The sequence below is a fragment of the Falco rusticolus genome, chromosome 3 (genome assembly GCF_015220075.1).
Source record: "Falco rusticolus isolate bFalRus1 chromosome 3, bFalRus1.pri, whole genome shotgun sequence".
Classification (NCBI taxonomy): Eukaryota; Metazoa; Chordata; class Aves; order Falconiformes; family Falconidae; genus Falco; species Falco rusticolus.
This window is the reverse complement of record NC_051189.1, coordinates 53,545,404-53,689,582: the sequence shown is the minus strand read 5'-3', so window position 1 is coordinate 53,689,582 and position 144,179 is coordinate 53,545,404. Positions and strand designations below refer to the sequence as shown.

At 40.0% G+C, this 144,179-nt stretch overlaps 1 protein-coding gene across 2 annotated transcripts; it reads right to left on the bottom strand.

Annotated features, from left to right (window-relative positions):
• Window positions 1-22,923: 22,923 nt before the first annotated feature.
• On the bottom strand, window positions 22,924-142,824 carry CDH2 (cadherin 2). Of its 2 annotated transcripts, none has more exons than XM_037381061.1 (16): window positions 142,173-142,824; window positions 131,374-131,485; window positions 62,669-62,895; window positions 60,720-60,866; window positions 59,586-59,741; window positions 57,681-57,825; window positions 56,472-56,644; window positions 51,792-51,929; window positions 51,244-51,429; window positions 49,132-49,388; window positions 47,577-47,719; window positions 46,097-46,330; window positions 45,491-45,724; window positions 43,705-43,844; window positions 32,285-32,449; window positions 22,924-24,333 (listed from the first exon to the last, which is right to left on the bottom strand). In XM_037381061.1, exons 1-16 carry the CDS (start codon window positions 142,245-142,247, stop codon window positions 24,127-24,129), a joined length of 2,739 nt encoding a protein of 912 aa, XP_037236958.1. In that variant the 5' UTR covers window positions 142,248-142,824; the 3' UTR covers window positions 22,924-24,126. The 2 variants fall into 2 exon arrangements, with proteins under 2 accessions (XP_037236958.1, XP_037236959.1); XM_037381062.1 differs by lacking the exon at window positions 142,173-142,824 and adding an exon at window positions 141,729-141,826.
• Between the last annotated feature and the right edge of the window lie 1,355 nt (window positions 142,825-144,179).

The following is a 144,179-nucleotide window of genomic DNA, read 5'->3' as shown; positions in this document are numbered from 1 at the left end:
GGGAAGTGATTACAAATGGGCCACCCTGAGGTAAAAAAATACAGTAAGGATAAGTTTTGTTACATTTCCTTCCAGGTAAATTTACTCCAAACTTAACTTCAAATGTGGAATGGGGTTAGTCTAGTTAAATTTACCTTGAAATGAAACTTTGATATGTTCTTCTCACTATGCTTTTTGTTTGGGATAGACAATACTTCCTTGATCAAGGTAAAAAACATTGCTTGTTTAGCAATAAAGACCAGACTTCAGAGAAGCTCTGAAAATAAGAAATGAATAGCAGAACAGAAATTTCAGAGGACAAAATGTCAAGAACACACCACAATTACTTGGTTTTGACACCTGGTAATTGGTTATAGTCTCTAAAATATAACTGAATTAAAAAGCCAAAACTTCTGTGTTTCTAATAACATAAATATGAACATTTTTTGGTAGTAGTGCTTTGAATGTGAATCTTTGCCCAGGAAAACCAGAATTATTCTTTGGGGCAAGCCTTGACTATTGACTGCAAGTGCCTCTGCGCTTGGCATTAGAGTAGCACTTCCAGCACTGCTGGGGGCTTGCCATGGCCTCCAAAATGCACAGCAAGGTGTCTCTCAGTAATAAAAAAGGAATTTGGGGATTATTCTTTGGTGAGGGGGTATCTCGCTGTGGATTTGGATGGAATACCCAGCTTTGTACTCCAGGCTTGAACTCAGCTGTTAAAAACAGCAACTTTGAATCATCTGTTTACTTCAATCATCAGTTTATAGACATCAGATTGTCTTTATCCGGGTCTCATTGTACATATTATGCAGGAATAGTGTTACTTCATCTTTTTCTAGTCTTTTACATTCAGGAGAGGTGCTTTAAGCTTCGGGTAAGATTCGTAAGATAAGAGTTAAATGCTGTACTTTATTTTAAGGAACAAGTCACGTTTTATCTAGAAAGGAATTTGATATTTTTTTTTTTTGGTAGCTTATCATGTTTCTGTTGTATTCAGGTGAAATGTCACACATCGGCATCTATAGGGGAGTTATTGTCAGTGACCTTTACGCTACCTTGAAAAAGCAATAGAAACTTCTTTTTTTCCCCATTCCCTCAAAGTAAGAAGAGAGGAAACGACCATGAACTCTTTTATTAGCAGCTAAATCTTCACTTACTTCTTTAACAACGGTCCTTGTCCAGAGCAGGTAACAAGAATCCCAGTCAAAAGAAATAACCTAAATAAATCCGACAAATTCTGAGAAAAAAATAGAGTAAAACTGCATTGTTTGCGGCATTAGAAGACCCGTGTATTTGCAAGCTCAAATATTTTCTTTTTCTTCATGGGGAGACAGAAACGTGAGTGCTCCACTGTTCAAAACAAAAATTAAGACCAGTTTGCACAGCGCTGTAGATTAAAGAAGAGAAAATGTTAGGTAATTAAATGCTAATGATTCAAGCTGGGTGCTTATGTTTCGGATTACTTGCCTAATAATGTTAGCATTTAAATGGTCAGCTTTGAAGTTAACAAACAGCCCATTAAGATGCAACCGGGGAGTTGTGGGCTCTTTGGGTGCCATTGTTTCAGTCTGGCTGGCTGCAGACTCAACAAAACAGCAGTGATGGGATTTACACAGCGAAGACTATTTTCGCAATTGGAAGGGCTAGAAGTTTTTTTTTTCTTTCAGTGAAAGCTCGTATTATTGACTACACAGCATGTGGGAAAAGCTTAAATCTACTCATTTCTTCTGAGTCCTGGGATTTCTATTGTCCCTGCTGACTGCTTAAATACAAATCACTTGGTTCCCAAGCAGTGGCTCTGTACGGTGATCATCCTATTGCAGCCATCGCAACTCTACCAGATTGTTGACCTCTAGGTGGTATTGCTGGGTACTTGCAAGGGTTAATATAAAACTGCACTCCTGTCAGTGAAAGTTAAAGGAGCTTCAGTGATGAAAATTGCATCACATAATGAAAAATCTCTAAAGTAGTGGCTACTTAAAGGACAGAAATAATTAAGAGATAATTGTCAATGGAACAGAATATTCTCCAGGATAATGGGCTCCTGCAGATGCAAGAATAGCATGGTGAAGTCAAGGCATTTATGGGAAATAAATGGCACGGTGCAGCTCAGGTTCTTTCTTCTTCAAAGCACACAACGCTGATCCTGTGACAATGGTCTGTTATTCCAATTCATTGATGTAGACTTAATTATTTCATCTAATGGAGGTTGATGTGGGAGTTACTTACTGTGCTGCTGTAGACCTATTGCTTTTTGAGTGCCTCTGAAGAGAAAGGCACTGTGGATTTCAGTGCCTGGATTTCATCAAACGTTTTGTTATCCCTACTGTGACTGCTATTCCCTGTACTTACCATGTGGTGTTAACCAAGGAGAGCTAGTTTTGCATTATCAAAAGGGGAGTGCTCTGACAGTTTGATGTTTCTTGGTGGCAACTGTAAATATTGACATTTTAGTGACTACCACAGTGGGAACTTGATGCAACTCATTAAAAGTAAAGGGGCTTTTTTACTGAATTTAAAGTGAATAATTTCAGGCCCTGTTTGGTGCATTAGGAGGAGAACTGTTCTTAAATTGGCTTTGTTTTCTGATGTCTTCTACATGATGTATAAATGCCAGAACAGTCTCCTTGTAAAACTATCTTACTTGTTGTTTTTGATCTTTTGTGGTCTACTAAAGGATTCATTAAAAACACCACAAAATATGTTCTGCTAGCTTTCAGACCTTAATTGAAGAAATGGGTAGCCTGGATGTTTAATAAAGATTTCTTTTTCCCTGGAATGTGAAATGGTGCAATAGTTCTTAGAAACATAGATCAGTTGCACTAAAACAATTTATTTCAGTTATTCACATGCTGCCTTCATTCTTCTGGTGTAATCTCTGTATTTTATTCTGTGTGTGTACATATATATTTTTTTGCCTGTAATTTATTATAGGTTTTTTTTTTCTCAGAAATGTTCCATAGACCTTGCCTATTTATTTTGGTTTCCTGTTCCAACCTGTGTTAACTTAGTGAGAATACCCTTTAAGGGCTATTTCTACATCTCGCCACCCACACATGACTTGACCAGCAAAATGATGGCCATTTTAATGCTGTGTGGGCTGTCTGTAGCTGTACAAAAGGGCACAGACTTGGCCCTCTGTATTTCATGCAAAGGCTGAATGTAATAACTTAGCAGGCTGTGAAAAAAATATCACAGAAAGAAGTGAACCCAAAATACAATAATGACATAGATAAAGGGAGATCAATAGTATGATTAAAGTTCCAGGATCACACTGAATTTTTTCGAAGTGTCCACAGGTGTTCTAGCGAATGCCTGATGATTGTTTAACTAGACCAGTTTTAATTTGGTAGGTGGCTGAGAAAGTCATGTGAAGCAAGCCTCTCCTTCTGACTTCATTTTTATTACAATGACTTTAACAGCATATGATCAGCTCTATGACTTGAAGCAAAGACAGTCAGCAAAGTACCCTCCCTCTGCCAAACCTTTCCGGCTATCTCCTTTGAAAAAATTATCTTCTTCACAGATATCCCCATCCTGACTATCAGGTAATTAGGTAGGAGTCTAATCATAGGTCATTTTTAAGGTAAATCACATTTCTTTGTAATCCCTGAATAGTTTGATCCTTCTGTTACTTGTAACATTGCCTATAAAAATTAGTTAGGAGTACACAGAAAAGTCTGGTATACCTAGCTTAAGCCCTGTATGTAAATTTGGCTATTGGCCTTCGTGAAGGTTATGCCATCTGCATCTTGGAGTTAGCCTGAATTGCTGTTAGAGAGGCTGATGACCACTTTTAAGTGCAACATGTGTATTTGCTTTTTGCCATATGTGATGTTTTTGGCTGTCTCGGAGTTAAGAATATGTGGACATTAATTCTGAAGACTTCAGCAAAGCTATTATGTTTACTACAGTTTCTCTGGATGTTAAGTGGCTACTGCATGGATGACACAAGTAATATAGGTTACTGCAGTTTTTCTGTACTTAAGATTTCTTATTATGTGTTGCAGCATCCTAGAATGGCAATCATAATGTGGGGTCTGCCTCTGAGTGCCACGAAAGGCTAATTACAAACTAGCTCTGCCTGTCTGTCTGCTAAAACCATGTGATGTATTTCATATCGAAGCTGGCAACAACTGTGCTGGATTCTGTAACCTTTTCTCCTGAATGTACTTCATTCCCAAGCTCATATTCCAAAGATGCAAGTTCTTTGTTTTGCAGCATCTTGACGAGGGGACTGAAAAGCTTGGTGAGGAGCTACAGACCATCTGAGTACGTCTATTTTTCTTGGGACTCTTCCTAGACAGATGATTTTCAATGCACTCCACTGCTGACACATTTATCCACTGAATGACTAGTGTGCTCCACACCGCCTCTTCTGCAAGTCCTTTCTCCTGTGCTGAAACACCAGACTGTAGGATTTACACAGCTGCTGGGAGGAAGTGATAAAACAACACTCTAAAGAGCAGCTTTCAGGTGGGAAGGTATAAGCGGTCTGTGAGAGTGTGGCTGCATGGCAGGCAGAAGCTTCTTTTGCTAAATTTGGTGTTGAACACACTCTTAGAACTACCTGGTTGATGATGATGCCACACCGTATCTAAGAGAATTTACAATACTTTTCAGAAAAGAGACTCTATTATCCTTCCTGTGCCTGAAAGTCCTGCTTTGAGTGTGTCCCAGGCTCTCTCCAAGGTTAGTCCTTGATTTCTGGTTTTATATAGCTAGGGACTAATTTGCACACAATATCTGAAGGTACTTCAGAGCTCCCTGTCAGCTGAGAGACTCTCTGTGCCAGTATTTCTGCATCCTGCACTTGCTTGGTCACCTGAGCTTGCCACTGTCCGTCACAAGTGACAGTGTTAGCTAACTCCTTCCTTGTGGAATTGTAGCAGTGCTCAAGAGAGGATGGATCCTGCATTGCAAGGCTACAGTCTATCATATCCAAGCCAAGAAAGAGTCAGTCTAGGGTAGTATGGCTCTGCATCACTCCCATTACCAAGCTGTTAAATATTCAGACCTTGGAGAATGACTAGCATTGCTTGTGGCGGATACAGAGAAATTGCTTCCAGGAGAACAGTTAACATTTGTCACATAAATCTAAACAAACTATTTTCTATGGCAACTGTTGACCATCCACCATCACCAGCTATAGACAAAACCTATATATAGCCACCTCTTCATTTGCACAAGGTGGTGAAAAACAATTCATATCAGTCAGAACTTGCCAAAAATGTTGCCACCAAACCTGCAGCGACCATGATTTTTAAATAAAGAAGGTAGCTTTTAAAATATTCATTTCTATGTTTTCTGGTTTACTTAAAGCAGAAAAATGATACCAAAATTCTCCTGATATTTTACAGTTAGCCTAAAAAAGAAGGTAGTCATGGATCTTATCAGAAAATTAGTAGCTTTTAGACAGTTGCAAAGAGATGCAAATAAAGACTGCTCATCCACAAAATCCACTTCTAAAAATAAAAATTAAGTGTTTCAAAATGTTATTTTCTAGGGTGAGGATGCTCAATATCAGCCTATCTGTATTCTCACTGGGGGCAATGGAGCGGTTGGCATTGGTGTCAGTGGAAATGTTTTAGTAAGTCTAACAGTTGCTGCACTGTATGTAACAGGTTAAGATCAACTCAGAAAGCAGAAAATTGGAATTTCCCCTGTCTCTTCCACCGCTCTGCTTCTGCAGATGACTAACTCTGCAGCACTTTCCACCTGTATGTCACTCAGCACCTTTGCCTCTTTTGCCAGATCTCTCCTGTTTCCACCACCACTCTTTATTTACTCACACCATTGGTAGATTTGTATCGTCTTCCTTCAAAAAAGCTTGTTCCCAAGGTGTTACTTGTTTGGAATCACTAGCTGGAAGTTAGTCATTAAGTTTAAAAAAGAAACCTTAAGAACAGTTTACTTATCAGCTTAGTGAGGTGGAGGTAAAATGGGAGATGTAAAATGGCCACAGGAAAGCTGTGGCCTTTGGAAGACCTGTAGTACTGATGTTAAAGGCACCTGCAGTGGAAAAGAGCCCCCCACTGCTGTGTGTGATAGCTGAGTGGGAAGCCAGCTGCGCCTGTGACATTAGGGCCCCTCTACAATTGAATAAACATATCAAGGGGCTGCATCAGGTTCTGCAAAGCAGAACTACCTGGGCAAATTCCCTCTGCTGCTGCCACTCCGTTTTGATAGATACGAACAATTCTTATCTTCAAAAATATGTATAGGTAACAGGAGTATTTCTATAATCACTTCAGATTGCATCTTCAAAAGGATGACAATTTTGCCTTCTCCCTGCCCCCCACCCCCCCCCCCCCCCCCCCCCCCCTTGCTCCCTCCACACTGGAAAAGTCTTATGCATGGTTAAAGCATATGCTAAATGTGGGAGGGAAAAAAAAACCAAACCTTCCAAATCTTCACGTCTTTGACAGCAAAGCAGCTGTATAAATCCCTCTTCTTTAAATGTATGTATTAGAACTGAAGAACTACTACTCCAAAATCTCTTACTTTTTGACAGATCTTTTTTGTGTGTGGTAGCTATGGCTGTCAGCAGCAATTTATTACATTTGTAAGAATATTTGATATTGGAGGGAAGGACTATTTTTTTTCTTTTAAAGAAGCGGAAATCCAAGAAGAAAATGACTGCCTGGTCATGCACAGCTATGCCTACATTTTCAGTTTGACTCATCTGATCTTGCAGTCGTTATTCAATAGTACAGATCTTGTAACCTTTAAAAGGCAGAGCTGCGCATTCAAGGGTGAAGTCCATAATCTGTATCGATCTTGGTACAGATACTCAATTCTTGGCCTAGATATGGTGGCAGGGCTAGAGGACAACACTAACAGTATTAAATAAATAAATAAATAAATTCATGCCTCAAGGGAATCACACAGTTGAATGTGACTGCAGCTAACAGGGGCTGAATTCATTCCTGTGTTTTCTTAATAGATATTAGACTTATTTTTACAAAAGCCAGCAAAATTTTGGTTTTAAAAGCTGATTTACACAAAGAAAACACCTCTAAATATCAGGAGCTGGCTGCAAAAGCTTTGGGGAGAACCAAGCAAGAGACAAATAGTCACAGAAGGATAGAAAAATACAGCATATTTTTAAGAAGAAAAAAATCCCCTAAAAGGACATCTGTATTTAAAAATAAGGAGGAAGAAAGTAAGCAAAGAAATAAAGAGAACTGACTCTAGGTTAGAGCCAATTCACACAGGTAGACCAACCATAATCAATTGCCCCGTTGGTGGTCTTTAAATAAAGGTCAGACAAAATTGTACCGAAATCTACGTAGGAATTACTTAAGTGCTTATTTAAGACAGTGGGTTGCTTGTGGGAGGCAGTGCTCAGTGCTAGTTTCACTCTATTTGTAATAGTGCTTAATTAGTTTATTATTGCATTTGGAATTACTCCTCTCTTAGAGATTTCAAAGTCTCTTTGTACTGTTCAAAATTCTCTTCTATGCACATATCTCCCCAGATCTGCAACATAAACACAAAGTTTTGAGTTCAAAATCTGTATCTTCATTTTTGCATCTTATCAAAGTTCTCAGGTCTCACCAATTAGTTCCTATGCAAATGATCAATCAAAATATCACCCTCTGCTACATTTGTCAATGCTCATCTTCTGCCCCTACCATTGAAGCAGCATGCCATGCACTCCATGCACTTGAGAACCTTGTCATTCCAAGATTGATGATGAAATCATGGCTGTTTACCCTTTGGCAAGCTTAGTTATCAAGCACAAGGTGAAAAAAATATTTTTCTAGAATGGTCTGCTGACCTTCTGTTCCCACAGAAGTTGGATAACTGGAAAACTTGTGCAGTGACATAGTGTGTGCGGTTGCACAGGCAACAGAAGCCTGTACAGCTTCTGAATGTAACCTACACAGACTGAAAAAACCTTTTGGAGCAGGGACAGCATTGCTGTATATTCTCCTTGTTTCTGTAACACACTACAGTGCTTTGAATTAGGTATACGCACTTGTGGACAGTTTCCCAGTGGATCATCCCAGAGAATGCAGTATCTCTTCACTAAAATACCTTATCTCCTTACCCACCCAAGGCAGAAGCTGGAACCTTCTGACAGTCACATACAGTACAGCCAAAATACTCTTTTTCCCCCCCTGTGTTGCAACTCAGGCCTGTCCAAGGCTTTGCAGCTGGATCATTTAAAACCTCTAGATACAACATGTGAGCGTAATGGCCCTGTGAAAGGCTCAGGTTGAAAATACTGCGCTCCTTAGAGCAAGCAGATTAAGACCAGTTGATTTTGAGACTCACAAGGGATCTGCGTGTAGCCACGGGTCCCTTTCAGAACCTTGTTCTCATGTTGGTCAGGCAGCCTTCAGTGCAGGGCTCACACCACCTAGGAGACCCTCATCCCTGGCACCCAGCATGGCCAGCTCCGTGCTGCAGGTGCCCAGGACTCTGGAAGGCACTGTTGGGCAGCTGTTGTCACTGCCAATCCGACATGATAAAAAACTTTAAAAAACCATGATAAAAGCACTACATGAGAAAGATGGAGCTAGCGGGTGCTTGGCTGGTTGCCACCCTGCTGTCCCATTGTGGTGTCCAGCATCAGGTTGTGTACAGGATTTGAGCTCGTTGAGTGAAGCATGTTGTTTCAGACCGTACATCTGTTTCTCTCGGCAATAAGGTTGTCAATCCCTGAGAGGCTTGCAAGTAGCAAGATGAACTCTTCCTAAAAGTGCCAAAGCTAAGCTTGCCTTCAGGAAAGTCTGTGGCACTAAAGAGGAGAAGATATTTTTTTAGGAGTATTGCTGTGGAGAGCGAGCCTTGGTTTGTGGAGCAGGAAAGCAGATTGACCAGCACTCTGTGATGGAGCTGCAAAGGGAGAGTACCTTGACCTGCTGAAACAGTGAGGTGCTTGGCTTAAGCCGGTGCTTGTATTATAGGGTCTAACTGGAGCTTTAAAGACAAAAATTCTCCAGATCTGAACCACTGACTCTCCATTATCATCACTGTGAATTTAAGCCTAATTTTACACAGGGCCTGAAATGGGAGCACTGTTGGGTCCTTGTGGTGCTCACTGCGATATAAGGAGCACAGCAACGTACAGACCTACTTTAGGATTGAAACTACTCTGAAAAATGTCCTTTAAGGTAAAATTGATTTCATAATATGTGAGTACTGTAGGGAACATTTTCCACTCTTTTTACGGAGAGTGTGCAAGTTGGTCTCTATCTTTCAGAAACTGGTATTTGATATGAACTATTATTAGCTGAAAACGATAATCTGTTCAGTGAAACATGCTCATTTTCTGGTCCTAAACTGTTTCTGCTCCCTAAAAGCACGAATACCGCAGTAATTCAGAATACAGGCTCTGCTAATGTTATGCTTGATGCACATATTTATCAATCTGATAATTATGCTTAAAATAAGGGAGGGAAACAAAAAAAGGCTGACTGAGAAATAATTCTGATCAAATGCTAGAGGCACTGTTCGGGTCTGCTAGCACAGAGGTGTACAAGAAAAAGATAAAATGCAATTTAACATTTTATTCAGTGCTGTTTATTCAGCTCTTTTTGCCTAAGAAACATTATCAATATTCTGTAGTTATTCTTGCTTCCATTTCTGATGGAGCTTGGGCTTGGTCAGCATATCTTTTCTAGAATAAAGCGTTCTTTCTTTTTTATATCTGCTCACAGATGTTTTAGTATGAGATATTGATTATCCTGTAAATGGACAAGAAAGGAGTTGCTTTTGAACCAGAGGCTTGTTTTCCTCATTACAGCTCTAAACCACTTGCTGTTTTTTTAAACCTACTCAATACCCTGGTTTGGTTTCATCAGCTTCCCTTCAGCTTGTTTTTTTTTTTTTTTTTCTTGGCCGCTCCTCTGTCAGATCCTTGAGGTTGCAAAATTCCTGGGGTATTTCACTATTTGTGCTGCACACAGCTGAGAAAATTAAGGGAGGAGTGCGTGCATTTGTTTCTATATATGCTTTGAAAACTTAGTGAGGCAATGATAGTGCCACTCAAATATTATTGGTTATACACTCATGCGGTGGGTTAATCTTGTCTGGCCACCAGCTGCCCACCCAGCTTTCACTCTTCCTCCTCAGCATATGAGGGAGAAAAGAAGTCACGGTTGAGATATGGAAAGCCCACTCATCAATTACTGTCACAGGCAAAATAGACTTAACTTGGGGAAAATTAATTTAATTTATTGCCAATTAAAAATAGAGTAGAGATAGTAGAGAAACAAAGACAAAACTAAAACATCTTCCCCCACTCCCCCTTCTTCCCAGGCTCAATTTCATTCCTTCACTCGTGACTTTTCTGCTGGAGGAACTGGAGAGGGAGGAATGGGGGTTGTGGTCAGTCCATAACATTCCATCTCTGCTGCTCCTTCCTCTGCACACTTCCCCTGCTCCAGAGTGGGGTCCTTCCCACGGGGAGCGGTTCTTCAAGAACTGCTCCAGCATGGGTGCCCCACGGGCTGCAGCTCCTGCAGGGGCTCCTCTCCATGGACTACAGCCTCCTTCAGGGCCTGTTCACCTGCTCCACTGCAGTCCTCCGTGGGCTGCAGGAAGATAAACCGCCTCACCGCTGTCTTCTTCAGGGGCTGCAGGGCAATCTCTGCTCCAGTGCCTGGAGCACTGCCTCCCCCTGCTTCCTCTCCCACCTTAGTGTCTGCAGGGCTGTTTCTTCTGCATTTTTAGCACTCTTCTCTCAGTCACAGCCGCTGCACAGCGGTTTTTTACCCTTCTTAAATACGTTATCACAGAGGTGCCAACAGCATGGCTGAGGGGCTCAGCTTTGGGCAGCAGCAGGTCTGTCTTGGATTCAGCTGAAAATGTCTCTGTCTGACACAGGAGCAACTCCTGATCTCTCTGCCAGCCCAGCAGACCCCCGCTACCAAAGCTGGGCCACATAAACCCAATACATTTTTTTGGTTTTCAGACTTCAGAAGAGTATTTAGCTTGGAATGTAGTGGCCATCAAGGACACCTCTGAAAATCAAAGACATCTCATTTTTTGTCATTGGCATCAAAATACTGTGACCTGAACCCTATGAGAAAAGTAGCAGGCTGAGAACAAGAGCTAGTTCATGTTTTGTTTTCTTGTTAAACCAAGAAGGACTGGCCTCCTGAATAAGTAATTCACAACCTTACCACTTTCCTAAAGACCTGTTTGCACTGGCTGCATCAGACAAAGCTGGAAGTTCGTAAGTATGAAAAAAAAAATCACAGGAGGCAGAGAAGTGAGGGTTGAGACATCAGAAGTGTAAATAGGCAGCAGAAGTGAATGGAGGTATCCTGGGTTTATTTGTGTATCTTTGGCCTTACCAGAAGATCTGGGTGGCCACAGAGCACGTAAGAGGCAGTGGTAAATTTCTGAAGTTTCTGAACTGGGAAGTTCATCTTATTTGGTTTTTACTGTCCAACATTTTTGTTTCCCACGTGCTGCAAACTTGCAATAGACAACCATATTTTTAAGTGAAAATGTGTGAATCAAAAAAAATCTTAACCCCTTCAGACTGAAGGGCAACATGGAGGGTGAGGCAAGCACTGCTGTTAGTGGAGAAAAATGTTTGAACTAGGAAGAGATTTAATATCCACAAGCTGGTGTTATAGTAACCCACATGTGTTGTAACACAATATCACATACCATCTAAATCTTGAGTCACCATCATTCTCTTACATGGACAGTCATGGGCTCAATTTTTTCCTTGCAGTAATGAGAACGAATATCAAGGTCTGTGAAGTTACACTTGTGTAAAAACTTTGTGGCTAGAGGTCATCATTTAGAAAAGTAATGACTGGAATCGCAATCATCTTTAAAAGTATTCTTGGAGGGAGCTTGAAGCATAGCATGTCCTAGAGTCAGTGCTTCCTAAAATGACACTGTTAATGATGCATGACAAAAGCATTTCATGTCACCCACATTAAAGAAAAAGCATTTTGCATCTTCTTGGCTCTTCTGTGAGACAGACTAGTAGTTTTCTATCGCAGTATCCTATCACATGCTTCTGGTCGGTGAGAACAAAGCACATTCCAGCTCACACGCTGAAATAAAGCAGCTCACCAGGGCGCAGTGTGGAGGAGGGCTGCTTCCTCTCCTGGCAAGTGCTGTCTAAGAGGCAGCATCCTGCCTTGCCGTACACCCATCAGTGTGTATAGCTTTACATCTCTTCCCTTTCCTTTTCTCTGTTTACAGTGGGGCTGTAATTGATCCCTACTACTTCACACCTCTTTTCCATTCCTGAAAGTGGCTGAACAGCTTCCAGGCTCTGGTAGGACCCCATCTCCCTGCCAGGCTGACACTCATGCATCAGATTCTTTGTCAGAACACTTCATACACACAACTGTTGGAAGAATTAGAAGAATGTGACCAGCAACAAATGATTGGCTTGGTTAAGCTTTTAAGCTGAGAGTTATGGTCCACTACTGTGCTGCTTGGAAGCTCTGGGGCTATTCCCAGTGCAAGGGGAAGAAAAAAAAAAAAAGGATTCAAGGATTCACATCCATTTTCTGTTTTCCTCTTGTTTCTTGAGGTATCTTCCAGGCTGAGCTGTCAGTGTAAGACAAAGACCCTCTCAGTGAACATAATAAAGTGCACTAGGGATTACTTTGCTCTTTCAGGAAGGGACATTCTCAGCTAAAGAGCCATCAGGTAAAAATTCTGTTTTGCCTGGAGTGTTCTGAAGGTCTGGAAGGCACTTTACGCATTGGGGTGCCCAGGAGAGTCTGGAGGGACAATCAGCCTTGGGAATGCTGACTCCATGGGTAGCCATCATTCTGGGACTGGACTTGGTTACCATGATGGGCCTTCTACATCTCATCACTAAAACCACACACTCAGAACTCAATTGGTATCGGTTGATACCTGTAAATGTAAAGCAAAGGAAATAAATAAAATTCTCAGCTAGTGTAAATTAGCCTAACCTGAATGGTTTCAGTAGTTATGCAAAACTGAAACAAGAGATTGGGGAATCTGCCCCAATATATGAAATATTACATAGAGTACATTACGTACGTGTATGGGTATGTGTGTATATCACCCCACCGGTTCACATCCGTATAACCAGAATACTATCACAGCATTCTGTTCTAATCTTTTTTAACTCAACCTCAAAACAGTCCAAGTTGATTATATTTTGAGATTACCAGGGTTTAATAATAATAATAATAATAATAAAAAAACAAACAAAATGTAAAAAACCTTGTAATTTATGAAGCTCTATCGCAACAATACTGTTTCCTAATTATGGCAAGAAGTCCATGTGGCTACTGTTCAGAGATGAACTGGAACAGATCTGAGGCTGGATGACACTGACATGCCTCTGACAACATAAGCCATTCAGAGGTAATGTCATTAAAAAGAATGTGCCATTTTCTAACACAACTCAATAGAGTATTTGCCTACCAAAAGACAGAAAAAATAGTGTTCTACACAGATTTTTTCATTTCTCTCAGAACTCCAATAATAAAAAAAAACCCACCATGATTCCTCCCAGCTACCGAATTATTCTTGCTTTTAAAACCTTCCTTTTCCCTTTAGCTTCTGATGATTGACTCTCCCTGTTAACCGCTTTGTAATACTCTGTATGGAGGACAGTATATAAAAATAAATTGCATTGAGCTTGATCCAAACATCATTTGACTCAAAATTACACTGAGGTTTTGGGCTGCTTTTTTCCTCCTCCCCATCTCTAGGTCTGACTGGCAAGCCAAATATTTTCTATTTACTATCTTAAAGGCTAAATAAAAGGGCAAACAACTCATTGCTGTTTCGATAAAATTCATGTTGTTATTTCAAACTGTAGCTCTCCTTTGTCAGCCCCCACTCCCATATACTCATTCATTCACAATGCCACTTGGATCGCTGATGTGTTTGCATATTAGAGTCTGCAGAAATTATGGGATCAGGTTATAACCCTTTTGGTAAACCTGATCACTGAAGAATGAGTAAGTCTGTTGGAGAATTAACCTTTATTTACAGCACACAAAAGTGAAAAGAAGTAGCTTCTTGCTATTGTATTGAGGTTATTACCTTCCTTGTAGTAAATCTCAGGACACCCAATTAAAGTTAACTTGCAGCTTGCAACAAGCAGCCTGTAAAGTTTGCTGGAAAGAGCTGCCATATTGTCATCCAAATATACTAAACAGTGCAAGACAGTGACAAAACATCTAATTATCTGATTACACTGCAAGAATAGCTACTTACATGTACTGAATTTTGCATACCATCAACAAATACAGACTGTGTTCATCACTAACTTGCATAAGCAAAAAAAAAAAAAAAAAAAAAAAAGAAAAGATAGAACAATGGGTTTCAGCTACTATTGTTTCCAAACAGCAGAGATATTTTTGCTAGCACTTTGAAGTAACAGACCTCTCCAGCAATGTGGGAATTCTGGGGCCATCCAGCTCAGAAACAGAGGTTTATTCTCCTCTGGTTCTGACCCTGCACGAGGTGTGTGGTGGTCAGAGACTGGTCATCTGCATCACCAAAACTAGGGCACCACGATGAGAACTGTGCAATGGCTGTTTGGCAGAGGTGGTGCTTCTTGGAGTAAAAAGATTTTCTATGAAAAGATGAAGAAAAAAAAATGCACCCTTAGTCTTATTTCACATTTGCCTGCCCCTGGCACTGTACAAGAATCCCTTGTGGAGGGTAAGTGTGAGGCCAATATGCAAGGTCCTGTGATATGAACAAGGGTGGGGATTAGCAGCTACATCATGAGAAGCACTTGTGCATTTGCTGTCACCCTGGAGAGATCCCACCATAACAATCCAGGAGTCACTGGTGGAAGCTCGGACCTGGACAGTTAAAGAAAACGGACACATTTCAGTCTTATGCCCAGGTTTATCCCACAGCTGTCCATTTGTCTGAGCAATTCAGCCAGAGACAAAAGCAGAAAAGCATCAGCAAGGAAGCTGCACTGTTTTCCCATTAGCTTTTCTTTTCTGCTGATTCAGCTTACTGTGGCTGGCCTGCCAGCCTATCGCACATGCAAAACTAAACATGGGTAAGGTACTCTGATTTCTTTTACTACAGTCTGGGGCAAGACAGAGGGAGAAAAATGATGTTTTGAATACCTTATAACAATAACAATTTCAGCAGAGGCAGTATTTTACTATGCCACCACTGCACTGGGAGTATCTTCACATCAGCCATAACATAGTCCCACTTCTTCACAGTTCCAGCTGTCACACCATTAAACATAAATTGTGGCCTCAAGGGACCCTCTTTTCCAGAAGGGAGAAACAATTTAGCCTCCATAACATATCAGTCTCCAGCTTGTCCTGAAAAGGCTGTCAGTTGTGCTGAATTATGTACAAAATCAATGTGAGGTGCTGTCTGCCAGAGATGAGTTGGCATTAGCAATTTAATTTTCACTGAGGGGGGTCCCAAGTCCCAGGTCTTCATAACCACAGAATAAGTGCCCATTCCATCCCTACTTCTCTAGTTCCAAAATTATACCCGTTTTATTGCATTATTAGAATTAAAAAAAAGGTCACAACAAGATGATGCTGTCGTGAAACACCTCTTTAATTGTCTGAAATGGGCAAATTTATATACTGTTGTTAAGGTGTACTATTATAATCTGCCCTTTCTACTCTAATTTCATTGTATTCTTTATTAAATGGACATTCACAAACATGTTCTTTTGTGAGGGTTGACACAGTGTTATATTCAAGTAACAAAAAATAGCACTTTTAAGACTCGCAAGGATTTTCAAGTGGTGGAGAAAATCTCCCCTGGAATAAGATGCGCACGTATGCATAAGGGCGAGGTGCAATATGTTAGGGTGGTGGGACACAGAAACAGGTTGCCCAGGGAAGCTGTGGATGCCCCATCCCTGGAAGTGTTCAGGGTCAGGTTGGACGGGGCTTTGAGCAACCTGGTCTAGTGGAAGGTGTCTCTGCCCATGGCAGGGGGCTTGGAACTAGATGATCTTTAAGGACCTTTCCAACGTACACCATTCTATGTTTCTATGATAAGTAGGACATAATCAAGTGAGTTGGAAGGACAAATAATCTTGTGATGATCTTCAGGGAAGCCTGATATTTTATTTGACACTGAATATGAACCCTGTCCTTCTAAAATCACCATCGCTGTGCAGGTGTATTGAATGATCAGGGGCTGTGGCCCACAGACCTAGAATAAATACTTATGCAGCATATAGCTCCTGACCCAGCACTTTACTATATGCTTTTTTCTACTTTTTTCTACTGTATGTATGACTGGAGCAGTGTTGAAATCTAATTTCATGGTACCATCTTTTCCTTCTCCTCTAGAATGGCAGCTGATACAATATTCCTGTGACAGCGGCTAAAGGTCCGAGTGTCTGATGGTCTTTAAGACCATCAACTAACAAAATTGCCATCAAAATTCTCTTCCAAATACTTAGTTCTGAAATAAGTTTCTGTAAAAGCTCATTTAAACAGGGTTACCTGGCAACACAGCATGGTCCAGAGTTCAGCAAAAATAGCGCCTCAGTGAATACAGTGAGTTGTAATAAACATAAAGTCATTAAAGGACATTTTTCAAAAATAAGTCAACAATTGATAGCAACTTGGAATTGTTGTGTCAGTCTCTGTTTTCTGAAACAAATGTATACATGCTTACATCACTGGTTATTCAAGGTTGTTTACCTTCATGTACTATCATGTTTGGCTGCAGGAATATTACAGACGTAAATGTTTCCTCTGAGCTGAACGCTCCTCTGAGGGCATCCACAACTGGAGCATCTCCATTGACTCAGGAGCTTTATATCTGAACCCACTTTTGAAGGGTTGTATTCTGCCACTCTCAGTTATGTTCTGTAATACATTACTCCAGCAGACATGTTGACACTACTGTATTTCACAGTGGCAAAATTTTTCACAAGAACTTGACTGGAAGGACTGCTATTCATCAATAAGGATTGCCTTCCAGCCTCTGAAGGACAGGCCTGAAGGCTTACACTCAATATGTTTCTTTGAGGTCTTCATCCCATATGAAAACTTCATTGCCATTTGAGTCTTGCCTTCAAAGAGCTGCAGGCTGAGTGGGAATGTCCAGAATACAATTTATTTTGTCAGTAAATGCAAAAGATTTGTGATCTGTTTCCTTCAGGATAAGATCTAGAGCTTTCTAGAGATTTTCACGGTAAAACTCAAGCAGCTGTTTTCAAAATAATGGCATCTACTCAGCAGATAAACTATTAAGGCACGGTTCCCTGTTCCTGAGCACGGACTTGGGCTTTTTACATCCCAAACAGTAGTTTAGGCTTTAAAGTCTTTTCTCAGGAACAGCAAATATTTAATTAATCATACCAACAGAGAACAACAGGAAACACCAAAGCAACTAACTCAAAGTTAGAGCTTGGATTTAGATGCTCTGCAGGCAGATTATTCGGGCTCCAGTCAGTGTGAATTCTTGCTACACAAAAAATGGGAAGATCAAAAAACTCGGCAAAAGCTTGAAATTCTTCTGTTATGAGACGCGACAGCAGAGCAGGTCTTTGAAGTTGCCTCTCCCATTCCATGAGGAGCTTTAAGGGTTGGTTTTGCTTTTTTTGGTAATTTTTCTTGGTTGCCTTCATTCTGCCCAAATGAGGAAAAATCTGTTCTCAGAAAGATAGGGCAGTGAATATTGCTTCCTGACTCAGTCAGGCTAAAAGATTCATTTTGTTTATTTCTCATTTTATCTTAAAATAACCTTGCTGAGCAAACTGCTCGTTATTAACTTCAAGTCAAAACATACCAGTAATGGTTCTACGTTTTTAGTGTAATTCCCTCTAATCATCCTAGCACAAAAAGTCTGCTTGTTTTTATATCTGCTTTATACAATGCCACCAGTAATGAATGTTCTGGAATTGGAACATAATTTTGATTATCTGGCCATTACTTTTGATTTATGGAGCACAGAGACAGCTGGGGTTTTATAAGCTTGCCCTGTAGTACTGAAGATAACAAATGTAATGTAATAATCAAACTTCTGTAACATGGAGCACAGAATGGGTGGGCCCACAGATCTGTCTATATATACCCTTACCATACCAACAAATTTTATCTTCAGAAGCAGGAGTATAAAATTAATTTGCACAATGCTACTATTCATTATTCATACCCAGATTGAGATATGTTGCTTTCAGAACCAGTATTTAGGCTTTTTGGGAGGGGGTGAACCACCTGAAGGTGGTTTCATGAAATTATATAAATGCATACCACCGTGAGGTTTACAAATGCATTAGTGTTACAAAACATGAAAAACAAAACCAAAAAACACCTCTCAAAAGAAATATATTTTAAGAAGTAGTAATAAATATAAGCCATTGTGAAAGATGCAAAATCTGATGGTGTTTTGTTTTTTTTTTTTTCTGGTTGCCACACAGGAAAATACAAAGGCAAGAGGAATGTTCCTCATGAGAAGCAGAAAAAAAAATCAGCCACTTCAAGGAAGAAGAGGTTGACCATTTAGTTCAGTTACAGGAGATTGAGCAAAGCTCTGAAAACTACAGCACAAAAGCCGGTTACAGAAACTGAAAATAGGGAAGGGGAAACCAGAAACATGCTCTCAGGCTTGCAAAGAGAACTAGGAAAGTAGTATTTGTTAATGCAAACCAAAAGGGTTTTAAAAATCTATACTAGGTGGGAAACGCAGCAGCAGCAGCAACAGAGAGCATTCCCAAAAGGTCCTGAACACTTTCTAAAAATTAGTCTCTCTCCAGGTGGGGGGAGGAGAAGAAAGATGGAAACAATGAGAAAATAATGAACATCTTGTCCAGGTAGTGGCTAATTGTAAAGGTGATAAGCAAACGCTGGGGAGGAGGGAGATGAGACATGTGGATGCCTGCAAGCTCTAGGTTTTGCATCCCAGTGGTCATATGTGGGTGGCTTTTCTGTGCTCAGGAAAGAGAGGCAAGAGATCTGCAACTATGCTTAAATCTTCTGAGTGCCAACAGTTCAATACACACACCTAGATGCATCCTCTACTGCCAGAGCTACACGGAAAGCACTTCAGAGTGCGCATGTCCACCACCTCACCCTGATTGATCTTTCTGAGAGCGCTACTGCAGCTGCAGCTTCACCCCATCAGCAATAAACCCTTCCATGACAGAAGAATCAAGAGACAGAAAAATCAAGAGAACATACAGATATGAAATCTGATTATAAGTAGCTACTGTATTACTAGTAATTTCTGCATTTTTAGATGTTCTAGAAATCCACAGAAGTTGCAGGAGGGAAATACTGTATGGCACACCAAACTCTGCAAAGGAAGACGAGTCTTCCAGCTATTGTTATGCTGAGAATACATCCTCAAGTCTACAGCAAAACAATCAAACCAAAAGAAGACTGAGACCTTGATTCTTTGAGGCTGTAAATTGAAGAGTATGTAGACCTTGATTTGAGATAGGAGATTTGGTAAACTGAGGGGAAAATTGGGAAAACTCGGCAGTGGAACGCACCCCAGCAGGGCAGGCACCACCACGACACCGGGAGCTCCAGAGAAGCAGCATCTCCAAGTTCTCCATCACACCAAAAAAGGTGTTTGGCCAGTACAGAAGCAGCAGGATGGCTGGAGAGTGCCTTGCATTGACCAAAAGGTCCCTAACAAATAGGATGTTCCTTCCCTATCCATATGGTGGAAGTCACCTTGAGTCCCTATGGGAAGCACTCAGGCTTTTTTCCTTAGCCATTCCTCTCCTCTTCTATTTCCCAGCTGGGCTTTGTAACTAAGGGGACAAATTTTCACCATTCCTGTGACATATATTAAGTAAAGGGCACCTATCCTATGCTTTAGAGAAACTCCTACGAAAGATCCTTGCCTACAGTAAAAAGTAAAGCTTGTATCAAGAAATGTAAAGGAAACTGAAAAAGTAAGGACATCATACAGATAATCCCTGGCTGAATGAGGAAAACTGTGTATGAAATAACCATTGTAGATTAGGTATTAAGACATTTGAGTGACTTTTCTGCATTTTATTTGAATAATTAATATTGACTGAGGCAAAAGCTGGGGTTTTGCTTTCACATTCCTGATCCAGAAAGGTAAATCTGCCAAAACCATGCTACTTCTGCTGGAAGGAAGGCTCCTTAAGAAGGTGGGAGCAGTTGTGCAAGGTAAGAATTGGCAGTGGCTTACCTGAGGCATCTTGACTGACTACAGACAGGTCTGAGACACCCTTCTGGGGACATGTGTCCCATCACCTGTCAGAAGACATTTTCCCTTGTGTGTTAATGTGAGCGGGACCATGGCAGCGTAGATACAAATGTTCTCCAGAGTGAGGAATTTGGTAGGATTCCAAAAAATACTACGCACCAAGAAAGAGAACTCCCAAGAAGCAGACTTCATGTGGCTTCTGGCATTACAGTGACTTTGCTGCTTTGGCACCAGAAGAAAATAATTGGCTGTCTAAAATATTTTTGTTCACAACTGAGAAACAGCTCCTGTCTGCAAACCAGTGCAATACAGACACAAACATCTTCCATTTAAAATTTACATGCATTTATAAACATTTTACATAGCAGAGTCAAGCAAGACAAAATAACTTAGAGTAAGGGGAAGAAATCGGTGCTCATTGTCTGCCCTATCAAACTGATTTATTGAGGGTTTTGTATTCAGAAAGATCACAATGAGCTTTGTAGCCAGGCTGTAACAGTGCTACAGCACAGGCAAGAGCACGTCACCACCAGTAAAATCACCAGGTGAGAACGCAAATGTCACTCGGGGTTCAACTATTTGGAGGGAGCGCAAGTATGTTTTAGACTGTTCTGGGATGAGTATTAACATCCTTCACCAGTACTTGGCAATCCCGGAGGAAACACAGTGAGCTAGATCCATCCACATGTAAGGCCTCATGTATCCATTCAAGATGTTTATTCCCCCAGATAACCCTTTTCCATCTTTTTTTGCCCCTAAAGTTCGGAAGGACATAAGCTGTGAAGGATTATCATTGAAAGAAGACACAAATTGCAGGAAGGCTGAGATGGGGAAGTTCCTAAGGTCTTACTTCTTGTAAGTAACTTCCCCTGGATACAGCGTCTACAAGACATAGATATATACCACTGCCAAATCCCATTTCCAATACAGGCTGCCAGAATTTCCCAAGACAACTGTAGGATCTAAAGTTCAACCATCCTCTTCCTCTTCATGCAGTCCTCTGATGGGGATTTATGCATCATGGGTACAAAACCTGGTTGCACATTTCTACACTAAAACCCAACCTGACACTTGATGAAAGATGATCAGTTAAAAAACCTTTTTTTCTTGGAAAAGCATTTGAGATGCATAAAACTGATTTACCCTTTGCTCTGTTCAATAGACCTAATGCTGACCTAACACTAGGCTTTAGAACCATTGCTACAATTTTAAAGCAGCTGTAGATAGAGCTGGAATATTTGCTTGATGAAGATAAAGCTCCCGTTGCTGTGCGAAAGAGCGGAGTGCTCATGAAAGAGGAGCTCTACTCCATTCTACCAAAAAAAAAAAAAAAAAAAAAAAAAAAAAGCACTAGACAAAACTGGAAATCTTTCACAGATCTTTCCTCCCTGTATCTTTTAACATTAAATGTCAATTAAATAAAATTCATCTAGCATTTCCAGTTTTTGGTTCCAAGTAACAATAATAGAATTATTATGCTTAAAATATTTTTTTCATAACTAACAGAGGAAGGGAAATCAATGTGCTAAAAGTAGCCTTTTGCCTATTTAACATGCATTTACAGTTTAAATCCTGCCCTTTTAAGTTTTCCTTACTTAACTACACACAGCCAGATTTTCATTATGTCCTGCTCTCTATCTTTTTTCCAGACACTGCTAATTGAATATGGAAATAGCTTAAAGAAGGTCATTGATCTTTTTGACACATTACTGAAAAATCAAGGCTTTGTTACAGCATCAAGCTATAATTACGAATGCACAAGATAAATAATAGCCAGATATCCAGATGCTGAAATGCTACACCCCAATCTGAGAGGATTGCTACCTCTCAACTTTCATCGGGCACAAGAGGAAGAAAGGAGACATGCCCATGACAAGTGCAGTAAAGAGGAGATAACTCACGCGCAGTGCTTAATGCCCCCCAGCTCAGGTTTCAGGGTTTACCTCTGGAAGTCACAGTCAAATTATGCAAATCACAGTTTCAAGTGCTGAGGAAGCACTGATGCGGCACCACGCTGAAGAGCATCACCCACAGACCAACGCCCTGCTCACCCAGCCTTCTTAGCACAGAAGGCTGTCCCGCCAGTCCCAGAGCCCGCCCGCTGCTCCAATTCTCTCAACAGACTGCGGAACTGCAGCGTTTCTGCTGAGTTTGAGCTTCACACTGTTCACAGTTAGGTCCGTAATGAGTGTAAATGTAGACAGTGAACCTGAACAGATTGTTGCAAGTGAAAGAAGGCAGAACCGCTGCACCTACTGTTGGCTTTGTTTGCAACTAAACCATTGCGACAGGATAGAAACATGTTTAGTACTGACTAATCTAATGGGATGTTTTGATAAAGCTCCATGACCGTAAGCATCTCCTTGAAGGACATGACTTGATGCACACTGAACTTAGCAGGGGCTTGTCTTTACTTCAGCGTAAGAAAGTCCAGGTGGCAGATGACTGCCACGATCTGCAATTTATGCTATTTATGCAACTTGCAGCATAATCACACAATCATTAAACTGTCAGTCTAGAAATGAGCCAAAAATGATGCAAGCTCTGTTATTTAGATAATGTACATTAAACCAAAGAGCTAGTCATCAATGTGAATTCTGAAAATTCTGAATTCCCAGAAATGGCACCAATCATTCTGCTTTTACCTGGGAACTTGCCTTCCAACTTTGTGCCAACCTTTCTTCTATACGCAGTCCAGCCATACGGAATGCTAAAGAAGTCCACATAACTTTCACAAGCTCAAACGTACTTCCTGTACTTCTTATTTACTATAGTCAGGGCTGCCCAGGTAGGAGAAAAAAAGCCAAACCAAGCACCAGATCCAAAATTAGCATTTTATTCAGAACGTTGGGGTCAGAGGTGTATCATTCATATTCTGGTACACAATACAGAGGCAAAGCTGTTCTCAGAAGTCTCTCCAGTTTGAAAGCTCCTTCCCCCTTCCCTCCCCGCCCCCAAAACATACTGTATATTTACTCGTGCCACCAGTATCAGGCCAACTCCCCTCCCCCCCTTTTTTTTGGTACAAATTATGTAAAACTTTTGTGCTAAGAACTTTTCTCCCTCCCCAAACAAAAAAAATAATAAAAATAAAAATAAAAAAAATACTGAGTACTCTAACTACAGTTCAACAATTGAATCAATGTCACTTGTTTGCAACCTGTTTTGTAAATACTTTATCCATAACAAAAGATATAAACATGCAAAAACCTGAATCCATAGTCCAAATAATACATACACGTGTTCTGAAGTTTCTGCACTTCTCCACAGACTATGCCAATAAAACATTATGTACACATACCATTTTTTACAGTGAAGTGGGAAAAAAATACTAGAAATTAAAAAAGAAGAAAAAAAGTGTACATGGATTAAGACCAAAATGTGTCTAACATTCTAGCATAAGAAAAAAAAAATCAATTCTGCTACAAACTGGTGATATGAAAACTCCCTTTATTTGCAACCAGCTGCATAAGTTTTAGAATTTTAGTGAAAAAAATCCCCTAACATCTAAAACTAGAAGTAATGTACATTTTTCCACCTCATGGTCTTCTCTCCCAGATAATAAAATTGTTCCACGAGGATTTTTTTTTGTTTATTTTTAATTTCCTTATTTTAATAAAAGCAATGTGATGTAACAAAAGCATGTTGAAGCATATTGTGTTTCACCTTACTCCTCCCCACCCCAACATATTTCGTCTCTTCAATGCATAATTTCATAAATCAGTACCATTAAAGCCTTAAACATAAAACTAATTCCGATCTGAAAAAGGTACAAAAAGGCACATAAAATCCCAGTGCTTCTGTACTGTAAAATTCAAGTGTAACTGAGCTCACTATTTTTCTCCAAACAGCATTGGATCACTGATATTCCACGGAGCCCAAATTGGTTTGCAGCCTAAGCCAAAGCCTTCAGCAAGCACTTGTGCTAGTAGACTACAAAGTTAAAGCCTAGCTTCTGTATGCTTTTGGGGAATATCAGTTGAAATGTTTGTACTTGTCCAAAACCAAAGTTCACGTTGAAGTTCAGTCATCACCTCCACCGTACATATCGGCAAGTTTCTTGAAACGTGGGCCCCAGTCATTTAGGTAGTCATAGTCTTGCTCACCACCACTACTTGAGGAGTTAAGAGAGCTCAAGGATCCAGCAGTGGAGCCGCTTCCTTCATAGTCAAAGACTAAGAGGGAGTCGTATGGTGGGGCTGTAGGGTCATTGTCAGCTGCTTTAAGTCCCTGCAAGAAGGAGAGGGAGGGGAAAAAAGATAGTTCTGTATCTGAAAGAAAGACAAAACATAACTGGAATATCACAGTGCAGTTATCTATTAATCACCACTTGAGAAAACCAAGTTCTTCTGCGTTTCAATTCAAAACGAGATCTGTATTTATGTAACTCCGGCAAGAACTTATTTCACAGTAAGACATACCCACAAATGCCTCTCAGAATGGTCACATTTCCAGCATTACAGCACTGGACATTTTGAATGTACTTGCAAACAGAGCTCTAACAAAACCTCAAGAGAACAGCACGGCACGAGGACCGATGCTAATAAATACACAGTTTCAGAGCCACACAGCTCACAACTTGCGGCATGAGCAATATGGGACTGGCTAAACAGACAGATGGGGCAGGAGAAATAGGCATGTTTGCAAAGATTCACTTTAACAGCCATCTCACGTGGCCATTAACATATCCACTGACATCGCTGCCCTGCAGTCCATCTGCATGTGCCAAAACCCATATTTAGTTAGTCCTGTAAAATTCATGTACCTCTCTCTGTAGGCTGCTAGTGAGAAAAAGATACAATATGTTGGCTTAAGTCTTATGTGCCTTGCTATAACCACCCATAAGATTCCACTTGCTCTTCAGAAAAACACACACAATGACATCAAAGCTAAATACAAGATTATAACCATTTTGTTTCTTCATTTCAAAGGATCCAAGTTAAGAACACACCATTTGAAAATGTTGTGTTTCTCCAGCAATTTTAAATTTCTGCTCTCTAGAGCTGAATAATCCATGCTAAAACCAACACAAATTGAAAGTAGGGAGAGAACCACATTTCTTCCAGAGAAAAGTCTCTTCTCTCCTTGTTTCCTCACACAGGTCCAAACCTAAAGAAGTAAGTTAAATTTTAGAATACAAGACAATTGCTCTGTGCTTATCCTGGGAAGATTTACAAGTTGAATATAAGAGGCTGAAGCCTGAAGTTAAAAAGCCCTCTTGTGCTTTGGATTTTTCAACTTTGCGGGATTAGCAATGCTTTTTCAAGAGCTTCCACTTCGAATAGGATCTACTTTGGCAGCCACTGACAAGGGATAATATATCTTCCAGAATTCTATAAGGCTGAGCTAAGATTCTAAATTGCTCACTAATAATTTTAACCAGTGCTATTTGTGCTGATTTTATTTTTAATGTTTATTTATTTAAAGAATGGCTTTATTATACTGCCAATTATTTGGAGAATTGAGTGTGCTTCCTTCAAATTATTTAACATATTCTGGTTTTTTACTCTCCATTGTGTTAAGTCTAAAAGTGACACAATGCAAACAGATGTCAATTTTTCTTCTAGAAATACGTATATAGCTAAACTCACGAATTAAAGCATATGGTATTGATAAGGTAGAAGAGAATCCTGGGTCTTTACTACCTATCTAAAATGATCAATGTGTGCAAACTGTACTTACCAAACCAATGATCTCTAATCAAGAACACATTTTGGACTTAAATGATTGTTTCGTGTAGTACATCATCATCAAGCAGGTTATTAATAGCCTGCATTAAAAGTGCAATTTTGAATTATCTGGTAAGAATAATTGGTGATGCTTGTTATCTTTCTCTTTACCATTTTCCATCCTGATGACCATAATAAGCACAAAAGATCTGAGATTCCAAAAAGACAACAGCAAGTGTTACAAGACTTCCCTTATCCAGCTTCAAACCTAGAAATTGTTCTAAGGCTTTCTCTCAATTTCTGCTGCTGAAGCAGAAATATAACTTGAGTTCTTGGCCAGTAACTGACATCTTCCCTTAAGCCTGCTTGGGGTGACAGACACCCATGCTTTTTGAACAGAGGTGACAAGGAAGGAGAATAAATACCACTTGAGCTTAAGGAGTGCTGAGGTATGAATCCCAGGTAACAGGATGTAAAAGTCATCTAGAAAGCCAGCCTGGGGAAGAAATGCTATTTCCCTGCAATTCTGCCTAGTAACAGCCAGCAAAACATGGGATACTAATTTATTAAAAATCAGTGAACAAAACATTTTCCTACATCACTGCAGAAATTCTGATACCTATCAGCTATCCACAGCAAGGTGGCAGGCAGCCTCTTTCTATCTTTTTTTTCCAAAGGGGAAGTTTTATTTTTTTCAATTTGCTGCTGGTATCATGATAACATTTAAAAAGAAAACTGGTTTTGAGCTACTGACTTACAAGATAGCATCTCACTAACAAATTCACTGTTACAAAGGTTGTGCTTACTGTGTAATCCATTTCATTCAGAGAACATAGCTACGGGCCATGTTATGAAGGTATTGATTCAACTGCACAGCCCAAGTTACACTGACATTTGCACCTACCTTCCGGTTAAAAATTCCTCAGCTTCACAGTATAATGACTGAACTTAGTCTCTTAACTCCTCAAATGACAACCAAGTGTTCTGCTCTATTTGTGTGCCAAATTACATACTAAAATGACAAAGAAATACTAGAATTTTTTCACTTTCCCTCTGCTAAGCATATCCTCTGAATCTACCAAGTGCACTGCTCCACTTTGCTGTTGGGTTCTACAACATGTCTGAAGCTGGAGTTACTGGATGTCGACTTTGGCAGTGAAATTGGCTAACGAAGCTCCCTTTGGTTTCAGTATTGCTACCTTTTCTGATTATTATGTCATCCCTTTCAGCGGGTGGTATCACAACCTGCTACTGCCACACATGAAAAGGCAACAAGTGGCTGCCAAGAACTGTTTCCCCTGATCTTGCTGCCACGGTATTGTCAACTGCTTCTGAAGAGATCTCTCAAGTTTTTCCCAGATGTGTGCAAGAATATCAGAAGGGTTGTTATGAGTTATTTGGTTTACAGTTTCCTGATCTGAAAACTGAATGTTTTTACTAGACAGAGAACCTTATTCAATAACAGAATTGCTGGGGCATGCAGACCAGGTGATCCTGCTGGGAGCTGGTGAACTAAGTCATATTTCCTTGCACTTGCTGTATCACCAATGTACAACAAGCAGTCGTAGAAGAGCCATCGCAACACAAAGGCCAGCTTGAGACCCAGGACAGACCGAAGTAGCAATTTCACTTTTTTCCTCTTCCTTTTTTATGTATATTGTGGCAGCTCAGGAGGAGATAAGGGGCAGAAGAAGAGAAAATACAGTGCCTTGACTGGCACTGTACTGGCGAGTAGCTGATACCCCAGGAGGCTGCGCTGCCATTCAGCGAGGCCTGGACAGGCTGGAGAGTTGGGCAGAGAGGAACCTCATGAAACTCCACAAAGGCAAGTGTGAGGTCCTGCACCTGGGGAGGAACAACCCCATGCACCAGTACAGGCTGGGGGTGACCTGCTGGGAGGCAGCTCTGTGGAGAAGGACCTGGGAGTCCTGGTGGACAGCACGCTGGCCATGAGCCAGCAGTGTGCCCTGGTGGCCAAGAGGGCCAATGGGATCCTGGGGTGCATCAGGAGAAGCGTGGCCAGCAGGTGGAGGGAGGTTGTCCTCCCCCTCTGCTCTGCCCTGGTGAGGCTGCATATGCAGTGCTGTGTCCGGTGCTGGGCTCCCCAGTTCAGGAAAGAAAAGGAACTACTGGAGAGTGTCCAGTGGAGGGCTATGAAGATGATTAGGAGACTGGAGCATCTCCCTTATGAGGAAAGGCTGAGAGAGCTGGGGCTGTTTAGCCTGGAGAAGGCTGAGAGAAGATCTCATCGAAGTCTACAAGTATCTCAAAGGGCAAATGTCAGGAAGATGGGGCCAGGCTGTTTTCAGTGGTGCCCAGCGAGAGGACATGGGGCAATGGGAAGAAACTGAAACATAAGATGTTCCACCCTGAATATGAGGAAGAACTTCTTTACTTTGAGGGTGACAAAGCACTGGAACAGGCTGCCCAGGGAAATTGTGGAGTCTCCTTCTCTGGAGATACTCAAAGCCCGCCTGGACAGGACTCTGTGCAACCTGCTTTAGCAGGGGGTTGGACTAGATAATCTCCAGAGGTCCCTTTCAACCCTGACCGTTCTCTAATTCTGTGACTGAGGAACAGTGGTAACCTTGTTATACTTTCCCTAGTATGTGCAGCATTCTCAATTGGTCTCCAATTAAGGGAAAGCAAAACCCTCAATCTTGAACTAACATGAAACATTACAAAATCTGATGCTTTTATTTTCATGAATCCTACTATATCAAATTTGGCAGACTTTTGATGAGAAGGAAAGGAAGAACTGAGCCCTATAGGGAAATATAAAAAATTGGTTTAATCTGGAACCAGTTTTTTACTTGACAAGAGAAAACAGAAGACATCAAGAGACTATTCTGCCTTGAGATGCACTGTATCAATAACCATTAACTAGGAATGAACTGAGGGTCCTCCATGTCCTCATGGGATGAGACCTTTAGTTTGTAATTTAAATTTAGTTTACCTCAGGCTATGTCCTCTATTGATTAGAAATATATTCTTAGCCACAAACTCTCCACCACAATATGATTTGTTTAAGATTTCCAGGGAAAGCATAGGTGGTTCTTGAAAACAGGATTAACTAAGTTACTTCAAACAGGCCTAATTTAGACTGTCTTGCAAATCGTAACTATTCTAAGTGTTAATTATGCTCCACACTCTGCAGTTATGTTTTAAAAGGCTCAAAATGGAAAACAAGGTCTACAGAGGATTCTTAATAACACATGACTTATTTCACTGACTTGTTTGTACACTGGACTGGAAGAAAAGGAGTTTTTTCCCTTCCCCCCTTAAATTAGAGATTCATCTATCCATTGAAACAGACAAAACAAGAAAGTCCCCGAGGTCATTTAGCTTATGCCTGCAAAACATATTTTGATTGTAACGCACCTCTGGAACCTTCTTATTTTAAAAAGTTCATAGCTCTGTATGTTATCTTAACTTTGTAAGTGTTGTAAAGGTACTTGAAGTTTTTATCGTACTTGTAACCTGTTTTTCAATTTAGAAGTCATTTGAACATTGCAAAATACTCATATATGTCTCATTGAGTTAAGTAGATTTAATACAAAGGATGACAGCTAGAAAATAATATACCAGAAAAAACAGTCCTGCCAAAAGGAAAGAAACAAAATGACCCACTAGGTCATTTTTACTTTCTGTTTCTACGTCTCTGTAATAAAGGAAGAAAAAAACACCCCATGCTTACTTGGCAATGGTAGCTAAATCCTCCAATATCTGAAATCAGTGACCTGTAGTTCTTTTTTTTTCAAAAGTTTAAGTAATTCAGAGGCTAATCTGAACACTAGCTGTGTGTCCGACGTGCTGGTAAGCATTCAACAGACTAAATTAATCCCTGCACAGGGGCCAGCATCCCAAAGGATCATGCTATTCAGCATCTCTAGAAATAGGGCCAAGTCCTCCAGAAGACCAGACTGATCTCCAAAAGTGTTGCATCTTTTCAAGCCAATGGGATAATGCAGACTTTGCTACCGAGGTACTGATAACTAAAAGACAGCCTTCTTCCTACTCAGCTAGCGACTTGGCTAGTTTTCCAGGAGGTTTGGATTAGGGCTACCCACGGGAAAGTTACACATAATAACGTTGAAGCTGGATGCAGAGGGATATGAGCTTTGCCCTTTCTTACCTTGCTGTGTTGTTTTCACAGCTCAGCATATCTTCTATATTAACTCCCCTAAGAAATGTCTGGTATGGGTTTTATTCAAGATATTACTTCCATTTACTCCAAAAGTAAAACTGAGAGACCAATTTGTTTGGGTATAATCTTGCCAGGACTGCACGTGGAATTCTCTGAAGAAAGTCGGGAAACCTGCGTGGCCTAAATGTTTACGCTCTATAGACGCAGATAATTTTGAAATTTAACTCTAATAGTGAGTACTACTGTGAAAGACTGATTATTTTTTTTTCACTCAATAGACTTTTTAGAATCACATTTGCCATGGGAAATTTTAACATAAAATACAAATTAAAATGAAACTGTTCTGCAGAAATAAAATCTCCGTTTTGCTCAGACTTCTGACAAAACAGACAAGAGCATGAACAACCTTTGGGTGGCTACCGTATGCTAGAAGGATGGTTAGGTGGAATGCCCCATAATAAAATGATACATTGCTGTGAAATCCTAAGAAAGAAATACCTTATGAAAAAAAGAAGCTAAATATATAATGCTTGAAACACAGAAACTACCTCATACAGTTCCTTTCAATTATAATTAATTTTGAGCTAACTTGCAGACAAGAAAATTGCCATGTTTTCTATAATTTCATATATATTTCCAAGGTTTATTTTAGAGGCAATGACATTATTGACATTATTTTACTGTGTAAGAATAACTAGGAGTAGCTTTCTCTTTTGGTTGACAGCAAGGGGAAGCATGAAGGGAGATACTGATCTAACACAATAGACAGCAGTAAGAAAATCACTTTATGCTTGTCCATGCTGCAATACAAACATATTGGGTTAAATCAAGACAGCATGTACTGGTTCTACAGCTCCACGTGTACACATTGACACTATAAAAGAGTATTAACCTACTGAAAAACAGTATTGCAAGAACAGCTTGCTAAGTAATGTAAAAACTGTAGAAGGCTGGACAAACTCTGGCCTCTTTTTGGCTTTCCAGAATCACACTGATTGTTTGTCTTGGCTCTGTGAGAGCTTGATAGCTGCTTTGAGGACAAGAAAAATCAGGGTATTGAGGATTACGGGTTCTTCCCAACTGCCTGCTAGGTGGGTAGTGTCTGGTCACAGCTGCATGAGAATAGGATGGGAAACTTTGATTGTTTGGAAGAAGATGAGGAAGCATAAGGAAGTTCCTGTGTGCACCCCTGTCTCTGCTGCTTCCAGAAGCTCATTATAATTGTAATATTTAGAAGCACAAGGCACACAAAAATCCTTTGTTGAGACAGCTCTTTCTGATACAGATCTTCCCTGAACCTGAAGCCTCTTAAAATACAATGTCTTATGCATGTTTCCTGCCAGTCATCTCCCATAGATTTTTTAAAAAATTGTATTGCTGTATACCTTAAAAGGAGCAAACTCAATTTTTTGCAGCTTACCAGCACAGAAGACTTTAGTATATTAGCCTGACTGTTCTTTAAAGCAAACAAGAATAAATACGTTTGCAAGAACAGTTCTGCAATGCTCTGCAATACTTCTCTAGCTCTAGTTGCCAAGGAAGATACGAGAAAATAATTTACTACTATTCATCTACAGAACATAGTTTAAGTGGTAACTTCTGGGTTAGCATTTGTTTACCTATAATAAGCAAGCACAAGAAACACATTCTATCTTAAGTACCACAAACCCAACGATTTAAGACTGACCAGTGATAGGAATAATGAAAGAAATATTTGTAGGAGCATTTTTTTCAGAACTGTGAGTAACTTGGTATAGTCTGAATCTTACTTACATTTATCTTTATTAAATCGAAGAATCAAAGAGAATGCAAAGACTTTTAAAGCTCTATGACAAGTATTAAACCCACTTACGTAACATTTAATTTAGCTGCCCTGCTCACTAATCGTATTTGATGCAATTCTTCTGGTCTTATTGAAGGTACTCAATTTCCACTATTATCAGGATTCAAAGGGTAATGTATGAGAAAAATGAAAATTAATTTCTTCCATTATTAAATTACTGTGAATTAATAAATTAATTTAGGCTAAACTACAATTTTGTTGGTCTATTTATTACTTAGAATCTATAGAATAAACCTGCTTCGAGATAATGTGGTTGCAGCTGATAGATAACATATTATGGATGGAATTAATACAAACATACAGAAGTTAATTGATATAACTTCCCTTTCTGTTTGAATGAGTTAATTAAATTTGTCTGCACTTTAAAAGAACATATTTACTTCTATCTAGCAAGACAATATTGTCTAAGTAAGTTTCTAAAAGTTATTAAGTTCAAACAGAACAGCTCTTCATGCAGAGTACAATAAAGAAAACATAAATGCTTATCAGATCTTAGGAGGAAACTCTTTTTCTCTCCTTTACCTCATTAATGAAGTCTCCAATGTCCCCAGGATGAGGAGCAGCTGATCTGACTGGATACTGAGGTTCTGCATGGATTGGCCTTTCATCAAGACGTCTGATTCCAACAGGTTTGATGGCATCTGGCTCCACAGTGTCAGGCTGCTGGAGCTGGCTCAAATCATAATCCTGCAAAATATGAAACAAAGACAGTACGTTAGCAGAATTTCAAACAATATCTGTCAGGGGGAAAGATGAGGAGGAAAAAAAGAGAAAATGCAAAGTATCATTTCACCAGAAGTCCTATTTTTACTACTGTAATGCTTACTGAGAATAAGTCAATAACTTTGTTATTTGCATACCAACAGGACGTTATTTGATTTACACTCCCTGAATCTACCGTTTTGATTCTATTCCATCAGATTTGTAAAGCTTCTCATAAGTTTTCCATTGAGAAGCAAGGATTTGAGTAGTACTATTAAGAGACTAAACACTTTGCCTAGTAATGATGATTTACTGCATAGAGCAAAGATGCCAAATCCAACTCTTATTTTTCTAAGCAAATAAATGCCAGGCATTCTTACTCTGAGAAAGAGGCAAATGCACTGCTCTGCAGCATTTTATAATACCTTCAAAGAATGAATTTAAGACTCCTTGCTGATTTCATGTGGCTTCTATATAATATGAAAGCCAAAGGGGAAAAAATGTCATAAGAAGTACAAAGCTCCTCAGATTTGGCCTTAATTCTAAGCACTTTCTAGAGATTACTTGTGGATCTGTTCATTAAGTACTTGATGCTGCAGTTCCAAACTCTGGCAGGCTGCTGAAGCTAGCATAGCACTATGAATTCTAATAAGCAGTATGTATGTATATAAAAATTGTAATTAGATGAATGTTTATGCATTTAAGATAGATAGGCCTGAAAACTATTTGCACAGTGTGATGCATTTCAGCATTGTCATTCACCTCACTCTTGTCATGTCTAGAAGGTAGTCGTGCTCTAGGATGCCTTTGCACAAGGCACTGGTAAAAATGCAGAACAAAGAACTGGGTTTAAAGGCTTAAACTAAAGCCATTCACGAACTGGGGCTCGTGCCAACTCTACTGTATGCCAGATACCCCACTCCACAAATAGTCCAAGCAGTTAAAGAAGCATCCTAAATAAGCTCCTTTATCATCAATCTCTATTTTTCAACAGTGTTGTTTCGGGAAAAATCTTATTTATAATCTCAACTTGCTGGAAGTCATCTGTGCAGACAATTACATTTTCATTTGTTCCTTACTGACTCCTAAAGGAAGGGATGCAAGCATTTATTTCTGCTGTCATCTAATGGGATGTAGGTCCTTTTTGAGAGTATGACCTACTGTGACCCCAAACCCACACTTTTCACCAGGAAGAGAGGTCTGTTGACAGCAGTGAAGGTAGTCTTTTGGGAGAATTGTAACCAACTATCAAATCCACTACACCTTCTAATTCGTCACTCAGGTCCTCAGCTGACTGCATACAAATATATAGTCAAAAAAGGTGGAACAGCTCCACTGAGATCTGAGAATGCAGTTTCATATGCTTTAATTAGATTACAAGTTCCTTGGGGCTGAGCTGTAACTTCTACCCTTCGGTTCTTCATGTACCAAACAGAATAATAAGCGATCTCCATGAAGCATGAGAAAAGTAAACAGAAGAGAACTTTTTATCCTTTCCCTTTTTATTACATTAAATAAATCAAAGCAGTTTAGAGATATACTATCAGAAAATCCTATCAAACAGAGAAGAATGTACTTTTTAGCATTTATAAATATGTAACACGAGTACTTTTCATATCCACCCAAAAGATCAAGGTAGAAAACAGCAACAGGGGGAAATGAAAAATACTAAGTTTTTTAACACTAAGCATTTCATTATGGAGGAATTCAAACACATATGGTTAAATAACCATGTATTAAAACCAGGAGAGCCTCTCTGGTTATTTCTGTTTTATAAAAGGTAAAACCTTTTTTCAGCCACTCACATAACCATACAATTTTTTTGCTGATTAGAGGTCATACAGAAATGCAACATGAATCAAGTCAGTCTAGCATCTTCACATCTAAGGGCATCCTCTTGTGTGTATGTATACTTTGAGACATCTCCAGGCTCTACAGCAAAAAAGACAGCAAATACTGCCAGCCACAAGGCAACATCAGAATGTGTTGTTACATGGACTCCCACTTCGGTTTTCTTTTCTAGGGTAACTTATGACACTGCCATGTAGTCTTCTACCAGAGGAAATTATTTTGCAGGTCTATTAGTGTCTGGACAGGAAGAGAAGATCCATTGTCCTTATTACCACAGACTCTCAAACCTCTTGTATCATTAAAATCAATACTAACTGTACATCGGTCAGGTATGGCAAGTCATCCACCACCTCCCCAAACTGGCTTTGTGCCATACAAACACAGCATCATGCAACGACTCAAGCTGTTTCAACATTCTGTCTAAAGTCAACTCTACCCAATTATTGCAGAGAAGAACGAAAAATGTTTTCAAGAGCCAGGGCGTAAGCTTTTTAGGGCTCTTGAAATTCCATCTCTTCACTCAATACTGCATTCACAGCTAGAAAAATGGGAAAACTTTTCATGTATTACTAAAGCTCCTGAACAGACTCTTAAAAGTTAGTCTCAAGCAGGGTTTGTTAAGATAGTTAACTGCCTACGTGACAGCTAAATGGAAAACTGGCACATCAGAGAGAGGAAGATATGCTGAGGTAGGTTGGGACAGACAGCTTTGAGCAACATTCTGGGTCACTATTTTTACTCCTAATTTCAGGACCACAAGTCAACAATGTCTTGTCTTTGCTCCAATCTTTTTGCATATAACCTGTTCATAATTACAATCAGGTGAGGGCCTAACGAGGAAGAGGACTAGGCCCTGCATTAGAAATGTACTTGAGCAAAGGCTGTGAACATCTAATTCATATGGTAGCCGATTTGTTGGAGGTATTTATGTTTTTTAGCCTGAACTCTAGCAATTTTAGAACAAATACCTCTTTCTCTTCCTTCAGGTTGGATTTAAACAAATCTAAACAGAGGGCTTGTTTGAGTTTTTTTCCTCAAACTTCTGGACAAGCTTAGATTGTTGATGGAAGGGAGGAATCTAGTATTGGTTTTTTTCTACTGGAAGGTCACTAAAACATGTTAATTTGCTCCCATTCTGCACCTAGCAAAAACTCAGGCCTTTTGAAACCAGAAATTTAGACTAGTCTGATCATCCAAGTCTACAGTCAACAGGGAAACTGAAACCTCCCATTCTACGAAAGAGATCCAAGTGAAACAAGCTGAACCATTCCTTATATTTCCCCTTGTTTATAAAGGGATCTGCTATCACTGGATAAGACTATACTGCTACCTTTTAGTTAACTGGCTGAAGAAATGGCAACTTTATCAGTAAAATTCTCTTGATATAACAAGCAGCACTTTTGTCTCCTTGGTTAGCATCTCTGGCAAACAGTGATCTATTTGCTCTTGCTGAAACCCCCCTGACAACTGTATTGAAGCAGAAGAACTTAAGGTTTTGATTTGCTTTTGTTTTAAGAAACAAAACAGAATCACAATGTGCTAAAAGGGCATTTTATCAGAAGCTGCATCTTGTGAAACTAAACAATCTCACAAAACCCGTGCAAAACCCCACCAACCCCCTCCCCGCCAAGCTGATTACAAACACTGACCTCATTAGCTATTCACTTAGTTCTAGAGAGCTTTAAGCAAAGAATTACTCCATCACTAGCTCCCACCTCACATTCTGGAAACGTGACATCCCAGAGAGACAGTGCTAAATGTCAAAACCAGCTAGCCAAGCCCTATAAATTAACCACCTTACCAGATGTGCAGGCAGAAGGATCCAAAACCCAGTGAAACACTACTTAAGGAACATTTACACAGTAGTTTGAAGCACAGTCCAAGTAGCTCAACTTGAATAGAAGAAACATCCAGAATAGAAGAAAAGGCCATTTTATATTCCCCAATAATCACTGATTTACAGAGAAACAAGATAATGCAGCCTTCAAAATTTCCTCCCTTTGAACAACTTCCTTTTGTGCAAGGCAGCTATTCATTTAACAGCACACGAGCAGTAATTCCTCATACAGCAGTCATCACTTACAGCAGTAGGAGAGATTTTTTTTAAAAAAAATACCTTGCTTTCTGACTGACAGTTACCAGATTCAACAATCCCTGAAAAAAACCCATGAGGGGATAGGCTAGGAAACAGAGTTTCTCAGAAGCTTTTTGTTTTATAAAGCTAACTTTTTTCCCTTCTGGGTTAGCGGTTCTGGTTTTGTTTACATATTAGAAGAGTTACTTAAGTTGTCTGCAAAAATTTTTTTACAGTACCTGCTTTATAGGAATGCATACTGGAACATTATAAAGAAACTGTGAACAACAGCATGAAACCACAACTTACTAGAACTATAAATTGTTATGCATAGATGGGACTGACTCTTCTCCAAACAGGAAAACTCAGAAAATACTGGAATATATTACATCTAAATTGAGCTTTCTGCTACTAAGAAGTTTTCCCTAACACTAACAGTGATACATCCTAGTACATGCAACCTGACTGACATAGTCATTAATAATCTACGAAACTGGCTTCTGTGTTGTCTCAGTTTATTTCCTGGCAATTCATGAGACTGTTAATACACTTTCAGGGATGACTTGTTTTTTTACCTTGTACAGAGCAAAAGGTTTGGCTATGTATGAATACAGGCCTGGACACATGGCTAATACAACAAGAACACTACACCTGTTTCTTACTTTCAAAGGCTGCAGCCTCTGCAAAGAAAAATGAAAGTTCAGATCTACCCCCATGCAAGAAATAATCAATTTAATTGTCACCAGATCACTTAATTTGATGGTGAGAACTGCAAGCGTCATTCACTGAACAAAATCAGCTGCAGTGGTCTAAGTGCATGTAAAGCAACATTGGCAGAAGTTTGCATTTCATTCACCCCTTTTACAGGATGATGCCTCAAAGTAACCCCAACGTTATTGCTGGCTTAAGAGAATAGAGCAAACTATGACTTGAAGTACCTATGGATAAAACACATGTTCTGCTTTGCCTTTGTGTTCCAAAGGCAGTTACTGTCTACTCCAATACAGAAATGGGATGGGGAAGCAAGGGAAGAAATATTTTATACGGCTAATGTTCCCATCTGCCAAGGTCTTTTAAAAACAAAGAAAAAGGAAGTGAAAACCAATCCTGCTATAGCTCACCATTCTACCTCTAAACCCATCAAGCATCACCCTAAAAAATTAAGAGAAATTTGCACATAAAATATTGCCTGAGTTCTGCAAAATTCTCCAACCTGCCCTAAATCTTATGTCTGCTGAAATAATGGGACTCCAGAAAAAGCAAAGCACAGAGAACTGACTAGATGTACGCTGCAGGTGGGAGGCTAGTTAAAATGCCTGTGCTAACAGTTGCTCTTTATTTGCGACTCACTTTTTGATTACTTTCTGCCATATTGCTTTTCCCATTTGTTTTTATTATAGATGCATCTGGAGTATTACAAGTTAATAATTTTTAAGATAACCAAGAAGCTAGCTTATCTTTTTTAATAACAAAAAGGTGAAAGTTAAACTCCAGCTGCTGATAAAACACAGTTACAGGCGTAGGTTCTAGATAGGATAAAATAAAACACAAAACAATTTTGTAATGGAATTATGGAAACGTTACTTTTCATATGATGAGATAAAGATTCACCAAGGAATGACAGTAATTCTTCATGGGAGGACTGCATGAGTCACTCATTAAAAAAAATGAAGTTAATGTCTTAGTAAGCAAAACAATCCCCAAAATAACCACCTTCTAATTATACTATTGTATATTTCTAGGGTTATCTTAGCAACAGTTACTTCATTCATTGTCATTAAAATTCCTCAACATAAAACATGTTCCAGTGTTAAAGCAATGCAAAATAAAGGTTAGAAAGTGTGAGTAAATGATATGAATAACACTCACAGATAGGGTGGTGAAAATAAAATATAATCAAATGGATTTATGAAGAAGTTCAACAAGTAGGTAAGGAACACTGTCATGTTTACAACAGAGGTTGTGACAAGACCCAGCACAGAAGAACAATATAATCTTAAAATGTAGGCTTACTGGAAGTTACGACAATAAGGAAAAAACCCAACAAACCAGACAAAAAATCCAAAGGATTACTCAATTTGTTTTTATCAATGACATACAAATGCTGGAACAAAGCTACCTTTTCTATAAAGGAGCAATTTCTGTTTAGAATTTAGATCCTGCACACATAAAAATAAACCATTATGTATTTCTTTTTAATGCTGTTATCGCCTTTAAAATAAATGCTACTATTTTCTTTCTCTATATAAAGATGTAATAAAACATGACAAAAAGCAAGCTACTGACTACCATCTGAGTAGACTTGTAAGAAAAGCTGATGTAGGAAGGAAGACACAGAATCCTTAGGAGGAAAACTACTTGAATAATTGTAAAATCATTGTGTTGGAAACTCTTGTGCTGAAAAGATCTGAGGGCTAGATTAAAATATAGGTTCAAACCAGCTGATCTGCAAGACTTTCAGAGCATACCACCCACATGCTCGAGCAACTTGCGTCAACAGGACAACCTGCATGAGTAAGTACCACTACAGTTCAGAAAATACTAAAGAAATGGGCTCAAAAGAGGTGAGAGGATCATCTTGTGCAATGAGATGTATACAAAAGCAATTAAAGGGAAAAAAATGTATCACCATTATCAGGCTGACATATGCTGCACGTATCCCAGTCAAGCACCCACGGCCTCAATGTAAATCACACGAATGGCCGGAGATACACGATGAAAATGAATTAGTGATGCTTATGGGCTGTGAGCTGCTATGTGTGTGAACTATGCCGCAGACATGCCCTAAGTGCTTTAACACTCAGCTAACATGAGGTTTCAGTATTTAGAACTGACAATAGTGTTACAAGTGGAGAGCACATTGTGTCAGGGGAGAATATTTGTAATCTGTATCTAAACCTCCCGTCTGCTAAAACACTGCAAGCTCTAGATCATGCAGTCCATTAATAAAAAAGACAGTCACTACCAGCTTAGTAATTTGTCCCTAAACTAGGCACATTATTTCAGAATATAGAAACTCTAGTATCCCCCACCTCCTACCCCAATTGTTGGGTTAAAGATTCAGATGCAATTAAAAAAAAAACAAAAACAAAAGCGAAAGAAAAAAAACCCACAACACTTCCCACCTCCCCAAACCAGCAGCCAAACCAGTCCGCTGACTTTGTGGATTGATGCTGACTCAGAGCATCTCACGGCCCAGCTCCTGCTAAGTCAGGTAGCTCAACTGCTAAAACTAGAAAATATTAAACAAAATTCCAAGAAAAATCCCAGACTTTCTATCTGGAATATCTCTACCTCCTCTCCTTCCCTCCTTGTTCCCAACTTCTACTAGTACAGGGATGTTTCCCAATGCCAGGAAAAAATGTTTTTACCTGAATGACAGGAGTACTGTACAGCTTTCAAAGCCAGTATTTCAGCCCACATTTCTGAGAAACAGAAGTTTGGGTGAAAAAAGTCCAGAACATACCTGGTGTTGACAATGCTCTTCAGTGGAGAGCAGGCTGATTGCAGCCCAAGAACCTCTCTGGCTTAAGGTATTAAAAGCTTTTTTCCTCAACTGCTGTGGAGAACACATGACCCTGTGTACCAGTGACCTCTAGCCAGGCTAGAGGAAGACTATGAATCATTCAAGAACCTCAGTTTTCTTTACAAGCATTCAGTCTGTCACAGTGAACAAAGCAGGCCATCCTCTGACAGGATTAACAGGAGACCTTCATGATGGAATAAACAGCTCTTTTATGACAGACTTCACATCGTAATTCCTTGGAAATGCTAGTACAGGAGGAAAAAAAAATCCAAACCAACAAAACAAAACCAAGCAGGAATTCCACCTTGTTGTTGACAGTTGCCATGATGCAGAGAACTAGCTGGAATTTGGAACTCATCAAATTTGCTGTGGGAGACATTACTCTGATAGCACGGTCAAAGTGTTTGGAAGGAACATGCCAACCATGCTTTAGGAATTTCTGGGTGTGTTGTAACAGCTAAGAAACCCAAATGCATAGCTTCCAAATAAATAAATAAACCCTCCTAAACACACACATTAGTCCAAGAGAAAAACCACAAGTCTAAAAGTAGTTTGCTTCAGGATGCATAGAGTCCTAAGTTCTATCACTTATCTTCAAGCACTACCAGCCAGATCTTCAAGTCACCCAAACATCTGGGATAAACAAGAAAAATATGAGGCCGCACAGTGTAAATCTTCAAGTATTCATCCAGAAAAGCAGGTGATTTTATAAAGGCCTAAGTAATTTGCTTGCTATAAATAAAAGTAAGTAATTGTAAAAGGTACAGATTATGAAAATACTTGAAGCTTTTAAAATACTGTTTTTACTGAGATTCCCGTGAAGCTTTGAGCATTCCCTTCTATTCTGCTGCATGAGATGCATCCTGGGTTGGATGGTTCTGTGTTTCTGAGTCACCTTGTGCAGTGCCTTCTACTGAAGCTGCTTGTTCAATCAATAGTAATGGTTCTGGGGAGAGTGCATCATAAAAAGTTAATATGGATGTAGAGCATTTTCCTCTGTCATTTGCTGATGACTTGTGGATGCAAGGTTGACATGAAATAATTTTTCTTGATTTTAATAGAACACTGGCAGTTTTATCCTATGAGGCCTCATTCTGAAAATAGATTTTTGACGGCAGTCTCATGCTTTTTTAGAATACTTTGACACTTTAACGCTTACTTTAACTTTGACAAAAATGCAAAGATCTTTATGGCCAATGCCTCTTGCCCACAGCTTTGCTTGTACAGTATTTTGCTAAGCCACAGTCTGCAAAAATGAGATTACTACTTGTAGGGAACTTGTTGGGACATTTCATCAAAAGCTTAGCATTTCAAGTTCTTAAATCTCGCATAAAATGCACTCAACACCAAATAAAACCCAACCAAATATAATCCCTTCCTCCTTCCCCTGGGCACCGGAGGTGAAGGGGGGCAAGCAGGGAACCAAGAACAAATTAACCTAGGAACTATTATCATTTAGTTCAAGTACAGGCAGAAATCAGATTTTACAAAATGTCAAACCAAAACAAAGTAAAATCACCTCTCGGAAAAGCAAGACAGAACTTATTTCCATCATCCATCGCAGACAGAAAATTACGTGCCTACATGAAAATTTGTTCTCTCTATTCAGCCATTCTGGACAGGCACAAATTCCTAACTTTGGAGCTGTGGGAGAACATACCCACTTTTTGCCTACACAGTGGTCTGAACCTCTTTCTACAGAAGTGGTTATTAAAAGCTTGCTACACTTTGTACAAGCATTTATTTTCTTTTCCTGCAACATTTGTTAGGAGTGTATAAAGACCTTTTATACCTTCAAACACTATGGTCTACTGTTCAATGAATCAGGAAAGGGACCAGTGTATCTGAACTATGTGGCTGGTAGCTAAGATAATTAATTTGCAACAGTGGCCTTAAAATTTGTCTTAAGAAAGCAAGCAGGGGTTTTGTGGCTAAAAATTATTCAATTTTCTATAAAACCCTTAAACCGCTCTGTATCTATGTGCTTCCTCTGCTCACTGTGAGAAGAAATGATCCTAATTAAACATTTCTTATCACTTTACTGTTACTCCACCCACTGACAGTTTTCCCTTTTGTTGCACTACGCTCATTCACTGCTAGTGAAAGGCTGCATTTATGGATGGTTTACATCCTGCTAATCTCCACAGCATTCATACAACATTACCTCCTGCTGTACTACCCTGACCATACCTCTTGCAAAGACAGTGATTTCACTGGAAAGGAGCACAGTACAAGATGGACAGAAGAGAGACTTCAGCACCATTTCTGAACTGTTAAGGATATTACTCTCACCATATGCTGTTACAATGCTTAAAGTTTCTGACCTGTGGCACAACCTTTCCCGACACTACTCTAGCATCACCTGTGCCTTCCCAATGAACAATATATACTCTGAGAAACTTACTGGCTGTCCTGAGGGTTGTGTGGACAATAACTAAAAATCAAAACCACATGAAAATTACCAAACAGATTCTCCAGAGAATTGTGGGTGAACAAGAGCTGGAGAATATGTGAACTGGAAAATTAGTTCTCACAAGACGAAGTTTTCTTCATGTTTTTTAAGCTTCTAACTCTTCTGTGTAGTAAAAGATGCACAAACAGGATGAAGTTCTTGTACTCAAATTATCTGTGTACAAACAACTGGAATAGATACATAGATTCAAAGGGCTGTCCTCAATTTACTTAATAACATAAGCAATTTTCAAAAACTACATAAACGGAAGTTTCCTTTGCATATTGCTTAGAAAGAAAGATATGCAGAAAAGCCAGGAAGTAGGAACAGTACTTGGGGAAATGCAGCAACCACGAAAATTACGCGAAAATAAGAACACAAATTTCAGACAAACAAGCAAGCAGAGGGAAGATATAAATGTCTGTACCAGTGAAGGGAGACACTTCTCAGATAAGTGCCGGATGACTGTGACTGGGGATGTGGAAGAAATGCACTTAATTTTTCAAGGCTTTTTACTAGAAAATTTCTTAGGCTCTGTTATATGCACTGTTCCCCTCACAATTATTCTACTTACTTCTACTACTAATAAAGTGCATAAATCTACTCTTTGTCATGTTCATAAACCACTTAATAAACCTCCTCTGAAGGAAGGAAGTTGCACTGCTTAGAAATTCACTAATTTGGAGAGAGAGAGAGAAAAAGCAGCTATTCTTAGCATGTACACATCACTTCTAGTCCTCTGACATATAAGCAGTGGTTCAACCAGAGGTGACATGAGAGTAAATGCATATGGCACCTGCCTGGAAAGGTATCTGAATAAACGCAGATGTGCCCTGACAGCTACTTGAAACATAAATACTTTCCAAGCTGAAATCCCAGTAGTGGCCAATCTGTCAATAGCCAACATTACCGTACATCTAGGGAGGCATTCACCCACCACCGAAAAAGGGTCGTATTTGGAACAGACTATATTGGGCACTCTGTACTGGTGATTCTGTACAACAGGATTCCAGACAAGGGGTGAAGAAGGTTTTCAAACTACAATGAGACTGGATGTTAATTTTCATTTAAATATAAGAGACTCAGATGGAATGTGGTCAGAATGCTGTAGAATGTAAGTGGACAAGATACTGGTTTTACATCTTATTCGGAAGACAAGCAATTGGTATTTTTGGAACTGAAAAACATAATACAAAAAACCAACAATATATTTCAGGTTTTTAAAAATCACTTACTGCCTTCAGCATTTAATGCAGAAATTAACTACCTATCATAATGTGTCAATGGAAACAAAATGAAGTGCGGTGTGAAGTGCAAATCTATTAATCATGCCTCACCTGATCTTCTTCTCCACCACCTTCTTCATCGTATTTCAGAATGTTGTCCCTCACATCATCTTCTGGATCAATTAAGAGCTGCTTCGCCTGACGTTCTTTATCACGGCGTTTCATCCATACCACAAACATTAAAACTAAAACTACATTGCAAAAAAGGAAGACACAAAACCACATCTTGATTCTGAAGTACAGCCATAGAAAATTGTACAAACTTAACATCAAGATTTAAAAAAAGGACAGAAAAAAAAAAGTGCCAAGATGGTCAGCTTTGACTGTTCTGGATGAGGTTTTCTGTTGTTTGTTTGTTTGGGTTTTTTTAATAAAATATTTAATAGAAGGCAGCTTAAGCAAGGGATGTTTAAACTAGACCTACTACAGGCAATTTGTAGAAATCAATCACACATTCAAGGTCATAAGTCACAAACCTATTCCACATCTGCAAAATAAATTTGTCATGAAAAGAAGTAAAAAAGACCAAACTTCATAAACCACTGGATTCAGAAGGGATTCTCCACAGTCATGGCAAGAATTCTAAAAGATTACATTATTTCTATTTTTTTAATGCTATGTCCCAAGAATATATAGCAATTTATACAGTTTAAGTAATTCTGACATTGGAACATTATCAAGCTTAGGCAATTCTGACATACGGCTCAGCAGTCCATGAGAATAGACCATATTGTTGCCCAAGTTTAGATTCATGTTTAGAAGTAAGAAGAATCAAGGTTGAAGAAAACACAGTGGCATTTAGAGAATGAGAAATAAAACAGAATAAATGTGAGTAAATGATTTTCTGATACAATAGGAATGTTTCCAATTACAATGATCTTCATCGAAAGAAATTCCACTGTATCTAGAATGTCAATATATGAAGAATATCTTAAAGGACTTGACAGTTTCAATAAGGCTCTGTTAATTCAATACCTAACATTTTAAGTGTATCTCGTATCAAGAAAATAATTGTACTGTACTTGTGCACAGCTATGGGCTTAGCCAGGCTCAAATATGTTTATTTATTTATTTAAATTACTCCTTTCCACCATTTTGTACACTCTGTAGACTAGGTGCACATTATACTCTGAACAGGTTAATCCCTTCCTTGTGTTCCACCACAATCAGAAATCACGTTAACCATAACGTGTAGGACAGCTAGCAGATAATTTACTACACTGGACACACACTTAGTCATGATGTTCAGTCATTTTCCTTACTGAACGCACTTGACACAAAAATAAAATACTAGCACAGCTTTATGTAGTGCTTAAATGTACACATCTCTGTTTCTGCATGGCTGCCTGCTTGTCGTGCCTTATATGAAGGGCTGTGATGTATTACTTTCCAAAATCCTCAAATAGCCTACTTACATGAATCTGAAGCACAGTGGCAGTTAACAACAGAGAACTCTTTAAAGGCACCGTTACCCATTGCGGGTGGCATCAAATCACAGAGTACCAGCAGCACAAGAGCAACTAGATGTCTGGGGCTAATCACATCTCCAACCTGGTCACTTGCTGGTGTAACGTTAACAAGTACCCACGGGCATAAATGGAAATTCTCCTTCACAAACCCACTGTGGGTCTTGACTGTCACACAAGTGCTAGTGATGATCTGTCTCGCTGACTGCTAATCCTTTACTGTTGGAAAGTATTAATACCTGTCCAAGACATTAAACTAAGCAGCAACAATTCTTGGACTTGAGTCTTTAATTACTCCCCTGTCTTTGTCAAGGTACTAAAACATAAGCTGGTACTTGCAAAACAAGAATAAAAGAGATCTATCTACTCACTGAGCAAGATGATGATACAAAGCAGAATTGCAATGATGGCACCAGTGCCCAGCCCTGCGCCAACGATCCGGTCAACATCAGTGCAGTCTCCGTTTATGTCACATTGGCAAACTTTCACTTTCAGCACAGAAGTGCTAGAAGCATGTGGATTTCCAGAATCTGTAATTACTATGGGTACATCATAGATACCAGCCTCCAGGAACCTGATCCTTAAAGAGAGCTGGGCGTGATCACCTGTGTGTGAAAATAAGGCGCTTGTTAAAAAGTAACACACTGCTCATCCTCATGTTTAAAATAGCACTGGCAAAAACAGCTCATCTTTGAGCTCTGTGTTAACTTATTGTTCAACCCACTAGATGACACTCATGATAACAGACTTCTTCATTACTGTGAACATCTTTTCTTTCTTAAAATTCCTTGTTCTTTGGAGGACATACACTAAGGTGCTTTCCTGTTCATATTAGGCAAATTCATGTGCGTTGCAAAATAACACCGAAGTAAAATACAGAAAAGCATATGCAATAGTTTCTTTAAAATTACTAAGATACAGAAAAGCATATGCAAAAGTTTCTTTAAAATTATTAAGATTTCTATATTGTTAATTACCACTAATTCGAACAATTGTCCAATTCCTTTTAATGCTAGCAGGTGTGTCAGGGAGCTCAAAGGCAAACGGGCCTGCATTTGGGTCTATGTCAGGGTCTATAGCAGTGATGTTAATCGCATTAGGCTGTAGCGTTTCACAAGTTGTGGCTTCTTTTGGATTCACTTGGGGAGCATTATCATTGATGTCCAGCAGGTATATCTGAAGTGTGCCAGTTCCACTCATCGGAGGAATTCCTTAAAGAAAAGAAACCAGCATTGAACCTGTTTCCAATTGCAAAATTACTTAAATGAAGCTATACCAAAACTTTTCAATTACCATGTACAGATGGTTCACCCCAGTTTGGGGATTCTGTCTTTACCAAGCCAATCTAACACTGTCACTGCTCCTGCTTAACACGCGTATTCTTATGTAACCTGCCCTCAGAAAAAAACTTGCCCTACTCAGCAAGCTTCAGCAAATAACTGTAGATCTATGGGTCAGGGACTCAACCACTTTATTGATCAGCCAGCCAGTTCATCTCCAGAGACAATCCATGTCAAGTGCCTCAAAGAAAAACGTGCAAAATTGGGATAGTTTTTCCTCTGGAGAAATTTTTTTGTAACTTTGAATATTTATGATCACTCTTTACCACAAGTGTGCTATTTAAATTCTTTCTAATACTAACTTTCAGCATGCTACTTCTAGACATTCTTGCTATCCATATCAAATGTGTGATGCTTCCGTAAACCTTACAAAAGTCACACATTTATGTGAACATGTGGCACTGAATTTCTCAGTATAATTAGCAATGGTTCTCATTCTACACACGCCCCCAGTAATCTTCCAGTTCCATTTGAATTTTTTTTCCTTCAAAAGAGTCAAACAGATAGAAATAGTTGATCTAGATTTGTTATACTGCATCAGTATGCAAAATTTTACAATTTGCCTCCTCTCCAAGGTAAACAGCCTCAGTGTTTCAGTTTTTCCCTCTAATCCAAGAACGTTCGTAACTGCACTTGTCCATCTTTGTGGTATCAGCTATGAATAGTACAGCACTCCAGCAGAAATCAAGACTCATATCTGAGCAGAGACTCTTAATTATCATTAACAAACTGATAATGAAAAGACACTTTCCCTTCTGCACTTCTGTAACCTGAATGTGGAAAAATACAATACCCCTACCCCAACAAGTTACTCCCTGTAAAGTTAACCTGTGCTGTGCATTCACTCAGCCTACTGCACTCCTGTGCAGGTTTTTTTCAGTTTTCTATAAACTTGATTAATGTAACTAAGCTAGTGCCTTTCCCCAAACTTATAGAATTACTGTTCAGCCCATTTCCTCAAGTAGCTGGGAAATATACAAAGTCTGATACTAATACAGACTTCCAACTGGATGTATTCTAAGCATATATTTATTGCTTTCTGTCCCAGTAAAATTGAATGTCATTCAATCACACAGAAGAAAGCTTTTTTAAAAAAACATATAATGTTGATACACACCATTATCAGAAGCTAGAAACGTTGCATTATACATATTGTTTTGCACATATATTGACTCTCTGTCCAAAACAGCTGTAGTAGTTATTTGTCCATTAACAGGGTCAATTTTCAGCCAGTTTGCAGGATCTGAAAGTTTTGAGTACCTGTGTATTTGATCACAAGTTGTGTTATTTGTCTGCCAACATGAATATTAACAACAAAGACAGAATTACTATTTTAATTTGTATTCTGAACATATTTTTGGAATTTGAAGACAGTATTTCCCAGATTTCCGTTTATTAAGCTTTTTTGCTAAAATTCTTGAAAATACACATTAAAAAACCAGTCCTATGTTTAGATGCTTGAAGTGCCCTCCCATGTAAGTTATCATGTAACTGGAGGAAATCACACAATTACCATGAACTATGTGATATTCATACTCACACTCAATTAAAATATTCATTTCAGGATCCCCCTCGCTTGTTCTATACCTGCAGAGCTGTTCATACTACCTTTTAGCTTACCAGAGTGCTGAGAGCAGGAGAGAGGGATAAGCAGTGTTAAGAGTAGCACTAACTCGCAATATTCTAGTGCTTTCCAGTATCACTTAAAGTAAATTTTTTAGAGACCCTGGTTGTACTGCATGTCTCATATTAATTTGAAAGAGGAGCGTCTTCCAAAACCATCCTTCTATCTGATAAATTCACCCTCTGACATTAATCAAGTGCAAGCTATCTTAGGTCATTAAAAATGCATATATCCTTAAGTTCTAATGCTATCATGTCTATGATGGTTATGTCCAGAAACGAGCAAAATATCAGCAACAGTATACAAAAATTAAGAGGAAAAAAATCTGTAAGAACCTTGGTTTTGGAAGGTAAGTTCTGGAATTTCCTCTACATGAGTTACAAAAGCTGTTGGGTAAGCAAGGAACGTGAGTCCTGGCCGTTGCTGTGCCTTAGCTTTGCAGCGAATTACCATGTTTTGAATGAGGTATGAGAAAGCATGCTTTAAGATTTCAATGTTTTATTCTCTTAACTTTTCTCATTTACCATAGTTTCAGACATTGGACAAATCATGATCCAATTATGATCATAGCTATCAGTACAAGAGTTCACACATAGACTACAGCAGCACTTGGCATTGCTGGAGAATAAATGAGAAGAAAACCCTTCAGATTTGGTCTACAATCTGATGTGGTTCAGCTGCCATGTCAGAATTACTGGTTAGTTTAAATTGCAAATGATCTTATTTCACACAAGCATGTGTCTGCTCTGACTGAGTATGTCAGGATGTCATGTATACTTTAACACAGATGCATAACTGCATTCTGCCTTGACGAAGCGGGACTTAGCATTAGAAGATGACCCAGTTTACAGATCTACAGATGCTGGTCAGGTCACCTTCTCTACAGCCAAAAATCCCTTCAGAGAGCACTGCACATAGGAGGTATTGGTATAGCTGTGTGCTATGGTAAATGAAGTCATTTCATATGCAGTCTCTTTGCTCTCCACCCATTCTATAACACAGATACTGCATTTTAACTGTTAAACAACTGTAAAATGTTTATATAGACCTTAGAGAGGTTTGCTGCATGTAACGATCTGGGTCCTGAGCAGTGAAAGTTGTCAACATACTACCAGCAAGTAGCCCTTCTTCTTGACGTACAAGCTTAGGGTTTGGAACAAAATACGGACTCTCGTTCACATCAATGACCGTAATGGACACAGTTGCTGTTGACTGAGGAGGATGCTGAATCCCCTTAGCCAAAGGCACTTGATTTTCCGCAGCTACAGTAAGTACAAACATCCTGTTGGTCTCGAAGTCGATAGGCTGGGAAAAGCAAAGAGCAGGAAGTGTTAACATTTACTCACACTAGTGATGGATACACAATAATGTTTTTACTTTAAAGAACATTTTTAAACATTACTTGTACTGTTTTTCTCAGAAATGACCACAGAGACTAAAGAGAGCCCAATAAATGTAGTATCTCAACATGACACTGGGTTGGGGTTTTGCTTAGCAGCAGAAGCAGCAGTTTTGAAGTCAGAACCAACTAGAAACCTTGTCATTCTTGGATTTAACTTACTGTGGTACTGCCATCACAGCTAACTGAGGAAACAAGTAGTTACATCAGAAAATTATGTAGAAGCTTCCAGCTTTGTGCAGACGTGCCTCCTGAGGAGCTCTGCTGGGGAGAGAACCCTGCCTTCTCTCTCTTATGAGGATGAACGTTTCCTTTGAACAAGATCATGACCATACCTAGCCCCATAGGATCAGAGATTCCCAGGCCCTTAATGTTTCACTAGAAAGTCTCTTTGTGATCCCAGCTAATCCTGCTTTTGGAATACCTACAGCTCCGATCTACACAGTCCAGACAACCTTCAGTTTGGAAACTTCCTCACTGAGCCAGAAGTCCAATTTAAGGAGTAAAAACAGTTCGAGGCTAGAGTTCCTCTGTCATGCTGCACAGCAGTGAGGCATTCCCCAAGCCCTGATTCGCCTTTGTACTATGCACTGTACTACTCACACTGATTCTAGGCTTGAAGGAACCCTGTACCTTACAGGGGCACTTGGCAGGTGACAGTATGCAGTCAGTGACAAGAGACAATCCAATCTTCATTACAGGTTGACAGATCAACTCATCGCACTGCCAATAAAAACTGTTGGCAGGCTTCCAACTCTTCCCATGTCTGGGTGCTTAAAGGAGTGCTACAAAGCACAGACACGTAATTCTTGCTGGAAGACTGCAATATAACAATTGGTACCTCTGGGGAAGTGTAGTTATAAAACAGAGGCAGTTCTTAAAAAAAACCCCAGTGTGAATTACCACTATAGCTGTACAAAGACTGTATCTTTTTGTCAGCTAGATAATGAGAAGATTTAAAGGGGGAGGGGGAGAGGAAAAACATGAAGAAAAAAAAAAAAAAAAAGGTGAATGTTTTAATTTCCAAATGGGAACACTGGCATCTCATGGCTGACTTTGTAAGTGGATCAGCCAAAACCAGAACAGGCCAACTCAGAGATGAGACACTTTATCAGAGGGCCATGAGGAAAGGTGGCTACTGCCTGGCAGGTTTAATTATAGAATCACATTGTTATTATCACTTGAAATAAGTCACCTCTCAACACAGAGCTGTGCTGGGTAGAGAATGAAGACAGGCAGGTTATTCCATAAAAGGTATTTAAATGAGGTTTTAAAAATAGCCAGTCCTTAAAAGCCTCTTGTACAAGTGGCCTCCCACCTATCACTTCTTCCTCTCTGATTGTGCCACAGCTGCCTGTATCTGTTCCTTAATGGGAACATGTTGACATAAAAAATGCAGACAACAAGCATGACGACTAATGGAGGCCAGGAGGCTGTAAGCTGTTTCTTTATACTAGCAGCAAATACTAAGCAAATGTTTTTTCACAGACTAATTCCTATCTTTTGGCAAATACAGCTTCAAAATCTGTCATTTTCAACTACCTAGCCTGATTTTTAAAATCAATCAGTTGGAATACTACTGATAGTGCAAGCAGGGAAATGCTCTAAGAGGTGGATGGCTAACTTTCGTAAGACGGTGCCCATCCATTTAACTTTCCTCCCAGAATCATGCTGGCCTCAGGAGTTCACATTTCTCCCCCTCAGTGTTCTCCCCACTTATTCCATCTCTGCTTAATTCCCTGAAGTGCAAGCATCTCTTACCTTCACAACAGTCACCAGCCCATCATTACTATTGGGATCGGTCAGGATGGTAAATCGACCTGTCGGGTCTCCACCGGTCATTCGGTACATCGCATTCCAAGCAGGTGTGTGGGGCTGATCTTTATCCGTTACCGTCAGATTTGCTACAATCACATCCACCCTGTTTTCCGGTACTTCCCCATAGAACTGCAAAACCCAAGAAAACATTTTACACCTCAGCTGCAGAAGCACACAAGAGCCACACCATACTGAACATTCATCAATGTTAGGGAGCATATCTCCCTTCACTGCAGCTCTGACAATTCATCTAATGAGGTTTACCTGAGGCCACCCAGAAAACCGATGGCTTGATTCACTTGTCAGCTTCTGCCTTTTGGCCTAAGCAGAATACTGTATCTAAGGGATATATATTCTGCACGTATTTCAATTCTGCCTGCCAGTACACTATTTAATAAGCAATAAATATTTACTGTCTGTGAATATAATGAGAAAAGTGGGGAACGGTTACAAATACGCACATCCTTCAGTTACTCCCACCCTGTACTTACAGTCATGGCAGTGAACTCTGGGGGATTGTCATTGACATCTGTCACAGTGATGACAGCAGTTGCTGTGTTTGAAAGACCATATGTTGGGTTTCCTTCCATGTCCGTAGCTTGAATTATTAGTGTATATTGTTGTACTTTCTAAAACACAAAGTGACATCGACATAAGTTTTAGACAAAACTAACATTACCATAGGACAGCAGGTGTTCCCAAAATTGCACTTCACTAAGCAGTGGAGCCTATCACACTGTTTATTCTAGTTAACATCACCCAGAAAGAAAGGAGCAAAGTTTGTGCCACAGGAATATAGCACCAGGTTGCATCTAGCTAAACTGAACTACTGCCTGATTTTTTTCACCAACATGAGGACAGATTGCCTGTGTCCTACTCTCAAAAAGCCAAAACCACTTTATACAATTAATGCTATTATCACAGATTTAACAACACTTTTCAAATGGGCTAAAAACCGGGACGCAGCATATACTGAAACCGGGTGAGTCCTCAAAAGCCGTTAGCAGGACGAGCCAAGGTAAGTTTGTTGGCCAAACGGCTGCAGCTGCCAGGGCTCTGTTTCAGCCAAGCCCAAGCATAAAACTGCTGTTACAGCTTCTTGCAATTGCTATGGAAACCAAAGATGTCTAGGCCAACAGAGAGGAGGAAGGGCACCGGCAGAAAGGGGGAAGGCACAACCACATGGGCTATTGCCTTAAGCGTTAAATGCCCTGGCCGAAGATGGCCGCCGCTGCCCCCCCGCCCCATGTGCGGCAGCTAATGGCCCTCTGAGCCAGGCGGCAGCGGGGCTGGGACTGCCCAGTGCAGGCCTGACCTCAAACAGGTTTGCTGTTTAAAGCAAAGTCGAGAAGGTTGTATTAAAAAAAAAATAATAACATAGAAGGATGTTTTCTGTGTGGAGTTGCCGAGAAGTTGATTTTAACTCGCTGACAGTTTCCACTATGAAATGCAAATATTGTGCATCCTTTTCCATACAGCAGCTCGGTTTCCTAGCTTGGAGAGTGCTATGTGCTATTCAGTTCTTTCCAAAAGAAACTGCACAAACATAAGGAGTTGCTATTACTTTGAAATGCCACTTCCATGAATGGTTTACTAACAACAGCAAAAACCTTCTGGCAAAATAAAAATACTTAAAGAAAAGCATTTGTATTTTTTCCCCACTTGGTACCTTATTTTCTCCCACTACTTAAAGACTAGGGTGTATGACAGATAACTTCTCACATAAACAGTTTACAAAAAACCGCTATGGGTATCGGTACAAAAAATAAGCAAGGTCAATCCCACTGGCAGTATCTAACTTCCTTTCAAATTCTGGCCAGACACTACAACATACATTAAAGATCTAATGGTTATGCACACTTCCAAGCAGCAAATATGAGCTATTGAATAAAAAAAGTTTTTAAACTAAGCTGCATAAATCTTTGACTCCCACTGAAACTTATTTATGCCCATGTCCTCTTTCACAAAGGAACCCTTATAACACCCCAAATGTGTATTACTGCACATACACCACATGGTTCCTTAAAAAAGCAAGACGAGTATTATTTATACAGAGATGCAGGATATATGTTTCATAATGCATAAATATGTATATGAATTCTGGCTTGGAAAACACACTTGCTAAGTGACCTTCAGAAGGCTTAAATAAAAATCCTAAAGGTTTCCTTCTTGACAACAACAAGAGAAGCAGCCACAAGAGAATCAAAGAAATACTTTTACCACTTTCATCCAGGAAAAAAAATATACTTTACTTATTGTGAAGCAATAAAATCTAGAGCAGTATGGAAACAAATCTTGCAGCCAGATGATTCTACGTTATTGAAATCACAGGTGCTTCTGATTCATCTGGGTCTTAACACATTGATCCCAAGAAGCAAATTTCATTAAGGAAACTCCATTATTATTATTATTATTACATGGAGACTCGACTTCTGTACAATCTTCTTATTTAATTCCAAAAGTAGTGCACTAGAAACTTCCCCCCCAAATGCCCCAAAAGACAGTGTATATTTGTTTATGTGTGTTTCCTCTTCTCCCTTCCCAGCACTCACACACAGAAGATCAATTGCTGGGAATGAAATTTCAGAAATCAACAAGCACACAACTTTCCAAGCACGGAGAAGAAACTGGGGGAGGTGGCTCTCCTCTTTTTACTGTGGGCTGAGAAGCAGCCAGGGATATGCTGTGGAGCGTGTCAGCAGCCTGCACAGAGACTTTGCAGCAACACATCCAAAACCAAACTGGCAGCTTCAAGAAAGAACACAGACCTCTCATCAGGTCACATCTTTCCACTTCAAAACAGGCCAAATAAAAGAGCACTTCACTGAATTAACCTCATGTGAGGGAGGAATGTCAGTGTGTAAATTTAAGTACCCTGCCTAACTTCTTTGGCACCTCCAGCAGTAAGGCAGATGTTTCAATGCTAAAGTGAATTCCACCGCAATAGTGGAAGAAATAAGAACAGCTGGATCTCATGAAACAGCATCTTTTGGGATAGCAAGTGAAAGATTTCTTCTGCCTTTAGCTGAGTCCCCTTACCTAAGCAACTCTTCTCCTGTGCACATTAGCACAGATAATGCATTGTTAACATAAAATACTAGCAGATGAGGAATGCTATCAGAGGAACCAGTTTTTTTTTTTTTTTTTTAATGCCTACAACACTTATGCGCCTATAAATAACGTATCACATAATTTAAGAATTTGAAATTGTGTCTAGTATCTCATGTGCCTAACTAGGCTTTACAAAGACAGTTAAGACTTAGAGAAAAGGCAGAATGGCAGAAGTGGGTAGTTCAGCTAAGGTTCGTGGACAAGTAACCTTGTGCAACAAGGCACTCCCCCACCCCCTGTCAGAAGACCTGCTCAATTCAGATCTGGCTTTCTAGACTCCTGGTGGTTTTAATATAATTGACTCCCACAAAATGACGCAGGAAATGAAGGAAGCAAAGCAATGGCTTCGGAAGGAAACCATTTTATCTCATATTAGTCACATTTAATATTTGAATGATTTAACATTAATCATTAATATTCAACATGTGCAAGAAATGTTTATAAATACTCATTTGGGTATCAGTACAGTGATCCATCAGGAAAACTGATGGCAAATGACATAGCTTCTCCAACTGTTCATGCAAGAGTCTAAGCTCCACAGACAGCTGGTTTCTTCTGAGTTAAATCACTCTGGTACAGCTAGTCACTAAGTAATAAAACTCAAGAGTTATCACTATGTCCTTCTGAAAGTTCAGCTGTCAAAGATGGTCAGGGGATTTTAAAAACAAGGGCAAAGCTGCCCATCATTCTTTTAATTTAATAAGGCAATACTGTAAAGTTCAGGGTTTTCCTTTCCTGAAATCCATTCTCCTCTAAACCAACTTAAATAGAATGAACATTAATAAAACTTCAAAAATTAATTGCAATATCCAACAGTCTGTTTAGCTTTTCAAATCTTCTGGTTGCCCCTTTCAAACTGAAATGGATCAGAATATTAATAGCCAACCCAGAGCATCAGAAAGTATTTTTGTTCTCTGTTTTAAATAAGCATAAGCAACGAGCTAAAAGCCAAACAGCAAATCTAGTTTAAAAAAACCTTCAGATTTAATGAGCTAAAACGAGGTTAGTAAAACAGAAGTTGAAACAAGATGTGTTGAAAAAAAGATTTGTTTGGATTTTACAGTTTGTTTATAAAACAATGCTTGTCTCTTGTTAAGTTTTCAAGTGGTTCAAAAGCACAGTTAGTCCATGTGACAGATCTGGAGTTTGGAGGGAAATATTTATATTTCCACCTCACAGATGTGTGAACCAAAGCAGGGGATCTGGCACCTTCTCTCTCAGTGGTGGGCATAGTGAAAGACTCTCTAGACAGAATGGGACTTACCGAGCATGTAGCAGGGAATTACTAACAGTCAGACAGTATTTTTTATAATTACTGTTTTTAAAAAAAGGTTTTGTATGTGTGTCCATGCCTCAAGACAAATCTCTATCTGTGCGGTTTCTAATACTAACTGGTTTATTACTTATTAAGAGGCATCTATAGAAACATGTTTTTCAAATTTTAAAATTGGTAATATTTTTCTTGGTTTATTTTATTAAGCAAAATTCAAATCAGGGGATTACTGTAAATTTAGCAACACAGCATCCAGATTTCAGATATTTACCAGCTCTCTATGAAAAGCAAGGAAAAGGACCAGAGGGAGCACAGACATTCTCCTGGACCTTCCAAAATAAATAAAACTTATAGCCGATCCCATTTTCCATTTATTCTTTGTCCACGGAGCTCAGCAAGAGGAAAGGGCCGAAGCTGATGAACACCTTCCACCTCAGCACCCAGGTCAAGCACCTGAACTCCTTATATGCACTGCTCTGCTTCAGTGTGTACGTGTTCCTTAAGAGCAAGCAGGCTTATGAGACAAGATCTTTTCCATGATCCCACAGAACCAGGAGTGATTACACATCCAGAATGTGTGGGTCCAGTTTTCATCCCTATCCTAATTTCCTCTTCTGAAGGTTTTTATATTCTGGGCCTAGGACAATGACCAGTGCCAACAGGGTGAAGAAAGCGGGAAAGTTCAGACCGGGGAGGGGGAGAAATATTTTTGCAAGTCACCAGCAAAAAACATGCATCTTCACAATATTAAGTACAACGCAGACTACAGGATCAAGACCTTCCGTACCTCTCTGTCAAGGCCAGCTGCTACAGTGATAATGTCACCAGTCTCATTGTTGATTGTAAACATGTTTGGAGAGGGGCTGCTTGGGGCCTGTGACAAGATTCTGTATCTCAGCATCCCATTCTGTGCATTAGGATCATCAGCATCAATGGCAGTAACAGTCATCACGTAGGTTCCTAGCAGCAGGATAAATAATTGATATTATATAAACAATTTACTCAGATTACACAAGATCACTTAGAAGCAATGGTCAAAGCATATATTTCTTTTGGTAAACTCCGCACATTCCTTCTCTTATTTAAAACAAACTAGTTAAACCCAAGAATCACCAACAGAGTAATTAAAATACATAAGAGGAGATAAAAATACTTTCTGTTTATAAAGTATCAATTCGCTTATAACTGAAGAAGCTCCATAAACAATGAAATCCCACAATTCTGCCATAAATAACATTCCTGTAACAACAAAGCTTCTCACGTTTAGATAAAAATGTTATTAATTGGGCCAAAGGAAATATACTTAATGTTCAGAATTGCTGCACACACTGATAGTGACTGAAAATCAGTGTAAATGATACTCTTTCAAAGGTCTTCGAGACCCATCTCAAATGCCAAGTCAACATTGCAAAGTGAGAAAATGCATTTCTTGTGCTAACCTTACTAACAAATGCAATTTCCACTACTGAGAATTAGGAGAGTGGTTTCAGTCATAGTGCAAACTTCAGTCTGAGCTGATCAGAATTTTAATGAGATGTGAACAACAATTAGGGTTTTCTTGAGAATTCAGATAAAACTGTTTGATTTCAAATCCCAGTATTTTCAAAGTCCATGAGATTCAGAACTGGATCTGGTGGTATTTCGGAAGTCTCTTATACCCTGACCTGCTAGCTAATGGCTATCATGAACATAGCTGTAAGAACTGTAACATACAGATTTTCAAAAACAGGAACCGAAGAGTCATATTCTTAAAGCCTTCTCTGCTTTAGTTTATGTACATAAACCTTTCTTCTTTTGAAAACTAATCTCAGCATGCTAAAAGGTGAATTAAAAATAAGGTGGAATAGTAAGATAGTATCTGAGATATTGCTCATCACATTAAAGTCACCTTTGAAAGTAATAAAAGGTCCAAAGGCACCCCCCTTCATCACCTTGAAAATGATATTGTGTACCTCCCTTCCCCCTCCCCCCCCCATTTTGAAAGGCCATTTATTACCTGGCTTTGATCCTTCAGGGACTGTCCCATTCCAAACTTGGTGTAAGAATTCAGGTCTATTGTCATTCATATCAATGACATTAATAACGATGTCAATAGGATTTTCCACCTGGTTTCCATTTACATCCACTGCGTGTGCTCTCAGCTGCAAAAATTGTTGGAAGTATTAGAATTTGCACAATGTACAGGCACAAATAGATACAATAATAGGACATTTCAGGCCAGACATTTTTAGCTCAATGCATTTTGTGATCTGCCATTGCTCCTTCATACACATCTTTTAAGTTTTCAGGTTGCTAATGGAACTGCTGTTCAGACTTCTAAACTCTTCTAAGTTACAGGAGTTACTAGTTTGATTTGCTGAAAATTATTTTAGATCATGTAATTTTGATTTAACACCAATGCCTACTGTCTTTTATAATTCTGTTTTTAATAATGACAATTAGAAAACAGACTCTAAAAGTATGCAGATATATTTTAAACAGCTATCAATTTATTAGTAATCCACAGGGAATGAACACTGACATGACTTTCAAAAATTCTTGACTGATACTGTGTATATTGAGTAGACATGAATGCGTATAGAATAGAAAGCATATAGAACACATTTGTGTTACCTGAACACCAAGGTAAGCCTTGTGATAAATCAGTCAGTAAACACACTGAAATTCCAGGCTAAAATTAAGCTAAAGTTTATGGACTGAGTTTCAAAGATACTGAGACACTTAAATTTAATGCCTTGATTGTCAAAAAGGGCTGAGTAACTACCTTTGACTGTCAGGTTTACCTAAATCATCTTGAATTGGGACAGCCAAAAATAAAGGAATACAGTATTTTCTGAATATGTAAACCTATGTATCCAGGCCAGAGCCCACAAACTGTGAGGCAAAAGAGCAACTTTCTCCTGTAGCAGTCCTGCTGAAGTCCAGTATGTATGCATGCATATATATATATATATGTATACAAACACATATGTATCTTCTAGCTACAAACCTACTAGAAAGGAGTAAGAAGGCATTATTAACTCACTACTCTGGAAATGACTTGTGTAAATGCAAATTCCTAAGTCAGTAAATCTTGAATTGCCAATGCCAAATTCAGTAAAAATCTTATGGATGCCAGAGCTGCTGTTCTCATGTGAGAACCATTCCCCTTGCCGACCCCAGACACCTCCTGCTGCATCCTCTGTTCAGGGGCAGCACTCGAAGGGCTTCCTGGAGCACAGGTTTAAGTTTTTAATCCACGTCATGCTGGTAACTCTCTCTAGGAGCTGGGTGACTTCTGTAATGATTTCAGTGTGGTCTCTTAAAAGCAGAGACAACTTTAGGCCACAGCCTGGTCTCCCCCTTCCTTCAAACCTTCGTTTTCCACTGCTACTGGAATCTGTGGTCTACTTTGTCAATTTCTTTAGAGCAAAGAATATCATTTTCATAAGATGACAGACCTAATTTACAATTCCATTAAAATGCTTAGATTTGCCCCTGAAAATGAAAATTGGTAGGTTATTCTTCCCATCCATTTCTCAAATCACAGCTGCTGCAATTCTAATAGCAGTCACATCCTAATTTAAATTGCTGAATTAAAAGTAAACTTTTGAAAAATATACAATACCATGGAGACTGTGATCAATGGCCTGTATTTGAAATATAAGCTACAATATCAATATTTTGATCTTTTAAAATTACTTTATCTAAATACACTTAATCACTGTTTACGTATGTTAATGTATCTAAGCTGCTTAAACATAGTAAGAGTTAGCCTTATTAAGTACAATAAATACAAATCTGCTACAAACTCTTCAAACCATATCTCACAGAAAACTAAATGTCGGCTGCTCAAGTCATGTTTGAAGCAGACGTTAATCTTCAATTTGATAATCTGATTTATGGTAAATTAAAGTCTTACATGAAAAGAAGCAATCTGCTCCCGGTCTAAAGGCTTTGTCACAGACAGCTGTCCTGAGATGGGGTTGATGATGAAGATGCCTGTTGGAGGTTGGTCAGCTCCTGGGCCAGTCACACTGTACCGTAGCGAGAGGCTTTTATCACGATCAGACCTAATCTATGTGTTCAAACAAGACAATGTTTACATTAGCTACAAATAACCGGTGGATGAGACTGCTGCCAAGACAAGCTGCAGCTTCTTTTTTCACCTTCAGGCTAAATTTATAAAAATAATTATTCTGGAAATAGCATAAAGTTAGTATGAAGCTTGAATTTTTCGGTTGCAGTCTTTGTCAGAAAGCTGGTCAATGAATTTTCAGGAACATAAACGTTTCCCTGCTTATTTCTCATAATAGGATGAATTGTATTAAACCAAATCAAGTAAGTATTCTGAACCTAAACAGAATTGTTTAGATCTTAGAGAAAACATATACTATCATAAAACTACACAGGAAATAAAGTCTGTTTTGTTTTCTTCCCTCCTGTATCTTCCCAGACCAAAGCTACAGACTGCCTTCTGCTACTGGCAGTAGCCCTTTAGAAACTCCCTGGTTTTGTAAGGCTGAACTTTGGTCTCATCTTCCAAGGGAAAAATTAAAGGGCTGTGCATCTGTGAGGAGCCACCAGCGTGCACATCAACAGAACAGAGCAAACCCACATCCTATCAACTTGGGCTAATGCTCTACCAAGTTTCAACAAACTGATCATGAATGACCAACCAGTACCATAGTTGGAAGCCCTCTCCTGCACAGGGCTCCTGGCAACGGCCACACCTGTGCTGCAGAGCCCTGTGGAATAGCTGGTGTCTTCAGCCCATCAGAACCTGTTTCCCTCAGCCTCTTGGTGCACTTCTACTGCTCACCCCCACACAGTGCCTACCACCTGAACCAAGGTCACCTTCCACCAGTGCAGGAGCACAGCGACAACTTAAAAAAACCTAGTACATGCAGCCAAGCCTGCTATGCAGAGGTAACAACAGAAGCCAGCCCAAAAGACTGATGAAATGTTTGGACAATGAACAAGACATCATTTATACAAAATCTCTTGAAGAGCTCTTCAAGGGACGCTGAAACCGTATTTCTATTAACTTCCTTACCCTAACTAATTCCTGAGGAAAAGGTCCTCTGGAATTTTCTGGTAGGTTGATTGGAGGAATAACCCAGTCTCTCTTCTGCCTCTTCAGAGGGCTGTTGTGCTTGTGTTGTTGCCATGGAAATATGATGTCTTCAATTTTCTTTTGGTCCTTTCCCAGGTACAAGATACAGGATTAAGCACATGTTAGAAGGAGAATTAATAGTAGGCATTACAAAGTAGCTCAGATACAATTACATAATTGACTGAAAGGCTGTCCTTCCTCTGTGTTCACAGACCTGTTTGATTTGCATTCACAGTGCGGTATGATAAAAACCAGTTTAAGAACTCCTTTTCTTTTTTTCTTATTCTAGTTTGAGGAAAAAATGGAATTATAAACCATTTACACCATGGCACTACTGTGTAAGCTATACTGCACTTTCTGAAAAGTGGTTAATATTTTGCAGAATTTAATACTATGCCTTTATGTATTTCTCATTAGCTAGAACTTCAGTTCAGGTAATGTGCTACTGTACATTAAATTTAGATCTGGGTGTGCTAAAATATAATTTGAGTTCCAAGAGAAGTTTAATACATACTGGTAAGGAATGTCTCAAATATTTATGACCCTATTAAATCCCATAGAATTAATGCTGTAATTATTTTAAACCTATGTCAGCCATGATGGATGCAGTAGATGACCCACTTTACACATTGGGTATTAATCTCTGCTGGGTGTCAACATTCCTTTCCTATTCCCTTCTAGATCTGCAGTCATTCACCCTTTGGATGCCAGCACACATCTAGCACTTGCTTAAGGGTGGAGACAGGGCAACAAAAATGTTTTCCAAATCTTTTAAAACAAAAACTTTTTTTTTTTTTTTTTTTAAATCTAATCATATATGCCACCGAGTAAAAACAGATGCCCAGCTGAAGGCCAGATTCCACTACTCTACATTCTGTTGATGGTAAAGCTGCCTGAACTGGATGTTTATAAAGCACAGGGCATGCCCTGGTATATCTAAGCATCTGCTCTTTTATTAAGACTTTTACAGACAAAATGACAAGATTTCCTTTGTTAAAAACATGGCTTAACAGATTTAAAACGATCATCAAGTAAACAAACAAAAAACAGGTTTACACAGTTCTGGTCTCCAATTGTTCTCAGGAAATGGGTCTTGCATAACCACACTGTCTATTTGGACATTATACTCATTAATGTACCTATTACGGGTATGTTAATCTATGAATAAATTTTGTTCTTTACTTGTAAACCAAGCACTTCACAAGAGAAGGTAAGAAACAGCAGGCAGCAAGTAATATACCAGAAAAAGGTAGTAGACCCAATACCGTTTTCCTAAAGAAAATGCATTGTTATTTGTATATTGCTAGGTCTGATTTTTGTTGTAGTACATGGTTTGTTCTATGGCAGCTTCCAGCAGAGGGAGACTATCTTCCTTACCAAGCAGTGCTGGATTCATGAATAATTTACAGTCTCCAATTTGATTATGAAGGGACAAGACAAAGCCAATATTCCCTGCCAGAAATGCTTTCCTACTACTGCTGTGAATCTATAGCTCCCATCTAATAAACGTGACTGATGCATTCTAGCACAGATTTGTTTATTTTGTGGTTATATTTAACTGCTTGAATAAATACTGTAATACTTTCAGGCAATTTAAAATAAAGAAATGACTGTGTCCGACTTAAAATTCAGGTATAAATCTCAAACTACACAAACAAAACGCTCCAACATAAATGAATCCTATATACTTAAGGCATGTCTTTCCACACCTTAGCAAAGCTACAGAACACCAGACTGTGCAGTTCTTCTAAAGCTCCATCTTCGCATGCACTAGGTGTCCATTCATAAACTGCCTCATGGAGATGTGCACGACAGACAGAATCTAATCCCTATTTTTAGGCCTGCTTGCAGAGATACATTTTTATACCAGCTGAATTTAGTTGTTTTACCTTTTCTGAAGGCCCTGCAAAGGCTGGTTCAGGGGTTAGCTTCACTCTCATTTGCCATTCTTCCTGAGTTTCCTTGTCTTGAGCAGACACGATGAACTCTGTGGGCTCTGCTGAAAGTTGAAAGCTTCGCTCTGCATAGACCACACCATCTTCACCTACTCTGAAATCTTCTGGTTCACTGCTTCCAAAGAGTATTTTTTTGTTTCCGTCACAGCTTTGAAATCTCACTGTAGAACAGACAGAAAATGAATAGCAAAAAATGAAAAAACAGCCCACTTGAACTCAGTGTGACATAAAATGCATTAAGAACAAATATTCAAAAGCAGAAAGACTTAACTCATAATTGCATGTGGTAATAGCAGCAACAAGATGTGTACTTTAGGGGTCAGTCCACATAACAGTGATATCCTTCAAAGCAAAGGTTTTAACCCTAGATATACTGCCTCCCTCCCAGAGACCTGCCCCACCCCAGCAAGAAAACTATTTCCATCCACATCCTACACTATGTTTCAGTCGGTTTCCAGTGGAACAGCTGCATCTCAAGCCTCAGAAAGATCCAGTCAAGTCAATTCATTAAAAACAAATTTAATTACACTGCAACCATAATTGCAAACACAACTGTGCTTCTAGCGCCTTCTCTGCCAACCAGGGTCAGGCAGAAACCCACAAGTCTGTTAAGAGATTAATTTCTGTGCCCAGCTCAGCCTGCAACTCAGCTCTATCATCTCAGGTAGGTCACTTACAAGCTAAGGGCTTCAGTTTCCTCATCCACCATCTACAAGACAGAGGAAGCAATAAAAACTTACTTCACAGAGCAAATCTAAGTTAAAGACTTCACTTTTTGGGTTTGTTAGAAGCTGTTTCAAGTAACACACAAGTCCATTAATCTAGTCTAATTCCTCACACACACACACCCCCCCCGCTTCCTCCTTTTGTCCTGTTGGAAAGATACACATTGAAACAAGAAGTCAGTAAAAACAGCTTTATAGATAATGATGTGAGGTGCACAAGAGAACTGAAAACAGGTTGCTGCTTTCTTTACCCAATTGCTTTCACTACCACTTATCTTCTGGGTTACTGCAAATAACAGTAGGTAAAAAAAAACCCCAAAAACCAAAAAAACCAGCGTGCTTTTATAGCCAATGACCATTCTTTAATGTTTCCAAAGCATTATGAAATATTTTGATTGTATGGGCAATAGAAGTGCAAAACATCATTATGAAGGTTGTGCTGAAATGCACATAGTGAAGGTGAAGATGAAATGAGGCTTTATGCCTCATTTCAGTTATTGGACTTTTTATATTGTGCTAAACCATGCACAAACTATTTAGCTTCAAAACCTAAAGGTCCCTTTTCAAGAAAAATCACTACTAAATGTCATGCATCATGTGCTCTCTTCTCTAACGCACTGTTTCCAGGAAGGTACTGAGAAGAATTGTACCTTTCTGTATTTGAACTTCAAGGACTGAGCTGCTGTTCAGATGACATATAGAATTTGTTTCCTTACTGCACCCCTTTCAGTTATCCAGAGTCCCCCATTTTCCCTCTCCTGACAGAAAAGATTGTACTTTAAAAGGGTCCAACATGTACAAAAATGATACAAAGCACAGCACTCCTCCAAATGAATGATAAAATGTCAATTCAATCTTAATACTGATCTTGCTGGGCTGGGCAGGGATACTGCTCTTTCCAGACAGCTTGCAGAGTCTGAAGGTCTCCCTCCATAAAACACCAGCCTCACCTTGGGGAGATGAGCGTGACATGTCCACAGAGTTCTAAACCCAGGAAGAGCAAATCTGCCCAGGTAAAAGGCTGAAGCCTCACCACTAGGGCTCCTCCTGTAGTCCTCCTTGTAAGATGTTGCCTCAGATCTTCCTCATTAACAGTGAGAGAGTGCTTCACTGAAATGCCAATAAATATTAGGCTCTTGTGTTTTCATATACATTATACTCTAGGCAATCCCTGTTGCTCCTTGAGTCCATCCTACCCGCTCCATAAAGTACAACTGACTTCCTTTCCTATGGATCTGCAGACTACAGGTCTGCAAGATACGGAGAAGGTAGCAGAACCTCTGGTTTGCTGTTCACATGAGAGGAGAAAACTGACAAAAGATCCAGCTTCCAGATGTTGATCATCCCAGCGATCTCCCACACTTCAACACCAAGGCTTGCAGTTTGAGTCAGCTTACCATGCACGAGGTATGCTGGAATGCAACAGCCAACTGAGAAAATGTACAATTCTCAGCCAAGGATATAAAAGTATCAGTTAAAACAATGACAGCACGCAGAAATCATTGCCACAGTCCTACTTCTGTAATTCTGATTAGTGGGCCTTCAGATCTGGACATTCTGTATTGTTTAGCACAAAAATAAAGAGGTGTCCAAGAACAGTTTACTCAGAAGCCACTACATCTAATGATTTAGGAACTTAGTGACTAGACTACCAAACAGTGCTGCTCGTGCTTGGGTTCAGAGGCGAGGACCACCCATACCCCAGGCATGGAGAAGGCTGGTCCTCTTCCAAGCGTCATGTCTGTTCACAAACAAAACTCTCAGCTAGAAACAGTTCACATTAAGAGACTAAGGAAAAAAACCACGCAGCAATATAACCCATAGTTCTGAGCTTCTGGTGACCTCACATCTCAGCTACAGCTGCTCTCAGAATCTGCTCTTCAAAAGAGTGTCTTGACTGAAACGACAAAGAGCAAGCCAGATTCACCTCTGACTCTACTCAGACATACTTCTGAAAAGCAGAGAGTGGGAAAAAGAATGAATATTAATCTAAACTTTGATCATTACTGTTTTTCAAAAATGTGAATTTTAAAATTAGTACAGTCCAAAAGACTAAGATATCACAATATTTTATGAAAAATTATTTCCCACTATGGCACAGTAATGTAATATATTAATTTTAAATATATGCAAATTCATAAAGAGGATTCCCCCCCCCCCCATCTTCTTACATATAGACTCCTGTAGCCAAAAACCCCCACCCTGCTAGCCACTTCATTGATATTCCTCCTCCAGGCAACTGTATATTATGAAATTCAATGAAAATCCCTTTCCTTTGACAGTATCCTGGTAAAAACATATAAAATTGTCAATGCTTTCTGAAAATTATTCTCCCTTTGCAAGGCGCACACGTTAACCAATTATACTCAAGTATAACCATCTATAATTAAATTCCCTTGACAGAGTACAGGTTGTGCAGTAGCTACTCTCCCCCCAGTTGCATGGTTATCAGTCTTGTAAATTTGATTTTGATCACTTTGCTTCATTTTTCAGTGTTCAACTGGGATGAACAAAGAGCGATTTCTGACTGTAGGCTTTTAGGCAAATATTTTTTAAAAAATGCTACAGGAAGTTTTTTTCTTCACTGAGAAAAATGGCTGTTTATACGAACCATGTTCTTTCTAACAACCACAGAAAAGGAAGGCATGCTTTCAGAAAGTTACTTTACATTGACAGATCAATCATATGGATTCTTTTAATTTTAAAAAAGGTTAACTAGATATATTACGCAACATCTTTGTCTCACTTTATATGCAGTAGAAAGTGTAATCAAGTATATGATTTTACTGCTTTTTAATAACGCTCTGCATAAATGACCAGATGTATCTCATAATTTGTAAAAACAACTCGTGGATTTTTAAATACCTCTCTTTTGAGTATCTTTTGCATCTTCTGAAAAGCATCTGCTTCTTAGAAGTATATATTTGAAAGCATTAGGAAATACTCAATCATAATCTGAAATACACCTATATGTGGGTTTTAAAGATTATACCTTTGGTCATATCAAAGCAGTAATCCACAGCACGGGAGTAAATTCAGTTAGTTCACATGCTCAAAATAAGGCCATGCATAAGGGTTTACAAAAACTGTCTTTAAACAGAAGAAGAATTGTATTTAGTGTTAGTATATTATTAAACATTAGACCCTAAGACAAAGACCATTACTGTTCTAATTAGGGAGTCTTTTCTTGTCCTAAAACTAACACAAGTATAATCTGTTAAAAATAATTAAGAGAGGACCTCTGTGACCACAACAGTCTAAAATGAAAATCTACAGCTCTGGAGTATTAAAGCAAGCTTTCAAGTTAACACCCTTGCATGGAAGTAATTCCAACATATCCATACATGTGTAGTGTACAAAATGTTAAGAACTAAACATTCAAATTCATTTAAAGTGCACTAGAGAGCTACACCACACATTCTCAGGTCTAACGAAATGAATGATTCATAGCACCTATAAAATACATGTCTAACCTCATGTACCTTAATAGTATACTTCAATTACCTAGAACCATTTCTCAGACAATAAAAACCCTTCTTCAGCTACTTGTGTTGGTTTTCGCTCTTAGACAATCTGTTTCTGCTCTTTTTGTCTTAGGCAGATAACATCGGAATTACTTGACCCAAGGACTGAGTACAGAATGATATAATGAGCTATATTATTAACATCAATTTTTCATGAACATATTCATGTACAATATAGAATATTAACACAGAATTTTCATTACTTGCTTTGATCCCAAGACAGTTGCATTGGGTTTGCTATCGGGATTTTTGTACTTTGAAAACATCCAATTGACTTCTACAAAACATCCACATGCATACAAACAAAAAAAGTGTACTTCCCTCCGTAAATTTGCTGGAACGGTGTTACTTCTCTTGAATGCTATTCTCAATGCCTCACCACCGACCTCAAGGCAAAGGCTCACTTAGGGGACATTATGGAAATTACAACAAATTCCAAGTGCTAACAGCATAAGCGCTCCAGCAATACAGTTAAGAGTGTGTATTGTTAAATGGAAAAGCCAGGTATATTTAATCCACGCAGGATCACTCTGTAGCAGATAAAATAAACAGAATAAGAAAGTAGCTTACATACAACTACCTGCCAGATACCACTTTTACCTTTTCATAGAATGAGAAATTATGTGGCAACATTCTGCTCGAAGGCTCTAGCTATCTGCATACTTAATATCTGAACACCACCTCCTCCAAGAATGAGTCCTCCTACTTTTCCAAGAGAGAAACTGGAGAGAACTACACTAAACCACATTAAAAATATCAACTACTTTATAAATTAGTCATTTATTCAGACTGGTTACTTCTGTATCTGTAAGGTGATGTTAGTCCTAACTGAGTGCACATGCTCATATTTCAGCTCAAGGCTTGGCAGCATGTGAAATGCCAAAGAAACATCCTTTACTACAATTATAGATTACTTTCAAGAGGACTGTGTTTTTGTCATCATGGTGGGCTGCTATAATCACAAAGAACTAAACCACATTCTAACTTGCCTTTTCCATCACCAGCAGCACACTTTTACAGTGGGTCTGATTTTAGAACTTCCAAAGACCAGCTTAAAATCATAATACAATAAATGGGTGGTCTACAGCAGCCGGGAAGATGTCTTGTTCTCACCCAAAAGCTGAAAAAAATAACTACAGAAATTGCTGATGCAAAATAAATATGGAATAGAATCAGATTTTAGACAATGGCATTTTCCTACCTGTATTATAATGCAATTCATCAGTATATCCTTTAGAGATACTTCAATGCACCAGTGTTGTTTCTAATAGGTTCTTCTAGCCTTTTTTCTAATCCCCTTTTCTACTTTTATATCCATGCGCTGTAGTTTCCCCTGTACTCCAGACCATCCAGAAAAATCTCAAAGCAGTACTCATTTTGAGCCTTTCTTGAGTAACCAGCCTGCAACACTTCAAAAGAAAGCCTGGCTGTCAAAAGGCAGCTGCTTAGCACTTTCTGAAAGGCAAGCCTTCTAATTGAGTAATTGTTTTTTAAAACCTCTGCCTTTGCGCTGAGCACTGTGTTCTGCCACCCCAGCCCACGCCCAGTAGAAGGCTACTTCAGCGGGTCACACAAAACCAACTGGAGTTTTGCCACTTATTGAGGGCCAGATATAGCCATTTGTGTCTCATTGCTGTTTTCACTTCACAAGCTTTACAGCCTGGTGCCAAGTGAAAGCTACGCTATGAAGCTCACAAAAAGGGGAAAGAAGTGTCACACCAAAAAGCTTCAACTGGGACAAAACTGGGGATATATTCAAGTTATCAGCTTTAGGAGTTTCATGATCTGACTTCTATCAGCTTAACTTTCCACATGTCTGTGTTGTACTGTGTAATTATTTTTCTATTTAGTTAGGAAAACAATAATTAAAAGAAAAAGTGATTTTCAAGAGTTATGGTTTAATTCATACTATACACTTATTTCATTAACGGAAAGAAGTTCCAGGGTGAACTGCAGCAGGCATTAGGTAAAACCTAGTACTAACATATGACTTTACTCTGCAGAATTAAGATGCTGAGTACTGCAGAAAAGCTGTAAAGTTGTATGATACACTAATAAAAATAATTTGTGCTAGTTACTGCAACGAAGACTCATTCAATGCAATTCTCTTTCCTGCCCGTCTCCCCAGACTGCTAGCTCCAGACACACGCATTTCCTAAAATAACACACTTGCAAAGCAATCTGGCAGCCTACACAACAGAAGGACATTGGACACAGACCTCCCTCTCCCTATTCCTGCAGCATATATTTTTCATTCTTAATTTGTACAATTGCATTTTGAGATTTTTTTCTTTTAAATTATTTTTTCCCAGTCTGCAACTGGGAAATATTAAAGCCCAGGACATACTCTGTCCTACATTAGACGACTGCTTCCTCATAAACCCTACTATCTCAAACACTAAGGTCTGTTCTTAAAGTATTTTCTTTCACAGGTAGCTATCACCAGACTGTCCAATTCTTGCATTCATAGCGAAAGACTCAGTTCTTTAACAAAATGCCATCTAGTTTCCAGTTCCCATAATCCTCTTTGTTTACAGAACAAAGTCGTAACAGGCATGCCAGAATGAAAATGGGGATAATGTTCTTTCTATTCGATAGAAATGCTTCTGCAGCTTTTCAGAATGAGAATACCAGCCATCAGCAAAACACAGCACTGGTATCTCAAACAGAGCCCAAATTATATCTGATTCACTGACCCTTTTCAGTCCTTGCCTCTACCACTTACTGACACAAAGATCTTCTGCGCTTTGACACCCCTTTTGTCTTTATTTTAGAAAAAAATAAAATGCAGAAAAAAAGAATAAGCATCTTCAAGAAGGGGAAGTACTTATATTTCAACAACTGCTTTTGTTTTAAAACACAAAAAGGTTTCTTTCCTTTTTCCTTCATTCTGCATTGTTTAAGGCAATTTCACTATAGATGAACCTATAGGCCCCTGCAGAGTTCTGTGCCAGCTTTTTTTTTCTAAATGATGCTAGCTGAAAGAAAACTCGGTAATAAATGTCATTTCTGTACTCTGGAGTATGCAATGCACCTTTAATACTTTCCCAAGTATACCATTCTACACAGTAATAAAAAGAAGGATTAAACACTAATCTCTTATACCCATAATGCATCAACTGACTACACCTGCTAAAATCCAATTTGGTAATTAAAAAATGTATCTACTGAACAGTCAAAGCAGGAGACTAAAGGGAAAGTACTGTCTGTGCACATAGCTAGCAGAAAACAGTTTGAAAATTCAGGCACTTAACACAAACCTATTTTTACCTCTATTCATTTTTATGTGACCTTAAGCAGTGTAAGAAACAAATACCTACAATTATGGTGCAGCAATTAAAGAGCAGTTTTATTGCTACAATAATGACTTAAATATCTAGTAAAACCTCCATAAGCAGCTTTGCCTTTTATTGTTTCTTTAGAAAATGAAAAAAATGTTAGCTTATTGGTTTTTTCCTTTTTTTTTTTCTTTCCTTTTTTGGGGGGGCCCCCTCCCTCATTAGAAATTAGGAAAGCAAGAACAAAGTATAGATGCTTTCATATATTCTCCTTGCTAGCTGTTGCTGGCTTAAAGTCTTTCTAAGCTTCAGGTTTCATTTCTTCTAGCTCTTCTTTCTTTCTTCTTTATTCCTCCTCCTCCGCCTCTCTCTAGGTGTTCTGTTCTCTACATTTTTTTAAACTGACTTTATCCCCTGATGCTCCCATTTTTCCTGCCCCCTCTTTCAACTGTACTCCAGAGATGCCAGAGGTGCCAAAGCGTTACAAATTTCAGGCTGACAGCCCAGGCTGCAGCTCAGGCTTCAAGCACACCCAGGCAGAAAGTGCCTGTCACTGGAAGGCTGTCTTTAAAAAAAAAAAACACAACTAATTAATAAATAAAAATGCAGGCTCCTGGAGTTTCTTTAAAGAAGGAAGACTTGCTGAAATATCAAATGGGTGTGTACTTTCAAATAAGCTGATGATTAATGTTTCACCAACTCAACCAGTCAGCAGTTTTCCACTGCGGCCTAAACCCCTACACTAAGAAGGGTTTAGGAGTAACAACAGAACATGGGGAGAAGCATGCATTTATCACGTTTAGGGTACATATCGCTTCTAACCATGAAAAGAAATACAATAAAATAAAAGTAGGGATTTTTCTCATTAGATTGTAGGACTTCTCAGGCAGTTGTGAATGTTGTATTTGCACTGCATTACAACAAACAAAAAAATCCAAGCTCTGACAAAATGGCAGTGATGCCAATGCTCCTGCTTCTCATTAAAAAGAAAAAAAAAAAAAAAGGTGTGTGTCTTGAAAACAGATATGAGACCATTTAATATTCTGCACTCTGCTGCAAAAGGAGGAGGTTGTGGTGAGGTGGGTGTCAGTCTCTTTCCCCAAGCAACAAGTGACAGGACAAGAGGAAATGGCCTCAAGTTGCACCAGGTGAGGTTTAGGTTGGGTATTAGGAAAAACTTCACCAAAAGGGTTGTCAAGCATTGGAACATTGTCAAGCCCAGGGAAGTGGTTAAGTTGCCATCCCTAGAGGTGTTTAAAAAATGTGCCAACATGGCACTTAGGGATATGGTTTAGTAGTGGACTTGGCAATGCTAGGTTTACAGTTGGACTCTGATCTTAGGACTCTTTTCCAACCAAAATGGCTCGATGATACCCCAGAATACCACTCACTGCCTGGAAACACATTTTGCAGTCCCCCGCACGTGGCTATGGATGCAGCAAGAGGAAAGGGGACAGTTTACCTGCAGCTGCTCTTCAACTTTCACAAACCAGTGCACATTTGAGGGTGATGACCCTCCACAAGCATCAGCACTGCTTTTCCTCTCTCCTGTCCTTCTCTGTCTGATCTGTCCAACACTGGTGGGTTTTGTCACTCCCCCACAGGTGCCTCCCATGGGCAGCACACTACAGTATAATTTTCCAAAGCTGCAATTATTTTTAATGATTTTTAAAAGGGCCTTAAGTCAACCTCAAGTTACTGTGGCAGCTCTGCGTGCCACTTCATTCCTAGAATGTAAATTCTGTTATCTCCAGGTTCCCCCTGGAGAACCCTCCCAGCCAGTGGAGCTGGACATGGACACAACTGCACCAGCATCCTCACAGCAAACAGCAGGCACAGCCTATCTCAAAGCAGTGCCACCCTATAATACAGGGGGGCTCGTTACCTTAACAAATGGATAATGGTAAAAACCCACCCTATTTCCTTCTGTATAAAAAAAAGGGCAAGAAACCTAACAGTTGCCAGACGGGGTGGAAGAAGAGCAGGGACAGCCTAGCAGTATTTACACTGATGTGTCAGATAGCAATAAAAATCATAAATCCCAGGGATTATACTATCACTGGATCATATCCAGTAGGCCTCAGGCAGAAAACTAGTTGGCATGGCAGCTTAATGTTATCTAGTCAGACCGCAGGTTTTTATTATTATTATTATTATGAAACCCATATCTGACCTTAAAAATCAAAAAAGCACTGGGTGACTGGTGCAGGCTAGTACAGTGTATTTCACAGCCAGGCCACAGTAGTGCTTCCCATAACAAAGCAGAGGACTCAAAAAGGTAGGGCAATACCTTTTCTCATTCTCAGAGAAGAACTGTGGGTGAAAGTAACCTCTAAATGGGTATTCTTTGTATCACTTTCATAATTTAAAATGGCAAATGCGATGTGCTAATTAATCATTAATTAATCATTAGAGGGGGAAATATCAGGGGAACTGGCAGGAAAATGCCTAATTCTGTGTATTTTAAGGTACTTGTATCACCTGGGTTGTTTATTCAGCAGCCTGTTATAGCTTCTCTCCAAAACACACCTCACGTTCCCCCCAGATGCAATAAATCTGTGTAGATATCTTAAAAATAATGAAGGACCACTGTATTAGCCATCCTGTTTAAATGACTAAGACATATATAATGAATCATTTGACACTGCTGACCATGGAAGTTCACCTAAAACCCTGCAACACCATAGTGAAACATTGAAGTTGTATTCGGTCCTACACATAGGAGCAAAGAGTAATCAGTACATATTTTACATATACTTCCTCTTGAGCTAAAATAAGTACAATGATCAGAAGAAAAATAATCCAGTGCTGGAATATTTCTCAGTGACTGGCACGTTGGGAATGTTCAGGGATGATTATTAATTACTTTTATTTTCTTGATTGATTACCTAAACCATATTTGCAAGGAGATGAAAACCATCTATCGTTGTAATGTTACCAAATCTGAACAGCATAAAAAGAAAAACAAAAGAGGAAGATAAATTTGGCTTCTTTGGGTTTGAGCTGCAGAGCCAGGACCTCAGGCCTGAGCCTTCTCAAATTACTGTTTTATTTCACGTAAGGTCTACCTGGCTGTAGGTAAATTAGAGAAACTATTGTCCCTTCATGTCTGACTGCACTATATATAGTGCAAACTTCTTAGAATGACCAACACAAGGTCACTTGTGTACAGCTGACACAGTTTAAGTCAAAATTCAAGTGATGCTACTTTCCTTCAAGAGTATTTACCATTCTTTGCATATCTTGTCTAGGGATTACAAAATTACGACGCTCAAATAATCCACTTAAATTCAAATTGACAGGAATAAAAAAGGTGTTATGCTAGGAAAAAACACTGATAAACACTGTTTTCTCCACAAAACACAGACAAGTGTGACAGCAGCACAACACAGTACCCGGGTTAATACAGGAAGGAAAAAAGAAAAATAATCCTCAGATACAATATGCAGAGAAATGAGAAGGATACAGACAGACTTAATTCAAGAGGTGACTTTCAATACAGCCATTGCAAAATTAAGACATAGTTGAGGATCCTATGCCAAGACAATGCTGTGCAAATTTATGCAATTTATTCCAGGTGGGAACAGACCTGGCTGAACAGACTCTCATTTAACAATCGTGATTCAGTCCAGCCACGGAAGAACAGAAAAGAAAAAGAACAGATCTTCTGATATATTTGAAGATATGCTTCCTATGATAAATGCAGCTGCCTTTATTTTATGTCTAGACTTCCCTGTGGGCCGTGTGAGCGCAAAACACAAGACACTTGACATTCAAATTGTGTTAGATTGGAATAATGCCTGAAAATGGCAGGGGCTTGACTGATTGAACTAGAACTGAAAATTCTACTTTTAGGAAAGCCTAAGGACAGGAGCAGGATATTACCTTTCTGAACCCTTTTGCTGGGTTTAACCGTTACAAGAGCTTCGAGACCAAAGATTACAGTTATAAATATCACAATGAAAAACCCACATGTGATTATGGCTCCTAAAGGGAATCATTAGGTTTCATTTCTGGATGTGGCAATTAACCTATTACTGTCTAAGTCAAGACTATTTTTCTGAGAAGCAGTGAGGTATTGTACTCTTTACAGTCTTGATTTTTCAATTGTTAGTCACAACATCTTAAGTTTCTTTGTAAAGATTATGCAGCATCACCCTCCAAACACCCAGACTGCAAAGTGTCTGGGGATTACCCCTACAGCAATCAGTACAATGGGACTGATCCTTGACTGGAAGATCTAGGTACTAGATGAAAATAGTAGTAACTTCTAATGTTTACAAGAATCAAAGACTGTCCAAGCACCTGGACAACAGAAACATTCGGTGCTAACTTGCAGAATCAGTGCACCACAAAACCGAAACTAAATTTGCCTTCAGAAATCCAAGTACTGCCTTATTCCAATAGAAAAGCACTCCCTTCTTTGATTACCAGAATACTAAATATTAATTTCCAAAAGGAATCTAAGTGGAAAAGCCCCATTGTAATAAATATTTCAATGGCTATTTCAACTGTCATTTGTGTTCCTCTCAATTTTCCTCACATTTGAATTCCCCAAAGACACCTGTTGCATTCAGTCATGAGAACAAACATCTCCTTTCACTTCCTCTCCCCCAAAACAATGCCAAACTGCAAAGGGAATAAAGAAAGCCAAGCTAAACTTACTATGTACTTCAGAAAATACTACCCAGTGTGTCCTACAGTAATGACTGCTGATGCAGAGATATTTTTCCTTAGGATAAGCATTATCATGAGCATCTTACACAAAGATCACCAAAATGCTGTATTTTGATAGCTAATATAAGCAGATTCATGATCTGTCTAAAAGACTGTGTAAGTTACTCATGGCAAAATTCTTTCCTTTCCTGGTACACGATGCACACAGTTCCTCTCCAATAAATCACAGACACTTACTATAACCAAGACATGTCTTTGTATGCATACGAAAATGCTTTTGGTCCATAAACGCAGTAGTTTCACCTATCGAGAGAAGACGGAGTCATTCTGCGAGACAACATGCTGAATTTCTGTTGAAACAAAACTGTAGAGCGTGAAATAGCAACCTGTCATCAGATGTTGGGAGTCTGATGTTCATCACCGGCAGCTAAAACCACTCTCTCCTCCCACCTATGTCTGAGGGAATTGACAGCCATCTGCATGCAGGTCTGGCTAGTCTACACCCTGCAGGCAAGGGCTGGAGTCAAACTCTGCAATGCTGTTTAGGTTCTGTTTCACCAGGGTTTAGGGCTGTGTTCTAGGAAGTTAAAAATCAACAACAGAAAAAGACCAAATGAAAGCACAAAACAAACAACCACCCCCAAAAAACCCCAAACAAAACCCCAAACCAAGCAAAACCAACCCAACACAAAAAAGCCACAAAAGAAACCCCCGCCTCCCCAACATGTAGACTCTGAAATCCAAGGAAAACCAAGGCTCATTGTTTTCTATTTATTTCAAGTAACTTCAGTGCAGGTGTTCTCCACTACTATCTACTTTCTATTGAAATATGCACACTGTAATTGGAGAATGGACCCATATCCCATCAACCTACCTCATTATATATTAAAGCTAAGGAATTCAGTTGCTCTCAAGAGGAGTCTCCCAATGAATACAGCCTGAGAGCCTACAAACGCAGGCTCCAGTAGTGCCTACATCTCCTGGATAGTGCCTTCTGGACATCACACATCCAGGTTTGTTTGGACAGGCTGCTCACAGGGATGGTACTGCAGACCTTCCTGCCCAGTGGGAGAGTCCACATGGCTGGTGCATAACACTTTGCTGGGGTAAGCAGTCAGGTTAGCAAGCAACATAATCAATTTGGCCAACTATCTCAGCCAAGCACTCCGAGTCCAGAATAACCCTTATTAAGATGGGCAATAGCTATGGTAAATAAGCGTTGCGTTATTTTGATTTGCCATTCAGGGCTCAGATCGTAGTATTTAAAGATCACCTTCCCATGAGAAAGGGATCTCTGAAAGATAAAAGCAGCCTCTCCAGCAGCAAGAGAAATGGAACAGATCCGACCTTACACTGAACATCTGAGCTACATTTTAAAATACTGGCACCAAGACATGATTACTTTGCTTTGATATGCTGCCAAGAAAAAGAAAAAGCAAAGAGCCATTGAAAATGCAACTCCATTTAGACGCTGTGTCCATTTTCAATAATCCTTGTAATACTGCGTACATAAGTTAAGAATGTCACAAAACCCAACAGACTATGATGTCATAAAATAGTAAGATTCATGTGAAGGTCTTAACAGATTCGTGCGTAGTAGTGTCAAATAGATCAGGAAAAATTACCAAGGCACATGTAAGTAATGCCACAAATTAATTATCTACAGCAACCTGGGTATTGAGAAAGGCATTGGGTAAAATTAACAAGACTTTTGGCTCACAAGCACACAACATGGCTGCTGTTCTTTATTAGAAGTTAACATTTTGACAAAACTCACTACAGTGCTTTTCTTTTTTAAAAGAAGCAGAGATGTCACTTTTAATGTGCAACTGTTGTAATTTTGCCCATTATAGACATAACTTAACAATTTCCAAAAAACCTGGTATCACCAATCTGTATGCTTTTTCCTTAACTCCTTTGTTGTTGGATGTCTCCAATACTACAATTAAACTGTTTCTGTGCAGACCAAGGAAAAAGAATAACTGGAGACATCTAATATTTTAGTCATGCAACTGCGATTTATCTGTGGTACTCAAAAAGCCCTCAGGATAAAAATCAGTAACTACATTCAATCTCTTTATTCAATCACATCCAACTGTCTCATGTACAGCTGCAGAGCTTAGTTTTTACTTTAGCTTACCTTCAGATCTAATAAATTTCTGCTCTTTTGCCAATATTGCAATGCTAACTTGTTTTACCATTAATTAATCTCCCTTTCCTTAATTCACCTTGTCTCCACCATGTCTTTTCCTAACCTGCCTTCTACAAGACGCAGCTTGATTCTCTGCCTTCACATATTTCACCTAGATGTCTCCAAGAGGTGTTTGCCATAAAATGTGCTCATGTCATTCAGGGCAATACTATTGCTACGCAAGTCCTTGTCTCTTAGATGCTAGTGAGATCTCTGCTATCACTCTCCCAAATGAGAAAGACAGGAAGAGAATAAAAAGAGTCTCGGCTCCAAAGGTAGCAGACACAATGGTCTTCCCAAAATCTTGATGCAGGGTGGCAAAAGCAAGAGAAACAGCAATGCCTTAGGAGATCAATCTCCCTTACCTGGGACAGCTTACTTCATGGTATTTTAGGAGATAACAACAGGGGACACATCACTTCTTTCCACTATTCCATCAAATGCTTTTTCCCCATCACAACTAGAGATGCTCTTAATTAATGATGGACAAAAAGCAAACTTAACTTACGCTGTCTTTACAAAAGATTCAGAAACAATTCTTAAATCCATTCCAACAAACAAGCAAGACCTAAATTCAGAAGACTTCCACAAAGGAATGAGAAATCAACACAAAGGTCTGAAAAGAAAAATTGGAAAAGTCATACAAAGTAATCAAAAAAATGAACGAGGAAGAACAAAACACCACTCAAAATACTGTCCTGAAAACTCGTCACCACTTAAACTATGTATAGAAATCTTTGGGGGTTTTTTGGGGTTTTTTTTGGTTTTTTTTGTTTTTTAAAGTATAATTAATGTAAATGTACCCTCTCTTGTCAAATAGGACCATTCTCTGTTAGTAGCCTCATCAGGTCAAAAACATAGTTGAGCCTGTGGTGCTCATTGACCTGAATGGAAAACTGAATGTTTAAGAACAAAAAACCTATGTCATTTCTCTAGATGAAAATGGAAAGGAATAATTTTTACTTAAACATCTTTTCAGTCAGGCAGCAGTTTTTATTTTAAAAATATTTATCAGTAATATTTGATACTTTTTTTATTTGTGGTCATCAACTGCAGAAGGCTGAGATGTGGGGTTTTTTAATTAATGTAAGAAAGAAGACTTTGTCCTTTACTTTTTCATCTGAGCCTGAAATACATTTAGAAGGCCTACTCAACAAATTAAGTAACTTTGAGTTAGAGGACTGGCTCATCAAACCTAAATGCAGTTTTGATACTGTTCAATGTTGTGCTCTAAAATATTGCTGCTTTCCAAAATTAAATTTACCAAGTTTTTAAAAGGTGTACTTTTGTTTCCTGGCATAGTACATTATTACGTTCACTGGACCAATAGCCAAGTCTACATTTTTCATCTGCTTATAAACATTGTGCACATGTAGTAATGATTTTACTATTTCCTTTCTTTACCATGGATGATAAATTCCAAGAAAAGCAAACAACAAACTTTTGGGGGGCATCGAATGTACCTACTACAGAACATGATATAAGGTAAATAAAATCTGTCTAGTAAAGGAGGCAGGGAATGGAGCATAACATCCATCCCTGCCCCTATTAACGCTGCTTTACTGGGTGACCCTGAGGAACATCCCTCCCAGGTCAAGCAGGAGCAGTTTCCCTGCAGAAGCAAAACGGAGGTCAAGAGATAAGAAGTGAGGAGGATCCACTGCTACTGCTGCCAGGGCTGAGCCATGCAGTTTCATGCACAGGGCAAGCACCATCAGAGCCTAACCACAAGCAGTTTCTACTGCTATAATTGCTGCAGACCTCTGTCTTTCCAAACAAGAGAAGCCACCACAGCCTCTCCTCAGACAAGGAATTTATGCCCTGACACACAAACACACAGCTCGAGAATACAAGATCAAACGACAGAAATGCTATAGCCCAGAGTATTCCAGTGACAACGCTGCAGGGGCAGCTCTGCCATGTAGGCAGCACAAAGGGTCACACAGGTCAGCAAAATATCAAGGGCAGCAAATTGTTTAGTGACTGTTTTGTTTACTGTGCAAGTGGCTTTTGACTAGGAGGGGTGGTAATTCTTTCCAGCTTGCCCTGGGCAGTAAAAGCTATAAAAGCGCATTTGTACTTGACTGGTGTCTACGGACATCAGGCTGAGTCCTAAGTCTACTTCTTTACCAAGTTCGCCAAGCGGTACGCTACATGTGGCACACCTGAGTATTTTTTTCTCTCCCCTCGCCCGCACACCCACACACCCCGCCCCCAATTATTCCACATAACACGTCCAGAAAGAGTATTAAGCATGCCAGTCCAAAAGGAAACAAAAATCAGGCAAAGAATTTCCTCAAACTCTCAAGCTTTTAGCATGCTGCTTTTGCAAAGGTTTACAATTTGAGCAAGAATTTGCTCTTATCTTCATAGGAAAATACAATGCTATGCAGATTCCTCATAAGAAAAATCTCACTCTGGCTAAAGATTTGCATGGCAAGTTGAAGGAAGCAATAAATGGCTGAAAAATAATTTTATTTACAGCCCGGCAGAAGTTAAGTACCAGTGCCCACTAGCAGGCATTACCAATGACACAAATAGAAATATAGATTTTTGAAGTTTATTTATGGACCATTAGGTAGTTTATGCTGCACCACTATAATGTTAAATGAGAAATTACAGCACTGCAGGTGACAACTGGAAATTTCAGTAATAACCTTGAACAATCATTTTATGTTTCCACCCACCTCTAGGAAAAAGGGCAATTTTTGTCAAAACTCCTAAAATTGAAGTAAACTGTAAAATACTACATTATTTTAAGAATAAGAAGGCGACTTTGGCTAATACTGATCCATTTAGAGGCAAACAATCCACCTTTCAAAGTGAAAATGTTCATTTAACATGAAACACTGAAATGAAAAAAAAAATTAATATATTAAATTGTGATTATTAAATGCAACTACCAACAATAACTCTGAGAAAAGTGCTTTGTCTTTTAGGGTATTTTGATAGCACACAGTAGATTAAACCTAATTATAGTTTCAAGGTCTTCATCATTATGTAACTCAATGCCCACATCAGTCAATTTACTAAAACATTACATACACATGAAATAAATGATGTATGGTGCAACTGAACAACTAAAGGAGGGCAGACACAATACTAAGGTGAACTTAAGAAAGACCTGAAAAGCTGGAACCAGCCAGTCAATAGCCTGTTAATATACCAAGTCAAATCCAATCAACCTTATGTTCTTACAAGTCTTTATAAAACTCTAAACCCTAAAAAAAAATTAAATAAGCCTGCCTCCCCCACTCCCAGCTTCTAGGCATTATTTGCAGCACTGTTCTCTTAAAATTGTTGGATGACATCTACTGGAAATTTGAGTTCATGTTGTTTTCAAAAAGAACCCAAAGTTTGAAAGCGTTAAAAGTCAGCTTCATATTATTTATAGTTGCTTTAAATGAGGCAAGAGAAGAAAAACAATTAGAGACTGCTATAGAAAAGAGAAATGCCTGAATTTTCATTTCTAATTTCATTTGAAAGTTAAACAAAAGAAAACTTCCTGGACACGCATCTCAAAATTGATACTTAATAAATAAATAAAACATCAACAAACAAAGACCAGGTTTTCCAGACTAAAGCCGCTGCGTTTGCAAAGAAAACGCTAAAGGGAAACAAGTAGATACCAGAAACCTCTCTGTACTACACACTGGTATTGATTTGGAATAGTTTGGTATGCATGAGAACTCCAAGACTGCATCCCAGGGAAACGACAAGGAGCCACGACATGGGTGTCTGATGCCTGGAATCTTTCCACCAAACAGAGGATTTACTCCTGTGGTTTTTCCTAAAAGGGCTAATGGCATGGGGGGTGGGGGAGCAAGGCTCACAAAGCATGTCTCAGTTTCCCCCCTCCTTGACAGTAATACCCCCTTTGCCCCCCAGTTAGGCTGCTCTGCAGAAACCCTGGTAGAAAACCATAGGAAATGTTTCTAAACAGACAGTGCTAAGGGAATACATGTCTCGTCTCTACCACATGCAAGCATGGGGGAAATGCTTCTGCCAAGTTAGTTTATGGCCCTGGTCATACAAAACCATAGGTTGCCCTCATTCATTCCACTGCAGGCTACAGCTTCACTTAGTCCTTTCTTACTGTCTACAGGCAAGTCCGTCCTTACCCCTTCAACTATACCGATACAATGCTTGCAGAAATCAATTTTATCTTTAAGATACTGGATTCTGACATACAAATAAATCATGGCCTACAACAAACACTAAATGGATGCAGCATCTTCAGGATCTGAGATGGATTTAAAGGCATATGTAACACAAGCAGAATTGACAAAAGATCCTTAATAAAGATTTCCCAACATATATCAATGTTGTCTATCTAGATGTATATCTATGTACTTTTACAGAACAGTGAGTTTGCCAATAGAACAAAATTGCAACCACTCAGGCTGGAATTTGCCGTAAAAGGATTTTATTTCTTTTTCTTTTGTCTAGATGCATGGGTCTCGGCCATTTCTGAAAGTGAAAGTATGAAAAACACTTGCTTTACTCCTACTGATGCCCATGCTAACTACCTTGGAAAGACCCATTGCAAGGGACAGGGTGGTGGTTCTTGACTGTTGCAGCTGGCACAAATAATTACATTATCTTTAGCCAAGAGACCAGTCTTGGATCCAGTTTCTCCTAGCCAGCTGTGAGGCAAATGGACAACTCTTAATTCCCAAAGCCCCTAACATCATGGGAGACAACATGTGCTGCCCTTGAAACCCTATTTCATCACCAGTTTTCTCTAAGCCAGTGGCAGAGATGTACATTACACAGAAGGGGGCACAGAGGCTAAAGTTCTGGGGCAGACAAACACTGGAAAAGGACTGCTGCTCAAGGAACACGTACCACGAATGATTCCTGCCCCCTCCAAATTCTGCAGATTTCCAAGTCCGCAAACTGAACAACTATATGGAAATCATAAAACAAAAAAAGTATTTTCACTATCTGAACTTAAATATGAAACCAGCAATCATTCAAGGTGGTGGCACACATGAGCAACAAAGAACACGCAGAACACAAGATTCAGTACATCTCTATTCAGTGGCAGGAAGGCATCTATTATCAGATGCAGAATGGACCTAAAATGCAAAGAAAGCCAGCATTGTTGCAGGCGTTACTGGAAACATCCTAACTGCTTGTTACAGTTAGTCAAAGAAAGATGAGCTGGGACAACCCCAAAATAATGTCTTTTAAACTGATAAACCAAAGCTTAATTCTTGCAATAAAACTGGAACTGAAGCAAGCACTAGGTACTACCCAGAAAACTCACGGATAAAAAACAGCTAGAGGCTGGCCTTCAGAGCCCATTTCAGCAAGCTCACTATAGAGCAACAGTGAAAGATGCAGTCAGCCTTTTAGACATGGTTGTCTTGGAGACACCAGAACACACTGTATTGATGACAAAGGAAACAAAAAGCTGGATGCACTTTCTAAGGCTTTTAGTCTGCTCTCTTTCATGTGGAGTTTACAGAGGAGGGCCTCCCTGGGATGGGTATGCAGAGAATGCTGGCAGCAGGACCAGCTCACTGAGGTAGAAATCCGCACTTGCTTCAGACAGCATTTCATGCAGCCCCAGAGCACCCTTTATCCCCAGGAACGCGTGACATGGCAGCTCCAGCAGATGAGACTCACGTTTGCTCACTTTGAAAGTTTAGCTGTGCACAAGCATTAAACCCTTCCACCTAAGAATCTTTAAGAGAAATAAAGCAAGCAGTGTCTCTTGGTTTGTGCAAGGGCCCTAGAGCTGCTCTGGAGACTCTCTCAGTTTATCTGGGTGGTCTTCTGTTAGGCTCCTTCCAAACTACAGGCAGAATTGTGGCAACATACTTTGGAGTAACAGAGCCACAGGGTTTCCAGCAACTAGCAGAGGAATGGCTAGTGACATTTAGGCTGTAACTACGGAAAGAACAAGTTCGAGCTTAGTGTAACTGAGATATGCATGGAAAAGAATTTCAATGTAAGTTTATTTTTCAAAGAGGCCCTAACAGTGAATCCTTCCTATTCCAATTACTGAGTAACTCTTGTTAACTCTGTAATCTGTAACTTCCATACCTAACTCTGTCAGATCCAAGCTTTGTGAGGAGATAGGCCAAGCTTGTAATTTTTGTTCCCCTTTAACCTTCTTGGAGAGGAAGGTTATTACCATGAAGCAGCACTCGGTTTGAATAGGTGTCTTCTATGCTGCACGGTTATATGTACATCATGTACAAGGATCTGTTCAATTTGCAGTACTTTTCATTGATAATGTTACTCAGACCTACATCAGAGGATGCCATGACCACAACAGTAACTACCGGCTTTAGATACGCAGTCACATGCACCTATCAGTCCTTGAATTAAGTGCTAACACTTAAGTCCAGCTGGATAGCATGACAACGTAAGCCTAAATACATATGCTGAAGAATTCTGGCTCCCTGTCTCCACATCTAAACCTCCTGTAGGACAGGTGTGATACTGTTACTTGCAAAGAGAGCGCAAGGGTTGTAACAATTTCTCACAAAAAAAAGATGCAAGGTTTCATCCTGCCACAGGTTGCTTCCTTGCATGAATGTTTATAAATTTCCTGATTTCATGGGCTGCTGCCTTTTATATGCCCACTTTAAAATTCTGTGAGTACACCAAAAATTGTGCGTGATATATCAACATTTAGTTCTGACTGACAGTAGGATAGGTGAAGATGAGACAAACAGGGAAAAATTGATAATTTTCCACATCATAACCTCCTCCTCTTTCATGCTGCTCCTCTCTTTCATCTATACAGTGGATTGAAAAGGAGGGAAGAAGCGAGGCTGTGCAAAGACAGGTGTTAACTCCTTGCCTTCCCAGTCTATTGTAAAGGGTTATAAAAGGGACAGATAATAGGTAACTGACAAAGGGATATTGGAATAATCAGCACCACCACCATCGTGCCTTAGAAGACCAGTCAATATCTTTACATAAAACGACCTATCTGGAGTAGGTGATTGCTATCCTCTCAGAAGTAAGACTGGCAACAGCAGAAAGCCTGGGTCAAATGATGCAAAAGACACTCAACCTGATGAGATCAACTGCTGCTGGTGTTATTTCCAAATCACAGCTGCCTAGGTAATAAAGCAGTGTTAAGATCACCATCACTCTTGATTTTGGCCCATTTGTCTTGCCACTAAATGCAAAACAATGTATCGTATTAACTGAATTGCTGACAGCAGCTGTGATTTCTGGGACGACTAAAACTCAAATTATTTATAGATACCACAAAATGGATTTTGGAATCTCATTTCAGGCATCACATAGTTTGGGCATATCCAGACCAGACAAACATCACTAAGACAAAGAGAATACCTCTCAGTTGGAGAGCCTATGATTTCAGAAAGGTTAAAAAAAAAATCCAGAAATCCTGTCCCCTCCATAAAGTATCTCAAACATCATCCAGAACACTGGTTGACTGTACCCTTTCCAGGGTTCAGTCTGTGGTACTTGCTTTTCTCAGAGCTTTCAGTATCTTCCAGGAGTATCTTCTTGCAGAGGCATGCCACGAACAGGACATACTGCCATCCACATTGGCTATACCACCTTATATTCACAGCGCAAAGCTTACTTAAGTGGTTGTTGCTGACAAGTCCCTTTCTTGTATGACTGTAATGTCAAGGGTCTGCAATTGAAACAAACAAGATCTACCCAGCATCGCAGCTTTTCCTTGGGTACAAGCCAAAAATCCAAGGAATTTCGATTGACCACTTATGGCTGCAGCATCCTAATAACCAGTGCTTGATCATTCTTTCTGAAGTGCAGTCTTTCATTTGTCAATCATCTGTATCATGCACATCTGCCACTACTGACTTAAAAAAATTCAACAACGCAAGTACAAATCTGAGAACTATGTTAGTTTCTCAGACTGGGCAAATCCGGCAGAGAAAAAAAAAAAAGTCTCTTTGATGCAACATTTAGAGTTTCTTTGACTATGAGTAAATCTATAAACTCCATGCGCAGATGACCTATTCCTTGCTGTAGCTACCTCATGTAACTCAGGCATCTCTGACAGTACAATTCAGTGGGACTAATGCTGAAGAAAGTTAATCTATTCCTTCAGTTAGTAAAGTTAAAACCCTAACTACCCAACAGGGAACACTGGTGGTACAGTGCAATATTCTTGCCTCCCAGAGAGGGGTCTTCTGATATAGGTGAATTTTGCCCTCATGGTATCATGGTCCTTGCTGTGAAGTGTATAGGAACTAAATAGTCAAGCTGTGCTACCAACATTTCAGATGTTGATCCCAACAGTAAAGACCAGGCTCAGAAACACAGAAGTATGTTCTGATGATGATGCATGAGGCAGAACACACTATACAACATACTTTCTCCATCCACTTCCATTTTAAAAATAAATTAAATAAATGTTATGTGAGATTGATATAGTAAACAATAGCATCCATTTCATGATGTTGCACAAGAGACATTCTAACAGGCAGGCAGAGCAACCGGAGTATGAACAAGCTATGCACTAGCATATGCTTCTGCATCAAAATTGCTTTTCAAGTTTGATGCCCATCCGCAGCCTATCTGATTCTTTCAGAGGCTGCTCTCAAATGCTGCTCAGAACTGGGGAACAACACATCAAATCCATGGACATTTGGTAAAACAATGACACAATGACCATAATGTACATCCATGGTAAGGATGCTTTTAGCTAGCCCTTTAATCTTTCCCTAGATCCAATTCAAAAACCTCAAAACCACATACAGAAGTCTCCTCTTGACTTCCAGAAAAAACACGGAAGTTCTAACCCTACTTTTCAGGCAAACTATAATTAAGAACTTCTACCACATCTATTTATAGCAAGGTGCAGTTGAAAAGATAACATACTTTTACCGATAGCTGAATTGTTTCATTGTGCCCATGGCACATTGGACATCCATTAAATTTTTTTTCACCACAGCAAAGCTGGAAAACAGCAAAATTAGAGGTTAGTTTCTTGGAGAGCATTCCCCTCTGCCCCAGCTCAAAATCTAAAGCATCACTGCAGCTCAGTTTACAAGACCTTTTCTAAGGGCCAGTGCTCCATGCAGCTGATGTACACAACTGCCAAATTTCAAAGTTACCACTGACCCACCTACTACGTCCTGGTACAATAAAACCTAGAATCAACAAAAAGGGACATAGCTGTAAAAACTAGAATATTTTCTGCTTTCCTTTATTTACAGAAGAGAATGAAACTCTGTGCATCTATTAACATCTAGACAATACACCTCTGTATGTTTTCTGTATCACCAATGATCAGCCAATGGACTAAACTTTCAAAAGTTCGATGCCCAAAACAAGTATTTGCAAACTAACATATTGAAACATTTATTACTAAGTAGAACAGGTCGTCTCTTTCTTTGCAGCAGAAACCACTTGCTTCCATTACTCTGTTTTATGGGAATTCTGTTCCTTATTTAGACTTCAGCACTAAGGGCTGCATGGTTTATGGATACAATTCTGAACATAGGTCTGTTTCCAATTTTCCAAAGCCAAACCTTATTCTTAACAGATAAAGTCTGAATTAGAGGAACAAAGGGTGATCATGGAGGACTGATGTTTGTAATGTAAACATACACAGTATTACATCACACAATCAAAAAGCATATTTTGCAGCCCTAGCCAATACAAATCACCATGAGGTCATTTGTAAGATTTGCCTGATTGACTGGAAATCAAAGTCTGAACCAGTAAAATCATTTTTGCATTGATACAAATACTCTCAGTCAACAGGACTACTTACATGCTTCAAACTGAACATTCGCATAAATCCTTGTGGAGATGCAGTCCTGGACTGTTAAGACATCTCTGTATTCATACAGTAGCTGAAATACTTAAGTTTTACACTCATGCTGCTAAGATCACTTCTATAGCTCTAGCTGCTATTTACATCTATGCTGTTCCTGTGGTAGAATCTGGCAGGATAAAAAATTTGGTAGGAGACGCTAGTAAAAGTTACCAATGACCGATTGCTTTATTTAGTTGCCTGCTTCCAAAATAGCCAAAAACTTCCCTTCAAACCCATCACATCAGGCTCTTAATACCATATTTTACCATTATTTCCTCCAGCTCATTTCCCCTTTTTTGAAAATCTGTGTATTATACCTGTTCCCCATATTCTCCAGATGAAGAAAAAAACACCAAACGCCCCCCAAAAAAACCCAAAAACAAAAACAAACCAAAAAAAGCATGAAACAAGCATGTATTCCTGCTGTGGGATTGTGTCACCAAAGCAGAGGGAAGTTCACCAGAACTATATACCGTCAGCTCTGCTCTACTCCCACCAATGCTCACAGACAGTCTTTACTGTACAGGAGGAAAGAGAGATGCAAAGCTGTAGCATGTAGCAAATATGTATAGGCAGGCAAGGAAAGCAAAATGGGAGGGAATCCTGGTGCATAATAAATACTACAGATGCTGACTGCGTGCATAATAGGTTGCTAAGCAGAAGCAACAGGAATGCTAGTTCTATAATCAACGGTCTTCCAATTCACTTCAAAATTGTAGGTGTAACTCATGGAGTTGGGAGTAAACCACAGCTTAAACTCAGTAATGTCAAATAAACTATACATTAACAATTAAGTGTTTTCCCTCCTCTAATGCAATATTCGTAAGATCAAGTCTGACAAGTTCATTTTCAGCTAAAGATGCAGCTAAGTCCACTTCACAGAAGAGATAGGGTTGCTTGTAAAGTTGTTAAAAAAGACTCAGAACCACTTCAGTTCTCATGGGAGAGTGATTCAAGTTTCTGATGAATGGGAATCTTATTTTCAAAATAATTTCAACATTTAAGACTTGAAAGTATATAGGGTTTTGCTATACTTTTTTCCAAAACGATCACATTCCTCCATTAGAAATTCTCTGATAAAGAGTCAAAGTAACACTGCTGAAAAACTTTGATTTTTCACAGACTCTATCTATAAGGGATATTAAAAGCTCAGTTTCCATTTTGAGACCAGAACAAAAGAATAAAAGACAGTGAATTGAAACTTTTTGTATTAACTTGTTTCCATTTAAAAGAATTTTTTTTCTTTGTCCTTTATCCAAACACAAGTACTAGATACATAAGAGAACTTCACATACGTTCAAAAAGGACCATCAACAATAAGAATTATAGCTTACCCCTAATGAGATTGATATTGTTACTAGTTGAGGATACAGAAAAATGCAAAATATACTAAAAATGTAAAACAGGTCTTCCTGTATCTTTGGTCATTTGCATTGTCTGTATATACATGCATGCTCTATTCACACACACTAATACATATATACAGATACATATCAACGTCTTATAACACCTAGCACTATTTATCCCAGCCCTAAGTGAACTGTATATTTAAATCTTTGATATGGGGATGCTGTTGATGTTGTAGTATTCACATAAAGGCTCATGTCTTCAGCTGATCCTCCCAAGAACCAGACTTCCAGAAAGTATCCGGCATATCTTTTGCCCCTTTTCTACTCCATTTACCAAATAAACATAAACATTTTGAAGATGGCATTGACTGGCTGAAGAGGGTGGAATTCATTTCAACCAGCCGTAGTGAGTTCAAACTTATCATCATCCATATGCTTTTTGGAATCAACTGGAAGACAAATTGCTTTCCTAAAGGGTTAAGACAGGCTGGGAAAACTGCCATCTAAAAATAACTCCCTCTCCACTGGAGAGGCCAGAAACCCAGACAACATACACTAGATGCTTAACAATGAAGGGTAAGTTTTATATGAAAAAGTATCTTTCATTAGTCCCAACTTGCGTATTTTAAAAAAATGACACACAAGATTTCAGGCACACAAGCCCTTCTTTGTTTTAAAATCCTCACAATGTTATTCTCAGCTAGGCAAGTATTCTTATTTTGGAGCTAAGGAAGGTCGAACATAAAAAGTAAAAAAAGATTTGCCCAGGGCTACTGTGCAAACCTCACGCAAATGAAGATCAAAGATCAAGTGGTTCTGGACGTACATCTCGGGGGGCTTCTTCCCCAGCTAACATCACTTCTCTGATACTTCTGGAGTGCTTGCCCTGAACAAAGAGCTACTTGTGGAAATGCCTTAAATGAGTTTTTGCAGGGCACATTCAAATCATACTTTGGTGTCATCCACCAAATGAATACATTGGCTGCTGGTAACAAATGAAACCAATTCAAGTTACAAGAAAACCCCGTGCCCTGACTATACTGTGTATGGTTTTCAAATGGTCTAATCCACCTATGCAAGTATTTCCACAAACTCAAAAGAACAGCCATCTGCAAGGAGGAACAAGGCTTTATTTTGTTGGGTTGGTTTTTGGTGGTTTTGTTGGGGTTTGGGTTTTTTTTTAATAAAAATTATAACCTTATATTGAAACAGACTTGTCCTTAATAAGATTAACCGGACTGAAACAAGACTGTTTTTAGGCAGTGTTTCTGAAAAAGGGAGAGTGAGTCAGTATGTATCAGAATTGGATTATACATACGGATACCCAGAGGGAAAAATTACTGAAAAATTTGTTTACAGTTCTGAGGTTGAGACTGCCTACAGGTAAATGGTCTAGATGAGAATTAGTGTCTGAGGGTGACCGATCTTTCAAAAAGTCTCTGATCTGATATAACCCTTCCAGTGAGCTATAGCTAGATATTTGTATACTTGCCCCTCGGGGACTCATACATGAGTCCTGACCTTGGATGGATACCAGCTGGCCTGGCAAAGGCTCCTATCACTGGATCCGAAATAGCCTTGACAATATACCCAGTGTGGATCACAATTAGCACTGCCACTTGACAAGGAGTAATGTCTTCTCTAGTTTGCGTTGCAGTTGACAGGCACAAACAAAAAGCTTCCCATAAATTGTTGAGCAGTACCCAACTGAGCAGGAAGAATCTGGAGGGAAGCTTTAATAGGCCATTGAAGAAAACCGTGATGAGTGAAGTATGAAACGGCAACAGAAATAATAGTGGAAGACTGCAAAACAAGGGCATAAGGCCTAATATGAGAAGATGTGCCAGCTGGAAGCAGGAAAGCACTAACACTGGAAAGGAGAGATCACAACGCAATTCTTAGAACAATGAATCAAATAAAAATACCAGGTTCCCGTCGTCTTCAGCGTGCGATGCATTTAGTTTCATTGCGTTACCTAGGTATGCTGCCCTGCCGTTTTACTACTCCTTGCCTCATTTCTCAGCAGACGGCAGCCCACTGTGCCACCAGCTCCTGCTCCCCTCCCAACGACCGGGCCCCACAAACCCATGGTCAGACTTGCAGAGGCTCACACAGAGACAGACAGCTGACTGCTTTACCTTCTCCTCTTTCCATAACCTGTGAGATACACCTCTAAAACATGCTGCTAAGCGCTGTGGGCAGGCTGGGAAGCAACACCTCCCCTAACAGCATTGCCCACGCTTCACTCTTGTACAACCTCACGGTGCAACAGTGGCAGGGCAGCTATTAAGACCAAAGGGCATTGAACAAAGCTCCATTAGAAGATAGGTGGAAAGCTTCCAATTCATACATTTACCATTTATGGAAAAAAAAGCAACTTGCGATTTGTCCTGGTTTCAGCTAGTACAGAGTTACGTTCTTACAAGCTCATGCGGAGCTGTTTTGGATCTGGTGTGAGAACAATGTTGATAACACACCAATGGTTTTTGTTGTTGCTAGGTAATGTTTATACCAAGTCAAGGACTTTTCCGTTTCTCAGGCCCTGGCAGCGAGAGGGCTGGAGGGGCACGGGAAACTGGGAGGGGACACAGCCGGGACAGCTGACCCCCAACTAGCCAAAGGGATATGCTACCACTGAATGTCATGCTGGGTATGTAAGCTGAGGAAGAAGAAGGAATGTTCAGCGTTATGGCATTTGTCTTCCTAAGTAACCGTTACGCGTGATGGAGCCCGGCTTTCCTGGAGAAGGCTGAACACCTGCCTGACCATGGGAAGTGGTGAATGAATTCCTTGCTTTGCTTTGCTTGCGTGTGTGGCTTTTGCTTTACCTGTTAACATGTCTTTATCTCAACCCATAAGTTTTCTCACTTTTACTCTTCTGATCCTCTTCCCCCATCCCACTGTGGGAGGAGTGAGCAAGCAGCTGTGTGGTGCTTGGTTTCCAGCCAGGGTTAAACCATGACATGATTACAGAGGGAAATCAAATACAATGTGGAAAAGATATTGTAAACTTTTTATGTAATTTTCTGAACCTTTGGATATATTTCTTCCCTCTGCGTTGGTAAGATCTTACATAACCATTGAAGCTACTGAAAGCATGCCATTCCCCTCAAAATGCCCAAGCAGCCAACCAAAACATGAATTTGGACTATTATGACAAGGCACTTCCCAATCAGGACCCATCCAGGTTTAAAAGAGTACCAGCTGCTGAACACTGGTTCACGAAGATATGCTATCTGGCACTCCTAGTCTTAGAGAAAGACATTTCCTTTTATAGAGAAGGAGTGTTTATTCTCTTTGAAAATTTCTGAGATTTGAGGTAAGAAATGCACATAGACAGAATGGAGCAAAATTTGCAGCTGGAAGCTAAGCCCTTCAGACAAGCTGGCAGAAGAGATCACATACTTACTCTTAATGAGTATCTGACTGCAGAAGACCCTTTGCTTGGAAGGAGGTCCTTCCAAGTTACGTATGAGAGGTGTCCCTGCTATTTCTGCTTCCATATTAAGAAAGGTATCATGTATGTTTGAATACTTCCTCATTCAGCCTATTAGTATTTTTAATTACTTTGACTCAACCTCTTCAAAAGTCATTCTTCCACTAACAGGAGGGAGAGAAACATGTGCCAGGACACAGGAGTAAATACCAGGCTGGTCCTTCCACAGACAGAAATCTGATAACTACAGACTTAACTAGGCTCATGGTTTATGCACTTCAGTATATAAGATTACCATCGGATGATGCACAAGTTGGAACATGAGGGATGTAGGCTGTTCAGCAAGGCTCCTATGTCTGCTTCAGGATTCGCTTCTCGTATTATTTATATAGTTCATAAGAGTTCTTATTTAATAAGCATGTCACTAAATGCTCTACACAGTAAATTGATTGACCAGAAAGAATCGCTGCAGAATTCCATCCTGCATAAACCAAAACCCACATCAATAACATCTATAAGGCAATTCTCAGCTGGCAGCACTGCAATGAGAAAAAAAAAAAAAAAAGCACTTTCTATCTGTAGAACGCAGTCTCACGATCTGGATATATAAAACATTAACACTGGTCATGAAAAAAATTGTTGTTAAAATAAATATCCACTATTCCACCTGCATTCAGAAATGACCTGCAGTGGTAACTGTTACACCCTTCCAGCTATCTGTCCTGTCACTAACAGATGATCACTGTGATGATGACTTACAGTGACCACACTTAATGAGTAAGATTGCATAGTGAAGAACTCAGTGTTTCCCTATCAAATTGCTGAAGTAACTGATGAGGCTAAAATAGGATTTAAAAGCCAAACTTTGAGATAAGAACAAAAGAATTCACTTTGTTCAAAGAAATCACTTTGCTTTTCTAGGACACCTCAGAACAAGTTAAGGTTTTACAGTTCCACAACAGCAAAGAGGCAAGACATCTGCTTTCAGACTCACCCTTTGCACTTCCAGTAACAAATATGCCTGCAGATAAGTATGTGCCTGAGGGTTTCATTTGCCTCGCCACTATAAAAGTTTGTGAAACCCTTTCTGCCCTTTTATGATTGTTAAAGATAGTTTAAGGGTTACAAAATCAGTTTCAATTAAAAAAACACACCTGAAAATAACTCTTAGGAGCACAGGGAGATCATACTTTTGCTTTAATAACAGCCTTCACAGAAATGTAGTACCTTTGTGCCCATCTTCTAGTGATAAACCTTGTCCCATAATTTTGTATTATTTCTCTACAGCTAGCTTTTTCTCATTAGACACCTACATTCAAAACCAAATCAAATACTGCTTGTAAGTACTCCTATTTCTTTCAGTCTCTCAAAAATGACTACTCCATTGTCCTACCTCTGATCATTTAAGATGTTATACTAGTATGTCACTTCTGAACTCAACTCAAGGTGGTGGTGGGGGCAAAACTACAATGGCTGTTAAGTGCGCAAGGCAGAGGCTTGTTAGTGCTACCACTGGACAAAACACTAGGGAGGGGGAAGATTATGACTATTGTTATTCATTATTAAGGTGGACAAGAAACATTCCCATGTTTACACTATGGAAAACAGTCCTTTCAGCTCTGAATCTGAAGCAACCAACAAGCAAAACTGCAAAATGTTTTTAGACATCCTTTTCAGTGAATTAAAGCATCTCTCAAGTCATACAGTTTACATATGGTTCATTTTTGCAAGCAATGGAAAAAACCCCAGGATTTAATGTAAGGATTGTTAGCTTAAACTCAAATTATTATCTCTTCTTGAATAAAGGATACAGTCATATTCATTTATTTTCTTAATGCTTTTATATTTCTGCTTCTAAAACAAAATTTTCAGGACAAGGTGTGCTAGACTATGTAATAGGCATAGTATTTTTAGCCCACACGTGATAAGGAGATGCTGAATACTACAAGAAGCCCAGGGCTATCCCAGGACCATGAGAAGTCTGGAAAGATTTTGGATTTCCCTTTGAACTTTTAAGAATTAAAGGCTAATCTCCTTTTTAAAAGAGAGATTGCATAAAGCTTTCCACAGTAGATAAAATCTTCACTAAATGAACTACATCTGTTCATCCCATCATTTAGAGCCAGCCACACTGATCATCTTGGAATAAAACACAACAAATCTGAGTGGAAGTTAAAAAGTAATTATTCTGACTTCAGTCCTTGCACATGCACACTTCAGCGTGAGCTCCCTGAGTTCAATAGGGGCTTGTGCTCAGCCACCCTTTCCCAGCCCATGCCCTCATCCAATTACAATTTCTGTATCCTCTGGTCCTGCAGAACTCCCCTTACCTTCCTTTGTGCTATGGCACTAAAGACAGTAATTTACGTCTAATTAACGGAACTGAGTCATAATGAGCTTCTTTCTTTTACGAGACTTGAATGTTAACTGTCCAAAATAACCAATGAAACCGGGCTTTTAGTCCTGCTCCGAGTGTTAAGTTTCTGCAGCACAAAGCTGTTATTCAGGCCTCCTTGCTTTGCATACAGTCGGAGGGTCGGAGGTTATTCATACTGACAGATTCTTAAGATGGCACACACAGAGCCACCAGCTTTAATATTTTAGCTAAGCAGCCATGTTGAAACAGGCTCATCCTTTGGGACCTGTCGATTTTCTCCTCCAGCTTTGAGATGGCATCCTTTTACCACTCGCCGAATTTGACAGTGCTCTTAAGGAGCGATCAATTTCCACGCCAAAGAGACAAAAGTCAGGATGAAAGTTGGCAGGCAGGTGCACAAAAGGCTGTGCATCACAAAGCATCATAAAGGAGTTCTGCTGCTGAACCCAGACGAACCACCAAGATGTCAAGAGGTAAATGAAGGCTATCAAATAAACCAACTAAGGTGGGAACAAAAGCATGTACAAAAACGTTACAAGAAATGAAACTGAGCCTCTCACCCCAGTAAAGAGGAAACTTGCTTATTCAGTGAATTGAACCACAGTAATACAAAACAAATAAACAGAATGTTTAGAGATACTGAACAACCATCCCAAAAGACAGGACAAGTTGTTCTTCTAAATGATCCTGTTTTCATCATTATGTTTTAATTTATAGACAACAATGATGGCACCTGTTACATAAAAATGCTAACATGTTACTGTAAGCAGGAAGACAAAAAACAGCCTAAGTAGGACCAGGCAGACCACCAACTGACAATCCTGGACAACTTCTTTCTTCCATGTCCATGTGAGGTACCGGAACTTTGGAAGCAAAGTCAAACAGGCCCTTTCACCTGCACAGGGTGGATGCCCCCCACACATCCACTCGACTATGAATGGAAATGGCATGAAAGAAAAGATCCCTATGCTACTTCGTAGGCTTGGACTTCCAGGCATGATTTTATAGAAAATTACAGAGTTTTTTTGTGGGCTAAATGCAATAAAGACTGAGAATTATCTTTTTCATCATTCTGTATTAAAGTAATTATATGTTTTAGCTGTAACATTAGATCTAAAAATTATTTTTTTCCAAACTGGTTTTAAGGAGAGTACTTTCTTCAATGTTAAATTATCATGCCTGATGTCAAGCAACATGTAAACAGTTATACATCCACCTACTCATTTTTATCAGTTGTTCACCTAGAGTGCAAAGTTATGACAGCAAAACAAAACATCAGACTAAAGTTACTAATATTGAAATCAAGTTAGTATGGAAACATTCAGAGATTAGACTTTGTGTCAGTATGGTCACCTTAATTGCAGCAACCTGCATTTCCATACGTACTGTTGCCTCTAACTTTGCCTCAGACTCTCCAAAAGTCATGAAGTCATGTCATGGAGTAAAGAACAGCTTAAGCAGGCATGGTGTTTGGTTTTCAGCTGTTCTGACTTACTTCCCCACTTTCTCCACATCATTCTTTTTATGCAAACTTGTACTAGTAAGACAAAGTAGTAGCTTTTGTACTATGAAATTAATGCAATATGACTTACTGCATAACTTTTAGGGCTTTGTTACAACATATTGAATATATTAAGTAAGAACTACACCGCTTTTTTTTCCTCCCACGTTGGTCAAAATAACTGATGCACATTAACCTAATAATCTAGTTGTTTGGTAAAAATATTTGAATTGCTTAATAGAAAGAAAAAGTAATTATTTTTCAATTGGTTAAAAGCACCATTTGTTGAGACTGTATTACACTAAAAGCAATTCTAATTTTACAATCATGAAAAGAAAAAACAATGTGCACTTAAAAAATAATGCTTGTCAAACATTCATTTTCTTAATGTGTTATTCTAGTCTTCCATGTTAATGGCTTATTAAATGTAGTTTTCAAAGAAAATTTACCATATAAAGAAAACTATTTAAATATATAACACTATATTAAAACTAATCCACCTTTGAAAAAATACTGGTAATAACTAAGTTCGTAAGTGGAATTGCTTTCAGAAGCAACGCGAGTTCTCAATCAATTAAAGAATTGATTAATCAAACGTGCATGTTCTCATTAAAATTACTGCAGTCTCTTTAAACACAAATACAGAAAGCAAGATATGTAGTTTCCATCTTCCCCCCATTATGTACTTACTCTACATAAAAACAGAGGGGAAAAAAGACAATATATCGAGAACCCCGTATCATGAGTTTGTCAAGGATCCCCTTCCTCTTTCTTCAATCAGTCCAGTTCTGCTCCTTTAAAACTTAAGTCAAATGGATTTGCAAAGTTATCATCACTCTCATGTAAAATGAGTTTTTACTGGAGGAGTACACAGGTCAGGTAAGACAAGGGGGAGTGCAACTGCTAATAAAAACATACACCAAGCATGAAAAACCATTTCCAGAACCTTTCCCCCCCCAATAATCCAGATGAGCACACAATTAAGCAGAGAAATGGCAATTTGCTAATGAGATCACTTTGTTTGCTAAGAGTACAAAGTTCAGGCTGATATGTACCACATTTTCTCAGAAGTTCCCAGAGCACAGTTGCCTAGAAAAGATATTTTTGAAACAGCATACACAGTGTTTCTACCCAGAAGGCACAATGCAAGGTGCATCACAGATTACATTAATCTTTCCCTGAAAGAACAAATAAAAAGTCTGACCAAAGCCACACATAATTTTATACTCCAGTATTTGCAATAATACTTTAATAACTTTAATTAATAATGACTTTAATAACATCAAATTTGGTTTCTTTAACATTCATTTACCCACATTATCTTCTACTCTTCCATTTTAACAATTTTTTTAACATGGTTTGTGCAAGTATACTGAATTATGAAGAAAACCTTGGTTGACTGGCAATGTATCAATGGATGATGTTGTGCTAAACTCAGATTGCTTCAACATGTGCTGTTACCAGACCTGACAGCATCTTACCTTCTCCTCCACTATGAAAACGGAATGTGAAAGCCTGCTTCCTCATGTAGATAGACGTTTAAATGTGTATAATAACAATTTACTCCTAAAATTTAGCAGTGGTGGTCAAGGAAAATTTTAATGCCAGACAAAGACACCAGATAGGATTCATTTCTGCAATTTAAGTTTCAAATTTGTTTAATTTATGTGGCAATGTAGTCATCCATTTAACAGCCTGACAAAGCAAAACTTGCAAATCTCAGGGAAATTTAATTTTGAGACAGGAATAAAGATGACTGGAACACTGCTAATAACAAAACAAAACACACACATGAGTTTAATAGATGTGTCCCAACAGGCAGCCGCTGCTGCCCCCACCCCCCCACCCTTTCTTCTGGCTATTCCAAATACCAGATTTTTCATTCACAGTTATTGGTTCTACCTTGTTAGAAACTCTATTTTTACTCAGATACAAAAGCCCTTTTGTTCCTATTCTTAGACAATGACCAACAGGAACAATAATAGCAACAAAAATTCAGGCCAGAGAGAACTAGTTTCAGGCCTTATCTCTATGGAGGGTCTTTTTAATTGCTTGGTCAGGTTCTTCTTTTCTTTTGCGCTCCTGCACCAATGCAACTGCACAGATGCCAAGCTCACACAACATATTGGATGCAACATTTTACAGTAGTGCAAAACACATACATCACTATTACTTCAGCATTACAGGAAGACACAGGAATTGCAACGAAACATCAGTGTTGTCTCCCACCACCTTAAGTTTTTGCCTTTATAAGGCTTCTGTTTAGGAAACAGAAATCAGGTAGATAAAATTAAGTGCTTGACAAAGGCTATCTGTTTGGGGTTTTTCTTTGTGGTATTAGTTTATCTTTGTGTCATAGTTTCAGCAGAAAATGTGGAAATGCTCTGAAGAGCAAAACACTGGCAGAAGTATTTTCTGGAAACAAGGAAATATGCACTTTTCCTATACATAGCAAGTTACCTTGCAGCTGTTTACATACTCATGAAAAGCCAGTATCTAATAGCTAGATACCAGATCCAACTTTAAAACATTACCTTTCAGTTCAAGGATAGGTAAACAGAATAAATTTTGATCAAAAGATGTTCACCATTACGTATACATTAAAAAAACCCCACAACTATTGACTTTTTGCCAATATCAACTCCAAATATTGCTTTAAAGACAGGCGCTCATTTCAGGCTTTTGTAAAGGACATAATGACCACCACTGAGCCATTCAATCTTCTCTACTTTGGAAGGGACTCCAACTTAAAACTGGAAAAATTCTGAAATATAACACTAAAGGCATTTAAAAGTATATTAATTCAACACCTTGGGACATGGTGAATTGAAGGGTTACCTTTCTGTTCTTTTTGTTTGTTTGTTTGTTTTTCTGTATAATTATACAAACAGAGACAAGCAAAACCTCCATTTCAGAAAGGTAAGTTATAGTTCCCTTCAGAGCAGAATTCACATCCAAGCACACATTTCTTTATGAGTATAGGACTCCACTGAATAACATTTTCACAGTACTGCAAACCACAATATAAATCCTGGGTCACAATTAAAGTGTCCCATAGCTCCATCACAACAGCTAAAATTCCTCATGTGACCTAGCACAGTACAGCATTGGTATGTGCTGAAGGGACAGCCAGAGCAGAAACATTCTGCTTGTGAGTGAGGCAGAGAAATATACTGCGTAATACATGGCTCTCTCTGGTGCTCATTTCAGAAGCAGAAACACACAGACAGAAAAAAAGAAAGTATTTAATTCTGGCCAAAATTAAACATGACTTCCACCACCATGAGAACAAGAATAGAACGCAATAAACTACTACTAAAATTGCACTGCTGTTTTCTAGGAAAATAATTAGGATTTCAGGAAGGTCCTTCTCTAGCTTACATTATTATTTGGTTGCGGTTTTTTAAAGCATCTCAGAATGTTGATTTCATTAGGTAAGCAAGTCTGTCTTGCTGTCAGGTATACCAGTTATGTATACTAGAATTTGGTCTTTGCAACACAGAGAACAGTCTAAATTTCTGCTGAGGGTTTCTATCTTTGCAGTTCTTCAGTTCCCTGTGTGACACCACCTCTGTGCTGCTAGAGCAGAAGTAATGTATCTGTGATTGTTATAAAAAAAGAAAAACTGTAATCTTGAAAATATTGAACTTTAACTACAAACTTTCAGAGAAACTACTGATTTATGTGGTCCACCACTTACCAGGTTTCCCCCCCCCCCCCTGCAGTTCTTTGCCTGTTACAGAAATTATTCCCTTGAGTCTTTCAGGTATAAACATATACACTTATACACAAGCCAAGGTTTATGGATGACATAATTATAAATCTAACCACTCATCTTCTTACTATAAAGGGATTGTTCTGCTCTACACGCGATAGCCAATAAAATGTTGATGACTTCCAAAAGGAAACTATCAAGCTGGAGAAAGCCAAAACATGGCACATAAGTTGTGTATAGAAAATATTTCCCATGTAAAGAAAATGGGTGTGCTTGCAAGTAAGTCTTTGCTATCCTGAATACTTGTTCTTAACAGTGTATTTAAGGATTATTTCAGGAATAAATAAATATCCAGTATCTAACACCCAGGCAGTTTGTTCCAAGCATACATCAGCATACCTACTTCAGACAGAATTGTGGTATCTGGTGATTTTACATTAAAAAAACCCAACAATTCTTAAATGATGAACATAACATTTAAAATTGTACTACCAACAGGGTTGTGAAGTTTTACACCACCCACTGAAGCCTGTCAGAGAGCAGGCTACCCATCAATAATTACATGTTCTCATACACCTCTTTAAAGTCACAAGAAAGGAAACACAGGACTTGAAAAGAGGCATTAATTTCAGCAAGGATGTTAAAAACTCACAAAGAATACCCAAATGACAACTTTTTTCCCTTCTTTTTTTCCCCTCCCAATCCAAAAGCAAGTTACCCCGAGAGGGAAAAAATGGGAAGTCATCATCTCTTCTCAGGATATCCAAAAAGAGCAAGGAACACATGGAAGCAAGCAGTTACTGGATTTTTTTCTTTTCCTTCTGTGGAGGCCTAAAAAATTTCCCACTGGACATGTACCTCTCCATCTAACAAACATAAGCCTCCTGATAGCAGAATTTCTTTCCTTAATGCATCTCCAGCAGACCCTCCAAGATATACAAACAACAGACAGAAAACACAGTAATTAAATAGCTATCTTCTTTACTGTTGAGATCTAGAACTGACACAAGGCAGCTGGCTGTAGAGACAAGGAAGTCACAGTTGCTTAATGCATTTCAAATCCTATTATATTTGTTGTCTTACTCTGCCATAAGATGTTTTCGGGAGGAAAAAAAAATATCTATGCCAGAAAAAAAATTATCTGAGATTGAGAGATTTTTACCTATTCAATAACAATCCTGGAGGGCAATGATCCTTTCCTTTGCTTCAGTTTGGAGATCCATCTTTCCTCGCTGGTGCTTACTTGCAATCAGTGGGGGCAATGAAAATCAAAACAGATTTCTTAAAAAGGCTGCTGTTAAATTTGGAAAAGCATGTATTATTTTGGGGAAAGAAAAGATCATTCTTGCTTGCAGTGATCTCTTGGAGACAGCTGCCAGATGGGACAATTCCCCAGACTGATCTACTTTCTGATTCTGTTTTGGATACCCAGCTTTCCTAAATAATTTTAATTGTCTGACATAAAATGTCTGGCAGTAAGTCATACATATTTCTTCTGTAACTTGCCATAAAAATTCTACTGGTTCTCACTAGATTAGGAGTTGTCACCATTTACACATTTATAACAGCCCCCTCCCATCTGTCAACTGCTCCTTGATCTTTGTTTTAAAAACAATGTTCAAACATACAAAGTGACTAAGGGCCACCAGGTCAAGAAAATATAGCTACAAAAGGAGTACAAACCTATGGCCTCTCTCATAACCAGAGTATGGCTAAGTTGCTATGCTTCTTTAAGTAATTTTCCCCTCCACCAAGAAAAAATTACATTCATTGCATCGCATCTACTTGATGCTGATGCTCCCTTTTAAGTCACCACAATAATATTAGAGTTGACTTTCGTCATCTAATGACCCACAGGAGAAAAAGAACATGGCATATACTATTTGTGGCTACATCATCCAGGAAGCCTACAGGCAGAATTATTAGTGATAAAGGCTCACTCTATTACCTTCTCTAACTAGTCCTCCAAATCCTTTTGTTAAGTCTAAGAAAGAGAAGAACAAAGACAAATCAAAGGAAGTTAAGCACCAAACCTGAGGAGGAGCCTGGCAAGAGCTATTAATATTAGAAGACAGAAGAGCGGAACATACTGTACATCTGGGCTAAGTAACAAATGAGGGAGTCATGATAATTATCTGTAAAGTATCTGAAGGACACAGAATTGGGAGGAGGAGAAATTCTGTATGGCTGCATAACCCGTGAGGGTACTACAATAGCACCAGCCTGTGTCGGTAAGGACAATAGAAGCAAGAGTAACAGGAAAACTCTTGACTAAAAATCACTTGACACACAGTTGCTTTTAAAGAACAACACTTCCCCTGACACTCTTAACTTCCAAAACCCTGCACCATCTCTGGAGAAAAACAGCCTTTCACGTGAGAACAGCTAATAACTCACTACACAACAGTGGTTGGTCTGTGTCATTCACCTGCAGAATTTGTTTTCTTCTCTGCAATTTTGGTGTTTTCCTACATGGGCTTTGCTGGTACAGCAGGAATTACAAAAACACAGATTTGGAAAGTACTATCACTGGCCAGATGGATATGAGATGATTTTTATTTTTTTTCTTTTTAAATAAAAAACCACAAACGGGAATAGCAAAATAAGAAAGCCCTTCGAGAATCCTTCTCTAAATGTGAAAAAAAACCCCAAACCTTTGAATAAAAAAAACCCCACCAAACCCACAAAACAACTACTAAACCCCCACCTACTTCCCTAGAAGATTCTGGAGGTAATATTCTGGCATGCTCCAGGGATGAACAGTTTACCACAGACAAAGGGGTGAGAGAAATAAACAGCATGTCCCTTTTTCCTTTTTCAGATGCTGAGTAAGATTTACTAAATCTTAGCCCATCTTTTTTTCAGATACATCAACATCTGAAAAGCATACATAAAACTGTTTTATGAACCACTTTCCAGAGACAGCACCGAATAGGGCAGAGGCAAAACAGTAAGGTTGCTGAACCTGCATATTCTTGCATGTGTCAGACCAGCATAAGATAAAGCAGATGACAGAAACGTTTGAATCCCAGCAGTTCATGTACTTCTATATAGGAATTTCCTCACATCAGCTTTCTAACTATCATTGGTCTAGAAAAAGGTATCATGGGAAAAGAAAAAGACAAAGTGGTTTTGGCTGTGTCTCACTCATGAAAGCCTGTACGCGACTCCACAAGATCAAGGACGAGATATCTGCTAAGGTTAAAGGTTAGCAACACCGACTCTCCAGGAGAGCAAATTTACATCTAGTCTTTGAAAGGGTCTGCAGTTCTTAGACTTACTAAATTAGAGAAGGAGATGCAAAAATAGTATCAAAAATATCTTACAATAAGAAAGGTTACCTAATCGTCCAGGCAAAAAACCCAACCCCAAACAACTGAACAAACGCACGCATCACTGGTTCCATACTTCATACAGATGAAGGAGATGCTTATTTATAAACAAAACGGAAGACAAAGAATGGCATTATAGCATCCTTTCTAGAAGGATGCTTTCCCGAACAAAGTAATGCATTGATTATAAACTGTAAGCAAACACAAAAAGCTGATACACCTATGAGAGTGAGTGTTAAGTAAAATTAGTATTGGAGGGAGATGGGTTGGTTTGCCTAAGTACCAGGAGAAAGCAGTTTTGTTTATTTACAAGTGTACTGTTTGCACCACGGGGCAAACTTGCCAGAACTACAGCTGCAAAAACAAAGACTTAGCTAAATCCACACATTTTTTAATATTGAAGATGATAAAGATGTACTTTAAACTTAGGCTCCAGACTGAAAATGCAAGGCTAGCAATTAGAGGGAACATAATTAAACTTGTACAGCAAGCGCATTTGATGTAGATCTCACTGATGAACAATACACTGGGAAGTACAAAGCCAGTTTTACAGACACGCTTTCCAGAACTCACATTTTGGGGTAAGAATAGAACATAGCATCCTCTGTTGACTTTTTGTTAGTTCTCTGCCTGAATCCTGCACATACGACGACTTTCAATTCAACTTCTAGAATGAGACCCATTCTATAAAATGTTACTATGCTTGTAAGAGCCACCAATTTTAGATAAAAGGCCATTACAGTACCTTTTATAAGGTTTCCCTCCACCCTAAGGGGTAGTATTTTAAAAAAAAACACCCCTTAGGTATGGGATATAACTTCCTAATTGGTAATAGCTTGTTAAAATAGCCTGAAGAGTTTCCTGGCAACATTGACCTTTGATGTTTGCTGCTTACAGCAATTATCTTTCAGAAGGAGAAAAGCATCATTACTTTCCTATAAATGTGATAGCTATCTGTTAGTAGCTGTAAATATAAATATGGGTCCCAAATAATGTCAGATTTATACGATGCTTTTTCCTCAAACAAGAGAGATTTATTTCTAACATCATTTTTATTTAAAAAATGTAACACAATCATTTTTGCCTATCACTTTTACAACAGGGTGCTGTTCTAAAGGGCATCCCCTGCAGCCCTGCCATCAGCCTGCCCAGACTTAATTTCCTCTGATTTTTCCCCATAACTTAGGCACAGTTCACAGTATTTACATTTCCTTTCTTGGAGTCTAATTTCAAATCTTTATTCAATATAACGTCCCTTGGCTCCGCACACCAGATAGCAATTAGATTTTACACTGTTTGCAGGATGGCACTCAGACTACCATGTGATCTCTCCTTAATCTGACTGCTGCCCCCTTTAATAACCAAGTTCTTAAGCTAACCCCACATTATTTTACTTTTCTTTCTAGTACTCAAGTAATGTTTGTTTGCAGTCTCCAAAACAAACACAAAACTAAGAGAAAGAAAATGCACCCAAGTTATGTGATCCTCAAATCCTGGACAGGCTTTCAAGTAAGATGCTTACTTACAGCTTGTCCTTGTAGATGGTGCCAGGATTACATTGCATCCTTTCACTACCCTCCCCCCCACAAATGTACCTTTGGCAGAGATTGTCACAAGTGTCTTAAATGGGCCATCTGCATGGAGTGAATTTCATCCACAAATGCCATTTAGTGCTACTCAGTATTTGTATATTTTGTGCATGAATCTTCTACTATATAATTTATGCAGTCAGTTGAGAAGTACACAGAAAGTCATTAGATGAAGCTGAAAATTTAGTCTAGTCAGAATTATATTATGGAACTCTTAAGGAGCATCAGAAATGAGATTCTGTGATTCACAATGGAAAAGGGAAGGCGGCATAGAGGGTCTTTGGTCAACAGACCCTTGCCTTCCTGAGCTAACATTATGTATCTCAAGTTTGCTCTTTGAAAAATAAATTTTAAAAAGTAGTAATTGTAATACCACATAGCATGGCATTTTGGCCACCTCCTTTTTGGTTTACTAAGCCACTGACTTACGATGATCAACATCTCAAAACTTCATGGGAAGCAAGAAGCTTTAACCTATGCCCAAATAGCTGACGTGGTAGATATTGGCAAAAGTGTGGTTTGGTGTCAAAATGACTATCAGAGAATCTAAATAAACTTCAATTGAAAACCTCACTTGAACAGTTTTATAAATACAAGCCATTAAAGAAATGACAACTTATATAAGCTATATAAATTATAACAAATAAATATAAACCAATATAATTTAATAAGAATGCTTATTTTTGGTCATTTATGTTTTACAAGTGAGTATAAAAGAAATTAGTTTTAAGAAAATGATCATTTACTGTATTAGAAATCATGTTTGTTTGTAAATTTCAAGTTCTTGTATGAATATAAAAATCTGCCACAGAATATTATGTACATAGATTAATTTATGTTCCCAAAATTGCACAAAATCTACAACTTGCTTCTTTATCCCACGTGCACACAGGATAAAAAACCAAAAACAATTAATTGCAAATGCCTTGTTCTGAGGCAGCACTTTCTTGAAAAGAATAAGCAATAACTTTCCTTGTACATTTTGGTTATCCAGCTTGCAAACCAGAAAGGAGATGAAGACAAACTGTTAACACCTTCTGTAGCTCACCGTTGTCTACCAAAAGAAAATCCTCCCATGTTTGGCCTTAAAAAGAGTAAATCTCCTTTAGTATCATTCTTGTAGCTACTGACAAGATTTTCCTTGAAAGAACGCCTTGTTTATAATACAGGTATTACTCTTCCATGAATTAAACCCAATTATCCACATATTTTTTTAGTTGAAACTCTTTAAAAATCCACTAGTGCCATTTTGGTCAACAAACAAAACAACCCACAATTGGTGGGGAAAGGCCAGGGGGACTGGGAAATGAGAAATATGGAGGGATACGGGGCTTGCAGGCTGGGTAATTAAAAAAATAACAAATCTAGAAATAATAAATCTAGATGTTCAGTGAGCATGACAAATGGTGAAGAGAAACAGACACATTTTCTAACACTTCAGTCTTGGCATTTGACCAAGAGGTCCCTTCCTCGCAAGGAAATAAAGCCCCTGCAAACTACCGACCACTCAAAACATCTTTAAGTAGAAACTTCTTCTGCACGTTTATTGATTCTTAACATACGTCCTCATTAACTTTTTCTTCTAGCTGCAATCTAAGTCAGGGGAATTTTTTTAATTTCTTTTCTTTTTTTTTTTTAAGCTGGTGCTGAAGGATGGAGGGGGAAGCACCCAGCTGAACGGGTCCAGCTGCTGCAATAGCAAGCCACCAAAATGCCACTGCCCACACCTGGGGCTCTGCCAGTGCCAGGGCCAAAGCAGCCCAACAGGCTGGTGGCTCAGGGCATCATCACACAGCTGCTGCACAACTCTTTTCCAGCCCACTGGAAAAGACCTCAGCAGCAAAACCAAACCTAGATGTACTAAAGATCAGGTTTGCTCTGAGCAGGAAGGTGGCTGGACTCTAAAAAGGTACAGCATTTATCTAAAAACTTTTCAAAACCTGCGGTATCTGGGTCACATCAGACATTTTTGTGGTAAACTCAACCAGTCATGCCTTCCTCCCTCGGCAAATCACTGGCTGAAAATGTAGGGTGACTTCAAGGTCTAGTTAGCCTTATCATTGTTATAAAGAAAGTTAAAAGAGGGAGTAAATGTCCCTCCCTATTTTTAAGCTGACGCCACCTCTCCCCACCCTGTAATCTCACTTGGAGAACGAGCACAGCCCTTTAAGTACTGCATATTGTGGAACAGCTTTCTACAAAGCAAAACCACAAACATTTAAGTAACTTGATAGATTATGGGGTTTATGAGAAAACAAGTTAACTTTGGTCTTGCACCACATCCCAAGGGAGTAGGAGACAACTGCAGCATAACTTCTCATTATTTCTGCAAAACCATTTAAGTCTCTTTGCTGTGTAACCCCTGCACTTCTGGTCTTTCATTACACTCTCAAGAATGTATGGCATCTCTTATTAAGAATAATTCCACTATTCAACATACCATTTACATAAAACTCTTGACTAAGAACAAAAACCTATTCCTACTCTACTGTGAGCCTTATGAGCCTTAAGTTCTTGGCACACCAATGTCCTGTGGGCCTGATGTCCCAGCTTCCAACATCAAACACTTCACAGGGCTGTCTATGAGATGAGAAGGATGTACAAGAAAGGAAAGGTAGATATGCAGTGCGATCTAGTTAGAACAAATAGCACTAGAAATACATACCTTACACCTACAAATATTTTCTATGCATACACTAGCAATGGACAGTAGCTTTCAGTTTCCCACCTTCTGGATGTGGCACAACTTAAGCATACACACAATGAGGTTGTCAGCTGCTAAGTGACAACAGTAACCTGTTCCAGCAGGAGAGTACTGCTCCTACAATGTTGAAGTAAAGGTGCATTCTGATCTTGAGAGATGCTCCAAAAAGATGAGGCCTTTCTGATTTGGCAGGCTGGGGATATGGAGGAGAACAATGGCAGGAACAGCAGCAAAAGTTGGGGTCTGCATTTAGGAAAGCAGGATGAAACTGTGCAGGGGGCACAGCTTTTTTTTTTTTTTTTCCCCCTTCTTTCAGAGAGGTAGGAGTACAGTGGCAGTATAAGGAAGACATATTTGGGAGTCCTTCAAGTAATACCAGAGCCTTTTGCTGCATGGTGCAAACTCAAAAAGCTCAGTTTAGCCTACATGGAACTACTCTGAAGATAAATGAGCAAGACAACTCAATCAAAGACATTTGGGGCTATTTTTGCAACACTGCCATTAGTTCTTACATACAGAAAACCCCAGAGAACGTCTTTCAAGGTTTGCCATGAAGTAAAACCAGCTTTTTAAAGATAACATAACTAACTAGTAAAAAGGACGGGATGAACTTTACGTGGCATTTCAATAGCCCTGTCCTGTCAGAAGATTATAGACGTTACAAAATACGCATACTGCACAACGGTTAGACCACGGATAGTGATAATGATAACCTGGGCCTCACAGGGCTTTGCAAACAAAAAACCATCACTACAAAGGTCCTTCCTAACAAAATTTTCCCTGGAAAAATATACAAGAGCTTTAAACCCCTGACATCTTCCTCTCAACTTTCCTTCTTGACAACATCCCTGTTTAGAGTTCAGCTGGCAAGCATGCCAACTTGAGCCTCTTTGCTCTCAGGGAGTGTAAAAGATGACAGAAGGCCATCTTGATTTAATGCAAAGGCACATTCATTCCCTCATGTATTAATTCTGTATCAACCCTCTGAACCACACTTGCCAGTGGTTACAGGTCTAACGTTGGGAAAGGAAGGGTCTGAACCTGCTTTTAAGGCAGGGAACATCAAGGCAGGCTCTACAGAATTATCAGCATACAGCTGGTATAAGAAGCAACTTGATAAAGCCCATCCCCTCCAAGTCAATATATATCAGCAGTAACCTGGATCTGTAAAAACAATGAAACAAGAAACCCTGCACCCACAAAAACTTCAGTTGTCACCAACTGCTAAAAAGGTCTGTCCTGCTACTGGAAGCTGTTCTTTCTACATAAAAAGAAAAAAAAAAAAAAAACCACCAAAAAACACAAAACACCAAACTTCCAGGGTGCTGTATCTCAGTGTACTACTCTCCTCTCCTTAAAGATTTAATCTGGGCATTTCAAAACCTGTGTTAATTTAGTAGGCAAAGGGTACAGATGGCTTGGTTGCACATCAGATCTAAGGACTGAAGATCCGAAGATTCCTCATATTACTAGCTGGTAACTTTATATTACTAGATCTACATGATTTTACATACATGACAGACATACAGACAAACAAATGGGAAGCACAAGACTTTTGCTTAAATTGTTATGATTTATTTTTTTATACCTTAAGGTTGTTTTATTTCTTTTAACAGTATTTTTTGTGTCAGCTTTGTATCTTTGATTGTCATAACTTACAGACTGTGCAAGTGGTGAAACAAATGGCTTCTCCACCCAGTATGGCAGGATCTGACACCAGTTCTTCCTTTTTTAGCTGTAAAGGATGCCCACAGAAACATGTTCAGCTACTTACTGTGTTATTAAAAGTATTCAGCATTTAAATCTGCACTGCTTGTTTCCCTTCATGTCTTACGTTTTGCTTCACTTTTGACTGAAAATTTTACTTGTACATTTTAATTTTACTTATTGCATGAAACAATGACTTCCAGCTAATAACAGACCTAGCAGAAAGGACAGACAATATCCATATGCTCAAGTTTATGGAAAATCTTGTCACCTGCAGATAACTTCTTAAATCACACCTACTACAGGTTCCTGGAGGCATGCAGTCTTTTTTATTTCTTATCTGCTCTGTTGCCAGACACAAAGTCACTGGACCAAAATAACCACAGACGCTTTCTGCTCTTACCATCCTGGTAGCTGCCTGGAGATGACCAGAGGTAACTTCAGCATCTGACCTCCACACAGCTGCAGCAGGACGGCAGCTGGGCGTACAGCACACGTGCCTGCATGCCCAAGTCCAATCGGATCTGGCATTGAGGTGCCAGCTAGAGATACGGGCCATCAACTAACTGCCACACCTCTTACATAATTTGCTTTAAATAGCCTTGGTATCTGTAGCATTCGAAAAGAAGTTTGATGCTCGTGCACTTTCTGGTCTCACTCTGAATTCACTCACTCAATAATTTTTTATTTGTCTTTATCTTCTATGACTTAAAAAAAAGGATAAGAACTGTACCAAAGAACAGACACTAACTGGTAGCAACAAAAAAACTCTTTCTCCAAAGCATTACGCTAGATTAACAAAGGTAAAAAAACTAGAGGGGAACAAAACGGGGGGGGGGGGGGGGGGGGGGGGAAGGGGGGAAGGTTAAACATTCATCCTCAGCTTTTTCCATGGATACTAATACTGACAGCAAAAGGTCAGCAGTCAGAAAATCTGTGCTCTATAAGAAGTTCAACTCTTAAACCTCTGTTGAGGTGAGGGGGATTCCCCCATTTTTCTTACCTCATTTTCTTTACAAAGGACAATTGCAATGAAGCTTTTCATGCATTTAAAAAAAGAACTTTTAAGAAATGCATCCCAAGTCACCCAAGACTTTGAAGATTACTATTGAGCCTTCATTCCCACTGCAAGGGTGGAGCACAGCTCTAATCTCCTTAGAGATTAGCCCTGGTAGAACTCTGGTGGCACTCTGTGCCTTAGTAAACTCAGTTGCCCACTGCCCTCCCTCCCACGGCACACAAATGCCACCATGCCTAGGGGCTGTCTATGCCTCCCCCTCTAGCATCACACCCGTTGGTGGGCAGCAAGACTTCACTAGTACGTGTGTCTCAGTTCAGAGCTACCTGATCCCAGAGCTTTCCTTTCTAGCTGCACAATGAAAAGTTTCTAGACCAGCCCATCAAATTCACCATAACCTCAAATGGACCACTGTCGAAAGGGTAGATAACCAATCCGGTAGAGGCTGTAACAGAACGCAAACTACCCTGACCAAAAGCCAAGCAGCATGACAAGACTGTGACAAATTACAACATTTAAGGAGACAATGTTTCATTTCAGTAAAGGCAACCCACGCATCCAATTAGCCTTACACTTACTTTGAGCTAGATCTGTTTTATCCAGGTGGTAGTCTCCTCTACGCACAATGATAGCCTTTTAAGAGCAGAGGCTGCACCATGGCAGATGACAAGCTGGACTAGGTATCAAAACTGGTATTACATACTGAGCTGTCGAATGGCATGAGACAAAAGGCAAAGGCTGCACAGCAGATTACATAAAACCAAGGAGGTTTTTTGTTTGGCTTTGTTGTTTTTTTAAATCAAAGTCTTTAGTACACAGCATATTTACTGCATTATTGAACAGTCCATTCGCATCTCCTAAAATTTTTAATAGGAAGTTTTCAGGCCTAACTGCTCTAAACTATGAATGCTGCACTGCATTTTTTAAAATCATTCTTAGCATCCCATACTAAAAATCCTGCTCCTCCCAAGTTCCCCAAAGTTGTGCTTACCATCTAAGTCAATGTCATACAGCTTTAAAAGTGTTGCCAAATACCAAACACCACTGCTTTTGAAGCTTAGGTAGTAAGGAATTTAAGTATAAAGACAGACAATACTAATATGTGTGCTGGATTTGTGTAATGGAGGAAAAATATGAATATTCACAGTAGGTTGTGGGGGTTTTTGTTATACAGTTGTGAACAAGACACACCTTGACAGTTACATCAATTCTAAGAAAAACTAAATGGTAGTGCCAGCACTGCGTATGTGGTCTACAAAGATCACTTACAGACTTGGTGAAATGCTAACATCATCAGGATCTGGCCTTCCAGCACTCCTCACTCCTACAAGGCTTTACCATTGCTACTGGCTAAGCAGTAAGTAATGAAGCAGATAGGGAGACAAATAAAAGGAAAACAAAGGAGTGGGGGGGAAGAAAAGGCAGTCCTTGGCCCTCCTTTTTGGAGAGATGAAGGCAGCAGGCAGGAAACATTCCTGAGGGAGCAGGGTGGCTGAACAAAGGAAGAGAGCTTTTTGGCTGGTGCCATCTCCCAGCCAGCTTCTCCTATAGCAAACACAGCAAGTATTTCACCTTCAAATCACCTCCAGCCCTTCGGCATTTCTAATGACACCCAAGAGGACGTGGGCTCTTGCTCCCTACAGCAACACTTAAATGCACCGTGATGCTCCCTGCAGTTCCCTGTAGAGTTCCCTGCAGGTCCTATGCTAGGATCAGCTGACAAAATACTCTGCTCTTCAGCACTGGATGGCAAGATTCATCTCCAGTGTTAACTATGAATTTCTGCAAAGTAAAATTCATTTAACTTTTGAATGCAACTTCCGTGCTGACTGTAAATGATGAAATTTTACCATTTTCTGCTGCTTCAAGAATGTAAATGAGAAAAAAACCCAAAACAATGTATCTAACGGGAGCGGAGCCTATATAACTTAATTGCCATTGAGGTATTGCACTTATTCGACAAAAACGAATGTCCTTGTTTTCACATCTATTGCAGTTTGACAGGAATAAAAAAAAACCCTACAAAACTATTGTCTATCATTCTTAATTTGTAATGGTAAGTATGCAGGAAAATATATATTTCCGTATTTTGTCTCACCGTGAATTTCCCAACTTGTGACTTGGAATAAAAGAAAAACCCATGGTGAAGTCAATCAAATCATTGAGACTTGTCTTTTCAGTTCTGTTTTCTCTCATGTTCCCCAAAAAACTTGCAGTAAGACTCAGGTGCATGTTAACTATCATGAGCTGTTTACTGATCTCTGCTTATAGGTGCACAGATGCAAGTATATCAAAATTGTTTCTTTCAAAATGTAATATCCACATTCAGTGCCTTGTACAGCATTCCAGAAAACCTGAACATTATCAAGTTTCTAGTACTCCTTGAAATTGCTTTACTTTCTCCAGTATTACCCTCTACTTTTGAAGTTTTGGACCATGACAAGTATTCACCCATGGAAGGCAGGCAGCCATTGAATTCAGATGAAGAAATCATTCTGTACTACTGTCTAAATACTGCAGATTTATTTTCACAGTGTTCTCATAAAAGCAGAAATTATTTCAAATGTAAAGGAAAAGTAATAAAAAAGAAATGTCTCTTTCATTAATTTTTTGACTCAAGAATGAAAGCCTCCCCCCCTCCCTTTAAAGGGTGCTTAGGAAACCGTAATTATTGGCAAAGCCATACTGTGTTGCACTGAAAAACCCCCTCTGGCCACAGCTGTCAGCTTTTACTTTTAGAATCAGGATCCGCCCATGGGCATAGAGATAGCTTGTAGCTAATAAGCTCGTTACAAATCAAGGGCAAATATAAAAAATAATCCAAGCAAACCAGTATGAAATGCTTATGTAACTCTGGACGTTTAGATTATGCAGTTGCACATCAGTATTCTAATTGGAAAGAAAAGATACTATCAAACAGCCAACAAGTAAAAACCCATATTAGGAAAACATTTAAGTCGTAAGAAAACACAAGCAAACTCCTGACCACTGGTTCAGATTATAATAAAATCAGGTATCAAAAAATCCTTATCTGAAGAAACGCATCTCTGCAATCAGATACATTCTGTTCTTCATCATACACAAAAGCTCACTAATTACTAGTCTCCAGAGACATCCTTATTCCCATTTGTCCCTGAATAGGAAACTAACCTCACTGTCATTCCCTGTAACATTCACCTAACATACCTAAAAATAACTTGCAAATCTTTTCCAGAATTTAAGATCTATAGCATTCTACAGAATCTCCCTCTTCCAGTTGAGATATTCCAAAAAAGAAAAAAACTAAATACCAGAAACTTACTAAGTTTGTGGTTAATTTTAGACTAGACAGATTTGCCTTTAATTTCAAGTATTCTCAGGAACTCTGGAACAAATTTGCTTCTTTCTTATACCACATTTATACTTATGTAAATCTACCAGTTTTGATGAATTACTTTTATGTTGACCGCTAATTTAGGAGGAGAAGTAGATTGTGCTATGTAGAATCACAGAATCATTTAGGTTGGAAAAGACCCTTAAGATCATTGAATCCAACTGTAAAGCTAACACTGCCAAGCCCACCACTAAACCATGTCCTTAAGTGCCACATCTACACATTTCCTTTGGAGCAGATAATAATAAAAAAAAAAAGGAGCAGCCTTTTAAGCTTTTTATTTTTGTATTTGTTTGTTTGTAATGGGAAGCTTTAAAAATGCTGTTCAAACCAAATCACAGTCTTCAGCCTAAACTGAAACAGTCCTGTCATTTTTAACTCAAACTTAAGGAAACTGATTATCACAAGTCACAGGGAATGATTCTGTTTTTTAACCCCATTTGCCACAGTAGAAACACCTGGAAAAAGACTTCCAGCCTTTGCTGAAGAACAGCAAGCTCTGCCACCACAGGAATTCACTGCAGGAAACAGCTGTAGACCACAGTCCCTATAACCAAATGGGAAGCCCTGGGGTTCTTCTGTCTTCCCCTCCAAAAAACGCTACCACCCCCAGCCACCTATCTTGCCTCTCTGGTGAGGACTGTGCCTAGCGAGACCAGACGGAAGGGCATGTGCATCCTTGTCTTGCTGCTCTAGTTCTTCTGCTGCTGCCTGGGCACCTGCACATCTTTACCAATAATTCACAGGAAGATTCGACCCTCAGAGGTGAAGCCCTGACAGCCAGACTGCGTGATCAAACTTGCTGCAAGATGGCAGCCTCCAGCAGAGCGCCAGCATGGACACATGGAGACAGAAGCATCCTCAGCTAAGGCAGGAAGCTCCAGCAGAGCTGTCCCTCAAAGCTCTTCACACAAGAGTGTGAGGAGTGAGAGTGCTGCTGAAGCCCCTGGAGCAGCCCATGTGGACAGTCATGTTTTACATGACCCCAGGTTAACTATAGAACAAGTTCAAGAGGGGGTGCACACAAATGTGGCTTACAACTATGGTAGTTAGCTTTGCTTGTGTCATTTTGTCTTGCAGATTTGCAGTAAGACCTACGACTTTTCTTGTCTGAAAAGACTGCTGCTTGTTTAGGGGGTTACTGCTGGAGTGTCACAGTGGAGGGACAGAGACTAGACAGACTGGAGGAAAGATTGAAATGCTGCACATCATTCTTGTATTTCACAGAAGAGCTTGAGTTAATGGTGAAATATCCATGATTTATACATTCATTAAAAAAAAATGTAATCACAGTGAAAAGGTCATCTCATTTGCATACTAGATGTTCAAATCAACCACTCTGGTTCTGCAGATCTAAAAATCACAGCAAAGCAATACTGCTGGCCAGAGAAAGATGTCAGAGAAAGACCTCAGCAGAGGATGAACGATATTTACAGACACAGCTAGGATATACTTCTAGTATAACCATTAAAATGATTTAGGCAAAAAACGCTCCTAAAGGTGATGGTCTTGCAGCTCACAGTCCCTCTTCTCCCAGAAGCTGCTGTAGTGCAGCTGCAGGACAAGTTGATTCATCCAGCTGACCCAAAGGAGTACCATTCCTCTTTCACTCTGGGGTAAGCCTGCTGCTTGATCAGCCTGATACATTGATTCATACTGAAGCTGCATGACCACTACATCCAGTGGAAAAGCAGTATTTGGACCTCTGGCTACAGCTAGGAAGAGATGTACGACTGCTCTCTACGGTAATTTACACTTAGATCACTTTAACTGTAATACAGAACGCTGGCCTGGACACGAGAGGCAAATCTGCCTGATCTCCTCTATCAGCAGTAAAAATGCCCTGGGCTGTGCTCTTTTTGCTGAAGTGCAACTCGCATCAGGAAAGTAGCACCATTCAGTCCCTCATCAAAACAGCACTCTCCCACATTCCTCACTCTACCACCCTTTGGTCCTGCCAGCTTTTGCAGTACCAAAACCGGAGACCAACCCTTCATTTAGCCACTTCGTCCACAGCAATGCAAGTGCCTCTGCACCAAACCTCCCAATGCATTTGGGTCTGGGAAAGTGAGGCAGAAGTAGGACTAGTATCAGCAAACCCTATTTTACTGCACATCTGTTTTATGTTTGTCTCTCACTAGCAAGACACGCTCCTCTATGTGGGAGCTGCTGCTGCTGCTCTGCAATTCTTATATGCTTTAAATTGGGGAAACTGTACTCTTACTGTGAGGGAGCTTGAGGCAATCAATCTCCTAAATTGGCCTCCTAATCTTCTGGCTGTTGTCAATAACCTCACATGACAGCATCTTTTAAGTCCTTCAATCACAGATGAATTAACTGTCTTTGGTTTTTTTTAGAGCCACTACACTGCCTGGAACCTGCAACATCCATCTCGGAGGGCTTTGGACACCTGATGACTCAAGTCATGGAACCGCTAAAAATTTTGCAGCCTGCAGCAAAAACATTTTACAAGCTAAACTTTAATTTTCATATTCACTGTAGTGAGGAAAATTTATTTTTTAACGTTTTGCAGGAGAATCAATTTAAAAGATGAGAAATACCATGTTCACCTGCATGCACATGAGTTTGGAAAGGCAGTAAAGAGACTGTGTATAAATGAGTATTAACCCCCCAATCGTTATATCAGACCTAAGGAGGTCCCTTACTGAGTATGACAGACCTGACTGTCCTCTTGGCATCTCTGTCCAGCTCGTTCTAAAGATCTGTCTAATATTACCATTTTGTTAATAAAACATTTTCCTGTTTGTTGCTGATAAAATTAGCAAAGTTAACATGAAGTATGTGATATAAAATGAGTAATGGTATCAACACAGTTTGCATTTATCACACAAAGGTGACCTTTTTTCCCCTCTTAGTTTATGGCATAGTACACTCCGAATTCAATTTATCCTGTGGCAGATCAGTGCACGGCTACCAAAAATTTTAAAATGAAAGACAGCAAGATTCTTACTAAAGGAGTAATACAAACACAGACTTGAGAAGTCTAGCACCAAATAAAAAAAAAAAAAAAAAAAAAACAACAAAAAAAAAACCTCTAAGCAAACAAACCATCTTTTAACCTTTTAGTGACATTTTGACACTATGTATAGCCTAGAAAATTCTCTGTATCATAAATACAAGTGGCTGACAGACGTTATTAAAACACTTGTGTAAGAGCTTATCAAACCACGTATCTATCCTCTAAACCTTCTACAGAACCATGCTTTACAAGAAGGTATTGCAACTAAAAAAATATGTATAGGGAACTACATAAAATCCTTGTCAGACTCTGCTCATTTGCTAGGCTCATAGTCACATTATTTTCAGGGTTGGCAAGTTAAAAACATCAACTCTGACCCAGAGGAATAGACACAGGCCAAAAACAACAATCAGGAAAAAAACAGACAACAAAGCACTCCAAAACCCTTTTAGATTTCTTTCTAACTAAAGCAGTTAATTTATTTCATGGCATTTTCAGAAGTCATTGTGAAAAACATGTAGCATCCAGTTCACAGATAAGCTAGCAGTTTACAGGATTTTCAGTTTGTGGAGAAACTAGAGAAAAGTTATTCAGTCCCTACATGAGAAGAAAAAAAAAAAAATATCTTCAAACATAATTTTCATTTTGATTCATTCCAGAAAAACAGGAATCTTCCTATCCCCCCCAGTGATCCTTACCGGGGAACTGGAACACCGAGTTCATTACAGCGTATTGATCTACCAAACAAAAGGGCCTGCATCCATCGATCGGCTCCAGCCAAGCCCCATGCTGTTTGAGAGGCCTTGTGCAGCGTGCAGCTGCTCAGCAAGACAAGCAACACAACACATTTTCCTCCCCAAGTGGACCCAGGCAGAGCATTCTTCTATGGCATGCAACAGAAATCACACAACCACCTTCATGCAGACAGCAGGCAGTCAACAAAATCAGCTTTTTCTAAGATCTTATTTGGTTACCCTAGAAAAATTACCATGTGAAAGTTAATAGTCACTTACAGAAACAAACGTTCATAGCTTACTTTTGTCCATTATTGGTGTCCTGCATGATAAAAGGGGCTTCAAAAAATAAGAAGCATCTGTGTACTTTTATTGGTTTTTTAAGATGAGCACACAACTCAAGGCTATTATGACTCAGTAACTTCCCTTTTCGTTTGATACCAGTTCAAATACAAAACATAGTGTCTTTGGGATGGTGGCCACCTTAAGCCAGGCTTCATCCCAGCGCTATGACCTGCCCAGCAGACCGGAGCAGTCACATGAAGCTTTGCTGGGATCACAGCATAGACTTCCCTTGCAAAATTGGGTCCTAAAGCCACATGCACCTCTGCTTTTGCAGGCTTTGCCTCCTTTAAACAAACCCACTGAAGACTAGCAAAATCTTTCAGTTTAGTGATGACTTTGGCTTTTTGCATTGGGTTTTGGTTTGGTTTTTTTCCAGCATCTGTGAAATACAGAGCCACTGTTGCAAAAATCAGGAGGAAATAACTAACAGATCATTTGCAGTTGTAACAACTGATCAAATCACCTCTCTGCAGAGAAAATGATCAGTTTTGATAAATAATGACATGTATCATTCCTAAATATTTAATTTGCACACATGCATAATGACAAGATTTTAATTAAATAAGACTTGACAGAGTCAGAAGTGCAAATAGTGACATGCAGTGTAAGAATGAGGGTGGTTTCTTTTGTTGTTTTATATTTTAAGTTCTAATACAATACTTCATTTTGTTTCTGGGAAACATGCTGTATCAATTACAGGTAGGCAAAAACACCTCTGACACCTGAAATGCTAATGTGCTTTTTGCTCCAAGCTGTTAAAACTCCTGCCCTAATATATCTCAGCTCTGCATAAATGTACTTCAGGCAATTAAAATTTCACTCCATTTCATTGCTTCTCTCTTCTAGACAGTCCGGAAGGCACTGTGATACTGACCTCTCCAGCTACCTTCATACACATAAACACTCCCTGCCCACATGTGCTGCCCCAGTTTCCACTAATTTCAGCAGTACTTCTGCTCTTATCTAATATGTACTTCTTCCAACATAAACTCCTTCAGAAGAAAACAAACCAGCCAAGGTTCTTTTTGCATAACCAACCAAACAGCTATTCGTTAGTGGCTACTGCATGCAGATAACAGACTGAATCTGAACCTGTGACCTCCAAGGGACCTAGACTCCCCCATTAGCCATCCCCTGAGAACCGAATTAATCAATTTTTTATAAAAGCACAAACATGCATTAAAGCACTGTAAAGGGAAAATTGTAGTTATTTGAACAGAAAAGCACATACTGAATTGGAAAGACAAAGACTTCATTGACGTATTATGTATGGTGTAAAAAGCATACTAGCTGCTTTAAGGAACTCTAAACACAAAGTTGGTTTTTTTTTTTTGGCTTTTCATTTTGTTTGCATTTTTCCTCTTGAAGAACTTGCATGATAACCAGCACGGAAAGCTAAATCTGTGCAAACAATAACTGAATTTAGTAATGCACAATGGTAGGAATCTGATTTAGGGAAGTACATTCCAAAGAACTTTTAGCATAAAAGATGCTGAACAAAAAACACCACAGCTGATGGAAGGAGTGTGTGGGTGATGAAGCCACATGGTTGACCCACTGATATAGTCACACTTCCATCTGTCAGCAAACAATATGCTTACAGAGGAAGTTAGCAAGTTATCAGTGTGTCAGTGGCAGAGGGATGTTTTATAGATAAAGAGTTTAAAAAGACCTTGACATTCAATTTTTAAATGTATGATCTTTATTTACCTTTCCCCACAACAGTTCTTATGGACCAACTTTGTTGTGTTTCTCCTTTGTAGAAAAATAAGTTTGCAAACTACTTAAGCCAGACATTAATTTAAATTCAAGTTTAAGAGCCTGCACTCTATGCAACAGAGAACCCTACAACACAAACACCAAAAATATTTTATGCTAGTTTCTGTCACAAAGCTTGAAAATTAAATGGCTATACCATACAGCAGTAATTTTAATAATGAACATAAACATGATCCAAAGCCAAGAAAGTCAATAGAATAATTTCCACTGACACAGCTATGGATCAAATCCTATGTGCAAAACTAGTTGACAAAACCTGAAAGAAACAAAGACAGGAAAAACCTCACACAGTATTATGTTACTAATGTTTAAAAGCCGCTCGCTTGTGCAATAGATTTTTTTTCCTCTTTTCATGTGCTTGAGCCAAAATATTAGCCTAATGTAACCAGTGAGCCACCATTAATAAAACCTCCATGCTGAAAAACAGCTAAGAGCTTACCCTCCACCCACACATAATTTTGATACAGGTATACTAAATGCAGAAACCAAAGCCTATTTACATAGATGTTTTGCTCGTATTTGATTGCCAGTTTACTTGTATTTGAATATCAATTTGCAAGCTAATTAGAGAACATTGCTGATCCCATTACAGAAAAATAGTGCTCCACCATTAACTGCAGTGCTAACTCACTAATTCCTTTAAAGACTGGCTTCAAACACTATCTTCATCTCAATTCAAAACAATTAGTGTACATTTATTTCACATTTTAAACTGCAGAGAATCAAATTTTTAAACACTTTAACAGACTGCACTGCTATTTTGATAGCTTTTATGTTACAAATTATGCTTTTAGGGATTCGTAACTTTCCTATTTAAGAGAATGTTAAACTGGAACTCACAAAGGGCCTTAAATAATTCCTCTTCTCTACAGCCTGAGAGGCATGTGCCATTAACTTTCAAAACCAAACAAAACCTAATTCTTAGAAGGCAGCACAGTACACAAGAAAGAGCTTGCTCCTGCAGGTGAGCAGACAAGATCACAGTATCTGTCACTGCTTACAGGTCTGCCAAAATGCAGCAGACAGTAAAAGGGAAGAGGAAAAATTCAAAATGGGCCAGTTCCTGAAGCTCTGCAGGCAGCTCAGAGAAGGAGGAGATTCACCTGAATCTTACTATGCTGTTCCTGCGCCCAGACCATGAGCATCCACCATCAGGCAGGGGCTCCAGCAAGTCGAGGGACAGCAGCCACGAGCAATGCTGGGTGCTCTGGTTCTCCAGGATTATCTACAGCCGGGCTGGCTGGTTAATGGAACTGCTTGCTGTCATCTGCAACCCAGCCAAGAACCGCCAGCATAATTTGCTACTACACCTGGACACAGGCAGGATGCAGCAGGCAACATGGGACAGGCAGGGAGCTGATACTCAGCTGCCCAATTCTAGAAAAAAGAAAAAAAACAGCAGGAAGAAAGCTCCTGGTTGCACTGCAGAGAGAAGAGGGAAAACACAAACCAGAATAAAACAATAACCTAATAGATAATTCAACAGTGGAGTCTCATTTAGTTATGGCCTCCTCTTCTCTCATCACCCCAACAGATCCCTTTTCTCATTAACTTATCTCCTTTTCCATAGCAGGTCCCAGTAAACCAACAAAGCAAGCTGACACAGGTGAGAACTAGCCCACCACTAGCACCAATTTTATGTCAGATCAGCTTGTTGATCTCATTCATCCTGCAGCCACATCACTGTGATGTATTCAGAACTCAAGGAAATTAAGTTGCATTTTTGGTATATCCTCTCCTAGCCTTATTTAAGGCTGGTATTTTCACCTGTACTTAAACTGCACATCTATAATCCAGGTAAGAAACAATGAAAAAAACATTACTAGTGCCAACTCACCTGTAGCAAGAAGCAGCAGCGGGTTTTGAGACCACTCTATAGACACTGATGGACTCTGAGCACACAAACCCAACGCTGCCTCCAGAAGAGTGGACAAGCCATGACGTGCAGCTATAGGTACTTCTTTAGTGAACCCGGTATCCTGGCTATATGCTCAGTTCACCTTCAAAAGACTCTTCATTATGTATCATCTGACCTTGGCTGGATACTCAAGATAATTAAGTTTCTTAGGTTAAGTATAAATTGCAAAAAAATGGGAGATGTGGGCACCTTGTTGTCATTCTGATGTTAACTAGACCTAGCAGTTTCTCCTAGAAAAGCTTCTCAGGGCTATCTGCTCGCTTAATTCACTTTGATGAGGACCCCTGGGTCCCTGGCATTCCCCTTAGGATGGGTATCAGATGCCCATGACTAGCTCAAACTGGATGTTGTGCGGAAATCTGGAAGTACTCCAAGATACTTTCATTCCTACCTTAGGTTGCTTCTGTACTCTTCTTTCAAACAATGCCGAGTTTCCCTGTTCTTTCTAGAATTGCACAGAACCTGTGCTTTCTTTTCTTCCTTGAACTACCAGGGTCTCTATTCATTCTTCTACCCATTCCAGCACCCTTCATCCCCCCAGATTCTCCTGCTTCCATCCCTTCCCCAGCCTCATCCCCACTTGCCACTCCAGAGTTTCACCCCACTCATCCCCCAACATTTTCCTCCTTCCCCCCGGAGGACGTATCACCCAGCTGGTTTATATGGATAGGAGCGGAAAACCATCAGTGTGTTGTGCTAAACTGGAAAGATTTAAAGGGTACCAAAGGCCAGTTACTCCTTCTACAGCCTAGTCAGAAGATAATATCAGCTCTAGTCCTTTCCTTTCCATTCAAAATCTGACACTGTTCCCTTGCACCTTCCTTCTGCCCCTCCTACATTCTCAGTTCAGCAGGGCTGATGCTGATGCCTAGGACATATCCTGAAAGTTTGGAAGTGAACTCTTCCAAAAAGTTATCACTTCCAGATTAAATAAATGTCCCTATGTTGAATGTCCCAAGTTCAACCAAAAGCAATGAATCTGCCTCATAGCATTCAAGCAAAATCAGAGCAGTTTAAACTGTACTTCGCTGGACTTGTTGATTGCCATCCAAGTCCTCAACACAGTAGTATTTGATTTAATGTAAACAAGTGTTTAAATACTACTGGAATCTATTTAGTATGGTAATATTTTCTGTAATAAAAAATAAAAATTTTCCTATTATTATCTGTTCAATAGGATGCTCTAGTAGATTTTTCTTCTGAATTGTTAGAAAGATGACAAGTCAACAAAAGATGTATTGTAGTCTTAAGCGAGAATTTGAATGCATAATTATATGTACCATGCGTCTCACATTATGCTAACACAGATGGCCTCACCTGAGTTTTTGCTCCATGTATTCCATATACCGATCCACCCACATAAAGAAATGCTAGTTTTTTTTAAATGCAGCTGTTGCAAGCAACAGCAACTTTTCTCCTACCACTAAATAAATCTCCCATATGTAAGGGTACCTTTGTCTGCTGGGGAGGCTTTCTGTACAGCTTTGCAAGCACCGTTCCTCCCAGCCTCCCCTAGAGCATGGGTCCGCCTTGGAGAAGGCTCTAACTATAGCAGTTCCAGTAGAAACAATGGCCCCTTGGGAACCAAGGCCAGATGGCATAGTTTAAAACTGAGCTAAGGCTACACTAAATGGTGTTAGAAACAGTATAAAGCTAGACCTGGCTTCAGGGGCAGAAACAAACATCTCCTTTGCCATCCCCCACTGAGCTATGCCCAGAGCGTACTGGGGCAGCTGACAATTCAGCTTTTGTAATTCCTATTTCTGCACACAGAACGGACACTACACATTTGAGATTCTCGTAAGTAACCAGCTGAATATAGGAAAAGGGAGTAAGCACTAATTAATTCCGTGCATTCCAAGTAAACACACCATAAACAGACATGACTATCAGAGCTGGACTAATTAACTAAGGTAGAGATTTACACATCCCAGAACACTGCAACCATTCCGGATTCCTAGAATTTTTCTTTCAGTGTATTTTTCTCTTTATCACAATGTAGTTATATGAGTCTACACTGGAAATTGAAGCAGTGTTCCTTTTGCAGGAAATGAGGATGAGTCAGGTTTCTCTTCTGGAAAAAGTGGACAGAATAGTGCATTTAGGACTTTTTAAACTACAATATATATTTCCATCTCTAATCCAAATATTCCATAAAAGAAAACCACTCTGTTTAGTATCTGTTTATAGGGGTGGTTTTTTTGTTACTTCTTATGTAGAACTCTAATGATAATTTCTTTGATACTGGATATACAAATTGATCTAAATCCTACAATTCTATAACAGCTTTGAGGTCCACCAAGTGATAACAGAGTTAGTTAAGTTACATTTGAAATGTTTGTCGTTTGCACCATCCAAAACATTGCTGAATTTCATTATTTACATTTATTCTCTGTTTATATATATGTAGCGTTCTACATACAAACTTGCAATGAGAAAATATCAACATTAATCAGTAGCTTAATACTAAAGAGTAAAATCAGTTCTCTCGTACAAATCAATCACAGAACTTTACAGAAACTCGAGTGAGAAAAAAGGAGTCACCATTTAAATAGATATTTTATCACTGTTCAGTAAGGTGAACATATGTTATGTACACTTCAGGATATATTCCATGTTTAACTAAGGAGTGGGGGAAAGGGAGCAAGGAAACCACATCTCAAGAAAAGCCATCTCTTGCTTCAGCAAAAGAAAGCTCTGATTTTCAGGGGACAAGTATTTGAGAATACATTAAGAGCTTGGTACATGAATAGAGAACAGGCATCATAAAACAGGCACTGTGCAGTGTACTTAAAGCAAACAGAAGAATCTCTTCCAATCCAGGATAGTAAGCTCAATACTGACACAGGAGAATTTAGGATGCTGTGGGGTATGGAAAGAGGACAAAGAGGAAAACTGTTTGAGAAGAGGAAAAGGATTAAAAAGGCAACAGACTGAGAATTGGAATGCGACTGTAACATAAAATAAATCAAATCAACAAGGCACAGCATCACCACATAACTGCATTAAATTTTACTCTGCTTCACATGGAAGAGGGCAAAACTAAACCTACTAAATGTTAAGCAGGACTAGGGAAAAAAAATATAAATATATTCCAAACAGAAGCTTCTGGAAGAAAAAGAATTCTCACTCCTACAAAGGCTTAGAAGAATAACTAGAAGGATGGTGTTTTGGGTTTGGTTGTTTTTTGGTTTGTTTGGACTTGGTTTGTTGTTTTTTGGTGGTGTTGGTTGGGAGGGGTGGTAAGGGGGAATGGTACAAGATGAGAGTTTCAGAAAACAATACGTTTGGGAAGAACTGAAATTTTTTTCCCCAAGTTTGCCAGCAGCTCATAGAGAGACCCCATCCATCTGAGACTCTTTGGCTGTCTGCCTGGAAGGAACTTGTCAACTTGCCGTTTTGCTTACGGCAAACAAAGTGGTTACCATTTTCATTTTTGGGGGGGGCGAGTGGAGGGAGGGAGTCCAGAATTTTTTTGTGGGAAAAGCCTAATTTCCCTGTTGGAAAGTATGATTCTGCTAAAAACACTTTCCCTGGCTGTACTGCTAATGTGCACTGAAATATCAAAGCCACCAATGCACGCTACCATAGTAAGAATACAATTCTGTAAGTGCTGTTTATAGAAAGGAGCAAGACATAAGCCTTAAAAGGTGTGCTGTTGTCTTCAGTTTTAAGCATGATGACTTTTTTAAAAGATATTTTGTTCTTAGTTGATGAGGGGCATTTCTATAAGTAGAATGACAAACCACCACTAGCAGCAAGAAAAGCTGAGTGGTTTAACCTGGGACAGAACAGCACCCATGCAACCTCCAGGATGTCATGAAGAAATGTTAGTTAGTTTTAATGGCCAGGCAATGCCTGAGCAACACATTCCCAGGAACACATTTCCAAGTTGTTTCAGACCAACTGGTATTTTCAAGGTAAACTACAAAATAAGTCAGTGGGAATGCCAAAATCAAGTTTTGTCACTCAGTTTGAAAGCATCAAAACAACAAGTATTATTTTCTAAGCATTTCACTGCTGGAAGAAAAAAAGGCAGCAGGAACACTATGGCTCTGTTTAAGCATACAAGATCTGTCAGGAAAAATGTAAAGTAGGAGCGAGAGTTTACCCCAGATAAATTGGCTAACCCCTTCATTTTATGGTTTCATGAGCACTTGGTACCAGGCTCTAAGAGAGGAGAAGGCGTAAGCATGCCTCTTTTGGCAATGCTGTCAGCTCGCTCCAGCTTAAATGGCTCATGAAACTGCACTGTTACTCATCCATAATCACCGCTTATCCAGTGATCAACACCAAAACATATTTTTTCTTTATCACTGCAACTCGAAGAGTTTAGAAATATTTTATAGCTACACAACACTCGAAGGATACATTTAAGAATCTTGTCTAGACAATGAATTTGCTTAGCAGAAAACTAAAACCATGCATTTAGTAACAGGACAGACAGTGCTAAAATAAAGTCTGAAAGATAAGAAACTGCTAAAATAAATGATCAGAGTAAGAATCTCTAACTTTATGATATGATTCTGCAAATAACCATTCAAGTAACCTTCCCAGGTGAATGATTTTAGCAGAAATGCATTATTTGGATCTTAAAATTTGCAGGATATAGAATGAAGAGTAGATAAACAGGCTGGACATACATATCAAACTGCCACAAGTACTTTTTTCCTGAATGAACTACAAAACCATTATAAAACCAGCACAAGCAAGGACACTTAATATATTAAACAGAACTCACTCTTTTAACTCTTCTTCTCCGAGTACTACATTATATACCTCCAAACAGTAATCACATTTTATTTCCAGAAACAAGTCATACATTCTTAGTTATATACAGATAATTCTGGGTGAGATACCTACTTCTACTAGGTGATGGCTGGTGAGTTCTTTGCATACATTTTTTTTCTTTTTTTTTAAATGTTGGAACATTTAAGTCCTAAAATACTTCAAAGTATATTAAATTCTAAAAGAACCGGAGGCCCAAATAACTCCACTGTCTTATCAGTAAGACACTTTTTTGAGGTGCATGAAGTTTCTTTTAATTCTGTTTCAGAAAATATTACTTTCTTTTTCTTCCCTTTACAGAAATTAAGGCAGCAGTTCTGAGCTCACCTAGTTCCTTGGTAAGCATCTCTGTAATTTCACTGAACTGACTGGTACCAAGTGGAACAGCATGTAAAACATTACAAATAAATTCAAAACTAGAACTATAGTACTTTAGCTTATTATATGTGTCTAGTGCCCTGAGCCTCCTGCATCTTGATATCAGAACTGCCAGACTTTGTGCAAGCCAGAGCGTTAAGACATCAGCTTTGTTGAGCCTCCAAGTTATGAGTGGTGAAGCCTATACCAGAGGAACACAGGAGCACAGGACACCAGTGACACTGTGACAGAAGGAGGCAACAGGACACAGTATATGCTGCAGGCTACCTCCTACACAGCTCAGTCATGACTCATTGAAAAGTAGTTTCCAACTTTTTTTGTGACTTCCCAACCAACAACATCTTTTCCCTAAAAGGGATTTTCTGTTTCCTCATCCTGAAACCAAGGACAGGTATCTTAGGTATCTTTCTCCTTCTTTCCCTCAACCCACATTAATAAATATGGGGGATTTCTCTTTTCTGATTTATGTTATTCTGAATATACTGCTCCACCAATTTTTCATATATAGTGAGAAATGAACACGTGGATACCTACTGAACATGCAGTGGCCCATCATGCCCCCATGCACAGAAGAAGAAATTAGAAGACACTAACATACTACCCTAGCCGTATGAATGACCAAAGTCACTATCAATTAGAAAGACTTTTTTTTTTTTTAAAATGGAATAGGACCAAGTCTGACCACCCCTAAAAAACAAGGATCACCCAAATACAGAAATAAAACAAAACCTCTTCAGAAAACATATGGTATCATGTAGTGCATGGTGGAACCCTGCCCCATACTCCAAAGTAAAAATTTATTGAAATAATACTTTAAAAACAGATATCCTATGTTATTGTAACAACTGAAAGCCACAGATCAACAACTCGTATGATAATTTTATATAGGTTTTGGTTAAATAAATGGAAATCAAAGACCTTAACAGAAGCTCGTCCCCACTGTGCAAGATAAACAAAAAGATATTAAATGTGTGAACATCTTCTTGGTCAGTATTTTAAGAAGTAACTTCTCAAGAAAGCATCAAGTGAGGTTCAAATTATTCTGCAGCTACTTGAGAGGACCATAAAGTGCCTGTATGTGAGGGATCAATGCACAAAACACAACAAAATTAAAGCTTTCATTTATAAACCATAAAGAAAACCTAGCTGCGTGTTTCATTTTTGGATTCATACTAGTGTAAGAACCTACAAAGAAGACGTGAAATCATACAGGGAGAAAATTAGAAGGGCCAAAGCCCAACTGGAACTTCATCTGGCTACTGCCACTAAAGACAATAAAAAATTGCTTCTACAAATACATTAGCAACAAAAGGAGGGCTAAAGAAGACCTCCGTTCTTTAATGGATGCAAGGGGAAACATAGTGACAAAGGATAAGAAAAAGGATGAGCTATCTAATGCCGCCTTTGCCTCAGGCCTTAACAGTAGGACTGGTTGTTCTTCAGGTACCCAGCCCCTTGAGCTGGAACACAGGGATGGGGAGAAGAATGAAGCTCTCATAATCCAAAGGGAAATGGTCAGTGACCTGCTACGCCACTTAGACACAAGCCTATGGGGCCGGACGGGACCCACCCAAGGGTCCTGAGGCAGCTGGCAGAAGTGCTCACTGAGCGACTCTCAACCATCTGTCAGCAGCCCTGGCTGACCGGGGAGGTGCCAGTTGACTGGAGATTAGCAAATGCGACACCCATGTAAAAGAAGGGCCGGAAGGAGCGTCCAGGCAACTACAAGCCTGTCATTCTGACCTCGGCACTGGGGAAGGTTATGGAGCAGATCCTCTTGAGTGCCATCACACGGCAAGTACAGGACAACCAGGGAGGGGATCAGGCCCAGTCAGCACAGGTCCTCCTTGACTAACCTGATCTCCTTCTGTGACAACATGACCCACTCAGTTGACGAGAGAAAGGCTGTGGCTGTTGTCTACCTGGATCTTAGAAAAGCCTTTGACACTGTTTCCCATGGCATTCTCCTGGAGAAACCGGCTGCTCATGGCTTGGATGGCTGTACTCTTCTCTGGGTTAAAAACTGGCTGAATGACTGAGCTCAAAGAGTGCTGGTGAACAGAGATCCGTCCAGTTGGCAGCCAGTCACAAGTGGTGTTCCCCAGGGCTCAGTACTGGGGCCAGTCCTGTTTAGTATCTTTAACAATGACCTGGACGAGGGCACCCTCAGGAAGTTTGCAGATGACACCAGGTTGGCCAGGAGCGTTGATCTGCTGTAGGGCAGGAAGATTCTGCAGAGGGATCCAGACAGGCTGATCGATTGTTCAAGACCACTTGTGTGAGGTTCAACAAGCAGCAGTACTGGGTCCTGTGCCTGGGTCACAACAAACCCCATGCAATGCTACAGGCTTGGGGAAGAGTGACTGGAAAGATCACCAGTGGGAAGGGGCCTGGGGGTGCTGGTCAAATGCCAGGCGAGTATGAGGCAGCAGTGTGCTCAGGTGGCCAAGAGGGCCAATGGCATCCTGGCTTGTATCCAAAACAGCGGGGCCAGCAGAACAAGGGAGGCGATTGTCCCCCTGTGCTCAGCACTGGTGAGGCTGCACCTCGAATGCTGGGTTCACTTTTTGGCCCCTCACTACAGGAAAGACATTGAGGTGCTGGAGCGTGTCCAGAGAAAAGCAACAAAGCTGGTGAAGGGTCTAGAGCACAAGTCTTATTATGAGGAGCGGCTGAGGGAACTGGGGTTGTTTAGCCTTGAGAAAAGGGGGCTGAGGGGAGACCTTATCACTCTCTACCTGAAACGACCTGAACGGAAGTTCCAACAAGGTGGATGTCAGTCTCTTCTCCCAAGCAGCAAGCAGTAGGACAAGAGCAAATGGCCTCAAGTTGTGACAGGGGAGGTTTAGATTGGATATGAGGAAAAGTGTCTTCACTGAGAGGCTTGTCAAGCATTGGAACGGGTTGCCCAGGGAGGTGGTTGAGTCACCAGCCCCGCAAGTATTTAAGAGATGTGTAGATGTGGCACTTGGGGCCATGGTTTAGTGGTGGACTTTGCAGCGCTAGGTTAACGGTTTGACACGATGATCTTAAAGGTCTTAACCTAATTGATTCTATACAGTTAGACAGGCAAGGCTACTGAGTTCAGAATCAGGCCCATGGTTATCCCTAAGAAGCGAATGTCATGCAACTATACTTAACTTGCAGCGTCATCTAAATCCAGTTTAAGAACCAGAAAATAGGCTTTTGACAACAATAGTATTTCAAAATGACAGTGTAATTAAATTTAAGTCAAAGCTATGCAATGATGGACTGTATGTTTATGTGTAACCAGCAAATTATATGCTTTTAAGCGTGTCAGAATTTTCAAAAGAATTAACCAGTGCAGTAATTCAGCTGAGAAAATGGTGGTAGGAAAAAAACTCCCCCAGGTCATTTTTCAACCAGCTGATCTGATGTGCTACCTACTGTATGCCTCATACAGTTTTTCCAATTCCTACTTCCCTAAAATGCCATGTGTTTTAATACCATCCAAGGACAAACCAATAGTCACGCTTCACTCACTTCTGAGAAGCAAGCAAAGGCAGTGCGTGAATATGAGTAACAAGAAAGTCAGTCTGCCATCCTATATTACTAGTTCAGACTCAGTTAAGTCTGGTCAGACATTATCATGCATGAGCAATGCCAACAGAGAATTAGTGGGCAGTCCACTGTGGTTTCTAGGATGTGGAGGAAAAATAAGCGGGGAGAAATTGCAGAAAAGGTCTGGATTGAATGAAGAGCAAAGAGAACTTTCATAAGACAGGGCAGATCTCAAAAATGGTGTGATCTCCATTTTAAAATGAACTGACAGCATAATTAACCAGTAACAAACACGTGGTGGTTTCTAAGCAGCACCTCTGGAAGGCACTTACCTGCTATGCTCTGTCCTTGTTTCTACCCCTCTCTCCAGGTTTGTGCATCACCTACCAAAGGAGTTCCCCATGCCAATGGAGGCTACTGCAGGAGTCTATAATAGAGTCACCTATTAACTCCCATTTAGTGGGGAAGTGAGGCAAATTCTCTTCTTTATTATTTTTTCAATTGGCAGAACGTTTACTTTAATACATGAATTTCTAAGCTATCCTTTAATAAAAGAAGAGTCTGTGGTGGTAGAATGTACTTCCTTGAAACTGAACAGAAAAAGCTTTAATAACTCATGTTTAAATACACTAAAGCTAATCAATTCATCCTGCATTCAAGTTTCTATTACACTTCTAAAAAAGCACAAAACAGGTCTGTAAAATATAATTAGGGTGAGACTGCTACATACAGCATGTAAAATCAAGACTACAGCTTTCACTTCATTTGTTTTGCAGACTCATTAGAATTTTTTTCATTTAAATGTCTTGATCTATGTAACCACATTTATATGTGAAAGAAACAACAAATTAAATTAAATTAGTCCTTATTTAAGATGTATTTGAAACCACCTAAAACTGATGTTCTTAGTCAGTTCCACAATTTCCAAATCAGATGGGGGGGGGGGGGGGGGGGGAGGGATAAATTTTGTTAGCAGTTCAGAAAACAGCCAAATTAATGTACATTTTAAAAAAATATTCTACTTCCACAAACTTGTATGCTGGAATTTAACTAGCTGGAAAATCTAATAAAGATTCAGAGTGTGTGTGTCTCTGTCCTACAGATGACTACTCTATCCCTAATAAAGAAAGACATAAAAAGAGCAATGAACCGAATTCCCAACCTGGTGGTCCTGGGGGCAGATGTACTGACTGCAGTGCATCCCTGGCGGAGTCAAGGGCTTGCACTCACCAAGCACGCTGTGAGCTGGGGAGCTGGCCGTACTCAGCCTGGGCACCGTGCCATTCAGATGCAGGTAGGTGCCAGGATGAGAGAGCAGCACAGTCCACAAGACAGCACTGGCACTGTCCTGCCTCTCCTCACAGAGCCCCCAATACTGTGGTCACCCCATCGAGGGCTGCCTGTCCCACTGTCTTGCCTTCCATAGGTGTCTCTCCCCAGGTTGCCAGGAAACAGCAGTAAAGGAACTATCTCTGCATTAATATGAGTGCTAGGACTGGGTGTAAGTGCAGTACTTCTACAGGAGTTGTAAAGCAGAAGGGAAATTTTCTTCAACTCATCATTCATACACAGGCTTTAAGTATAGACTGACGGCATGCATACCATCAGTGGTAATAAGAAACATCAGCGTGAATGCTGTGCTGAGAAAGAGAATTCGTGGACAATCACTGGAAGGTTCACAATGCTCAGCATTTTCAAATCATGGTCAACAGAGGTGCATGTGGTAATGCCAAGAGATTTTCCAAGTCCTATGACAGTAATCAAAGAATAATCACAGAGCAGCTGACGTTCTGTCCTGCAAAGAGTTTGTGCCCTGTTTAAGGATAAAAATGCTCCAGAGCGAGTTATGGCTACAACCAGAAGAAATAAATTAAAATAATAAATAATATCTAGACATGTTTTCTAACCATACCGTTGAGAAGAGGCTGTCCTCCATGTACAGTCCTTGACACCACTGCACTGTGAACATCTTCAGAAAATCCGGTCTTGCATGACATATCTTCACAGGTTGCTTTTATTGGTGCCTGAAATGCAAGACAAAATTTATGTAATACTCACAACCATCATTCACCAGAGAAACATTCCAGCTGGCACATACTCCATTTTGCTGCTGTCTTGTACAAGCAGCATCTTTGTTTCTGAACGACTGCAATTAGGACCGCAAGGGCAAAGGGTTAATCTTTCTGATAACTGGAATGGAAGGAACAAATCCCACTTGTCTGGTAAGATCTAAATAATACACAATCTCAATTCTTCTGACAACTGAACATTTCCACTAAAGCAGTCATCGAGACTGAAAGAAAATCATAGGGGGAACAAAAACATTCCTTCCTCTGGAAATAAATGTTGCACAAAACCCAGTGGCAACTTTTTCATAGCCAGATTACTTGAGACTAATTACTTCAACCGCTGATTTAAAATGCTTTATTTAGAGTATTTCTATGTGAGGCTGCACCAGAACAAGTAAACCAAGATAAAATGCTACATTTGCAGTAACTTAGCAGAACTTATATTTGCCTTAGCATTCAAAGAGAAACCATATAAAGCCAAATGCTTCCAATGCAATCTCCTTCTATTTCAAAGGGATGTTAAGTTAAAAGGATATTATTAAATTTGCACAAGGGAAGAACTGTTTGTTCTCTCAGTTGTTCAGAAATTTTCTCCTCAAATCACATTCTTGAAGAATTGCATAAATGTCTTTGTATTAAGAAATATAATAAAGCATTTGGAAACTTGTTTGTTCTGTAGTGTTCCATGTTCAGAAAATATTTCTGACAGCTAAGCCCGTTTCCAGGACAGTTCATTGTCTAGTTGAAAAAAAAATTAATTCAATTTTCTGTGCAAAGGACTAAGATTTCTTTTCAGTGGATTGTTTTTGCTTCATTTTAGTGCTGCACAAGACATTAGCCCACCTTACATCTGGTTAAATGACTATACAAGGTAAAAAAACCCTTTCACGCTGCAAAAAGGCAGAGAGGCCGGCTCCCACGCCAGCCTGGGCTGAGACACATCCAGGAAATGGCAAGAGTTCTCCCACAATCTCAAACACACCTACAAGCCAAGGAAAGGCCTATTCATGTGCATGCCTAGATGTAGTATATGGTCTTTTGACAGCGTAAGCAGCTGTGCTGCTATAGCATACCTAAACCTGATCAAGACTTAGATTTCCCTTTTTACTTTCCCAGATAGGCTTCCATCAAGCAGACCTACTCAAGGCCACGTAAGCACATCAGCATACACTCGATAAAGCAAGCCCTACAGGAAAAAGAAAAAAAAAAAAGTATGAAGAGGAGATTATATTATACCCATTTACCACAGTAACCTCAGGGAAAGAGAGCATTAGAGCAGAGATGGGACAGAAGCATCTCAGACCACAACGGTTTCCTCAGGGAAGGGAGATCGGGCAGAAATATAATCTCTCCACTGACACACATGGCCAAGCTCAGCATACCAAACCCTGTCAGAATAACTTTACCACTAATACGAGGAGGCATTTGTTGCACTTACACCAGCATGGTCCTAACTAAGCAACTCAACACTGACACTAGCAAAAAAACCCCCAATAATAATAATAAAAAAATACTCAAATTTACTGTCTAACTACTAAGTTAAAACACTATCCAGGCAAGCACCCAGTAAGAACAGGCAATTATCAAGTGTCAGGTTAACTTAAACTGTGATGTGGATTTAATTGTGAGTTAAGTACTACACGGGTATCTCACCTGTGTACAATTACTTATGTACTTTAAAATGTTTATGTAAGGAGAAAGCAAACATAAACCAACACTTTAAGCTACTATGTTACCTGCAAAGCTGAAACTTGGATCTGTAGCTAAACCCCAAAAGCTCATCTACACACTGAGTTTTTAAGATAAAACAATGGTAAATAAAAAATAATTATGATTCCAGTTGCCACTTTCCTCAGCTTTAGAACTCAAATCACAGGTTTGATAAGGTTTCCATAATTTGCAAGAAAAATAGTAAGCATAATTTAAACTACTGTACAAAAGGTGACCTCAAAGCAAATGGAGCGGGGTGGAGAGCCTTTCATGGTACCCTGGGCAGACAGCTGAGGAGATAGCAGGATTTTTAGCAGGTCTGTACTGATGTGCCCGGGAATCTTTCAGCTTTTTCAGATCTATATGTACTAAACAGCTCTTATAAACTGAAACAATGTCCACTGAAACAAAGGCTGGGGGGACATGAATAGAGAGCCTTCTTCATTCTTTCATTTGCAGTCATCAATTTTATCTGGACACAAAAGACTGTACTCTGCTCTCGAAAAACAGCCCTTTGTAAAGATTGTTTGAGAATAAAAACACAAGGGAAGGAAGAATTCAAATTTTCAACAATTCTTAATCACCCTATGTTAAGCATTTTGAATTAAGTAGAAGTTGTAGCTTCAGACACGCTGGGTCATATCAAGTTCAGCCTAAGAGTACTGCAAGACTTAAACCATTTTAAGCAAAAGAGGATGCTGAAATATTTTTATCCCCTTATCTGGGGCAAAAGGGGAAAGCTAGTGAAGATTATGGGGCATATAATTGTAAATTACAGGCTTTGTGTAATTAGTACAATGCCCAAGACTATTTCAAACATAAGATAATATTACTTGTACATTCATCTACAGAAGGACACTACTTAAAAAACTATCTTTTAAGATGGAAAGCAATTACCTTAGCTCGTACCTATATAAAACCTACTTAATGGAGTTAGAAAGCTTTGAACAAGCTCAGCACTTGGAAAATTCTCCTCTCAAGTACTAACAGACTTTGCTAAAGCAAAATAGGGTTACTACTGGAAAACTATTCTGCTTTCCTCAGCCTTTATAGCTTATTTAGTCATTTTTAACTACAAAAGAGTAATAAGCATTATCATCTCCAGATGCTAAGGAGCTAACACCGAGTCAAACAGTGTGTCAGATCATGCATATAAACTCAGTAGTGTAGATCTCAGATTAAATGCAATAGGCAAACTGCAATTATGAAGCAATATGATGTAAATTAGAAGTCTTCTGTCAAAGTTATTATTCAATCAATTAAAAGAACTAGCTGTTTCGATATACTTACGGCAGTTAAGCCTGCAGTTTTCATACCCTGCTCCTCAGTTACTTTAGTTTCATATCTAGCTATCTGAGTGGTTTGATTTCAAGGTTGTATTCCTGCTGAGAATCTCAACTTCATAAATCTAAAGGACCTGTGTTTACATTACATCTTTACATTTGTCTTCCAATAATATAGGCCTCATGCTTGTGAAAGGACTGTAAATTAAAACAAGAATAAAGACACACAGGATTGCTGCACTAGTGCTGGCAGTTCTGGACTATTACCCCTTTGCAATGTCCATACTTTTTAGAAATTAGCCACATCTAGAATTAAATTCTGTAAAGAAACATCTATTTAAAAAAATGGAAGCTCGCCACATGACTGTAGAAGTAATTTTGTGTCACAACACGCATCCTAGATTTGCAGAATTGGGCTCTCAAACAAGGCTGATCTTTTTCTCTCTGCATATGCCATACACCACTGGAGTTCATTAGTAGCTATTAATCTGAAATATCAAAGCCTCTGCTTTTCCACTGTTAGCATCTGCATGTACTACAACATCACATTTCTTAATACTGATTGTACCAAAACGCAAGGGAAGATGTTTTTGAAAGACTGCTTTCTTTTATATTCAATGTAGCTTACTCCTATAGGAAAATAAGCCTAGGTATTAAAATGAGAAACAGAGCGGTATGTATCAGAGAAAATACCATACTATGCAGTTATAATTGGACATAGTACAGCTGCTAGTCGCCAAGTCCAGCCAATTCACAGGGTGTTGTTGTGCAAAGCTCAAAACATCTGACAATTATATGTATGACAGAGCAGGAATAGGGTATTTGAGCTCTCCTTCCTTAATAACCAACACTAATTTGCAATTATGACAGCAATATTCAACTTAAGCACAGAGGACAGAAACATTTGTGACTGTTTAACTGGGTGTTTCTTCATTAATTTAAAGGCCAAGATGGTACCCAATACTCATTCACAACTTAAGTATCTCTACGGATTGTTCTATCCATTTTTAGTTTTGTGTATATACATCATCTGGCACAGTGGGATATGCTGTTCAAGGTAGGTCTTATGTTATGACAAGATTCTAGTTACTACCATAAGGCAAATGAAAGATGCTCTGCAGGATGTTAGACATATCTCTGAAATGCTTTAGATGCTAAACTTGAAAACATTCAGCAATTCTTTCTTTCTTTCTCTGACTTGCTACAATACCAGGAAAGCTGCAACAGTTTATACCCTCACGGTACTCAGTACTCCAGCAAATGTAGTCAAGTACAATTTGTTTTCAACTGGAGATTGCAACTGGAGAAAAAGAAAAGTGCCTTTCATTCAAATTGTTCTGGAAGCCAAAAGCTTCCAAAGTGGGTGCCAGGATACATCCTCCCAGAGGTCATTCAGTTACACCAGAAAGGGCTTTCATTATGCCATCTTCACTTCTAATTAGTGCTCTACTTCATGAACCAGGAGATTTTAGATCAGAAAATCCAGCTTCTTAAACCAATAGTTAAAGCTTTCAAACACTTTCCCAAAATAACAGAATCTCCAAATTTTGTGCTATCGTCTAGTTTAAAATTAGTTGCCTTAAACCACCACTGGTTACCACAGATTATGATAACTTTACAAATTACAGTCTCACAAACTGGGTTCGTAGCCTATTCTGTTAACCCCAACTGAGAGACCACGTTCATTTGCTTCATTAAACACTATACATTTATTTGGTATATCCCTCCCACTCAGCACAATGCCATAACCCAGCTTGGACTTTCCCCTTCCCTCAAGTAGGCGGATATGGAGTGCTGCATCTTCCAAGACATGTGGTTATCCAGACAGGCCACAGCGCCTATCACAGGAGGACAGCTTAAAATTTCAACTGCAATAATAAAAGCAAATGAAATTTTGTAAGTCTAAGTCAAACTTTTAATATAAATATATATATTAAAAAAAAAAAATCAGCCCTATGTTTGACTATACATTCTCATTTCTCCAAGACAGAAAACTATCTCTCTCTGATTTGATAATAGCTATTGTATTGCTCATGTTGAAGATCTCTGCCCACAAAGACTGTTTCTAATGCATACAGGAGGATGCTGCATTTTCCCAGCCTTCAGGGAAGGCCTTGCAAGGCCTATCTGGAAGAACTCTTTTGGAGTATCACAAAATTTTAACTATGTCTTCAGCTGCTGGGCGATAATTATATGCTAATTATAAGGAATGGAGCAGTCCCTAGAGGAGTCTGTTAGTAAAAATATATTTTTTAAATATGTCAAGGAGTGCCTAGAGGAGAGGATAAACGTGCCTTTTGGAAACATGATATTTAATTAAATACACGAATACTGACTAAAACCAAATAGTTTAAGTGAAACATTGAAAAGATTTGGCAGCAATATAACTTCCATCTTGGAAGCTGCTGATCCCGTATCTGTTTGCATAAGCCATTTAAAAATAGAAAGCCTAATTTCCCTTTTTTATTCAGACAGAGCTCCCATGATCTTTCAGGGAGAACTGCAGGATCAAATCAAATGATGAATCACACAGACTTGGTTACACATCTCTCCAGGTGAACAGCAGCATGGCCCAACACCCAGGCGAAAAAGGTCCCTCTCAGGTCACTCACAAACTACAAATGCAGCACTTTAGCAAAATACAAATCCTTCAAAAACTTGTTCTTCAATAAAGTACACCACCTTTTTTTCCCTCTCAAGACTGAACCTCTACATGTGCCAGTATTAACCTGGCCAACCAGTAAATCTTAGTTCAGTGGTAGGTGAGGAGAAGTGCTATCTTAACTACCATCGCTATTGCAAGAGATGTTAAGTATTCATTCTGCTTTCATTACTCTCCACCCTGATATGTCCCATTGCATCTTATGCACAACTAGAGCCACTGGGTTAGTGAAAGTACACCAGCTATTCAGTAAGGTTCTTCCTATGCTCTACAACAAAAAGCAATTTAAAATAAAAATGCCAGGGACCAATAAAGGTTGTGTAGTCTTGAGGGGACAGGTTTGTGTTCTGTATGTGTACATTGTTTCAAAGAAATTAAATTCTTATCCTAATGGGAGTGCTGGTGAACTACTAAAACTACTGCAAGTTTTCTAAACTGTTTTTGTTAACCTAAAAAAAAACATTTACAAAGACAGTGAGAGGCAGAAAGAGAGTTTAACTGGCAAATGATCCTCTTACTCAGGCAAGAAAAGCCATTCAACAGTTCCTGCTCCTTACGACACAATCAAAAGTCCCTTACACAAGACTGTCTGTACTGAGTAAAAATAACTTTACTCACAGCTTCCTCAAGCTATTTTTAAATGTACACATGCACTTCTGTCACAATTAAAGTGTCTTATGTGCTACAGTGCTCAGTTGTTAAAACTAACAAATGAAATTATTGACATAAAAGCATAGATGAAACTAAGATGGGGCATGACAGGGCTCTTCCAGTGATGTTTCTGGGAGCTCCTTCAACTTCTGGGAGCAGAAAGAAAAACAGTAGTTGGGAAGACTTTGTATTACACATACTTAACTAGATGCAGTTAAAAAATATCATCATTTTGGCCAATATTTCAAAAACTGGTATCAAAAAAGTATACAATCATCTTTCTAGCACATTAGGCTACATGCCTACCTAGCAGTATTACCAATGAAGAGAGACAGCAGTAGAAGGCTTTCTAGAAAGCACATAACATTTATTGAAAATACATAAATTGACAAAACAAGAATATATACCTTGTTACATAAGCACCACATATAATTCTGAGCTTGTTACAATATCTGCTCAGATAATATGAACTTGTTTAATACACAAAATTATCTCCCATTTTGTCAACCAACGATTTACATTCCAAAAATTCATTGTCGATCTACACTACCTTATCTGTCCTACAATAGATGTAAAAAGCAGTTTAAACAAAAAAAAAACCACAAAAAACCAGTCTCTTCACAATTCTCAGTTCTGCAATTATCTGAATTTTGAGGATGTGTCAGTGGCATCACTATCACCTAAACCAGACAGACTAGGATTAGAGAGCGCTCTACTGCAATATCCTGCCATATTTAACTTTTCAGATAGATTCTTTGCAAACAAAGCAAAACCAGAAAAGGAAGATCTAAATCCAAAAAGGCTGAGCCACTCAGATAACTGCCCTGTTCTGGGTCTTATGAAACATGTTATAAAATGCATCCAATTGACTCTCAAAGGAGTTAATGATGTTGGGAGTCTGATTTGTTAAAAGGAGACACACTGAAACTCACATTTGTGCTTATACAATTATGTATTTACTGTATGACTTAAAGTAGACTGATTTAAAAAAAATAAAATTGAAGACACAGCTGCATTATGAGAGACAGAAGATGCACCCACAACAGATCTCACTGCCACTTCTACACAAAGCCACATTAATATGCCTCACCCCAATTCTGCCAGAAACTACTGTAGGGGGTGGGTACTAGAGGGGTACAGCTGGCAAGAAATGCCATTGCTGGATTCTCAGCAGAGACAGCTTAACAGGAGTGTCATTTAGGGTAGTAGCTTTATCACCTGGATACATTCACTAAGACCTGGAATACAACCAAAACAGCATGCGGAGGGTAATAACTTACATCCTCTGTCATCGTAATTCGAATTCACACTAGTCACCCAGGCATGAAAGGCTCCAAAACTGTTGTATTGTTTACTTCTTTCTGATTTAGAAATTGACAACAGCCACAGAGTGATCCAATCATCTTATACATTTAAAGAAATTATTCCCTTTTCGAGCAAGAAATTTCTGCTCCCCTTTCCAGTTCATTTCTAATTAACAGCAGTTTCATTCCTGTAAACTCATGCTAGCTCTCCCATTCCTCTTTCAATCCTGTTGTTACCCCAGTTCCAAAAACTGGAACTGTTGTTTTGGCCCAAAAACCAAGCCTTGCTCCCTTTATCCTCTCTTCTCTCAGTTTCTTTCACATAATGCTTCCAGACTCATACTGATCTGTTAACCGCCAAAATAAAGTGCAGTTTTCATTCTCCTCCATCTTATGCAGGGTACATATTGCCAAAAATCTAAAGCCTTATTTCCTGTACACAAACAGCACCCACAGATCTGCCTTAAAACCTGCTTCCAGTTACAATATTTCAAGTAATTCCATTATGACGGCTTTTCTACATCACTGATGAATAACGAAGCGATCAATAACTCCAGAATAAGGGTAAATAGCTCTTGTGTTGCACAGATGAAAAACTAAGTAGTAAGGTTCAACATTTCAAAAGAACCTGGTACAGATAGCCTCCTACAAAACATAAGTAGTACATATGATGATGGGGCGGGGGGGAAGTTAGCACTGCACCTAGCTTGTGAAGGTTCTTTGCAGTATGCATGAAAGAAGGGGGGGGGGGAGCAAATTTTAAAATGAAAGTGTTGTACAGGCACAGGTCTATAAATCTGATTTCATACCCAAGTTCCAATTTTGTTACACACTATTAAAAAGCAACTCTAACCTGATTTAATGGATACCCAAACAAGGGGGAAATTGAATTCCCCAACCGTATCGTGCCAGTGACACTGAGTGATACATAAAAGCAATACAGCTAGTTCCTGTACTTAATTCATAGCGTGTGCTTCAATTTCAAACCTGCCCTGGGTAGAAAAAAAGATGGAATAAAAGGTTACTGCAGAATTTGTGCTTTAAAGATTTATTGAGATAGGAAGACTAAACAGAGCTGAAAGCATGTATAATAAACAGCACAGGACTTGGGGAAAAAAAAAAAAAAAAAGGAAGCAAGCTGCATGTACAGATCTGCCGAGATACTACCATTTACAGAAAAAAAAAAAAAAAAAAAGCAAAACCCAAACCGAACCAAGAATCAACCAGTACATAAATAATAATTTAAAAAAAACAATCACCAACCCAACAGCCTGTAAGTGGCACATCACAAGTTTCTGAACAGGGTGGCTGCTTTCATAAGACGCTCATGCCCAGCCGGACACTCCTGTGTCACGCCAGCCAGCCCGCCCCGTGTCCTTTTCAGACTCCAGGGAAAATGCCCGGCTGCCGTGGAGCAGCGCTTCAGCACCTCGCTCGCTCGCCTGGCGCAAGTCATCACCCCCGCGAGTGGCTCAGAAACTGCGGGGAAGGACCCGGCCGCCCGGGGACCCCGTGAGGGGCCCGGCTGTCAGAGAGGGGGACGAGGAGCCGGGAGGACGAGCGGGCTCCTCCTGCCCCGCTGCGGCGGCGCGGGCGGGGGCAGCGGGTGCGCTGCACCATGGACAGTGGCTGCGCCCGCCGCCTCCCCCTGCCCTGCGCCAGCCGCTGCAGGCACGGCGGGAGGGCGCCGCGGCCGCCCCGGACCCCCGGCCCCGCCGCCGGCCTCGCCTCAGCCCGCTCCCCGGCCCGCCAGAAATGCCCCGACCGTAAATACCATTAAGAGGCGATGATCTGCGCCATCTGTTCCTCGGACTTACCGCCCTCTCCACCCCCGGTGTCGCGCCGGATACGAGCTCAGCGAGCACAAAGCGGGAGGGGACCCCACCGCCGCGCTGCGCTCCCCACCCACCCCCAGCCTCCGCTCGGGGACCCCCCGGCTCCGCGCTCCCTCCGGACGCCCCGCGCCGCCGGCGGGGACCCAGCGCAACCACCGCCCCGCAGGCGCTGCCCTCGCTGCCCCAACTGGGATCCATTTTGTCATCTCCCCGTCCTCCTCCCCGCCGGCGTCCCGTCAGTCCCGTCTCGCCCCAGACGCCCCCTCGCAGGGGCGCCGGCCCGCAGATCCCTGCTTTCTGCACGGACAGAGCCCCCCGCCCCGGGGCACCTCGGCCGGCGCTGCCCTGCGTCCCGGACTGCCCGCCCGGGACCCCGCCGCTCGCGGCGGGCGAGGAGCGAGCCCGGGCCGCCCCGGCGAGCCCGCCGGGGGGAGGCAGCAGCAGGACTTTGATAATAATAAATTAAACACTTCGGAGCCCGAGCCAGTCCCAGTGGAAATTCCCGTTAACGGCAGGGGGTGGGGAAGCCCGGCGCCCAGGCGGAGGCTGATTAAATTCTTCCCGGGAAGGGATTAGCGGGCACGGGAGCCGGGGGTAGCCACGGCGCGGCCCGCAGGGGCCCCCAGCCGCCTGAGGAGGGGCGCGGGGGCTGCCCCCTGCCCGGCATCTCGCTGGCACCCCCTTCCCACGCGGGGCGCAGGGGGCGATGCCCGCTCCGTCCCCGCACTCCGACACTTCGTCCCCCGCGCTCACCGTGGGGCCGAGGTCCCGTCCTTCTGCCGGCCGAGCGGATACCGGGCAGCCTCCCCCGGCACCTGCTCTCCCAGCAGCGAGGGCGGGAACCTGCGTCCCCTCAGCGGCGGCGCCGCCACCCCTCGAGGCCCGGGAACCCCCCTCTCCCTCTCCGCCAGCCCGGGGCACAAGCGCCCCCCCCCCCCCCCCCCCCGCAGCCCAGCGGCGGGGCAGTCCCCGAGCAGGTGGCTCCGCGCGAGCGGCCACAAGCCACCCCGGGGCAACCCGGGCGCGGAGGCGGCGGCGGCGAATGCAGCCCTCCCCTAGCCCCCTCCCCGAGACCCCCACCTCGGCGGCGGAGCCTTCCCCCCCCCCCCCCGGTTCTCCCGCCTTCCCCGGGCACCGCCGCCCGCAGGGGGAACAAAGAGACGCAGCCCGGCCCCGCTCCCCGCCGGCGGTGCTTACCTGCTGCAGGGCCGCCAGCAGCATCAGCGCCAGCGGCGGCAGGATCCGCGGCGGCGCTCCCGCTACCCGGCACATGGAGGCGAGGAGGGGCGGCGGCAGGGCGGCCCCCGGCAGTTCCGGAGCGCGGCTGGAGCCCGCTGAGCGGGGCGAGGGGAGCACCGGCGAAGAGTCGGGCAGCGGCAGCTGCCGGGGGCTGCGGACGGCGTCTGCCCCCGCCTGCCGGAGCCGGTTGCCGCTCTAGCTCATGGGCAGCGATGCAGCGGGGGAAAAGAGAGACGGAGAGAGAGAGGGGCGGAGGATGGGTGAAACTCAGCTCTGGGTCAGGCTGCTTTTCTCTCTGCCGAGCCCCCTCCGCGGTGCAGAGGGTGGGCAGGGAAGAGGAGGAGGAGGATGGGCGAACAAAAGGCTGGGCGATAAGAAAGAAGCAGTCGCTGCTGCTGCTGCGAGGCCGGTGCGGCGGCTCCCCTCAGCTGGCTGCCTTCCCCACGCCTGGACCGTGCCCGCCTCTCTCCTCCCGCCGGTGCCTCCCAGCGAGCTCGGGCAGGCGGCTCCTCTTAGCGCCTCAGCCCGGGCACGCCAGCACCGCCGCTGCTCCGGCCCCAGCCCTGCTGCATGCTCGCCCCGCACTTTCTCTCTCCCTCTTTCTTCTCCTCCCTCCACCCCTCCCCCTGCAGGCAAAACCCTCCGCTGAAGCACAATGATAACAATACCCCAGCAGCCTCTGCCTGCCGTGCGTGTGTGTATGCGCTCGCCCCGTGCCTGCCTGCCTCCCTGCCTGCTGCTGGCAGCTCCCCCTCCGCCTCCCGTCGCACCCTGTCGGCCGCACGGCCAATGGGAACGGCACGGCAAGGCCGGGGATTGCCGCCGCCTGCGAATAGTGCTGCCGCTCCTCGGTCCCCAGAGAGCCGGCGCTGGGGGCAGCGAGGCAGCGGGCAACGCCAATTCACCCTGCAATCCAACAGCTGGGGCGGGGGGGGATAAATTCCAACCCACCAACTTGGCGTACTGCCGTTGCTTGGGGGGCGAAGAGAGAGCTTGCGGGGGAAGGACGGACCCGTCCCCACTGTGCTGGGTAGGGGATGGTCGACGCAGCGAGGAGCTGCGGGGGCGCCAGCGGTGCCAGCCCGGGGGCTGTGGGACGCCCCTGCCACCACCCGGGTGCGGGCGGCTCAGCAAGTTTCGCTCAACTGTTACCGCTGAGCAGGTTAGCTTCGCCGCCCCCCCGCCCCCGCTGTGGTTTTGGTGTATTTTTTGTTGGTGTGTGTGGTTTTTGTTTTTTTTTTCTTTCTTTTTACCCTAACTACCTGCTTGAATTTTACCACCCAATGTTTTCAAAAGATTGGCCGGGGCTGCAATTCGCGGGTCCAAAAATGTCAGCATGCATAACGGAATGGGGAGTGTTGCTGAGTGAACAGTTACAGAAGCAAGTATCAGTGCTGGGTCATTTGCAGAGCTGGCAAGGATTTTCTCTCGCCTACAGGTCACTGAGCAAAGTTGTTTTGTGTCCATGCATCAGAGCTTCCATCCTGGGACATAATAAGGGGAGGATTTGTAGGCGTTGGCCCCTAGACAATCTTGTGAAGTGTAGATTCAAAATGGTGCGTAATTTATTTTAAAGCATCTTACTTTACACTTGAACTTGCAAGAAAAATACTCTCTGCTTCCCCCCGCCCCCTTAGAAAACAACGCAAAACGCCATGCTTATGTTTTGAAAGGAAACAGGGGGGTTGCTTTTATGTTTTGTCGGGGATAGGCGGGGTAAGCACATGCTTGTACAATACTGATGTTATTAGCTTCGAAATTGAAAATACCGGTCGCTTAGGAGCTGCGATGCAGCTGTTTACCCAAGCCGGGGGAGAGGGAAGAAAGGCCAGGAACGGCGGGGGAGATGCGGGTCGGCCGGAGCCGCCTCCGCGGGGCCGGGCAGCGCGGACAGCCAGGCACCACCTGCAGCCAGGCACCACCTGCAAGCGTTAAAAGCCAAACGAGAGGCACCCGAGGAGAGCC

Bases quoted from the DNA above. Each gene is read 5' to 3' on its own strand.
- CDH2 (XM_037381061.1), bottom strand. From the start codon at position 142,247: ATGTGCCGGGTAGCGGGAGCGCCGCCGCGGATCCTGCCGCCGCTGGCG. The intron at 49,389-51,243 runs GTAAGAGATGCT...TGCTTTTCCCAG, and splicing joins GGCTGGTGACTGTTGTGAAG to CCTATCGACTTCGAGACCAA. The intron at 47,720-49,131 runs GTCTATATAAAC...TCAAATACACAG, and splicing joins ATGCAGCAAACCTCTCTAAG to GTACTCAAAACTTTCAGATC.